Source organism: Lissotriton helveticus, chromosome 7, assembly GCF_964261635.1.
Source record: "Lissotriton helveticus chromosome 7, aLisHel1.1, whole genome shotgun sequence".
Classification (NCBI taxonomy): Eukaryota; Metazoa; Chordata; class Amphibia; order Caudata; family Salamandridae; genus Lissotriton; species Lissotriton helveticus.
Window position 1 is genome coordinate 324,141,826 of NC_136068.1, and position 144,179 is coordinate 324,286,004.

Here is a 144,179-nt window from a genome sequence, read left to right on the forward strand (position 1 = left end):
GGATTATTTGAGTACCAGGTCATGCCCTATGGGCTGTGTAACGCCCCGGCAGCCTTTCAACATTTTATAAATGACGTCCTGAAAGAGTACATCGATCAATGTGCTATAGTATACATTGATGATATTCTTATTTACTCCTCTGATACTAAAAAAATCAAGATCAAGTCAAAGGAATTCTACAAAAGTTAAAAGACAATCGATTGTTTGTGAAATTGGAAAAATGTGCGTTCAGTGTCACCCAAGTAGAGTTCCTGGGCTTTGTCATTTCGCCTAATGGAATTCTCATGGACAAGAAGAAAATTGAAGCAGTGACTAAATGGAAGTCTCCAACGGGGGTCAAGGAGGTCCAAAGCTTCATTGGATTTGCGAATTTCTACCGACAACATCCGGACCCGGCCGAACTTTTCTATGTTGAGACAGATGCCTCAGATCAAGTGGTAGGAGGAGTCCTATCCCAGCGGAATAAGGTAACTGGACAACTACATCCAGTAGCCTACAGATCAAGGAAATTGACTCCTGGCGAAATTAACTACACCATCACGGAGAAGGAATTATTGGCAATCAAGGACGCTTTTAAGGAATGGCGCCATTATCTTATGGGAGCTCGGCATCAAGTGACTGTGTTTACGGACCATAACCTGAAGTTTCTAAAGACCGCCAGAACACTTACACCCTGGCAGCTGAGATGGTCACTGTATTTTGCGGATTACGACTTTGTGATCACTTATAGACCAGGAGCTCAAAACGGAAAGGCAGATGCCTTGTCCAGGATAGATACGGAGAATCAGAAAACCCCTCTGGAAAATCAATCAATTATTCCTGATGACAGAATAATTGGAGCTGTAACGTCAGTCAATCTAGAAAGAAGCATCTTAGAAGTGATGGATTTGGAAGCCATGCAGAATTGGGTGAAGGAAGGAGAAGGTAGAAAAATCATTCATCAACTGCCATACTTTCGGGATACCTTGTTCGTGCCCACCAAGGAGTTGCAGTTGCAAGTAATGCAAGATTCTCATGATGCGAAATTAGCTGAACACAAGGGAGAAGCGAAAACAATGGAGTTAATAAAAAGACATTATTGGTGTCCAGAAATGCCTAAGAACATTGAGGAATATGTTAAAACGTGCAAGGTCTGTGCTCTGGGAAAATCTGAACGATTGGCCCCAAAGGGACAGCTTCTACCATTGCCCACCCCACCTTATCCCTGGCACACAATTACCTTAGATCTCATCACAGATTTACCCCTTAGTCGAGGCTACAACACAATATTAGTAGTAGTTGACTCATTCACCAAAATGACTCATTTCACTGCTTTAAAAGGGGTTCCAAGTGCCAAACAGTTAGCAACTCATTTCAGTACAGAAATCGTCAAGATACATGGAATTCCCAAAATTATAATCTCTGACAGAGGGGCTCAATTCATTTCCCGATTCTGGAAATCTTTTATGGAAGGATTGGGAACTGAAGTGAGGTATTCCACAAGTTACCACCCAGAAACTGATGGTCAAACCGAGAGGGTGAACCAAGAGCTAGAACAATATTTGAGACTATTCCTTTTAAAACAAGGTGGAAATTGGTCGGACTACCTGTGGGCAGCAGAGTTTGCCCATAATAATGCTAAGAATGCGTCCACTGGTTATTCACCATTTTACATGAATAATGGTAGACACCCAAACTCCACCATCAGACAAACAGAAATAACAGTCCCAGCTGTTGCTGATATAGTGTCACACCTAGAACAGGTCCATCTTAGCGCAAGAGAAAATCTAGATTTGGCAAAAGAGAAATATAAGAGTTACGCAGACAGGAAAAGGCGCGAGGGCCCCCATTAGAGATAGGAGATCAGGTCTGGTTGAACACTAAGAATCTTAGGCTAAAAGGGAACCGGAAATTTCAACCGAGATTTATTGGTCCTTATCCAGTAGAGGAAAGATTAAATCAGGTAACTTATCGAATCTCACTCCCAGCCAAATTGAAGATCCACCCAGTCTTCCATGTTTCTTTGTTAAAGAAGGCTCCAACCAATCTGCGGAAAACACTGCGTCCTAAACCAGTGCACTGGAAACTGGGTTTGAATTTGAGATGAAAGAAATTCTAGATTCAAAATGGTCCAAGGGACAATTGTATTTCTTAGTGGACTGGAAAGGATATGGTCCAGAGGAACGATCCTGGGAAAGGGAGGACGATGTTCATGCACCTAGATTGATAAAGATGTTCTATCAACGATTTCCTACTAAACCAAGACGGGAGGAACCTACTTTGTTGGGGGGTACTGTCAGGACCCTTTCACCTCAAGTGTCCACTGTGACGCACACGAGGTCATGGAAGAAGAGAATAACGCCAGCGCAGGTTTCCTGGTCAAGGCTGATGCAAATTCAGCAGTCTAAAATGGCGGCCGGCTGCACGTTCAGCCCAGCAGTCTAGTCTTCCACCTAGTTGCCGCTGCAGTTCAGGTGAAGTGCGCGCTGATTGTCATCTGCGCACTTAACCAAGTTGTTTAGTCGGAGCAGTCATGGAGTTCTATTGAGGAGAGATTTGTAGCGTAAAAGGTGTTATATAATCTAAGTTTCTAGTCAGAAGACTAGTTGTTGAGGCTTACTATCTTCTGTGAGCATATTCGTCCGATTCCAATCAATCCTAGAAACGCAGTTGGAGTCAGTAGTTCCGTCGCGAGTGACAGACTCAGTCAGCCTTGTCGAGTACCTGAGGAGAAGAAACACGAAACAACAGAGATAAGTGACATTAAGAGATTCGCATTGAGTTTTTGCAAATCACTAAAGACTTGTACAAAATATAGGGTGTTGTTAAGTCGTATTTACCCCAAGACAATCTTGACATCACCGCAACCTACAAGAGAAAGAAAAAAGAATAGAAGTTAGTTTTAAAGAATATAAGAAGAGGATACACGCATACACAGATAGTGTAAGTAAGTATAGAGTTACCGGTCATAACGGAATAGTGAATTAGAATAGAGAAGTGGACAGCTAATAATCTTTCTATGATTAAATACACAGGAGCGTACACACCAAGAAGAGAGAGTATTTAGGAAGATAACAGACTACGGAGTTCCTGAAGAAAATAGAGCAATAGAATAGTTATCATACTCCTAACAAGCAGCAAGAAGAGAGGCACTATCTTGGGAGCACACTGGTAGGTGTAGAGATAAGAAATCGAGCATTCAGTAAGGCAGAGTAGGAACACAACAGGTATTAATGTTTCCTCACCCCACAGGTTCCAGCCATAACTAAAGGTCTGCGGGTCGGACAGGTTAAAAGGAGCCAGCCAAGACAGTCTCTTCTTCTCTCTCTCAGTTTATTATTTTATCCAATATCCCCCTTCCCCCTGGGATAACAATCGAGAGACTCTTGCCAATTGAGCTCTGGGTTGTTGTTCGGGGTGGTTTGGGTAATAGGCATCTCTGTTCCTGTGCAGCCATATTAGAAAGAGTTTTCTCGGATCCTGATACCTCTGGCTATTTTATCAACTTCGATAACTTTTCTGAGGATCCCAGTGAACCTGAAACAACGCCAGTTAATAAAACTTTCAAAGAAAAAATAACAGAACTCTTTCATCAACTTGAGAAAACATATCTGGTTTCACCATGGGTTGAATTTTGGATAGGATTGGATGTACTTTTTTTACTACTATGGCTCATTCTGGTTTTAAGTTTGTGACAAAAGATAGATTGAAAATACAGTACAATGGACACAGCAAGTAAGAACATCAACTTACTCCTGCAACCTTACAAATCATCTCATCGTGAGCAAAGAGACCTGTCATCAGCGAACATCACAGCCGTTCCTATACCTGGTGGTATAGCATGGGACACAACTGACTATGACATTTATGGCCCGGTGGAGCTGTTGAAGATTCTACACCAGTTTAAGGTTTCTTTAAGTGATTTTGTTTCATCAAGCACCTTTTCAGATGATTGGGACTTTGAAACTGTTAATAATATGATGTCAGGCTTAGAAATTTCAGCAGAATTTCAAAAACATGAACACTTAGAAGGATCAACAAGTTATGAACAACTGTATTGTTACAATCATTTTGGTCACCATTATTTGCACAAATCTGTAAATCCTATAAATGTTTTTACTTACAATCAATGGGAACATTGTTCAACACCGCCAAAAGGCAGCTCTAAAACATTCAATGACAAATTTCCATACTTTACAGGGTTTAACGTCACAAACCCAGAAATTTTTTATTTCAAAAATGTGAATAAGACAGGAATGAAAACAATTTTGACCAATACTAAACAAATCTATTCTGCAAACTTTTATGCTCAGCTGTCTACATTAGGTTTTAACTTTTGGAAAGACAAGATTGAGACAAAAACTGTCTGGGGCACAAAAGAATGGCAGGTGAAGGGTTCAGAAGTCTTGTTCAGAGCCTGCATTATACCAGAACAAATCATATTTTTGAACAACACTGTTCAACAAACATCATGTCTTGGCTTAGCTAAGATAAAAGATTTAAACAATCCGTCCATACCTAAGGCCACACCTGACAGTAATGGCACTGCAGATGAGGAGGTAGACGTGAAACAAATTTTGAAACGCAACAGAACCAATCCTGATTGGAAACAATGGTTAATCTGGCCCTTAGACACGAATAACTGCCAAGATAGATTCATAAACAAAACAGAAAGGTTCAAAATGAATAGGCCAGATCCAAGGTACTCCCAGAGACAACATCCAGGGATAGTCACCACATACAGTGTAGAAAAACTATGCCTTGATTGGCTACAGAAATCCACACTCCCAGAAATTAAACAACACTTGACTTTACTTAAAGAAGGCGTTGACTTGCGAGACTTCTTACTCGGGCCTTGCAAACAACGACAAAAACGTTTCATATACGCCGGTATATACGCTGCGTACAACGAAGCTTGGAAAATAACGCAAATGGAAACTGCAGAAAAAATATGAGAAATTGATCGTATTAATTTAGAGAAAGCACTCTCTGTAGAGGACAATGGGTTAACGACTCTGTCATCCAGAATTTATTCTTTGGACAGCATTGTATCATCTGCCATTGACATAATAGAACAGGATTTGCTAATGTTACAACATGGCCAGTCTCAATTGCGTTCTATAATGCTACTAGGCTGGACGTTGAAAAATCTCCATTCAGGCTATGTGCCATGGCGTCTAATCAATACCACGTCATTGTTTACTGTCCTTAACCTTACAGATAAACAAATCTCTTTGGCACAAAGAGGAGCAGACTATATGGTGCTGAGCATTGAAAAACTGGAAAGATTACCATTGACAGTTTCTGAAAAACCTGTCGTAGAATGGATAATACATGGCACCATCTCAATACCAGTGACGATTTTCCAATTTCAGTATTGTCTACAGCACATACCAGCAGGCCTGTATGAAAGGTTGGGTAAAGGACACATTAAGTCAACCTGTAATTTACCATATACACACAAATGTTGGAGTGGGGGAAAGGAGGTATTTCTTAGTAAAAGAACTGTAAAAACTCACTAAGCGGTACACTTTTATGTAAAGGTATTAATTTACATAGAGCCTGCGAAGGTTCTTTAAATAACCTTTCTTGCCACATGCACGGTACTCCAGCGGCCGTGATAGAACCAATTTTTAGGCAGCTTTCCAATTGGAGCTACGTTATGCTCAACGATCACAGCTGTTGTGGCATGTTGCCAGGAAGAGCCTATCTGGTTAGTGTGTCAGCCAGGGTCACTTGTTGTATGCAAGTATTGTATCAACAGAGTACTACAGACGGGGAGACAGCGTTATGGCCTTCACTGAATATCTCTTCTATGCGAGTTGATAATTTAAGCAGAATGAAAGCCATTCTTTTACAAAAGACTGTGCCACTGACCTCGTCTAAAGAAATGTATGATCTGCAAGTTGCAAGGACTTCTGCAGAGATACATGCATTATTATCAACAAACTGCCCAGTACATTTCGCAGAAATGTTAGGTCAAATCTTAAACATGTCTGATTCCAGCGGCATCGCACATGTATTAAAGACGATCTTTTTGGGACTGTTAACACCATTCGAAGCAGTCCTCGGCATTTTTCCAAATTTCGTGCACTCTGTGTTCGGCGGTCTGCCTCTCATTTTGGGACTCATAGCAGGAATTCTATTTTTATTTCTCCTGCTCCGATATGGCAAGTCCAGTCACCAACGATACCCAGACTACCATGGAACAAACTCTCCTTGCCATGCGGTATCGTGACAGAATTACACAGATTCTTGGCTTGGCTCGTTTAAGAGATCTGAATACCACTCAGTTCCTTTCATTCAGACCAATCTGGCAAGAATGCATCTTACCTGTTCTACGATGCCTGCTTTGCGGAGAAGAATGCGTGTTAGACATCTGTCTTACACTTCCATCAGCACTGCCAACGGATGTTGACGCCTTGCTAGGTCCAGTAACGACTCATGCATCGTGATGCCCCCAACGGCTGCCAATCCTGATGATGGCATTCATTGAGATCTCACCAGCAAATCCAGCTCTTGGTGAGGTACGTGGAACAACAGGCACACAGGTACCATCTACATCGAACATTGCTAATGCGACTGACGCTGACGGTGATGCTTCACATCTATGCACATTTGATCTACTTGATGAAGTAGTTCCACTTTCACCAACTTTGGTAGACGGTTTCTTTGCCAGCTTAAATGATTTGATATTTTCTCCCAACACCGAGAAGAACTTTTGAAAGTGCACACAGCGTTCCATGAACTCTGAAATTCGGCCTTTTCAAATCAAGCCCTCTAACTTGGGAACTCTATGTTTCTACAATCTACATTTGAAAACTTTTTTCTCTTCATCCCAGAATAGACCCTTTTCACTTGGCACAAAGTAATCTGCTTAAAGAAGAACTATTCTTAGAGAACAAGAGATTCATTTGATACTTCCTATAGACAAATATTTGGCATTATTTCATACAAAATGAAACTGTTTATATATTAATTTTATGGAATGGTCTTGACCTTTTTCTTCTGTAAATTTGGAGCCATTCATAACTGTCATTTCATGTTTCATTTAGATAGCATTTGTTAATGACAGCGATTGCTTGTAGATTGCGAACAAGACAAATACTCATGTATGTGTATGAACCATGTTTAATGCATTTCATGTATTTTGTGTGGGATTATGAACACATGCTTTAGTTATGTTTCTTATGCTTATAGATTTAGTAATATTAGATATAATACGTGGAGTGGGTGTTGTATAGCGTTTAGGACCCTAGTGTAATTTTCCTGATTCATGCCCTTATAGAGGTATAAAATACGGTATCCTTATATAGGCATAGAAATCATGACCATATTAAGACATAGCTCAAGTAGTTCTAATACGGCTTGGCTACTTCCACCAGTTCCGAAAATATACAACGATTTCTTGGAAAAACCCGCCTTCAGCAGTCAGGGACTTCCCCCTGCATGAATATTAAGTTCAAAGAAATCATGGAGTTTTCAGAGAATTAAGTCTCTGATGACGTTATTATGTCAATCTTACGTCAAACTCCGAACCTTCAAGGTATAAATATGCCCACACTTGTCCAAACAAACACACGGTGGTTTGGAGCAGTTCGACTATCTACTTGCCCGACGCGCCCTGCTGCAGCAAGTGCCGAAGGAAGCCGACCCTCCAGCTGACGCACTGAGAAACGCTGTACTTTCTCCAGCTGAGAAATCCAGCTTCAGTGTTTCCAGGCTACTCTTGCGGGTTGCTGGGAAATCGAGTCCTGAGAGAGAGATACAAGACCTCCTACATTCTAAACCAAGGTACGGAGCAGATTAGACCCTAAGAGAATTCTTGGAATAGATTCTTGGCAACTAATACTAAAACTAGGCTACACCTCACTTACTTCTTCCCTTGTACTAGAGCTAGGTTAGGTACAACGGGTTAGGCGTATGTTAGAAGCACCAGTTGAGTACTTTTAGTCATTATTTATCACTGTATGTATTTTATGCATTTTAGGTATCTTATGGCTTAGAAACCATATCATGCTTTTACAGTATTATTTTATAATACTTTTCGTATTATATGCTCTGTACTTTACAGCAAGTATTACGATTGCAGCAGTTAATTTCTTATGCTTGAGAAAGAAGACTGTTCAATAAATACCCTTTTATTGAAAACGCCCGTCTCTCTATTTCTCTGCACCTCTGGTGAAACGAAGCATGCACAATTGACTGAGTGAAATAACTATCTATTGTTTCCGCGACTCTAGAGATATATTTCTTATTCTTGGGGAACAAAGTTGTCATGTTTTAAGCGGTTGTCAGAAACTAATCCCTTCTTGTTTATTCGAGAAAGTTTCTAGTGACCTCTGAGCTAGCTGGCACACACACAATTAAGTTTAGTATATCCGGTAGAGACCTAGTTGACTTCAGTCCTACATCTAAACTACAGGATACACTATTCCAATGCGCAGAGCCTATTGGGAATATAGGAACTACACTACATGGCAACGTAACACACAGTGAACCCGCACATGTACCACATGCTTGACATCTCATCCATGATGACCACGATCACACACATCCCACAACAACCACGACCAGCCTTTGTACCCATCCTGGATGAATGCAGCGTGGTTTTCACTTCTATGCTCATTAAGCAGTGTGATGTTGCCAGATTGTGAGACTTATGCGCCCTGTTTGCGTGTTTCATTTTGGCCATTGTTTGTCAATACTTGTGCTGTACTTGATTGTACATGTGTGACATTGTGCCCATCTCCCCCGTCCCCCCACTCCCTGCTTCTTCCTCTTCCTGCTGCTGTTGTTTCTATAATTTTGCTCCTCCACACATAAATACATGTAAAGAACAAATTAGAATACTTCCTTGATTCTTTTACATTTCAAAACTTATTTCTATTAGTTTCTTTATAATTTTGCATATAAACAGTTTTTTTCATATTCAACGACACATCGAAGTCAGCAGTGTAACGTATTCTATCAACACACTTTCTATAACATTCTACAACACGTGCAGGTTAAAAGTTTGTCAATTTTTTTAACCTTACGATATTTTTTTGCAACATTTTCTCAAATATTTAACGGCACGTGCAGGTTAAAAGTTCACGATTGTTTTACGTTCGAATCGTGGCTTCCAAATGCAAGAAGCATTTGTGGTTGAGTTGAGCACATTTTATCCTATAATATGTACTCCACGTTCAAACTTCTTTTTCTTAACCAATCACAAAAATGCTTTTCCACCAAAACTTTTAAAAAAACAATGCTTTTTATCTCCCAATCAGGTATCATTTTGTTTCTGAAAAAAAACTAGTTCCCCATCTTTAAACATATATCTTATTCTATGAAGGAACTGCATGAGCTACAGACATCTTTCCATACCTTCCAGCCACACCTTCAAAATGCTCGTGTGGATCGTAGGACATAGCTATGTTTTCTGGTGCAAGAGGTATGCAGAACAGAGACGTATTAACTTAGACCTTGGTTTACAAAATGTGAACATTAAATGGTTTCCACAGAGAGGATTGAAGTGGCACCAATTGTTGCCTTTGGTTAAAACCTGTTTACATCTCCAACACCCTGACCTCATAAATGTACACTGTGGTGGAAACGACCTAGGCATCTTGACTGAGGTAAGTTTGGAAATGCTTATGAAGGACACCTTTGGACAATTAATGTTACTTTTGCTTCAAACTTTCTTTGTATATTCCAATATATGCCAAAGACAGAAGTGGAAATGGTCAAGACAATTTTGTCCTCAAATTGAAAAATCTAGGAAGAAAGTCAACAAAGCTGTGTCTGCATACCTTAGAGACCACAAAATGGGGTCCATCTACAGCAACAACATATGTTTTGATATGGCGGATATCTACAGAAGTGATGGAGTAAACTTCACAGATCAGGGAAATTACGTTTTTCTGAATAACTTGAAGCTGTGCATCCGCACTTATATGTGGCTCCAACTAATGAACACAAGGGATCTTTTTAGAGTCACCCTATAACTTACAACTTATGCCCGCTATGTTAGGGCCAGGTAATGGCAACTCCCAGACCCTCGCCAACATGTATTCTCCACACAGCTGTGCAACAGCGGCCACATCATCTCACTTTGCAACACAGAGCTCTCGCTTTGTTCACCGACTCTACTCACCCATATGGGTGAGTAGTTTGCGCTTTACAAATACTGTATTGATTTACCTTCGCACTCCCTATACAACACCACCAAAGCACCATATCCAACTTGGACAGGTGAAGCACAGCGCCCAGTGCACATGACTTCGCAGCGTAGCACACTCAGTTGAGGCTCACGGTTTCATCTCTGAGTCCAGCAGCAGCTCAATATAATAACTAATATAGACTTTCACATAGCTAGTAACCAACTTATGTAGTTGTTTGAACAACAAGAGATAGAGTGATACAGGTATTCACACAGTCTAATCACTATCCCATATATTTAGTGAGACACATTAAATTCGTCACTTAGACAGTCAATCACATTGCTACTAAATCCTCCATTCAGACACGTATACATCCACTCAGTCTTCAAGGCAGATTGCTATATATATATATATATATATATGTATATACTGATACTGACGAAGGCGTACCGCCGAAACGCGTCTGTTTTTGTGATTTTTGTGCGAATAAATCCAACTTGGATTTGAAATTTCTCCGGTGGTGCGAGTCGATCTCTTTGGTAATTTGCATATATATATATATATATATTATCCACCAAATTGTTCATTTGCAAGTGCACACTTTGCACGGCCGGTGCAGGACAGCGGAGATGAACATCCCCACAAATAAATTTTCCTCCAAGAAAAGATTAATGTCCGCACTCGCTCAATACATTAAAGTGGGTTTATTAAATAAGAGACTGCAAACAATCCCCTTCACCTACGCGTTTCGACCGCAGGTCTTGGTCACAGTGTTACCACTAGTCCATCATTGCTTTCTAGATTATATACCTTTCTATCCAATTGCATATAACGATGCATTATGGGTGAGGTAGTTTTTAAAGTTACATATTAGGAAATAAAACATTTGTTTAGCAGAAAAAACACAATGCTTGATATCCAGTAATACCTGTCAACATAAGAGTAATTATTAATTCTCAATTGTACAGTTTATATCCCCATTAGTTTAGTCGCTTATCATTCTAGGAACTTCCTAATAAACCATTGTATGGATTACAGAGCGACTTTCACAAAGAATAACATATCTGTCAGTTAAGATATTTTCACTTATTCATTTGTAATATAGTCTTTTAGTATAGGCCAAGTGCCCAGGGTTATAGTTTTGTACAATTTACTTCAATACTTCTTAGTAATGGCTAAGTGCCTTTATAGTATTACTACTGTTGCAACAGATCTGGTTTCAATGGTTGTTACAGCAGTCTATTTTTAGTCTTTGGTCATATAGAATTCACAGGTGGACATGCATCTCTTCGTCCATATTTAATCCCCTCGGCATTTTTGTTCGGAATCTAATGATCAGGCGCGACTCCAATCGTCTGAGTAGTTGTTTCCTATTCCCTCCTCTCTCATGTTGAGGGATGGTGGCAAGTCCACTGTAACGAACATCTTTCCATGTTTTTCCAGGGTGTTTGGCCATGTGTTTGGCAATAGCGTAAGACATATCACCATTCTGAATTGCCCTGATATGTTCCAGGATCCTTTTGTGCAGTGGACAAGTAGTCATTCCTATATAATTTTTACCACAGGCACATGTTAGCATGTATACCACATAAGTTGTTTTACATGTGATAATGTCCTCCACATTGAAAATCTTACCCTGTGGATCTTTCAAGGATTTCAAGGACTGGCCTATAGTACAAGCCTTGCATTGATAACATTTATTAAAGCCATTTTGTTTCAATGTTAACCAATCTTTTTTCTTTTTTATTTGAAAATGGCTTCTCACCAGTTTGTCTTGCAGCGATTGTGGTCTCCTATAAGTCATTTGCGGACGTTCTCCAAGTTGTTCACCAATGTCTGGGTCCTTCTTTAGGACATTCCAATATTTATTCAATATCTTTCTCACATTTTGACTTTCTTTACTGTAAGTTGTTATCATCCGAATGGGTTCCGTTTTTTTTTTTGTTGTCATGTCCAATTTTGCTTTGTTGATCAATGTTTCAGTTCTATTCAAAGCTCTAGCTTTAAGTTCTCCTTTTTTTTTTGTCGAAACGCGTAGGTGAAGGGGATTGTTTGCAGTCTCTTGTTTAATAAACCCACTTTAATGTATTGAGCGAGTGCGGACATTAATCTTTTCTTGGAGGAAAATATATATATATATATATATATATATATATATATATATATATATATATATATATATGTTGCACACTCCTGGTTTACCAAGTCCGTGGTGTAGAAAAAACCAGAGCCCAAATAATGTTCAGTGCAGTATTTATTAGGCACACGAAAAAACAACCCTACGCGTTTCGAAGCCTGAACTTCTTGCTCACGGGTGAAATTTTTTGGGCGGCCATTCTATTTAAAGTGACAGGTTGAAAACAAACTTCCGTACACGTGATCAAAGTGAAATAGACAAGTTACTACATTTTGCAAAAAATGTCCGTTTTTAACACATAGACAATTGAAGATGTAAAACATTTTTGGCAAACAATTGGATCAACAGAAAACGATCTGAAAGATATACTGATCGAAAATTGTCCAAAATATACTGATACCGCCCAAGTGGGCTAAGTTCATATTGCTGATGTATTATCAAAGAACAATTTTTTAAGTTTGATGGTGTGTGGCCCAAGTGGGCATAAACGATCCCGCTGCTCAATACATCTTCAGCATGATCTGTAAATCAAAGGGACAAAATATGCACAAAATTGACTTTTTTGAAGTCTATTGATCACCGTGTATTTAAAAACTTTAAAATCCAAATAGAATGGAGATTAATAAGAAAGCAGACAGTTAAGTAATTTATACTAGGTTTGTAAATGGACTGCTAGCTCTTCCCCCACATTATGACCTGCGGGGTGTGTGGTATTATACCGAATGATGTAACGGGATTCCAATTTACGCAATTCCAACAACCTGTTACCACCCCTTTCTTTGTTCTCCACACAATCAATGACAAAGAATTTCAGTAGGTTTGGGTTCTGGTTGTGTGCCGTAGCGAAATGCCTCGCCACTGGATATTGCGGATTCACATTTTTTATGGCTCTCAACTGTTCGAGTACTCTTAACTTGGCCTTTTTGGTAGTCATGCCTATGTAGAATTTATCACACGGGCATTGTAGTGCATACACTGCATACTCAGTGTTACATCCCAGAAGCTTGGTGATTTTGTGTTCTGCTTGATTTTTACAAATCTTAAGACTCTTGCACTTGTGGCTATTTTTACATGCCTTGCACTTAGTGCAAGGAAAAAACCCAACAATTTGTTTGGATTTGGATGGCTCTTGTACTAGGGCATTACTCAATGTGTCCTTGAGAGATTGTGCTTTTCTAAAAGACACAGATGGATTCTCACTTAATGCCTCTTTAAAGTCATGATCTAATTTAAGAATATCCCAATATTTGCTGAGACTTTTCTTAAGTTCCCAAGATCGACAATCATAATTAGTGATGAATCTGATTTGCTCAGAATTCTCACGTACTTTGGGAACCAAAAGATCCTTCCTGTGCATTTGTTCAACCTTGATTTCAGCTTGCATTATCACTGTACTGCTAAATCCCCAATCAAGGAACCTTTGACACATGATAGACTTTTCTTTTTCATAGCCTGACTGTGTGCTACAATTCCGTTTTGCCCTGATAAGTTCCCCGAAGGGGATGCTTCGTATCAAATTAGGGGGATGGCAGCTTCCTGCATGGAGCAGGCTATTCCCTGCAGTCTGTTTACAAAAGAGAGAACTCGTAAGTACCCCATCAATAACTTCCAGATTGACATCCAGGAACTCCAATTTCTCTGTACTCATGTTGCTGGTAAACTGTAGATTTAACGAATTATCATTCAAAACAACCTCAAATTCCCTTGCTTCTTCCAACGTCCCCTTCCACACACAAAAGATGTCATCAATGTAGCGGACCCAGAGAACCACGTGGTCAGTGAAGTGGGAGCTCCTCCCACCAGCCGAGGTACAACCCTGCAAAACTGGGGGCGAAGCAACTGCCCATCGAGGTTCCCCGGGTCTACTGGTACATTTGTTTGTTAAAGATAAAAAAATTGTTTCTCAAACAAATTTCAATCATGTCTAATAACATGTGTGTGTGGAGTAAGTATGAGACAGATCTATTTCTCAAAAAATGCTTACATGCATCAATGCCTAAATCCTGCGGTATGCTGGTATAAAGACTAGTGACGTCAAAGCTAATAAGCCAATAATCTGTATTCCACGTCACTTCATTGATTATTCTCAAAAAATCAGTAGTATCCCTGATGTAAGATGGAAGTGACTGGACCAGCGGTTGTAGGAAATAATCAATATACCTAGAGGTATTTTCCAGTAAACTATTATTGGATGAAACAATGGGCCTGCCTGGTGGTGCTTCTAGATTTTTATGCACCTTAGGGAGTAAGTAAAGAGCTGGAATAAGTGGGTATCTGAATATATATGTATACACTAAGATACACTTAATAAGCCAGTGAACCAATCAATTATTTAAAAAAAAACATCCATGTAAACCCTTATTTAAACATTTATTCTTCCATCAACTTTTACATATACATATATAACACATATTTATTTTTAAAAAATGCACACATTCACTGGATGGTGTCATCAGTGATGTCATGAGTGATGTCATTGACCATGTCATGAGTGATGTAATATGTGATGTCATCAGCAGTGCATTGCACGCGCAAGTTATAGTGAGTCCAACTAACTATAACGTGGGAATTTCAATGGTTTTATGCGAGTAAAACTTCCAGCTAACTATAACAGGTGTGAAACCTATGGTTTTTTCAGTGAATTTAATAGGTTTTTTAAATGCTAATTCCTAACTATAACTGGTGTGAAACCTATGGTTTTTTCAGTGGATTTCATAGGTTTTTTAATAGCAAATCTCTATAGGTATAAAAAGTAAAAAATGTTATAACGAATTTTATATTGTATAATTATTTAATAGTTTTGGTTTTTTTTGCCCCGGAGCGCTCCCGGGGCGCGTACCGGTGAACGCACGGGTAAGCGCAATGTTGCGGCGCGCCCCGGGGCGCGTACCGGTGAGCGTCCAGTTAGCGCTATTCTCTCGAACGAAAACAACATCGTGATGTTTCGCGTAACCGCGTGATGCGTCATATGACGCCCTGCGTAAGCGCACCCGGAAGCACGCGAGCGCATACGATCGCGCAACGACCTGACGCGCTTACGCTATGCGCCCCCGGGCGCGCTCCAGAGCGCGTAGCGTAAGCGTAACAAGTCATATGACCTTGAAATAACTCTTTTCATTGGTTCCTAACTTTTTTTTTTTACAAAGACTGAAATCCCCACCCATTTCCTTCACTTCTTGTTTCACTTTTGTGAGTGCAAGACCTGCTTTTGGCACCTGTGTCATATTTATTTCTGGTATCATGGCTGCAAGAGCATCCAGCAACAGTGCTGAGACTGAGGATTTCATTGATGAGGAGGTTCCTGAACGAACTGTGAAGGAACATTTCATTTGGAAATTTTTCAAAATTCCAGAGGGGGAGAAGAAGGTAAATGCTCCAAAGGTGGAGTGTAAAATATGCCACACCATCTTATCGAGAGGAAATCCCAGAAAAAAATACAGCTTCGGGAACTGGACGATGATACGCCACGTGTCAAGGAAACATCCCCAGAACTATGCACGGGAGAGTGTCAGGGCTCTGGCACGAGAGGCTCCCAGGGATGGTGGCTCTACTTCTACCGGTGGAGCAACACCTTCTGTGCGTCGGCGTGAGCAGGAGATGATACCAAATATTCAGCCTGCTTTTAATCAGGCTATATTAAAATGCCGAAAATGTGACCATCTTCTTTGCTATGGGGAGCAAAGTGTAACACTCATGGTTCAAGCTCTCGAGAACCACCGCTGCCATCCCCAAGCCTAATTTTTATTTTTTTTTGGCTCCTGTTTAGCTGTTTCCAGTTCCCTGTTTTTGTTAAAAAAAAAGAAGAAAAACAAAAGTTCTTTTCAGAGCTACCTCCAATTCTCATCAAAGAGCTGTGTTCTTAAAAAAATGAAAAAGAACTACCTCCAATGTATTAAAAAATGCTACATTTGTAAAGAAGTCTGTCATTGTTTTTTTCTCCAGGGTGCGCTCCCCGGTACGCGCACCGGGGCGCGTACCGGGCGCTCCCCTCGCGAAAATCGATTTTTTTTTTTATGCGGCGGGGCCCTTTTATGACCCCCACATCAAACCTAGGGGGTCAGCAGGGGGGTCTACCCTGCCCCCTTTTGGTTATTTCCCCCTTTGTTTTGGCACCTCTTGTGTCTCGATCCTACCGAGACACAAGATGGCGGCCGCTCCGGTCTGTTTGGAATGTTGACAGACACCCGTGAACCAATCAGCTTTCCGCTCGCGTGCTCGCGTAGCGCGCAGGGTGCGCTCCCCGGTGCGCGTACCGGTGCGCGCTTATAGATATATATATTTTTTTGAACCTAAATTACTCAAAATCCACTGGATCACATATCTTGAGACATAGCAAAGGCACATCGGGCTACCAGTCCCTACAATTTTGCCAAGTTTCGTGGGAATCCATTCAGCCGTTCGGGCTAAAAGTGAGTCCAACCGCCCTATGGAAATTAACATGGGGAAAAAACGTTTTGGGACCCCCCTTTTATCTCGGCCCCCGCTAGACGAATCCTCCCCAAACTGTCAGGGAAGGAGCGGACCACCGCGAGGCAAATTTGAGGAAAATTACAGGCAGATCCCTCAATCTGCACCAAAGTTATTCCCAACAATCCTAACTATAACTACCTACTGGCGACCGCCAGTAGGTAATATATATATATATATATTCACTGAAAAAACCATAGGTTAGAGACCATATATAGTTAGCTGGACATTTTATTGACATAAAACCAATGAAATTCCATATATAGTTAGTTGCACTAACTATATATCGCGCACCCGCAATCCACTGCTGATGATGTCACATATTACATCATTCATGACATGGTCAGTGACATCACTGATGACATCACTGATGACATCTCAAATGACATCACTGATGACATCACTGATGACATCTCAAATGACATCACTGATGACATCATCTAGTGTCTGTGTGTTTTTGTAAAGTTTAAATATGTTTTACATATTGAAGAATGAGTGGATGTATGGAAGACTGAGTGTGTGTGTGGCTGGCTGGGAGGTGTGTGACTCTGTGCATATCAATGTGTACTTGTATCAGTGATTGTATAAGAGAGTAAGTATGTGTTAGTCTATGTGTGAAAAGTATGGTGTTCTGTGTTTAACTGTATAGATGAGGAAATCGAAGTGTGATTGATTCTTCACAGGACTGACTAGGTGTATGAGTGCATATGATAGTGTTGTAATAATGAGTGACTGTATATATGAGTGATTGTATGGGTGAATGAGTGAATGTGTGTGTAGATGTAGGAATCAGTGAGTGCGTATGTAGTAACTGGTATTGGTGTGTCATGATGTCATCAGTGATGTCATTTGAGATGTCATTTGAGATGTCATCAGTGATGTCATCAGTGATGTCACTGACCATGTCATGAATGATGTAATATGTGACATCATCAGCAGTGGATTGCGGGTGCGCGATATATAGTTAGTGCAACTAACTATATATGGAATTTCATTGGTTTTATGTCAATAAAATGTCCAGCTAACTATATATGGTCTCTAACCTATGGTTTTTTCAGTGAATTTTCAAGGTTTTGTAAATGCAAATTCCTAACTATATATGGTCTATAACCTATGGTTTTTTCAGTGAATTTCATTGGTTTTTTAAAAGCTAATATCTATAGCTGTAAAATATATTCTTTATTACGTGACGTATCACGTAGCCACGTGAGACGCCTCATGACGCGTTGCATAACCGTGACGTATCAGCTCTGCAGCGCAAACAAAACCCGTAACGTAAGCGTGCCGGAGCACGCTTACAGATATATATATTTTTTTTAACCTTAATTAGACAAAATCCACACGTGCACATATCTTGAGGCCTTGCAAAGGCACATCAAACAAACAGTCCCTACAATTTTGCCAAGTTTGCTGGAAATCTATTCCCTTAATTTTTTTTTTACTGTTTCTCTTGGTTTTCCCCTTGTTACGCTTACCGGGACGCTACCCGGTACGCGAACCGGACGCTCCAAAAACACAAGATGGCGGACTCCCGTTACGCTGCCGGTTAGCTGCCCGGTTCGCGTACCGGGAAGCGCCTCTACCGCGAAAAATCGCGGGGGACTTTAATATCCCCCTCATCAATCCTAGGGGGTCAGGAGGGGTTTACCTTGCCCCCTTTCCTTCATTTCCCCTTCTTTTTTCACCACATCTTGTCTCTCGAACCTACCGAGAGACAAGATGGCGGCCGCTCCGGACTGTTTACAATGTTGACAGCTACGCTGCCGGTTAGCTGCCCGGTTAGCTGCCCGGTGAGCTGCCCGGTGAGCTGCCCGGTTCGCGTACCGGGACGCGCCTCTACGGCGTAAAATCGCAAAAAAAAATCTTTTTTTATTTTTTGCCCCGCGGGGCACTTTAATATCCCCCTCATCAATCCTAGGGGGTCAGGAGGGGTTTACCTTGCCCCCTTTCCTTCATTTCCCCCTTCGTTTTTCACCACATCTTGTCTCTCGATCGTACCGAGAGACAAGATGGCGGCCGCTCCGGACTGTTTAGAATGTTGACAGACACCGGAGAGCCAATCAGCTTCGCTTCGCGAAGTTCCGTTACGCGTCAGGTACGCGAACCGGGGCGCTAACCGGAGCGCTGTCACAGATATATATATTTTTTTAAACGTTAATTTCTCAAAATACACTGGAGCACATATATTGAGACATAGCAAAGGCACGTCGGGCAAACCATATCTACAATTTTGCCAAGTTTCATGTAAATCTATTCAGCCGTTCGAGCTAAAAGTGAGTCCAACCGCCCTATGGAAAAATGAATGGGAAAAACGCGTTTTGGGACCCCCCTTTTTTCTCGGCCCCCCCTTGACGAAACCCCCCCAAATTTTCAGGGGCTGCTCAGAAACAAAATATGCCATTTTCCAGCCAATTCCGTCCACAAACGCCAAAGTTATTAGACATAGAATTTTCAGAAATCCCATAGAGAAAAAATCCTAACTATATATACCCACTGGCTATCGCCAGTAGGTAATATACATATATAAACATATATAATCTGCATATCTATATAAATATAAATGCATGCATACATATACATATATGCATACATATGCATGTTATTTACATGAAAGTTTTAAAAACACTAATAAAAGCAAAGCTAAAAAGCCACCTCATTACAAACAGAATGGCTTTAACTTAAACGAGGGCGAGATCTATTGCATTTTCAATGCTTGTTTACTTTGGTTCTATCAAGAAGGCATTCAGATGTGTCACACATTTGCCATAAATTCTGAATGTTAGCACTCTAGTTGCTCATTAGATCACTGTAGTAAAGCTAGTGCTCACCAGGGAAGTCTGCTGCTAATCATGGTTTGCAGCCATTTTCCCGCATTTTTTATCCCGCAGACTTTCAGTCCGCATACCATTATCCCGCAAGGTCATTGACCTCGCATACCATTATCCCGCATTTTTTCAAAACGCATGTGCATTTATCGCGCATGCCTTTACAAAGAATTACGTTTTAAAGGCATGTATGGTAAATGCATTTGCGTTGTGAAAACCACGATGACGAGAGAGGTAAGTGGGTTTGTGTTAATTTTTTCGTGGGTTAGTGATTGTGTAGTGTAGTGTAGTGTTGTGTAGTGTAGTGTTGTGTTAGTGTAGTGTAGAGTTGTGGTGGTTGTTTAGTGTAGGGTCATGCTGGGGGTAGTGTTTTAGGGTTTAGGGTTGTGTTGTAGTGTTTGCGTAGTGTAGGGTCATGCTGGGGGTAGTGTTTTAGGGTTTAGGGTAGTGTTGTAGTGTTTGCGTAGTGTAGGGTCATGCTGGGGGTAGTGTTTTAGGGTTTAGGGTTGTGTTGTAGTGTTTGCGTAGTGTAGGGTCATGCTGGGGCTAGTGTTTTAGGGTTTAGGGTAGTGTTGTAGTGTTTGCGTAGTGTAGGGTCATGCTGGGCGTAGTGTTTTAGGGTTTAGGATAGTGTTGTAGTGTTTGCGTAGTGTAGGGTCATGCTGGGGGTAGTGTTTTAGGGTTTTGGGTAGTGTTGTAGTGTTTGCATAGTGTAGGGTCATGCTGGGGTGTAGTGTTTTAGGGTTTAGGGTAGTGTTGTAGTGTTTGCGTAGTGTAGGGTCATGCTGGGGGTAGTGTTTTAGGGTTTTGGGTAGTGTTGTAGTGTTTGCGTAGTGTAGGGTCATGCTGGGGGTAGTGTTTTAGGGTTTTGGGTAGTGTTGTAGTGTTTGCGTAGTGTAGGGTCATGCTGGGGTGTAGTGTTTTAGGGTTTTGGGTAGTGTTGTAGTGTTTGCGTAGTGTAGGGTCATGCTGGGGTGTAGTGTTTTAGGGTTTTGGGTAGTGTTGTAGTGTTTGCGTAGTGTAGGGTCATGCTGGGGGTAGTGTTTTAGGGTTTTGGGTAGTGTTGTAGTGTTTGCATAGTGTAGGGTCATGCTGGGGGTAGTGTTTTAGGGTTTTGGGTAGTGTTGTAGTGTTTGCGTAGTGTAGGGTCATGCTGGGGGGTAGTGTTTTAGGGTTTTGGGTAGTGTTGTACTGTTTGCGTAGTGTAGGGTCATGCTGGGGGTAGTGTTTTAGGGTTAAGGGTAGTGTTGTAGTGTTTGCGTAGTGTAGGGTCATGCTGGGGGTAGTGTTTTAGGGTTTAGGGTAGTGTTGTAGTGTTTGCGTAGTGTAGGGTCATGCTGGGGGTAGTGTTTTAGGGTTTTGAGTAGTGTTGTAGTGTTTGCGTAGTGTAGGGTCATGCTGGGGGTAGTGTTTTAGGGTTTAGGGTAGTGTTGTAGTGTTTGCGTAGTGTAGGGTCATGCTGGGGTGTAGTGTTTTAGGGTTTTGGGTAGTGTTGTAGTGTTTGCGTAGTGTAGGGTCATGCTGGGGGTAGTGTTTTAGGGTTTAGGGTAGTGTTGTAGTGTTTGCGTAGTGTAGGGTCATGCTGGGGGTAGTGTTTTAGGGTTTAGGGTTGTGTTGTAGTGTTTGCGTAGTGTAGGGTCATGCTGGGGGTAGTGTTTTAGGGTTTAGGGTTGTGTTGTAGTGTTTGTGTAGTGTAGGGTCATGCTGGGGGTAGTGTTTTAGGGTTTAGGGTAGTGTTGTAGTGTTTGCGTAGTGTAGGGTCATGCTGGGGTGTAGTGTTTTAGGGTTTTGGGTAGTGTTGTAGTGTTTGCGTAGTGTAGGGTCATGCTGGGGGTAGTGTTTTAGGGTTTAGGGTAGTGTTGTAGTGTTTGTGTAGTGTAGGGTCATGCTGGGGGTAGTGTTTTAGGGTTTAGGGTAGTGTTGTACTGTTTGTGTAGTGTAGGGTCATGCTGGGGGTAGTGTTTTAGGGTTTAGGGTAGTTTAGTTGTTTAGTGTATGCTAAAGGAATATTCGTTCTAAAAGTTTTCGTTATTTTAATTTGCGGCCTAATAGTACATGCTGGATTTTTTTTGCAGACTGATGGTATGCGGGATTTCGTCATATATTCGCTAATCATACTTTCTATGGCAAAATGAACCCCCTCATTTTGTTCCTTTTTAAATTAAATGTTTTAAGAGTTACCACTTTATTCCAATCAAGATGGCTTCAGGTGTGCCATACCTTTGTAATAAGTAGGACTGTTAGCACTCTAGTTGTTCTTTAGAACACTCTGGGACATTCTGTCATTGGGCTATAGTTGGGCTACATCTGGCTGATATTTGGGCTACATTTGTTTTTTTTGTCTCTGGTGGCCATCTTTGGGCTACATTGGGCTACATTGGGCTACATTGGGCTACATTTGGGCTCCAACATATATATAGCCCAATGTAGCCCAATATATATTTTTCAAAGTTAATTTTCCTAAAAACCACTGGAGCCTATATCTTGAGACATAGCAAAGGCACATCGGGCTACCAGTCCCTACAATTTTGCCAAGTTTGGTGTAAATCCATTCAGCCGTTCAGGCTAAAAGTGAGGCCAACCGCCCTATGGAAAATTGCATGGGAAAAACACGTTTTGGGACCCCCCTTTTTTCTCGGCCCCCCCTTGACGAAACCCCCCAAATTTTCAGGGGCTGCTCAGAAACAAAATGTTCTATTTTCCTGAAAATTTCAGCCAATTCTGTCCTCAAACGCCAAAGTTATTCGACATAGAATTTTCAAAAATCCCATAGGAAAAAAATCCTAACTATATATACCTACTGGCTATCGCCAGTAGGTAATATATATATATATATATATATATCCATACACAAAAAGAGTTGCCCCTACGGAAAGAGCCACACAGGTAGGTATAATTTCTTCCTTTAATGAAGGTGCAGAGAGTGCGCAAACTTCGAAGCCAAAAACAAGTATTACAGCCTTACGCGTTTCGGGCGGACAACGCCCTTGATCACAGGCACAGCCAAAGTCTCGCAACACAGATTCACAGTTCCTCCGTTTAAATGAATGGCAGTCCCGCCCCAATGGGGCTTCTACGCCTTCTGGTATTTGGAGTTCTGGTAGTATTACCCATGTGGGTTTCCGTGTTGTTCGCTTTTATGGCAAAAAAATTAAAATCCACAGTGGGCTTAACTCCGGAGATTTAAATACCCTCTGCAAATATCACCGCCTTCATCGGAAATCCACCAGTCCTTGCGATGACATATCTTTTGTTGTCACCGGGATCCGCACACATGCAGAGGGCACTTTCCACGACCAGGCGGGCCGTCATTTAATCCATACACAAAAAGAGTTGCCCCTACGGAAAGAGCCACACAGGTAGGTATAATTTCTTCCTTTAATGAAGGTGCAGAGAGTGCGCAAACTTCGAAGCCAAAAACAAGTATTACAGCCTTACGCGTTTCGGGCGGACAACGCCCTTGATCACAGGCACAGCCAAAGTCTCGCAACACAGATTCACAGTTCCTCCGTTTAAATGAATGGCAGTCCCGCCCCCAATGGGGCTTCTAAGCCTTCTGGTATTTGGAGTTCTGGTAGTATTACCCATGTGGGTTTCCGTGTTGTTCGCTTTTATGGCACAAAAATTAAAATCCACAGTGGGCTTAAGTCCGGAGATTTACATACCCTCTGCAAATATCACCGCCTTCATCGGAAATCCACCAGTCCTTGCGATGACATATCTTTTGTTGTCACCGGGATCCGCACACATGCAGAGGGCACTTTCCACGACCAGGCGGGCCGTCATTTAATCCATACACAAAAAGAGTTGCCCCTACAGAAAGAGCCACACAGGTAGGTATAATTTCTTCCTTTAATGAAGGTGCAGAGAGTGCGCAAACTTCGAAGCCAAAAACAAGTATTACAGCCTTACGCGTTTCGGGCGGACAAGGCCCTTGATCACAGGCACAGCCAAAGTCTCGCAACACAGATTCATGTGTGCGGATCCCGGTGACAACAAAAGATATGTCATCGCAAGGACTGGTGGATTTCCGATGAAGGCGGTGATATTTGCAGAGGGTATGTAAATCTCCGGAGTTAAGCCCACTGTGGATTTTAATTTTTGTGCCATAAAAGCGAACAACACGGAAACCCACATGGGTAATACTACCAGAACTCCAAATACCAGAAGGCTTAGAAGCCCCATTGGGGGCGGGACTGCCATTCATTTAAACGGAGGAACTGTGAATCTGTGTTGCGAGACTTTGGCTGTGCCTGTGATCAAGGGCGTTGTCTGCCCGAAACGCGTAAGGCTGTAATACTTGTTTTTGGCTTCGAAGTTTGCGCTCTCTCTGCACCTTCATTAAAGGAAGAAATTATACCTACCTGTGCGGCTCTTTCTGTAGGGGCAACTCTTTTTGTGTATGGATATATATATATATATATTTTCCTAACCGACTGAGCAGCAGTGAGACTCACACATGGACCAGGCTGGAGCTACCTTGCAGCCAGCTTTTGGACAGGAGGTCGTGGTTTCAAGGGTCATAATGTGCAACTTGCTTTGAGAGGACGATTTACAAACACCCACTGTGGTTTTCATCGTTCATTTAATTGGATTGGCAGAACGCAAAGCGGCTCACTGGAGTTTAACTTAAGGCACTACATGGACCATCGGGCTCTGCACGAGCCAACGCCCACTGGGGCAGGTGATCATTGAGATAAGTAGTGCCTTTTCACGCAGCGTATGCTAATGAAGCCTCTGAGGAAACGCTCGTAGAGCGTGAAACGCGTCAGGCTGTTCATTTTTTTGTAAACTGCCCTTCAACACGCTGCAGCCTTTGGAAATAAACACGGATTTTACCTACCTGTGTGTGGCTTTCCTGAATTGGCAAACTTTATTTCTTGATGTTTAACGGCCGGCCAGGTCGTAGGAGAGCCCCGCCACTCACACATGGACCAGGCTGGAGCTACCTTGCAGCCAGCTTTTGGACAGGAGGTCGTGGTTTTAAGGGTCATAATGTGCAACTTGCTTTGAGAGGACGATTTGCAAACACCCACTGTGGTTTTCATCGTTCATTTAATTGGATTGGCAGAACGCAAAGCGGCTCACTGGAGTTTTACTTAAGGCACTACATGGACCATCGGGCTCTGCACGAGCCAACGCCCACTGGGGCAGGTGATCATTGAGATAAGTAGTGCCTTTTCACGCAGCGTATGCTAATGAAGCCTCTGAGGAAACGCTCGTAGAGCGTGAAACGCGTCAGGCTGTTCATTTTTTTGTAAACTGCCCTTCAACACGCTGCAGCCTTTGGAAATAAACACTAATTTTACCTACCTGTGTGTGGCTTTCCTGAATTGGCAAACTTTATTTCTTGATGTTTAACGGCCGGCCAGGTCGTAGGAGAGCCCCGCCACTCACACATGGACCAGGCTGGAGCTACCTTGCAGCCAGCTTTTGGACAGGAGGTCGTGGTTTCAAGGGTCATAATGTGCAACTTGCTTTGAGAGGACGATTTACAAACACCCACTGTGGTTTTCATCGTTCATTTAATTGGATTGGCAGAACGCAAAGCGGCTCACTGGAGTTTAACTTAAGGCACTACATGGACCATCGGGCTCTGCACGAGCCAACGCCTACTGGGGCAGGTGATCATTGAGATAAGTAGTGCCTTTTCACGCAGCGTATGCTAATGAAGCCTCTGAGGAAACGCTCGTAGAGCGTGAAACGCGTCAGGCTGTTCATTTTTTTGTAAACTGCCCTTCAACACGCTGCAGCCTTTGGAAATAAACACGAATTTTACCTACCTGTGTGTGGCTTTCCTGAATTGGCAAACTTTATTTCTTGATGTTTAACAGCCGGCCAGGTCGTAGGAGAGCCCCGCCACTCACTCATGGACCAGGCTGGAGCTACCTTGCAGCCAGCTTTTGGACAGGAGGTCGTGGTTTCAAGGGTCATAATGTGCAACTTGCTTTGAGAGGACGATTTACAAACACCCACTGTGGTTTTCATTGTTCATTTAATTGGATTGGCAGAACGCAAAGCGGCTCACTGGAGTTTAACTTAAGGCACTACATGGACCATCGGGCTCTGCACGAGCCAACGCCCACTGGGGCAGGTGATCATTGAGATAAGTAGTGCCTTTTCACGCAGCGTATGCTAATGAAGCCTCTGAGGAAACGCTCGTAGAGCGTGAAACGCGTCAGGCTGTTAATTTTTTTGTAAACTGCCCTTCGTGTTGAAGGGCAGTTTACAAAAAAATGAACAGCCTGACGCGTTTCACGCTCTACGAGCGTTTCCTCAGAGGAAAGCTGCAGCCTTTGGAAATAAACACGAATTTTACCTACCTGTGTGTGGCTTTCCTGAATTGGCAAACTTTATTTCTTGATGTTTAACGGCCGGCCAGGTCGTAGGAGAGCCCCGCCACTCACACATGGACCAGGCTGGAGCTACCTTGCAGCCAGCTTTTGGACAGGAGGTCATGGTTTCAAGGGTCATAATGTGCAACTTGCTTTGAGAGGACGATTTACAAACACCCACTGTGGTTTTCATCGTTCATTTAATTGGATAGGCAGAACGCAAAGCGGCTCACTGGAGTTTAACTTAAGGCACTACATGGACCATCGGGCTCTGCACGAGCCAACGCCCACTGGGGCAGGTGATCATTGAGATAAGTAGTGCCTTTTCACGCAGCGTATGCTAATGAAGCCTCTGAGGAAACGCTCGTAGAGCGTGAAACGCGGCAGGCTGTTCATTTTTTTGTAAACTGCCCTTCAACACGCTGCAGCCTTTGGAAATAAACACGAATTTTACCTACCTGTGTGTGGCTTTCCTGAATTGGCAAACTTTATTTCTTGATGTTTAACAGCCGGCCAGGTCGTAGGAGAGCCCCGCCACTCACACATGGACCAGGCTGGAGCTACCTTGCAGCCAGCTTTTGGACAGGAGGTCGTGGTTTCAAGGGTCATAATGTGCAACTTGCTTTGAGAGGACGATTTACAAACACCCACTGTGGTTTTCATCGTTCATTTAATTGGATTGGCAGAACGCAAAGCGGCTCACTGGAGTTTAACTTAAGGCACTACATGGACCATCGGGCTCTGCACGAGCCAACGCCCACTGGGGCAGGTGATCATATAGATAAGTAGTGCCTTTTCACGCAGCGTATGCTAATGAAGCCTCTGAGGAAACGCTCGTAGAGCGTGAAACGCGTCAGGCTGTTCATTTTTTTGTAAACTGCCCTTCAACACGCTGCAGCCTTTGGAAATAAACACGAATTTTACCTACCTGTGTGTGGCTTTCCTGAATTGGCAAACTTTATTTCTTGATGTTTAAGGGCCGGCCAGGTCGTAGGAGAGCCCCGCCACTCACACATGGACCAGGCTGGCGCTACCTTGCAGCCAGCTTTTGGACAGGAGGTCGTGGTTTCAAGGGTCATAATGTGCAACTTGCTTTGAGAGGACGATTTACAAACACCCACTGTGGTTTTCATCGTTCATTTAATTGGATTGGCAGAACGCAAAGCGGCTCACTGGAGTTTAACTTAAGGCACTACATGGACCATCGGGCTCTGCACGAGCCAACGCCCACTGGGGCAGGTGATCATTGAGATAAGTAGTGCCTTTTCACGCAGCGTATGCTAATGAAGCCTCTGAGGAAACGCTCGTAGAGCGTGAAACGCGTCAGGCTGTTCATTTTTTTGTAAACTGCCCTTCAACACGCTGCAGCCTTTGGAAATAAATGCGAATTTTACCTACCTGTGTGTGGCTTTCCTGAATTGGCAAACTTTATTTCTTGATGTTTAACGGCCGGCCAGGTCGTAGGAGAGCCCCGCCACTCACACATGGACCAGGCTGGAGCTACCTTGCAGCCAGCTTTTGGACAGGAGGTCGTGGTTTCAAGGGTCATAATGTGCAACTTGCTTTGAGAGGACGATTTACAAACACCCACTGTGGTTTTCATCGTTCATTTAATTGGATTGGCAGAACGCAAAGCGGCTCACTGGAGTTTAACTTAAGGCACTACATGGACCATCGGGCTCTGCACGAGCCAACGCCCACTGGGGCAGGTGATCATTGAGATAAGTAGTGCCTTTTCATGCAGCGTATGCTAATGAAGCCTCTGAGGAAACGCTCGTAGAGCGTGAAACGCGTCAGGCTGTTCATTTTTTTGTAAACTGCCCTTCAACACGCTGCAGCCTTTGGAAATAAACACGAATTTTACCTACCTGTGTGTGGCTTTCCTGAATTGGCAAACTTTATTTCTTGATATATATATATATATATATATATATATATATATATATATATATATATATTTATAATTTTTTGGGGGAGGGGTAAGAAATAAAATGCCACTTAGGTAGTTCTTGGCACGGGAACTTCCCCCCTCCAATGCCCCGCCCCTCCTCACACAGTGAAAATAATTAGTAACTAGGCAAGTATGCGGCTGGTAAAATAAAAGCAGTTTTTTTTACACCTTGTGCTTTTGCAACAAGCCCTTTATGATTGTCTGCATAGTAATTATGTAGTTTCTTTCTTTTTTGCCCACCATGCATCAAGTACAGTAGTTGTTAACTACCGCAGTCCAGTTCCTTGTATCTTGTTTCCCTTCCGAGATTTAGGAAGGCTCGAATCGGGGCTCATAATTTTTCTGTAGTCACTGCAAAGGTCTTAAATGCTATCCTTTAAGGCTGAGAGCAGAAAATGTCTGACTAGTAGAGATTGTTAGGAATGCATATTATTTTCTTCTTTTAAGCAAGTGGTTTGGGGCCTTATTATGACTAGGGCGGTCCATGGGACTGCAGTAGTTGTGGTGGCGGTCTGACTACTGAACAGTTTCTACTACTGCAGATTAAGGATCCAGCGGTGGTCTGGCAGCGGTTCAAGGCCAAAATATGCTGGCTGTGCCGCAGAGGCACCACAGAGAATATTTTGAGTTGCCTCACTGCCACCCTTTTCATGGCGAAAGCACTGCCATGAACAAGGGGGGGGGGTAGGGAACAAAGGGGGCCCTACAGGGCCCCAATTTTGCCTCCATGCATGGGGGTGCATCTAGGGGGCAACTGTTGTGCCCCTCTGTACTTATGCAACTCCAGTTCCTGCACAGGAAGGAATGCACCATATCCTTCTTGTGCAAGAACATGCAATGGCAGTTCTGTGGCGGTGCTGTTTAAGGCTCACAATGAGCCTTTAAACAGCACTACCGTGGGACAGCCACACCGCCCACTCGCCCGACAGACCACAACATTGTTTGTAATCTGACAGGCAGGCAACAGTGAGTTTCAGGAGTCCTGGAGCGGAGCGATGGCATGCCTCCCGCTCCAGGACCGCCAAAACTCAGAAGGACTGTGGTCTGTGAGCACAGATTCACAAACAATGGCGTGCCTAAAAAGAGCAAAATATTCTGTAACTATTTTGTTGATCTCTCACCGTCAGGGGACTACATATAAAGAAAATAAACGTGAAAAATAAATAAAAGTAAAATGAATCAGTGTAAAATGCACTATTTTATGTTTTGAAACCCATATTGGTTAATGCGATCACTACCGAGTATATGTGTACAAACGGAGAACCACAGAATTGATCTCTAATGTAGCCTGGAAAAGAGACTTGTGTATTTGTTAGTGCTACGAGGTGCCTGAAAGCACTGTGAATGTTTAAGTCATTATTTTAAACGTACATTATACACAGTATAATAATAAATGTAGTTTTTAAGATAAAAAGTGCTTATAAGGTATTGATTTAATTAATATGCAGACTATGCCTAGTGCAAAAAAATGTTATAACTGTCTTTTAAGAGCCTGCACTCTATAGCTCAGCTTGGAACACCCTTTACAGTACATTGCAAAAAGAAAATATCTTGTCATCAGGAAGCTTCAAGTGATTCCATCAATTAACGCCTCTGAAGCAGCCTTTACTTTTGCCAAGCAGCCAAATGCACACATTTGCATTTCTTTGGGGAAGAAGAGACCATGACAAGAAGGCTTTTTTATTTTTATCTCTCTTCCCCTCCCTCCCAAATGCAGCACATGAGACTCCCTTGCACGTCAGCTGGGGAATCTAAGTTGTGGAAAATAACTTTTGTTCTTTAGCTGAGAGGCTAAAATTACATTGGTAAGACATTCATCACAGACAACAGACTTTAGGGCTAAAATACGTACACTCCACAACTTCAGGTGGTTGATCACCCTAAGCTTGATAAAATCCATCTGAGCTCAGACTAGCCCCAGGGCACCCTTTTTGGGGGTTACTGTGCGCTCTAGAAATGCATATCATATCATCACTAGATATTCAACAGTTTCAATCTAAATCCTTATCATATTTCTACTTCTCAATGTCCATTATCTTCCTCATTTTGCACTATAAAGCTTCTGGTATACATTATTTTATATTATTAATTTTATCTATAGAGTGTCAATTAGGCCAAAAACAGTTTCTCCACACTGAAAAATAGAATTTACTAGATAGAAGCATAAATACAGCACATATGGCTGATTAAAGATTTAGGACCCTGTTATAAAAACTTCGCATCAGAGCAAATGCCAGGATGAAACTCTTTGGACTATCTTTCTGCTTCTAGAATATGGAATTGTGTAAAAACTAATTTGGCCACAGTTAATGTTAGAGAAACGTAGATCCACCAGGGCAAAATGAGAGATTGTAGAATCATTGCTAAATATATAGAAGATAATTATGTGTATTAATCAGTTTTCCTGCTTCAGAATGATTTTAGCATACAACATAGCACGCAAGCAACACATTATTTTAATAAAATGAATTTCATATAAAATGCATGCGTCTTAGAGATACTTATATATAACTTGGAGAGAATTAATGTCTTAATAACAGAGCACAGCATTTCATACAGAGTGCTTGTCATGGGTGTTTTAGAGAAAGTATGTAGGGCTGTTGCGAAATTCTGTTCTCAACCAACAGACCTAACTAGCTATATATATGTGTATGAGAGAGATAATAATGAACATTATAAAAACAAAACCACTGAAACTCAGTTTAGTGAATTAATTATAAGCTGAGCTCCCATCATCATGCACTGCCTTTGACATCACATATTACATCACATATGACATGTTAAATGACATATTTAATTATATCACTAATCACATCACAAATGACAACATTGATGGCATCACTAGTGACCTTATGGAGTCATTGTGACAGCATCCTTTAACCCTTTCGCTGGGGCGGCAATTCTGCCGCAGCGCTAAGGGGGTGGGGCGGCCGCACGGCGCTCCGACGCTTATGTCGAAACCGCTCCGTCATGGCCCTCGGGTGGGCTGTGCTTGTGACGGAGCGGTTCCGTCTTGGCCCCGCCCGTTCTTTAGAACGTCAGCGCAGGTGGGAAATCAGCGCCGCGCAGGCACGGTGAGCGGGCCATGATGGAACCGTTCCGTCACCAGCACAGCCCACCCGAGGGCCATGACGGAGCGGTTCCGTCATAAGCGTGGGAGGGGTTAAGATCTGTGGCCTTGAAGTAATTTAAAAAGCTATGTCTGTGCCCAATTTTCTTTTACCATAAAGTGATATTGACAAAACATTGACCACATGGAGGGCACCTAGTGCATTTGTCAAGTCACTGTCATTTGGTTGATATTACCGTCTTTTTAAAGGTTTTCAACCACCTAGCAAACAAAATGTTTCCATAAACTTTAATTGTCACGCCCTTTGAACACCCTCCAAAAGATGGTTTGTACTCTATTCACCTTAATGAAATCACCCTCTTAAAGACCCATATTTTTAACTCAAGAGGTTAACAGGTATGATTTTGCCACTGATAAGAAACCTTTTGCCAGGCTCTATAGACAACCCTCTATAATTTAGTAAAATAAACTAGACACATTACTGAGATGAGCACAATGGCATACAACCTTAGAGCCAAGCTTACTACCCCTGTGTGAGTTAAACCACTTCTAAGTGGGCCACCATCCATTATACCTCATTCAACAATCAAAATATTCAGTGTAGTTCTGGAAGTAAACACCCACACCTTATAAGTGTATTGGTATATAGAATGTGTCTCTGCACTGTATTAAAAAAAACTAATATGGACAATGGTGGTTAATCTATTGTCAACAGAAGATTTAGCTCTTCTCATTGATGTTTTACAAAATGCTTAGGCTTCAAGCCACTACCTGCTTTGAAACATGCCTCTGAACCCCAAATCAGGTGAATCCAGTTTTTACCTTGTTTAAAATGGATTTTTAAATTATGTAAGGGTTCGTTGAGTAATGTGAAAGCATTATCATGGAGGATGTCATAAATTATGTCATTTGTTATGTCATGAGTGATGTAATATGCGAGGTCTTAAGCAGTGCATGGCAGGGTACACGTTATAGTTAGTTAACTAATCTATGGCTTGTGAATTTCAGTGGTATTTCCGTTTTTAAACAATAGTTCTTCGCTCATTTCACCACTTAACTATTTAGAATGTTAGATTAAGCCATGCTTTTATACTTTTTTCAGTGAATTTCAGTTGTTTTTATAAATATAAGGTAAGATCTAATTTTCATACTGAATTATCACATCACACTTGTCCTTGATTTTCCATTGAATATCTGTGGTTTTCTGATAATATTCAAAGTTGAGCAGCCTTTACTCAAGCCTCCAGCTATGCAGACCCTATGTCCTGGCGCAGTGAATCGGTTGGCTGTAGGGCCAGTCATCTGGCAAGGCCCTGTGCTGAAGCCCCTGCAGGCACCCAACTTCCTTCTTTGCACCACTGCCCCAGTCCTGAGCAGGCATCCAGCCCCAGTCAAAGGCAGTGTGCAAAGCCCTTCTGCATACTGCCTGTGACTCTGCTCAGCAGGGTTTGGGTGCAGGGCCTTCAGCCAGGTCTTGCGCCTAGCCTCTTGCTAGTGCCCAACCCCCAGCGGTGCCCAACCCCGTTAAGCACAGCCTTCAGATATTTGGTTGGTTGGTTCTGCGCCCAATCCACTACAAGTGGCCAACTCAAAAGCACAATAGTGAATGAGTGCAGGGTCTGTCCTATGACCAGACCCTGCACACCGAGCGGGCGCTCAGTCTAGGATCAGGCCTGAGCTCCTTCCTACATAGGCATACAGCACTCCGCAGTCAATGGCAAAAGGCTAAAGTCCGTTGGGGAATGAGTATACAAGCTCCAGCTGTGCACTATTGAAGGCCAAGTTCCACACCAACATCATACAGATGGCCAACACCCCATGAACTCTCAAACCCGCATCTCTGCATGCAGCTTTCAGCTGTGAACAGCAGTGTTTTGCCTCTATCCTCAATTTACTGCAGGCGGCCAACCCACCCTGCACACGGTCTACGGCATGCACAATAGTGGTTGACCAAGGGACCAGCCATAGACCAAACTCTTCTGTTTTTGTTTTCAATTTTCTTTCGGTACCACAACACTGCGTTATTCGAACCACGGTAGTGCATTACAGCATCAGCATAAATATGGTACCGGGCACCAGTACCACAGCACTACAGGGGTTACCTCACTAGGCACCACGGTATAACTGTGAGCCAAAATATATTTTATTTACATTTCGACTTAAGGGGAGTTTATTTTGGGACTGACCACATGGCCCTGAGCGTCATGTGCATGCACACAAACATGCTTACAAACACATGTGTAAAGGAGCACAGTGTTGGATGGCTAAGAGTGCTCAAAGTCATGCTATAGGCTCTGCTCATCAAGTTCTTGCCACAAATTCTTCTTCTGTGAATCTTATGAAGATTTATTCATACCTTTGGTCTTTGCTAATGCTTGTTTATTTTATCTCTCTGTGCTCCAGACTGATTCTTACTCTCACCTATGTCCCTGTTTCCATGCCGCCTGCTTGCCATTCACCCCAGTATCTTTTTCCAAACAACACTCAAACATTAAAAATGACTTGGCTCCAGATCTCACATAACCATGCACCTTAAACATCCCCCCTGCTGTCACAAGCATGTAAGTTATCAGTGCTTCCCCACCCTCCCGCATATAAACACACTCTGGACATAAGACAGCTGCAGGGTTACAGATGAGGCCCATTTGCTTTCAATCAATACCCAATCTGCTGTGAATAAGTGGCCCACCCTCTGTGAGATTGGACTGCAGTCCTTCTGCCATTTTACTTCTCACGACACAGGATCCATTGCTTCTGAAATGAGCTTCAACAGACCGGGCTGTGAAGGGGATGCTGCAGGGAAGCAGGTAGGAGTAAACGAATGGGACACCTACTGTGAGGTGGTGGAGGGGTCCTCATTTTCCCTCTGTTGTTTGGTCTAGGATCAAACAGCTGGTGAACACTTTGTGGGATCACGTGAATCCTGGCCTGCAGCACATTAAATCCAACTGGTATTCCGCATTTCTCAAAACATCTCTTACCATTTGTATTTGTCACAGAGCCTCATATTCAGATACCAGTATATCTCAGATCACTAACCGGCAGTTACAGAGTACCCTGTACCTAGAAGAGTAAAAACAGGAGGAAAAAACCCTTTTTCATCTATGCAACCCTTATTTGCCATATCTATCAGGACCACACCAGCGCTGCTCCAGTTTAGGAAAAAGTTGAAGACACACCTCTTGTAAGAACACTACATCACAATGCAGAAAAAAATGACTTTTTCTTACATAACCCAGTTACCTCTCCTATCTATCCCTTACTGTGAACTTACTGTTCATCTTGTATAGCACTCCACTGCCTTTTAGCTAGATTCAGGATATAGAAATACCACATAAATTTAAATCTTTTGAATATTACCAAGGCTCCGGGGATTAGAAAGATTTGTGGCTGCTGCTATGGGTTTGTCCGTAGGTCAAAGTGACCCTCATCTCCCTAGAGAAGCACGTGCACAAGGAAAACCCAACACCACAAACCACCACTCTCAGGGGCTTATTTACAAGCCCCTTGCGTCGCCGAATCGTCACTTTTAACATGGGAAAAAGTGACGTACCGGTGGCGCAAGCGGCTTGTAAATAAGCCCCTCACTATGGGGCATATTATCAAGGACCGGTGTTAAAATTATCGCCGTTTTATCGGCAGGAAACTGCCGATAAAACGGCGATAATGGGCTTGATAATACGTCCTTGTTAATTCCCATAGAAGCCCATGTTAACATCAGAACATGGGCTTCTATGGGAATTAACAAGGGCGTATTATCAAGCCCATAAAGTTTCCTGCCGATAAAACGGCGATAATTTTAACATCGGTCCTTGATAATATGCCCCTATATTCATCATGATCTGGCCATAAACAACATGACAAAAGCTACATAACCATCTGCTTTTAAAAAAGAGAGAAGCCGGCAGTAAATCGGTGGAACTGCAGTCCATGATAATGTGTCTTAACACAACACCTGAATTGGCGTTTGTTGAAAAGTCAGTCTAATGCATCACCTGTCACTGATTCTGCTGATTTCCAGCCCGAATGAAACAAAAGTACGAAGATAAAAACATATAATTAAGTATGATGCAGTTATTGCCAATTTGTAAAGATTCGGTCTAGCCATCTCCTTTTGCTTGCTGTATTTATATTTTGAAGAAGTAAGAGTATCAAAACAGTAGCTCATTGCACATTAGAGAATTTGTTTTACTGTTTTGTTTCATCAGGTAAAAAATGCGTTAATTAAATTTATAAATATAGTTTGAACTACTTCTACAGGACATCAAGAAACCAACACCACCAATGTTCAAAATGCTTTTGATAAGTGTACCCCTCTTTCGGTGGAGAAAGTAGCCAGACTTAATGACTCCATGAAATCGGGGGTGCCTTCTGATCCTTGTCCCACCCATGTCTCACATGAGGTCTCCAATTCAGTGTCAGTCTATTTAACTGAATTACTGAACAATATTCTGATTGCAGGACATTTTCCAGTATCATGAAAAAAAAACTTGGTACTTCCACTGATAAAGAAGTCCTCTTTTTACTCCCAGGATGTGAAGAGGTACCAGCCCTTTTTGCTTTGCCCCTTGCCAGTCAACACTTTGGAAAAGGCAATGAATGAGGAAATTCTATCCTTTTGGACTCGAACCTCCTTTTGGATTTTTTGCAGTATGGCTTTAGATCTATCCCCTGCACGGAGTCAGCCTTAGTTGCAGTCACTGAGGAAATAAGAATGGTGGTTAACGAGAGAGGGAAAGCGGCATTGATTCTTCTCAACCTATCTGCCGCTTTCGTATGGCCACCAATGACTTCTTATTAACCAGCTTGAGACTATCAGGTTTAAAGATGCGGCGCTTGCAGTCCTTAGTTCCTTCCTGTAAGACCGAGAGCAAGTGGTCGCTCTTGGAGACTTTGCCTCCGATCCCCTTTCCCTGCAATGTGGGGCGCCCTGAGGGTCTTTCCTCAGCCCTACCCTTTTTAACCTTTATGTCACCCCTATGGCCAACCTTATCCGTAACTATAGTTTTTCAGTAATCTCCTATATGGACGACACACAAACTGTGGTGTCAATATCATCTAAGGTCGAGGAGGTGGCTAGAAAATGTAACAACTGCAGGGTGCATATTTTGAGTTAAATGCAGTAAAACAGTTTAAAACTGAACTCATACAAACTGATGTACTACTCTTTGGAAATGACACTACCTCCTGGAATACTTCTTGGTGGCCATCCAATTTAGGTCCATTCCCTTCGCCAGTGAAAAAAGGTAGACATTTAGGAGTCCTATTTGATAATAAACTATGTTTTTCTGATCAAATTAATCAAATCACCTCCCCCTTTTCTTCTTGCTCAAAATCCTTCCCTTTATTCCCTTGGCTTTACAGAAGTCGGTCATTTTGGCACCTGTCATCCCAAATATCGACTACTTTCACAGGGTGGGGAGCAGTGGAAAAAAATAAGGCTTCAATCACATCTAGTCAAATATGGTTAGCCGCTCGGCCGAGAAAAATTTATTTAAAAAAAGGGGCTTGTTTTCTCAGATGATGATGGGGAGTATCAGAGAGCTATCACTTTAAACATGGAATGTAAAGGGTCTCAGAACTAAAAGTAAACAGAGGCTGGTAATGAGATATTTAGAAGATAGCTTGGCCCACATCATTATATTACAAGAGACTCGTTTAATGGCCAGCGATAGCAGAGCCTTCTTCTTTAAATTTAGATGGATAGAAAGTTTTGTTGGGTCAGAGCAGACAGTGCTTTGTAAGGGGGTGGCTATCTTGACAAGGAGGAGAGCCAATGTCAAGGTGATGTCTTTAAAAACAGAAAGCTGTGGTAGGTAGGTCCTGGCAACCCTGAGATGTGATGACTTTGAGTTTATTAGTGTTGGTTTTTATGAGCTGAACCTATCAATCAATCAATCAATCAATCAATCAATCAGAGTATTTGTAAAGCGCGCTACTTACCCGTGAGGGTCCCAAGGCGCTGAAGGGAGGGGGGTGCTGCTACTGCTTGAAGAGCCAGGTCAGGGGTCTTCTGAAGGTGAGTAGGTCTTGGGTCTGCCGTATGTGGGTAGGGAGGGTGTTCCAGGTCCTGGCGGCGAGGTAGGAGAAGGATCTGCTGCCGGAGGTCGTTCGTTGGATGCGGGGGACAGAGGTGAGGCCGAGGCTGGCGGTGCGGAGCAGGCGGGTGGGGGTGTGAAAGCTGAGTCTGCTGTTCAGATAGCCTGGTCTGGCGTTGTGGAGTGCTTTGTGTGCGTGGGTGAGGAGCTTGAAGGTGATCCTCTTGTCGACGGGGAGCCAGTGTAGGTCTCTCAGGTGGGGGGTGATGTGGCTGTGGCGGGGGACGTTGACGATCAGTCAGGCGGAGGCGTTTGGATGCGTTGTAGTTGTCGTAGGTGTTTGGCTGGGATTGCTGCGTAGAGTGCGTTGCCGTAGTCCAGTCTGCTACTGACGAGGGCCTGTGTCACCGTTCTTCTTGTTTCGGTCGGGATCCACTTGTAGATCCTGCGGAGCATGCGGAGGGTGTTGTAGCAAGAGGAGGAGACAGCGTTGACCTGCTTAGACATGGAGAGGGAGGAGTCGAGGCTGAATCCTAGATTGCGTGCATGGTCGGTGGGTGTTGGTGCTGTTCCCAGTGTGGTCGGCCACCAGATGTCATCCCAGGCTGAGGGGGTGGGTCCGAGGATGAGGACCTCCGTCTTGTCCGAGTTCAGCTTCAGATGGCTTCTCCTCATCCAGTCGGCGATGGCCTTCATTCCCTCGTCGAGGTTGGTTTTGGCGGTGTGTGGGTCCTTGGTGAGGGAGAGGATGAGCTGGGTGTCGTCGGCGTAGGAGCTGATGTTGAGGTCGTGATGGCGGGCCACTTGTGAGAGGGGGGCCATGTAGATGTTGAACAGCGTCGGGCTGAGGGATGAGCCCTGGGGGACGCCGCAGATCATGTCGGTGGCTTCGGATCGGAAGGGTGGGAGGCGGATGCTCTGAGTTCTGCCAGAGAGGAAGGACGTGGTCCAGTCAAGAGCCTTCTCTTGGATTCCGGCTTCTAGGAGGCGTGTCATTAGAGTGCGATGGCAGACGGTGTCGAAGGCGGCTGACAGGTCCAGGAGGATGAGGGCTGATGTTTTGCCGTTGTCTAGTTGGCGCCTGATGTCGTCTGTGGGTGCGATGAGGGCTGTCTCGGTGCTGTGGTTTCGTCTGTATCCGGACTGGGACGGGTCCAAGATGTTGTTATCTTTCAGATGGCGGGCCAGTTGAATGTTGATGATTTTCTCGATGACCTTTGCCGGGAATGGGAGCAGGGAGATGGGCCAGAAGTTCTTGAGGTCCTTGGGGTCTGCTTTGGGCTTCCTGAGGAGGGCGTTGATTTTGGCGTGCTTCCAGCTTTCCGGAAATGTCGCTGTTTTGAAGGAGATGTTGATGACCTTTCTTTAGTTGGGTGCGATGATTGCGTCTGCTTTGTTGAATACGTGGTGTGGGCACAGGTCAGACGGAGATCCTGAGTGGATGGATTTCATGACCTTGCGTGTCTCGTCGTCGTTGACGTTGGACCTGGAGGTCAGGCAGTTGGCGCTGGTGGTGTTCACAGGGGAGGTGGCGTCTGGTGTAGTCGGGGCGGTCGTGATGTTGAAGCTGTCGTGGATGTCAGCGATCTTGCGGTGGAAGAAGATGGCTAGTGAGTCGCACAGTTCTTGTGAGGGCGGGATGTCGTTAGCGTTGGCGCTGGAGAGTTGCTTTACGATGCTGAAGAGCTCTTTGCTGTCATGTGCGCTGTTTTCCAAGCGGTCTTTGAAGGAGGATCTCTTGGCTAATTTGATGAGGTGGTGGTGTCTGCGGGTGGCGTCCTTGTGGGCTGCGTGGTTGTCCGGTGTGCGTTCGTGGAGCCATGTCTTCTCCAGTTTCCAGCATACAAGTTTAGAGGTCTGGAGCTCGTTGGTGAACCAGGTGGCTCTCTTGTTGGCTTGGTTGTTGGAGGGTTTCTTGAGCGGGGCAAGGGTGTTGGCGCAGTCGTCGATCTACTGTCTGAGGTTTCGGGCTGCGGCATCTGGGTTTGTGGGGTTGGTGGGTGGGTTCTTGGCGAGGGAGGTGATCAGCTGGTTTTCGGTGACTTTGCTCCAGCACCGGCGAGGCAGCTGTTGGGTGCGGTTGTGCGTGGTTGGTTTCTTGTAGATGAAATAAATGCAGCGGTGGTCGGTCCAGTGGAGTTTGTTGGTGTGGTCAGAGGTGACGTGGGAGGCTGTGGAGAAGACGGGATCCAGCGTGTGGCCGGCGGCGTGGGTGGGTGCGGTGACGAGTTGTCTGAGGTCGAGGTTGGCGAGGTTGTCGATCAGGGTGGCGGAGTTGGCGTCGTTGTTGTTCTCGAGGTGGACGTTCAGGTCCCCGAGGAGAATGTAGTCCGTGGAGGTGAGTGCGTGGGTGCTGGTGAGGTCAGCGATGGAGTCGCTGAACTGAGCCCGGGGTCCGGGGGGGTCTGTAGATGAGTGTTCCTCTGAGGGTGGTGTTGGGTCGTTGTGGATCCGGAAGTGCAGGTGTTCGGTTGTGTTGAGGGTGTCCTCTGCGTGGGTGGCGACCTTGAGGGTGGATTTGTGGACGATGGCTATTCCTCCTCCGATTCCGTTGGTGCGATCCCTGCCGGTGATCTTGTAGCCGTCCGGAATGACTATGGCGATGTCGGGCGCCGAGAAGTCATTCCACCAGGTCTCGGTCAGGAAGGCCATGTCTGGGGCGAGGGTGTTGAGCAGATCCCAGAGCTCGACGGCGTGTTTGTGTGCGGAGCTGGTGTTGAGGAATATGCAGCGGAGGTGGTTGGGTCCAGTCCGTGGAGGTTTGGTGGTTCTGTCGCAGGTGAAGCTGCAGGTGTGGCAGGGGAAGGGTCCGTGGGTCCGTTTCAGGGCGGCCTGGAAGCAGGTGTGGTTTCGGCCGGCGTTGAGTGCGCCGGCGTATATGACCCCCAACATTATAATACATTGTGAGTGAAACTTAGCGGCTCACAAAATCCAGCTAGTTATAGGGGAAGATTTTAACACCCTCCTGGACCCTCTTTAAGATAGATCTACCAGGAAGAACTGTGCCCAAGCCCCTAGGGCGAAACAAGCTCTTAGAATTATGTTGCAGGACATAGGCTTAGTAGTTACATGGAGATATTTAAAGGGTTCAAGATGGGGCTACACTTTTTATAGCAAGAAGTAAGGCCACTTTTCCAGACTGGATTATATTATCGAGGATAAAGCTTTAGCTGGGAAAATAAAAGAAGTCAGCCTGCTGCCAGGGCATATCTCAGATCATTCGTCAGTCTGCATGACACTTACGTGTTTTGGATGTTAAGGTAATGAAAGATGGACGTTAAAAAGGGCGGTACTCCTGGATCCGAAGGTAGTCACAATTCCGAATAAAGCTAGTGCAGATTTCTTTTTAGACATCACTGAATCAGCTCCGTTGGATATAATCTGGGATACTTGTAAAGCGTACATTAGAGGAGTATTGAAAAATCTGGCATATGGTAAAATTAGGACTGAAAGAGTTGAACTCAGTGTGGGCACATTGGAAGCTGAGATGCAGCAGCAAAATGCAAGTTCCAATGAAGACAGGGAGAGACAATCAAGCCATCTGGAGGAGGCGAGGCTAAATTATAAGATCAAGTTGGAAGCAAAGTGCAGAGAGCATTGGCACACCAGGTGTATGAAACAATTTAAATACGGGGTGAAAGTGAGGGCGCTGCTGGCATGGAAGGCTAGAATTGAGAGGTCTGGGAACATCATTAGGGAATTGGTTATCAAGTCGCAGGGATATGTTACGAACAAGATTCAGGAAATGCAGGGCCTCTTGGTATCACCGTTTACTGAGCTGTACACAGAAGAGGTCCATCCTGACCTAGAGATCCTAAGAGCTTGGCTGAAAAGTGTAGGTTTTCCAGGCCTCACAAGGGAAGGGAGAGAATGCTTGGATGCCCCAATAACTAGGGGGGAAATTAGGACGCACCTCCTACGAACAAAGAAGGGAAAGACTGCCGGTCCCAATTCAATACCTACTGAGCTCTATAAGATCCTAGTGGACGAAATCATTTCAGAATGAGAACTATTATATAATTCAATTTGCTTGTGGAGGGATGGATCTCAAATTCATGGAAAGAGGCAACAATTGTTTTGGCTTTAAAACCAGCCAAGGACTCTCAGAAAGCAGATTCCTATAGTCCAATTTCCCTGTTCAATGCTCACTATAAAATCTTTATGACCATTTTTGCAGGGAGATTGGCTAAGCTAGCCCATCAGTTGTTGCATTCAGATCAGAAAGGATTTGTGCCAAAGAGGCAAATTCAAGAACCTACGCAGAAACTAATAGGAACTATCGATCTCACATCGAGTGTTCGATTCCCCTGGCCGTGGTCACAATTGGCGGCTAAGGCATTCAATCAAGTATGTTGGGCCTACCTATGGATGGTTCTAGATGTAATGGGATTCAGTCCAGGTTTTATCTCCACACTTCGAGCACTTCGAGCACTGTATGGAAACTCGCCAGCTAGAATTCTACTCAACAGCTCTTTGACCAGGAGTTTCAACATTCAAAGGGGTACTAGGCAGGGATGCCCTTTGTCACCTCTCTTGTTTGACATTTATATTGAGCCATCTGAACAACTGCTTAGGAAAGACAACCATGTCATCAATTATATCCCCCCTTTCAGTAGTAAGATTGCACTGTGAGCAGATGACCTGATAATCTATACGTCGGATCCAGCTCAAACCATACATAGGGTGGAGGAGTTTGGCGCTTTTTTTTGGATATTTGGTAAACAACTCAAAGACAGAGCTAATATGCTGGAACCTAGATGGTTGGAGGGGGAGGTGTGTGCTGAGTTAAAATATCTTGTGATTGTCATTGTTAACCCATTGGAAGAAATACCAGTTTATAATTTGAAAAAGGTGGTTAAGGAGGTAGATAACACATTGTTAAGATGGAAGAACCTGCCACTGACAATCTAAATGAGGATGAATTTCATAAGGATATTGATCCTCCCCAAATTTGCTTATCTATTTAACTGCTTCCCCCTCACCTTCCCAACATTAATTATTGACAAGATTCAGGGGAAAATAACCATTTTTGTATGGGCTTCTCATGGGGCAAGATTAGCTTGGAAGAATTTGAGGCAAGGGCTCGAGGAGGGAGGTCTAGCCCTACCTGATTGAAACTTATACTGCATAGCATTTCAGTTTAAAAATCTTTGGATGCTTCTGGGAACACTAGACAATGCAACATGGGGAAGGCTCTTAGGCGAAATGGTAAGGGAGTTTGGAAAGCTTTTTTTGTATGAGTTTGAGGCCCCAATTTCTTTTAGGAAGGTCTGACTAAAGGTTTTAAAGATAGCACTAAACCTTTGGTGAAGTGTGAGGAAGACACTAAATATAGGTTACTCCTCTGATTTTGCTCCCATATGTGACTCTCCTGGCTCCCCAAATGCATGAAGGATGAGCTGAGTCTCCCATTAAGGCGGGCAGGAATGGTGACTTGAGGGGAGTTGATGACAGTGCAGGAAATTTTACCATGGGAAGTCCTGAAAGCTACAACTGAGGATTGCCTTTCTAGGTTCAAATATGTGCAGTGTCACCCTGTCTTGTGACCTCGACCTCGGACACAGGAGGGGACTGGGAATTAGAGTCCTCTTTCCAGGATGTGAGACCTAAAAGGAAGGAAGTAGCCACCTGGTACTGGAAGCACCTGGAAGCGGAAGATAAGAACATGCAGCATATAAGACGTGGGTAGATACTTTCCACGGGTGGACCTACAGCCATTATGGCATAACTCCTTGAAATTGTTATATTCGGTCGTCAAGCCCGCAAATCTAAAACAAAATCTTTTTTCATCATCGATAGACTATACAGGATACCCCAAAAATGGCAACATTTGTAACGCAGCCTACTCCCAGGTGCAGAAGATGTGGCTTTTTGAGGGCTGATGAAGAACATGTTTTCTTTACTTGTCCTGTGATTAAGATATTCTGGGGAAATATTGAGCCCATCTTAAAAGACATTGTAGGAGAATTCTGTATTAGTTTTATTAGGGGTTGAAAATACTGCACGTAGTACACATGAGACGGGAGCAAAGCGTTCCTTATTTTTATCTGATACTGCTAGCCAGGAGGGAGATTTATAAAGATTGGATTGATCCATTACCTCCGAGTGTAATACATTGGATTAATGTGGTAAAAATGACTTTTTGTCTACACATGGAAAGCACCCCAGGAAGGACGTATGAGGTGTGGTCTGAGTTTATCAGATGGAGTGGTCTTGAGGGAAGCAGCGAAGATAGCACATGTGGTCCAATGATTACACCAAGGCACTGCTCAAGGTGATGGCCCAGTACTCTGGATCAGTGTGTTGGGAACAAACGTGAGTGCAATGGACTGAGTGGTGGTTAGAAACGGTCAAATGGCCTGAGAATTGCAGACACTGTGGTGATATGCGGACAAAAAAAAAAGATTAGATCACTGCAATAAATTACACCTGAGTATCACCAAAAGGTATTTAGCAAAGCTACAGCTTGTCCAAAACTCAGCGATCTGACAGATTTATGAGCTGAGGAGACAAGTACACATGTTCGGACACAGAAAGAAACTCCACTGATTACCATTGGAAATGAGAATCATAATCAAGTCCTCAAGCATGCTGCATCTTGCATTTTACAAAAAAAGGTCCTAGGTGCTTACATGAGAACTTCCAAGTTCTCTGCCACTCAATTCCCTCAGTGCACGTGTATAATCTGATACTGCCTCAGGTTAGCAAACCCTATTGTGGTAGTCGTGGTTTTGGATATTTAGTAGCTAAACCTTGGAATATTATCCTGTGTTACCTCAAAGAAATTGACACACATTTCCCATCCCAGAAAGCTCTGAAAGCCTTCCTCTTTGAGTTATCAGTGAGAGAAGTCAGTGCTGTAAGGTCTTGATGGCTTCAGCACCAGGAGCCACCTTGCAGAGCAACAGTAGCACTTACAAAGTGGTTTAAGATAACATAAATTTCTCCCATGGCTATGTGTGCACCTTGTTAATTAATCTATATATATAAAAACGAATGTATGTATGTCTGTCTGTTTGTCCTTTATGCATTACTACACCATTCATCCGATCGCCATGACACTTTGGGAAGTTGTTGAGTTCACTCCCGCGAAGGTTTCTGGCATAACATTTTTTAAAATATCGCCCCCCCAGGGCCCTCATAATCTTTCGAATACTGATGTACGCACAAGACAGAAAAACAACAAATCGTGTATCCACAAGCACTCGAATAAATAAATAGAATTAAAACACCATTCATCCGATCGCCATGAAATTTTGGGAAGTTGTTGAGTACACTCCCGCGAAGGTTTCTGGCATAACATTTTTTTAAATATCGGCCCCCCAGGGTCCTCATAATCTTTCGAATACTGATGTACGCACAAGACGGAAAAACAAAAAATCGTGTATCCACAAGCACTCGAAGAAATAAATAGAATTGAAACAGCATTCATCCGATCGCCAGGAAACTTTGGGAAGTTGTTGAGTACACTCCCGCGAAGGTTTCTGGCATACATTTTTTAAAAATATCGGACCCCCCAGGGCCCTCATAATCTTTCGAATACTGATGTACGCACAAGATGGAAAAACAAAAAATCGTGTATCCACAAGCACTCGAATAAATAAATAGAATGAAAACGACACTTTGAAATATTTCCATATTAAAATGAATAAGTTTCAATAAAAATGACACAATGTAAATTGAATGTTATAATAACGAGTTTCCTTGAATTTCCTTTCTTCGGAGATCGCAGCAACGCGCGATGGGTAAGCTAGTCTAGCAATAAATTCCAAACATTTCCTATCACCATAACTCTGACTTGTAACACACTCTAATTTTACAGTCCTGAGCTTTTGAAACTCAGGAAATGCACTAGTGACCAGGGGCACCATCAGGTGTTTCAGTACTATGCCCTATGCATAGACTCCATTTGCTTCGCACATACTCTACTACCACAAATCCTCAAATGCTCCACTGACCAGAAGTATTGCCAGATATTCCCCTACTAGAGCACCATTCGTATAGAACCGTCCAACACTGGCCTAGAGGAGACCAGGAATGTGCAAATTTGCACAGATTTTATTACAAGACAGAATGCTACCATTATGCATTAACCTTTTAATTGGCACTTTTGCAGCTCCTTTAAAGAATTTGTAAACAATAAAACCTTAATCTAGAATGAGAACTGATTAGTACATAATTATTCCCCTCATAAAACCCTCTTCCTCTTTTAAATGCTGCTCCTGAGAAAGAGAAGTACAATGTGAGTTAATTAATTATTTATAAAGCGCGATTTCTAGCAATAGTTTGGAAAGATTTATCTTTTATGTAAACTAAATTGATTTAGCATTAAAAAGTAATGTACACTTGTTTGAGAGCTTGATCGGTGATAAGAGCTTTAGGGGCATATGTATCAAAACTCTGATTAGCGATTCTCAAAATGTGATTTTTTGCAAATTGCATTTTGAGAATCACTAATCGCGATGTAAATAAAACTGTTTACGATTCCTTAAAAATCGCAGAAAATTCGGAGAATCCTGTTCTTGCGATTCCTTAACGGCGAATTTCGCAAATAAGAAATCGCAATTTTAGTGAATCTGCAATTAGGTGCAGCTTGATAACATCACACCCAGGAAGTGGGAGTGATTTTCTGCACCTGATTGCCTGAGGCAGAGTCAGAGGCTGTGAGGACAGGCAGAGGAGTGAGCACACCTGTGAAACTGCTACAATGGGGTCCCAGGACAAACAGAAGGACAAGTAGGGTGCAGGAAGAAAAAGAAAACAGAAATTCAGTGAAAGGGAGCAGGAGGTGGTTATTGAGTAGATTGTGTGCAGCCACAAACTTTTATTTGGCAAGAAGGCACTCCAGGTACCTGAGTCCAGGAAGAGGAGAATCTGGCTGGACATTCAGGAAAAGGTCAATGCAGTTGGTGTGACCCAGCGCACGGTGGAAGAGTTAAGGAAGAGCTTGTATGACATGCACCAAAGGTCGAAGGAGAAGGTGTCAGCCAGGCTGGTGGAGACCAACAAGACCGGGGGTGGAACATCTACTGCCACTGACGGAGTTGGTGGAGACAACCTTCCTGCCCGAGAGCATCAGTGGTGTGGCTGACATAGATAGCTCTGATCCCGCGTCCACCCGACAAGGTAAGATGCATGCCAAATGCAGCCGCACACATTACCATCCCATTCACACAGTCTGGAATGCACCAAACACAAATTACACATGTCACTCCAGTCTACTTTTTCCAGCGCACACAGCAATGCATCATGGGAGACGTAATCAGATGCATAACAGTGGGGCAATGAGACCTAGCAATGTTAATGCAGTATGTGAATTCATGTACAGGGGAAAAGTGAGAGATAGCAGTCAGCCAATGCAATTGCAGAAAACTTTACTGAGTGAGAAATGCAGACAAAGTCACAAAATCATATATTCCCCTTTCCATCCACAGCACAAGCCAGGACACAGGAAGATAGCGCAGGCTGCGAGGAGTCCGAACATTTGGATGACCAGGCAGGTCATGGGGACTCAGACTCAGACACGGAGGCAACACCTGGCCCATGTCAGAAGCGCACCATTGTGCCACCCCTGCCACCACTGGAGGATGAACCACAGGCCACATTGGGATGAGGATAGACAAGCAGAGCCAGGGCAGCGTGTCACCCAGGTGCGTGAGCAGCACACACCCCAACATAGGGAGTCAGGAGCAGTCAGACGCAGGTCAAGGGTCAGGACCAGCTGTGCCACTGATGAAGATGCCACATTGTTTGCAGGACTGGGGGGCAGCATGCTGCAGATTCAGTGCTTGCAACACAAATCAATGAGGTCCATTAACCGTCAGCTATGCAGAATGAACAAAAGCCTGCGCTACATGGGGGAGGGCATGATGGGCATGGCAGGTGCCATCCTTAAACTTTGTGCAGTATTACACAGGGACCAGGCAGCCAGGCACATGGCTAGCCAACACTCAAACCTCCTTCTGCAAAGCTTCACCAAGGCAGTGAACCCCCTGTGCACTGCCACTAGCCATCTGACACGTCGCAGCGTCAGCATGCAAGAGGAGATGTGCCACTGCTGCCACGACATTGCAAAAGGCCTGGCACAGGTCACCACTGCCTTTGAACAACTGCAGATGGAAAAAGCAGGTGGCACAGCACTCATGGCCACAGGGGAGAGTGAGGCGACATCCATTAGGAGCATTATCACCCCACCGGTGCCAGATCCAAGAAGGTGCAGTGGGAGACAGGGTGCAGCACCTGTGGACCTAAGGGAGGGCAATCAGCCCCCAGAACGGCCTGCAGCAGTCCGTCCAAGAAGGAGGTGAATTTGGAACAATGAGTCACGCAAATGGGTGATGCAACCCACTCCTACAAGACTCAAAACTTGCCTGACTACCTGCACTGTGGACCTAACATCTGCTACAGACAGCAACACCTATTGTGTTGGTGAGACTGTGTGCCATACTTTCATCCTGCACTTAAAGGTGTAAATAAGCACAGATCTGCTACAAAATTTATGTTGCCTCATGTCGTCATTACTCACCTAGAAGTAGTTCTGTGTGATCTCAGCTCGTCTCTGCCATCCGGCAGCTGCCCCAACTCCAACTGATGGTCTGCCAGGGGGACCTGAACCATCATCGTCCGATGTATCTGTATCACTCAGTTCTATTGGGATGCCTTTGCTCATTGCTATGTTGTGGAGCATTGCACAGGTAGCCACAATCTTGCAGCAGATCTCAGGGCTGTATTGGAGTGCTGCTCTGCTTTGAAGCAGGCAGCGGAAATGGCTCTTCAGGATCCCAAACATCCGCTCTATTACACAGCGCGTAGATTTGTGTGCACAGTTGTATCTCCTCTCCCTTGCATTGGCTGGATTTAGCTACGGGGTCAGGATGAAGTCCCACACTGCATATGCACTGTCACCTGCAGGGATGAAGACCAGAGATGAGTCCATGTCCCACCCCCAAAGATGTACTGTATGTAGGGATGTGTGCCATGCATTTACCTAGCAGGTAGCCCTCACCAAACTCGCCAGCATTCAGACGTCTGTGTATCCCACTATGTATAAAGATGAAGAGTCATGAGTACGGCCTGGGTATTTGTCTACAATGCCATTGGTGATACGTTTGGCATTGCAGATGACCTGTATGTTCAGGGAATGGTATGATTTGGTTTCTGAATACATATTCATTGGTTGATGGGGGTGTGAGAGCCACATGGGTCCAATCTATGCAGCCAATTACATGAGGGAATTGTGCAATTTGGTAAAAGTGCAATTTTGTTTGCTGTAATGCCTCTTGTGTGCTGGGGAATTGTATGTGATGTTGTAGCCACTGTAGCATTGCATCTAAGAATGCATGGAAGAAGTGCAACAACCAACTCTGTGAGGCCCCACCTGCCACTGATATCACCCCTTGAAAACTCCCTGAGGCCAGTAGGTGCAGTGAGCACAGGATCTGCACATGGGTGGGAATGGTTTGGGTCCTGCCTTTTGGGTGTTCCAGATAAGGATTCAGCTCCTCTATCAGGTCTAAAATGGTCTTTAAGTCAAGCCTGTGCTTCTCATGGATCTCCTCCTCAGTCTGCTGGAACAGAGTGATGCACACTTTCGCTTCCTCCTCTGTGCTGCTGCCCGAATTCTCAGCCTCCTGGCTACCACATATAGCGCTGCCATTGTGGAAGTCCCTTTGCATTGTGGGCCTGTTTATGTAACTTGCACATGGTTACCACCTGCATTCACTTGGTGGTAATTTTGCAGAGCAAAATTGCGAATTTTTGAAATTCGAAATTTGCGATTTTTTCATACATTTCTTAGCGACATCCTGAATTGCGATTTCTCAATTTGCGATTTTTGCAGCCTGCGTATCACAGACTGCAAATTCGCAAGGATATTCGCAGATTTCTGGCCTCGCAAATTAAGAAATCGCAATAAATTGTGTTTTCTTAATTTGTGATGCGAAAATGTGTGATACGTCGTGTTTCTCTATTTTGCATTCGCAAACGCTGTTTTTTTGCGAATCGCAGCGTTTGCGAACGCAAAATAGTTTCATACATATGCCCCTTAGTCACAGAGTGCAATGAATGGTATGCAGAAAATGTGGTTAACGATTACTGGCAGCTGAAGGGCCTCTGGGCGAGGCTGCTCAAGGGCCTATGCACAAAGCTGGTGAACTCTGCCCGAGCCATATTTTAACAAATATCGGGGCTGTATGTTGCAGATTTAAGAGGTTCTGCGCAAACCATTTGTACCCGTTGCAGCGCGAGCCAGCACTCGATAAAAAGCATCATTAAACAGCGGAGATGACCAGAAAATGAGAGATTGATGAGAGATTGCCATTTTAAAGGTTTGAGGGAGATATTAATCAATAAATACAGGTTTTTGATTAATATTAGACTATATTTATAGTTCAATAACATTTTAAAGATAGTATTGATTCGGAACAAGGAAATAGTGTGAAAATAGCAGGGACAAAAATGTGTGAACAGGTAATAAGGAGGTTAATACAGCATGAAATGAAGGCACAGGTTAAAGAGACATTAGTCAGTTTGCTAAAAGATTTTAAAAAAAGGAATTGGGATCTGGTGATACATTTTATTTATTGTCTGAGAAAGGGTAAATAAGGGAGGAAAAAAGTTTAAAAAGACTAGACATATTGAACGCACAGCCATGACTAAAACAGAAAAGGATGTTTGAAACAGAACGCAAGGGAAAGATGACCTAAGCGACCCACAGGATAAAGGTTATTAATTCTATGAGATGGAGTTGGGTCATGGATTATTGTCTGAGAGTAGTAAAGAATTTGATGCGTATGTTTTAGATTTACAGCAACAAGACCCCTGAAAAGCTGGCGAAGTCAACAAACAAAAGGTGCATTTCCACCATATAAAAAGCGTCTCCAAAGCACACAGGGCAATGAAGAGGTGGTATGAGGCAGAAAAGGCTGATTGGACCACCAACAAGAGAAAGTTTGACCCGCCATGGACAGTCTACTTCCGGGGCGGCAAAAACAGCTGTCCCCAGTACCTCCACCTGCGGGCCTCTGGCACCCACACCGCAGCCCACAGGAGGGCCATCATGTTTTGAACAAGACATGAGGAAGGACATGTTTGATCTGAAACTTGCAGTTGCAGTCTTAAAAAACAAGATGGACAAGGCCTTATCCCTGCTTCAGGACCTAAAGCAGGCAGTTCGGCAGGACCCCTTGCTTTACCTGCAGACATATTTTTAAGAGGCTTTTATAGGTTATTTAGGATTAGTGTAGTTTTAGTGATAGTGCAGTGATAGAGTTTTTAGGTTTTTTTTGTCAGTGGGTAGGGCTTCTTTGGGTTAGTTAGGGGGTGTGGGTTGATGTGATGTATATGTATATAAAAATTAAAATACCCCAAACCATTTACAAAAAAATATATGACTGTTTAGGTTTCTATACGTAGGTACTTGATGTTTAGGTATTGTTTCTGTAGTCCTGTTTGAAAATGTGACTTAAGGGGGGTGGGGGGTTGATGTTTATCATGTTGTGCTAATTGTGTAGAATAAGCTGTGTTAAGTTGAGGTTGTTTAAAATAGTAGATATGCTAAGTAAGTGTAGTATAGGTTAGGATGAGTATTTAGCACAGGATAGATAGTTATTTCTATTTAAACTTTTATATTTACATTACATTTAATAGATTGTTGCAATAGGTGTATATTGTGTTGGAGTGAGCATGAGTTCTGAAGTGACATTTTGTACTTGCATTTGTCTTAAGCTGCTGTGTCTGGCAACATGTGTCAGTGGGTTTCTTAGCTATGGACAGGGATCTGTCAGGTTGCCCATGACTTTACATGATCATACAATCAGACACTGGAGACCAGTGAACTTGCCATTCATGGATGTATAATGCCTCAGTACTCATCTTGTGTAAACATACAAGATTAATGTGTGTGTTGATAATGCAACATTCCATGGAGGTATGTTGTGCTCAATGACTTTTGAACATATAGTAGGTTTTTTTTAATCATATTCTGATTGCTATCCCATAGCCTCTCACACTTGAAATGTGTACTTGTCAACCCAATGTTGTATGCTTGCTAGTAACCATGGATGGACCCAACACTAGTGGGGTGACTGAATTCACCATTCACATTGACTGCATGACAGTAGTTGAACTTAACACTTGCAACCTTGAGTAAGCACTTACTATTCATCACAGAAATAGTGATTACAATATATGTTACACCCTCACTGCCTAATATTGTCCTAGACTCTGCTAACAAAATGATGTTCCTTTGGCTAATAGTTGGTGTAGTTGCCTCTAAGAATGTCTAATGGTGCGCTCTGTCTTGACTCATAGAGACACGCAACACACAGATAGTACTCCTTGGTGCATATATTTACAAGTGCTAATGTTGTAGGAGATCACAGCTAAATTTGATTGGACAACAACCCCAAAGGGTGTTTAGAGGCAGTGGATGTACAGACAGAGTCCATGAGGGGAATATGTCATTGGACATGTTGAGGTGAGGGGTGCTTCAGTCAGGACAATGACCACAGTGTCACTAGGCATGATAGGCCACATAGACAGTCCACAAATGGTCATGGTGAACAAGGTGTAGTCAAAATTAGGGCAGTGACAGCAGAGGTTCCCTGGCATGTTGTTCAGCGCAGGCCTAAGGATAAACTGGGTATATGGCACACATGAATGTTACCGGACCACTTCCTCATGTGAAAGAGGCACCATGCACATTTACCTCCTCTGATGAGTGCTATGTCTCCCATGAGAGTGATGTTATGGATGCGGCAGCTGAAAGAAGCACACACACATCAGGGGCACAAGATGTGTACCCCATGCCTGCAGCAACATTAATATATGCCAAAACATGAGGCAGCAGTGAGGAGGGTCTGTTGATTTTGCAACACAGCAGCAATGTTGCAGTGGTAGGCAGCCATGGCTGCCATGTGGGAGTCCATCTTCCACTCCAGAGACTCCAGGATGATTCTGATAGCCCCAGCTCTTTGGCCATGTCGCTTGTGCCACTTTTGAAGGGCAGTTGTTGATGCCTCTGCCTCATGACACCAGCGATGTCAGCCAGGGACTGCTGGAGCCACGGAGTAGAGAATAGGTGCCTTTTATGGCAGCAGGGTTGTCCTTTTGGGACTGAGGCTCCCACTGACACCCTCTAGAGTGGCCATCACGGTCCCCATCCCTGCCCACACCTGATCTGCCAACTTTCCCTGGACTCCTACTGCAGTCCGTTGGAAGGTAATGGTTTGGTCCTCAGAGTACAGGACCATGGGGGTGGTGGGAGGTGGTGCCTGTTGCTTGTTAGGAGGGGTATGTGGAGATGCCACAATGCTTCTGATCCTCCCCGGGGGTCCGGAAATGGTGTACCAATGGAGTCCAGGAGCTCTTGGAGGGTATCATGGTCGATGGTTGGTAGGTTGTCATCATCTTCATCATCACTGGTGTTCTGGACCCGGTGCTGGCAAGCAGGTAAGGGTTCATCCTCTGCAATGTGATGGGGAAATGCTATTGGTAATGTTGTCTGCGTGTTGACATGTTTTAAAGCAGTTGACAAACAATGTGCATAGCATGACACTTTCAGTTCTTCGTTTATGAGTAGGACAGCTGTTACACTAGGGTATGGATGGCAGATTGCACTGTATTTCCATTTCAGATGGCAGAGCCTCTGCATTGTCATCAGCACCACTGTGTGCCTAATCTGAGTCAATGAGCCTTGTCTTAGAAGTCAGATTCTACTGACTGACATTCATGCCATTTTATCATGACCAGAGTTGGTTATGTGCAGGCTGTCAGACATCTCTTTAATCCAATCAGTGCACTTTTATGTGTCCATGTCCCCTCTGGCTGTTTCAAACTAGGTCTTGGCAACGGACTAACAGCCACACAGTGATGGGACCCTGATCATATGATGACTCTCCAGTGCCTACAACACCTACATCATGAGCGGCCATCTCCAATGGACTGACATGACAGGCTGTTATAGAGTGACGTGTGCCAGGCAGCACTCCAGATGGTAGTGTTGCTGGAAATGGTGTAATGCACTTATCGAGGGGCATGTTCACATGGTAATAGCACTTTATCTACCCAACCCTGCATCATTCCACACACACAGTACAGCTCTGTATTCACAAGGAGCGGCCATCGATAATGACAGTCAAGCACCAACACAGACAACCATGTGCCATGGTGCAAGGATGCCTGCATTAATACATGACTGTTCTTCTTATAGCGGCAGCAGGGTGTGCACAGGCATGGGACATAATCCAGTAAATACAGCCCATCCAAGCATTTGTGAAATGATGCATGTCTGCACTGCAGATTTGTTTGCATCGACACTCTGTACCTTTTTACTTTAACTTTGGCCCGTGGTCCGCTAGTGTACAAAAGTTGCATTCATCCCCACACCTAGTCATATATATGTAGATGAGAGAATTTCATGTGGTCCCTACCGTGGCAGCTGACACATTAGTAGTCTGAGCCTGCAAGCCAGGACAGCTGCATGCCATGTAGTTTGCTCTAGGCGATTATGGAAGCAACAATATAAATGTCCCTATGTGTAGGTACTAGCCATGGCCAACATATCCTCCATCCCTCAGGTGTGTTGTTCATCCTGTGACATACCAAATTAGGCTAGGTTAAAGTGTATGGGCCCAAGTGTGACAGAGGGGCATATTTCATAGACATGTCATGCAGCGCAGCGCATGAAAGACTCTTGCTGCACCAAGCTGTGTGAATAGGAAAGTGCAGGGTTGCGCTGTGTTGACAACAATCTAATGCATCCCTGTGCTTTCCTTTCTGCAGGTGCACATTCATCTGGCTAGCAGATGAATGTGCAGACACCCTTGAAACATGGAGCAGGAGTGCCTGCTTTTGTGTACATCTGTTGTATGTGCACCAGCGCATGCAGTTAATACAGGATTACGCCTTGTCTTGTAGAAACAGCGCATTGCTGCACTTTCATTTTGAGTTAGGATAGCCCACGTATGAGGCTTGTGATGCTACCCTATGCCAACATACGAGCGAAATGCCTATCAGCCTTCCATTGTTGTCGTGTCTAAGCATGGATGAGCTAGGAGCCCCCATTTGTCCTGCAGACAGTGCGTCAGAGCGCTGGGACATAGCTGCCTGGACTGCACAACATTACATATTTCCCCCAATTGGCCCTTGTTGTGACTTACCCTGTTGCTAATGTAGTTGGTTCAAGTCAGCACTGTCCTATCCCGCAACACCAACCACCTACTCCTTAGAGATGACAGCGGACACCTGCTCCTTCAAGGGATTAAGCTTCTCCTGGGATACAGGACTGCCACCTCCAGCTAGCATTGCTGCCTGAGGATTGGTTGACAGTTTCTCCTTAGTTTTGCGCTTGGCATCATGGGAGCACTTCTTACAGTCTGTCACTGTCCTCTTGACTTTAGAAACGCTGTTCACCTTGTCCACTATATACTGCTTTGTTCACTATGGATTGCCATATGGTCAATTCTACCCTATTGACACTTTGGAGCTGATGAAGAACTGGTCGACGATCAAGATCAAGATCTTATTCTCCTCCTGACTGAGCCTGCACTTCCTCTTTCTCTTCCCTTAGGACTCTGGCTGGCTGTCCTGGCTGGTAGTGGGGTGAGGGGTGTTATTGTCATGTGCTGTGCTCATTCCTGGCTGCTCCATTCTGCTTCAGGTAAGTGTAACTGTTTTTTCTTCTTAGTAGTGTTTTTGTGGGTTTATTTAACGCTAAGCACAGAAAAGTGAAGTTAGGCCGGCAAGCATGTATTTTGCAACAGCTAATTGGCAGAACATCACTTTCTGTACCGTAAAGTGATTTTTTTTAATGACTTGATGCTGATATTAGCATTGTTTTCTTTTGGCCGCTTATCTGTCTTAACGCCATATAGTGCCATATTGTAAATATGAGACAAACATGGCATTAGGAAATGTTATACAACAGTAATAACAATTTTGATGCTCCACTGTGGCAAAACAGAGGAGCACCATTTCTTGTAAATATACCCTCTAGAAAGAGCAAAAATGAGGAGAAATTAAATATTTCTCCTCTTATCGCCATTGCAATGCCTACTCTTGCATGTCGATAGTTTTTGGAGATGCCTCAGATTTACACATCCTTGTTAATCTTGGGCAGCATCAAAAAGCAATGGGTGTTTCGGTGGAACACCCACAGCAACACCCATTGCACGACGCTTTCACACAGATACCTGAGTGAAAGAGTACTATATTTACAAAGAGGCAGTGAGCCACAAAAAGTGGAGCAGGGCATTGCACCACAGGAACGTTGTTAACAGTCACTTTCCTATGGCACAGTGCCCTTGTATATATTCCCAATGTTTTCGTTTTTGGTGATAGGCTTTTCGGGATGTTTAATGTTGCAGTAGACACAACCATCTATTGTCAGCTCTTTCTCTTTTGGAGATATTGTTTGAAAGTGCACGTCATATCCAATAAGTCATCACTATTTTGCACTCACAGCAAAAAATACAAGATTATTCATTGTTGCACATCATTCAAAATTTTAGACAAGCTGTTAAAAATGCAAATATATGAACATTAAGATATTGTAGCCTGCATTTAAAATATCATGAAGAACAATTAAGTGATAATTTTGGTTCCTAATGTTCAGAGCTCTAGATCTCCATGACACTTTTCTTATTTATAAGGATCACCACACTCAAGAAACTCATATTAATCCAGAGAGCACAATGAGAAATCCTGCACTGCAATCTTTGGAAGTGTAATAACTATGTATGCTTAATTTAATTAACCATAATTGCTGCTAAAATTAGCCTTGTGTCATTATAATTTTCTTTTTTGTCTTGCAAAATGTTGAAATCAACCCTACTATATTCCAGTGGGCTCTAGTTAGTATTATGTCGGTAACGCAGTGCTTAAATATCTATAAAAAAATAAGCATGGGGACCCACTTCTTAACTGCCCACCACCCGCTCTGCTGAAGGCCAAACTTACTGAATGACAAGGCTGTGTAGGTTTGATTCCACCTCATGCTTTTTTTCTCCTCACCATACATTTTATTACTCTCTATTTCACTCTTGCAGTTTATTTTTTTTACGCCTTCTATATCTCACTTTGTCACTGTGTTAACTTTTTTCTCACCGTACCTTTTCTCCCCTTTCTGTTTTTTATCTCTCTTGGCCTGGGTCAATGTCTGAGGGGGACAAATAAGTCCTTGTCCCACAAAATGAGTTGAGGTGGCTGCACCTGCTACCATGGGCACAAATTTTGTCTTAACCATACATCCTATCAGAGTCTAACGGGTGTGGAGGGTTTTTGGGAAATGTTTTGCTAAGCTAGCCCACTTTAAAGGATAGATTAGTGAAGAGCCTGACATGTGCTTGGCACTTAACAGCCCTACTAGATTTCAGAGCTGCAGATCTTCTGGGGAATCTTCCGAGCTCATTGACAGTGCACGTTGCATCTTTAGATGTAAGAAATATTCTTTGGACTGTTGTGGCAAGAAGGTTATAAAGGACTCATTTATTTTTTTGTCTCAGAATCAGCCCATACAGAAGTTACATACACCAGGTCATTGGGCAGACCCATAGGTTTTCATGCGACACAATGTCCAACACTGGGAGAGTCATGATACTAGAAAAAAAGCCTATTTCTGGCATTCTTTTTTGGTGGAAGGCACTACTTACCCTGATGGAAGAACAGTCTATTAAAAACAGCTGGCTTTTCTTGATCCATTTATTGGTAGCAAATGTCTTGCATTCCACTTTGACCAAGCCTGGCAACTTCTCCAATTTGGAGACATTAGCTGTTTGGACAGCCAGGATGCAATATGTTTCTGTCATAGGGCCATTTGCATGAACACATTTTCCCATAGACACAGAATGAGCAAAACCCTTTGATGTATCTGGCCCTTTATAAACTCTTACGGCCTGTTAAGCAGTTACTGGATATTCTACCCCCTCCAGATAATGATGCTAATGGGCAAAACTATCTTTGATTGCTAGCGGCATCTCATCATAAATTGCGGATTCTGTTTCATAGATATCAAGGTCAGATTGAAATAAGCAACTGGCTAAACTTCTTCAGTGAAGGACTCTCTCTCTGTGACTTCATAGATTCTAAGGTGAAGAATGAAGCATCTGTCTAGTAAGTGGAAAGCATGCTGTTGTTTCAATCGCCAGTCAAAGGAGGAGCTTTTTTCACTAAACTTACAATGGGCTCTACAACTGTAGATAACTCTTCAATAAAGTGTCTGTAAAAATTAGCAAACCCAAAAACCTTTGGGTCCCATTTATGAAAAGTGTTGCATCGCTGCGGAAAAACAGCGATGCAACAATTTTCAGTCTGCCATCCTTGCGACACCATGGATGCGCTGTATTTACCGTACTGTGTAGCCTTTTTTTGTGGGGGAATGCCCACCATGCATTCATTATACCTGACGCAGGTATAATGTAGCGCAGGGGTTTACAAAGTGACGCATCTGCATATTTTGTGCCACCGCAGCATCACAAAGAGTGACACAACAGCGCCGTAAAGGGCTCATAAATAAGGAGCTTTGTATCTTCCTTACAGTGTGTGGAACTGGCCTTTCACCCACTGCTGATATCTTATTGAGAAACCATGCTCATACCCTGGTCTGACAGGATAACTTCTAGGGAAGATACTGGTTTACCTTTGAATTTTTTTTCCCCAGTTTTGCATATATAGAATGTTTACATAGTCTGTTCCTTTTGTACTCCTCGGAGATCTATATCTTTGCCAAGCAGACTTGTTTTTATCAAGACTCAAATTAAAGATAATCGTTACCTATTCATCACTGTCGTATGTTTAATTCTCTGTAGTCAACACGAAGTCAAACAACACCATTTGCCTTGGTATCAAAATATATCTGTGCCCTAGCATAGGATGTTGGATGGCAAATTAAACCCTTCACCAAGTTTATTTATTTCCCATCAATATATTTTTTCCTTGTCCTTGTTTTTTGTCAAATTGTTGATATGACCATTTGGTACTTGGTATCTAGTTTCAAGGGGAGACAACCTACACAGTGCAGTCTTTACCATCCAATGTCTTTACTAAGTAACCCTGGGCGTAGTTCGCGGAGCCGCACTCCGCGGAGCTACGCGAAGACGCAGTTGCACTCCGCGACCTTCGCGTAGCTCCGCGGACATGCGTAGTAGCTTGCTAGACCCGTTCGCGCGCCGTTTTTCGTCTTCGGGGGCGCGGTGCGCGTGTTCGGGGCGCTGCCTGCATGCTCGAGATAGCTAGCGCGCTAAGTTACTCAAGAGGTTTGTCCCGCCCGCTTGCGTTCCCTTATTTCCAAAGTGCGTGATCGCGTCAAATATCGCGCGAACTTACCCCCGGCGCACGCGATAATGTTATTCAGCGCGCGAGAACTACGCTACGCACCGGATCGCGGAGTAATCGACAGCTTCGCGTTCTCCGTAGAACGCGGAGTTGCCAAAACTCCGCAAGCTCCGCGAACGGAGCGTAGTTCTTCGCCCAGGGTTATTACTAAGCACTTTTTACAATGCAGGTAAGTACCATGCAGGTAAGCTTTTGTATATTTGCCACTCATGCCTTTGCCAAGCATGTAAGCATTTTTTTTAAATAGCATAACATGATGGTATTTAAAAACAAGGTTTAGGTGTATGTATTTGTAACAGGAGGTAAAGGTAATCTTAGAGTTTAGAGGTGGGTAGTGGTGAAGAGAGGTAAGGGTATTTTTGGGGTTTATGGGTGAGTAGTGATAAAGGGAGGTAAGGGAAATGTTATGGTTTAGGCCATGCTTGGGTGGAATTTGGAGTAATTTTGATACTTCCATGTTCCTCTTTGAGGTGTAATTACTGATAATAAAATTATTACGCACATTTGCCTAATTAAGAGGAATATATGAGGAAAAATCCTACTGCAAGACCACATTTAGCAAGTGCGAGCAGCTGCTCGCACTTGCTATTCATGTTCGGTTACATTTAGCACTATTCCTCAGTCAAAATACACCCTTGAGCCCCTTTTAGAAGCCAGGGGCATTTTCCAGCTAAGAAAATAGCACTAAATGCAGCATTACTCATGCCATGTAATCCATATAATCTCAAATAATTTTGGCTAATTCCCTGTGAACACAATATACAGTTTAGGGGTGAGCAATGGACAATGTGAGTAAGGGTTAGTAAAGAGAGGTAAGGGCAATTTACACACTCACCATGCACAATGATGTAATTAATTATGTAACTTCATATGTCATCAATGATGTTATCAATGATATCATAGAACATGTCACCAGTGATTTTATATGGGAGGTCATATTTGAGGTCATTAGCAGTGCACTTTGTGTATGCAAGTTATAGTTCATTCATTTAAATACAGCAGGTGATTTTCAGTGTTTTGTTAGTTCCGAATGTTACGTTTTAACTTACATTTTCACCTAACTATCATGTCACTTTAATCTTTGTTTTTCAGTGAATATCTGTGTTTATTTTGTATAAAGTAAGATATTTTCAGCATACCTAACTATAATGTCAATTTAGCCTTCAGACTTTAAGTGAATTTGTAGAGTTTTTTTGAAAACTTGAAGCCATATGCTATTACCATTTTCACCCCTATTGTGCGGCTGTCCCCCTGCCGTACATGGTGGCCAAACCCAAATGAGCTCCCAGCCCTCCACCATGCGTGGCATGGGGTTGGCCACATGGTCTGGCCTGCCCCAAGTGACACTCATATCACTTGTTTTCTTAATTTGTTCTTCGAATCTGCAGGTCTTTTGGACAGGTAAGGGAAGTTGCACTCTCTTCCATGAATGTCCATGGGATGGAGACAACCCTTTTTCTATTTTTAATTTAGCACTGGGCCTAGCACAAGGTCCATAGAGTAAGGGTATTTCTGCCCTGTACCCCTATACTTTATTTTATTGTTATTTTCAGGACACGTTGACTGAGTCCCCATGTGCAGTAATGGCAGCTGCAATATTTGTTTTCTTCATGGTGAAGCCAGCCAATCAGAGCATGAGCTCCTGTAGGACTCTCTAGAGTTTCTTGTTCCTGCATCAGTGAGGAGGCCGACAGGAAAGAAAGCCCCACATCCAATCAGCTTGCTCTATTATTTAAAGATGCATGCCTGTGGGAATCTGGCTAAACGAACCGTTCAGATATTTGAATCTTAATTTCAGATTCACACCAAATCACAAAAAGCATGCTGTTTGGGTAAAGATTTAGCTTTCTGACAAATTTTGTGTCATTACATTACTTAGTTTTGGTTTTAGAGCTGCTCATAAATCCTGATTGAAATTGAATGAGGAAATTGCACTTATTCTCTGTCCTCCTTGACAATCACCCCAAAACTTTCCAGGAAGGAGCTGAAGTATTTTTTTTTTCTGAAAGTTTTGCGAAGATTCCTCATACTGTGCCAAAGTTATTAACAAAACAAAAAATCTATTTCCTATTGTACCTAGGTCTTAACTATAACCACACATTATAGGAGTTTGGCGGAATTCTTCAAAAATAAAAATGATATACACTTACCTTACATATGCTCACCATGTGTGGTAAAGTCATGCATTCTAAAATCATCTGCATGGTAAAGGCTGCGTGGAAAAGGCATGCGTGGTAATTGCATGTGTTATAAAGTCTTACATTCATATCAAGTCTATGGCCCAATCATATTCTCTGTGCAGTGGCACTGTGCCTGCACCGTTTTCACTGAACACATCTATAAATAAAATGTAAGAAACAGGATCGGTAAGGTTCTTCTCTGGACAAGTCGAGAGCGTGCCACTCAACATTGTTCTTTCTAAACAATGACTGTGTGATCTTTCAGTCCTCTTGTGAATAGTACAGTCGTACCACGTTTTTCCTCTAAGATCACTAAATGGCTTCATATTGTCCTAGGGCCATGGCTATGATCACGTCTACTCTTTTTCTGTATACTTCTGCTGAGGTAAGTGGAGTTACATCAGTCCCATGGATGTCTTCAAGTATGTTCTTTGTTCAAGGAGAAAATGATGTTCTTCAGCAATGATGACATCATAAAGCAACCTGCTGAACCCAGCATTCTAATGACCCTGTTGGAGTTACCAAGTAATTTTCACCAAAATGTGAGCTTACTCTACAAACACTACAATTCCCTTCTCATCTGATCTGCAGCTGAAGACCAGGCTTGTGCATTTCCCAACATCTGAGGGCAGTTCCTTACAAAATGACCAGTTTGTCCACAACTCATGCAAACCCCATTCTTATGTGTTTTCTCTCCGCCTTATCATTTGAAAGCCACTTGCATATGTTGCCAATCATCATTGGTTCATCTAAAGTTAAACCTGCAGCAGTCTGAACTGGTTAGGCATCGATGAGATAATTTCTTCAATCAGATCTTCTTTCCTTTTCTTGATGGTTGCATTGAAGCATCAAATCAATCAATGCGTCTGAGGAGGTGGAGTGGATAACAACCAGCGACAGGAAATCTTTTATATCACCTCGAAGTTTGTTCACAAACGTGGCTGCAAAGGTTTTATCCATATATCCTATTTCTGTGTTTTATCTGCAGCAATTAAAATAAGAGATTTTGGGCCTAATTACGACTTTGGCAGAGTGGGACCAGGCTGCCACGCCAGCGCCCTGCACCTACACCGCCAAAGCCGTACTGACACTGCACGCCAGATTGCGAGTTTCCTCCTGTCTGGCGGGTGCTCTTTAAAAGGGCACCTAAATGGGAGCACCAAAGGCTGTCCTCGCACGGCATGAACTGTGCAGTCCATTCTGTGCAAGAAAGTGGGTGAATGCACACAGGGACACACAACATGTGCCCCCCTGCAGGCACCCTATGGCCCTGAGGAAACAAGGGGTCATGTAGGGCCCCCTGTGTTTCCTCACCACCAGTTTTCGTGGTGACCTCACTGCCATGAAAACTGGGGCAGTGAGGAAACACCTAATATGCTTGACTGTGCCAAAGTAGCACTGCCAGCATATTAGAGCCTCTCACCAGTGCCACCACTGCAAGATCCATGATCCTCTGTTATTGTGGTGTGGCTCTGATGGTCCCACTGCTGTAATCGTAATTCGGTGGGTGGACTGCCAGTCTAGCAGTCCAGGGACCACCACCACGTGTTCGGCGGTCTGATGGACCGCTGAACTTGTAATTAGTCCCTATAACTTTGGAGCCTTGTTGTAAGGATAATAATCTGGACGCACATTTGTGTGCCGTTCATTTGTTCAAAAACAGCCTTAAATTGTCCAATAAACACATTGCATTGCTGTAACCAATGTCTCTGGTTTAACATCAAAGAAGTGACTCAAATGAGAGTGTCATTCATTAACTAGGACAGAGTGGAAGCCGTCTTTGTTGAATGTAATGCAAAAGGTGTGCGTTAAGTTACAAAATGTAGGATGCATGGTGCAAAAAACAATTTGATTTTCTGAGAATCCTCACTAAACGTCTCGGGTGAAACCATTTCTGCCAAGGAAGTCGTGCACAATTTTTGGTCGATGCTGTTGCGGAATTGTGCTTGGGCTCACTAGAGCTTTGTGTCTGGGAAGCAATACTTGTTTCTTCTGGATGTGAACGAAACGTGATTTAACCAGTTTAACAAACAAAGCTGCTTGCTATTAGCAGTTTTGAGATGCTATATTGCATACGGCAGCAATTAGGCACTCTTTATATATTTTAACATTTAGACTCTACTATATGCCAGTTGAAATAAATATCTATTTCCCTGTTATGATCTCAAACTCAAATAGTTGTTGGACCTCAATAAGTACCTGGGAATCTATGATGGTGGAATGTCCAGGACTGGAAACTTAGTGGGGCAAAATTAAAGAGATTCTGTAAAATGAGTTTAGCGAAAGAATCAAAATTACCAAACAGATGGCCTTAATAATGAATTTGGCCTCATCCTGTAAATATTTTGAAACAAAACAAACATCTCATCAACCTGGCGACATTGGCATTTAGACAAATAATACCCAAAGAAAGGAAGGACAAGACCACTTACTTGGCAAAGAATGGGTAACTAAATGAAAAATATTTAGATGGTATTTAACACAACGGTCCTATTGACTAATATAGAAGTGAAAGGAGAGCCTTGGTTATAATATTAGGTGCAGTCCGGAGAAACTGTGGCCAAGAATATATGACATTGGGACTCATTATGATGTGGGGCAGAAAGCCTCTGACCAGCCGACTAAGGCTTTCCACCTGACACAGTAGGTTTACAGTCTGACCACTGAATTAGGATGACGGCAGTCAGAGGAAAACCTGCGGGGGATTCCGACCTGGTTCCGACAGACTCAAGGCACCCATCAGTCTGTCAGAAAGACTGCATAATCCCTTAATGCAATGGCTCCACTTTCAGGATTGTGATGTTGGTTTCTGATATGGAAAGGCTGTCAAAAAGCAACATTGGAGACCCCTAGCAGGGCCCTCCGCAATGGGGCCTGATGTGCACATTGGGTGCCCTCTAAACATCCCTGCACCATGTGGCAGGCACCATTCTGCCGCGGTGCGGGCGTTCTAAAGGGTGGGCAGGGCTGCAACGGACAACAGTCGTTGGCAGCACCAGGGAGGGAGTGCTCCCGTCAGCCGTTGGCGAACGGGAGCACGGAAGGGGTTAAACTGCCATTTTGACCTGGCAAAATAAACATTTTGCCAGGCCCAAACCTTCCTTTTTTATACATATAAGTTACCCCTAGGGTAGGGCCAGACAGCCCAGAGGGCAGAGTGCAATGTATTTAAAAAGTAGGACATGCACCTTCAAGTTGTACATGTTCCGGCAGTGAAAAACTCTAACACTCATTTTTCACTATTGCAAGGCCCATCTTTCCCAAAGAATAACATTGGAGTTGCCTTATTACATATTATAAGTGTAATTTTCTAATCGGAAGAGATAACTGATTCATGTTTGGTGACTTTGAACCCTACTTGAAAACCCTAACTTATGGTGCAGTTGAACTTTAAATTACAATCCTGAAAATGCCACTTTTAGAATGCTAGCAAACACAAGGAGATGATGGACGAAGCACTGAATCTTTTCAGACAATCAGCCCCAATCACAGATCTGGGTTGAATCCATCATCGTTCTTTAGCTCACTTTGCCTACTCAGTCGGATCCACCTATATGCAAATCAGTCTTGACCCTGTGCCGCATGGGAACAGTCCAGCCCGAACTGCCAAGCTAGGTCTTCCTTGAACTGGAAACAAGCATTGTGGGACCGGTTTCGGGGTAACACCCCTCTTCAGCCAGGATAGCTTGAATCCAGTGGCAAAGTGAACAAGTGACCCTCGCCTGGGCATACCCGGCCAATTTAGGGCAAACAAAGCAAACACAAGGAGATGATGGAAGCAGCGCTGAAACTGAAGCCAAGCTATCCTGGCTGATGAGGGGTGAAACTCTGAAACCAGTCCTAGGATGCTTGTTTCCAGTCCAGGGAGGACCTGGGCTGGCAGTTCAGACTGGACTGTTCCCATTGGGTGCAGGGTCAAGACTGATTTGCATATGGCTGGGTTCAAACTGGAATGGCATGGTGAGCTAAAAAATGATGGATTTAGCCCCAGATCCCTGTACTGGGGTGAATGTATGACATTGTTCTGCATTCTGCCCATCATTTGTTCTTTTTGCATTTGTCACCCGAGTGGGACAGGTATGCCCAGACGTGCTCTCCATGCCACTGGAGTTAAGCTATCCTGGCTGATGAGGGGTGAAACCCCGAAACGGGTCCTAGGACGTTTGATTCCAGTCCAGGGAGGACCTGGCCTAGCAGTTCGGGCTGGACTGTTGCATACAGCTGGGTTCAAACTGGACTGGCATGTCTAGCAAAAAAACGATGGATTTAGGCAAAGATCTCTTTACTGGGGTGAATGTATCAAACACAAGGAGATGATGAACAGAGCGCTGATACTTTTCAGACACTAACCCCCAGTCACAGATCTGTGTTTAATCCATCCTAATTCTTTAGCTCACTTCACCACCCCAGTTCAGACACAGCTAACAAAGCAAACACAAGGAGATGATGGACGGAGCGCTGAAACTTTTCAGACACTAAGCCCCAGTCACAGATTTGGGTTTAATCCATCATCATTCGTTAGCTCACTTTGCCACTCCAGTTCAGACACAGCTATATGCAAATCAGTCTTGACCCTGTGCCTCATGGGAAAAGTCCAGCCCAAACTGCCAATCCATGTCTTCCCTGGACTGGAAACAAGCATCCTGGGACTGGTTTCAGGCTAACAGCCAGGTTAGCTTGCATCCAGTGGCATAATGAGCAAGGGACCCATGTCTGGGCATACCCTGCCAACTTAGGGCGAACAAAGCAAACACAAGGAGATGATGGATGGAGAGCTGAAACTTTTCAGACACTCACCCCATGACATTGTTCGGCATTCTGTCCATCATTTGTTCTTTTTGCACTTTTAGAACGCATACATTTTCTTGCCTTAGGCATTTGTAGCCTGCAGCATGTCTCTGGTCACATGACTGAGTTCAGTGGCAGTTGCGCTTTGTGTATTCCTCCTAGACCACCACACACAATGGGAGCTTAGATGTGACTAGATGTGCTATCACTAACAAGATGGGAGGGAGGAGCTGGGTCCAGCCTCACTTGCACCTGATCAGGCTGTGTCCTGTCTCTACACAGAGGGCTATATTCACACTGTCTCTAAACTGGAGCCAGTGCTAGGAAGGCAGGGCAGCTGCATACTTCAAAGGCATGTTTCTAGAATCTTCTCTCACTTCAAAGGTACAACTGTATATAAAAGAAGGACCTCAGAAACCACCACTTCAGTACACATCTGGACCTGTGGATACTCTGACAGGGAGAAGGACTGCTATGCTGGTATAAGAACTGCCACTTAGCTGGACTGCACTCTGCTTGACTGCTTCTTTGCTGTGCTGACTTGCTGTTTGATGCCCTCTTGCATGTGGGAGAAGGACTAGACCTGCATTTCTCGAACCTAGAATTCAGAATGACTCCAAGGGCTAGTTGACTGGTCTCCTGATCTGAAGCCTCAGGGACATGCTAGGCTTTCAACAAACTTACATCTGCACTTGGACTCTGTCACCTGTGAGCCTACTTTGCCAAGTGGTGCCACCCCAGTCCTAGACCCTTGGAAGTGGGAATGAGGCATTTGCCAGCCTTGGTGGACCCAGTGGAACCAACACATCTCCTCTACCGTGCAACTCCTAGAAGAACCAATGCATCTCTGCTGCTGCATGGATTGGACCTGTCGCAAGCACTCCGATTGCCACCGCAGCTCGCATCATCTTCAAAACTGCCTCTGCATAACATACCCTCAGTGCACGCCCTCAAATCTCTCATCGACGGCAGCCTTGACGAAAACACCGTAATGCGCTTCTAGACCTCTCAGTACTTCAAAATGACACATCACCTGACTGTGCGCTGAATCCTCAATGCTCAACATCACATTGCAAGCCCCGTCGAGAGGATCCTCGTTGTCGATGCAACAGGACCTTGCACCATAGCCTTGCTGCATCACAGAACCGACCCACCACAGCGATTGCGTGACACATCTTTGACATGGATCCACTCAGCACTCTGAAAACCAGGATTTAAGGTACTCTGGTCAGCATTCCTAAGTGGGTCTCTGTAGCTGGTCTGCACTTCTTCATCACGGTCAGACTGAACTTGTGACTTTGTCCCTGTCCAGTGCGACCAGATGTCCACATTCAGCGCTTATCTCTTTGTGGCACTATTTTATCTAAAAGCTTAAAAAATCGAAATCTCTGGTTCTACTAATGGGATTTTTGTTATTTTTGTCTTGCTTTATTTATTAAATTAACCTCTATTATTCTAATCTGGTGTGGGATCTTTTTGTGTTGTGTGTGTGTGGTGTTTTTACTGTTTTACTATTTGAAGTGTTGTGCAAATACTTTACACATTGCCTCTAAGGTAAGCATGTCTGCTTTGTGCCAAGCTACCAGAGGTTTAAGCACGGGTTAATTTGGGGTTTGCTTGTGCCTTACTCTGACTACGATTGTGGTTGTTGCTTGACAAGTGATCACACCGCAGTCAACCAGTAACACAATTTCTAACATTCCCTCTTACCTTTGTATAGTTAAGCAGAATGTATTGGGTTTTAAGTCATTGTTAATATAATAAAAGAGTCTGTAAAAGCAATTTGAAACACAATAAAAAGTATGAAAATACAATTTTATTTATGTGAAATATATACAAACAACTCACATAGAAACAAACTAGACAAAGGTGCCGCAGGGTGTGTGCGCCTGGGTATTCCGACGTCTGACTCTTTTGGCTGGAGGAAGTAACAACATCAGATTACAACCACACAAATGGCATTTGTTATGAGCAATACCAAGAAACATACCTGCTTGTTACTGTTCTGGAATGGACCACCTCCTTCCTCTTCGGCAGAACCCCGAGCTTCCGCCTCCCCCATTCCGATCCAAAGCCTCCAAGATCATCTGCGGCGTACCCCAGGGATCCTCCCTCAGCCCAACACTGTTCAACATTTACATGGCCCTGCTCGCACATGTCGCCCGACAGCATGACCTCAACATAATCTCCTACGCCGACGACACTCAACTGATCCTCTCCCTCACCAAGGACCCCATCACCGCCAAAGCCAACCTCCACGAAGGTATGAAGGCCCTCGCCGACTGGATGAAGATCAGCCGGCTGAAGCTGAACTCGGACAAGACAGAGGTCCTCATCCTCGGCTCCAACCCTTCAGCCTGGGAAAACACCTGGTGGCCGACGGCACTGGGGGCCGCCCCGACACCCACCAACCACGCATGCAACCTGGGAATCATCCTCGACTCAACGCTCTCAATGACCAAGCAAGTCAATGCCATCTCCTCCTCCTGGTTCAACACCTCCGCATGCTCCGCAAGATCTACAGGTGGATCCCAACTGATACAAGAAGGACAGTCACCCAGGCCCTCGTCAGCAGCAGAATCGACTACGGAAACGCCCTCTACGCGGGAGCCCTGACCAAGCTCATCAAATGACTGCAACGCATCCAAAACGCCTCGGCACGACTGATCCTAGACATACAACGCCACAGCCACATCACCCCCCACCTGAGAAACCTGCACTGGCTCCCCATAAAAAAGAGGATATCCTTCAAACTCCTCATCCACGCACACAAGGCCCTCCACAAGACCAGTTCAGCCTACCTCAAGAGACGACTCTCCTTCTACATCCACCTGCGGAAGATCCTTCTCCCACCTCGCCGCCAAGACATGGAACACCCTCCCACTGAGCCTAAGACAGACCCAAGACCTGCTGACATTCAGGAGGCTATTCAAGACCTGGCTGTTCGATCAGTAGCGCCCCCCCTTCCCAGCGCGTTGAGACCCTCGCGGGTATGTAGTGCGCTTTACAAGTGACTGATTGATTGATTGTTACTGATCACAAACTTCTAATTGGCCAGTTTCCAACCTGGAAATGGGTGTCTATTCTTTCGTGCCAAGCAAATGAACAAATCTGTTTAAATAATAGGACTTTTCCCGCATGAGATCAGTGTTGCAAAGAAAACATAAGGGCCCTCTTGGAAGGTGCTGTGAATGGACTCCATTGACACCCCCATGCTATACTTGTTCCCCCCTCTCAAAACCACAAGGAGTCACAGAGCCATAAAGCTTATGTTTCTATCATTTACCTCCCCTTTTCTGCCTCATTTCACCTCTCTTTACCTCCCTCAAAGACCTACTTCCTCCCCATCGCTCTGTTTCTCTTTCAACTGTGACTTTTGTAACATTCCAGTCAAATGATCAATTCATCTATCTTGCTCACCTGTCTTCCTCTCTCCCTCTGCTGTGTCCCCTCCTCTGGTTGCATCTCTGTAAACTTCTACTCACCATTCTCTGTCTCAATGGCACCTCTCTCTCTTACAGGTCTCCCTTTCTATATCATTCAGCTGCGTTCACACGTGTTCCTATCACACACCTGCCTCTCTATGTGCCAAATGACTTTCTTTCCCATTCTGTCCCTCTTAGCTGTCTCTCAACTGTCCTTCTCTATTTGTCTCACTCCTGATTCTTCAGATCTCTCTTGGCTATTCCTTTCTGATGTTACTATATTTTTATCACCCTCTCTGTAGCACTCACCTGTTTCTGTCTCACGTGAATCCATGCACCTCTCTTAATTGTCTCTTTTGCTTCGATCTGGTTTTTACCTGTTTGCCACTGGACTCCCCTTCCATCTCAATTGACTTTCATTTGTCTTTCACTCACATGCACACACACCTGTCTGTTATCTATCTCCCCCTCTAAGCTGTTTTTCACACCTCTCTGTCATTCCTTACCCTTCTGTCTCTTGCATCTGTACAAACCTATACCAGTCTCTCGCTCTCAACTGCCTTTTTCTCAACTTGCTTACACTCGTTACCTCCAACCTCACTCTGCAAGCCTTACCTTTATCACCTCACTCATGTTCTCACACCCTCGCTCTCTCGTGCTTCATGAGGAAGACGTTGTGAAGGCATACAGTGTTCAGCAGGCTGTAGCCATGCATCAGTTGCTCTGATATGTTTTACGTGCCTTTGAAAACAGGCTGCAAAAGTGGATGAGGGACCCCTCCGGGGAGAGGGCACCTGGGGACCCCACTAGCATTGCGGGACTGCTGGGCCTTTTATTAGTTACGCCCCTTTTCCCAATGTGTACTCATGAAAACATCGGCGAATTCCAAAAATGTCAAAAATCAGCTCCAAATGGACGATTACTTTTGTGAAATAGGCCCATGTTACAATCTAGTAAGCTGTATTTTTTTTGTGCAGATTTATATAGTGCAAACTCGACCCGAAGGTATTGGAGCACTTTACATGAGCACCAGTTACGTTACACAAGGACACATTCATTTTAGTTTGAACCTAGAGTCAGCGCGCATGCGCTGCTCTGCAAGGCATGCTGTAGTAGTTTGTGGAGTATGGCCACACCCACCACTTTTAATTAGTTTCTTCCTGTGCCTTTTCAACTGTTGGTTTTGTGTGGTGAATTAGTGCTATTTGTCCCTCTTTGGGGTAGGTTTTTCACGACCATGGGGACTGGCACTGTTACATGGGTCTTTTTGCTTCAGGGCCTTTCATACTTGTGTCACACTTTTTAGGTCTTGTAGGGGGTTTAAAAACTGACCTAGGATTTGCACGGGCTTGTGCGTGTGCTTTTCGTTTTTCCCCCGGCTATTGTGTTTTGAGTGCATTTTTTTAACAAAGACAGCACGCAATTGGGCAAAGGCAGGAGCATGTCCCGCCTTTGCTCTGCCTACGTCCTATTGGTGTCTGTTACGTGCAGCAGCTGCATCTTGTTTTAATTATAAACATGTGTTTATAAGGATCGGGCATCCGCTTTGCTGCCGCGCACGCTCACCCCCGCTCCTCTGTGGTGCGCGCGCACCACTGGTTCTTATTATAGATGAAGCAACGCAATATAGACAACTAAATCAAATGCGAAAGATGGTTTTAAACAGCGCACATCGTCAACTCGTGTATTTCAAAGCGCTCTAATAAGCAACAATGAAGACAAATGGGGGAGCGTGAAATAAGATATCCAACCGTGATCGCATGATCTGCCCAAGCAAGGAAGAGGGAACCATCCCAGGTTTTCTATTTTCTTATTGCACATTCAGCCACTGGGTGATAAGGTATCTCTTTCTCTTCCCCATGCTTACATCAAAGGCTATTGGTTGTCTTGGATTCCTGGTGCATGGGGTTAGCGCATGGGTGACAGGCAGAGGCCACATGAACGCTCGGATCATTTTGGGTTCAACAGGACCTCAAGCTGAGCCCGAGCTCAGGCATCTGGTTCGACCACCTTTAGTGCACGTTTCTCTCTCTGAGAGAATAAAGATCTTGAAGCACACCAACAGTGTGGGGAAATTTTGTTATGCACTTAAGAATGTAGCAAATCCTGCCCTCTGCCCCAAGCACTGAATCTCATCCCCCTCCTGAGGCTATCCCCCTCACAGGCCATGCTGGAAGGAAAAGTGCGCTGGCACCGGTGGAAGCGCCCTGAGAGTGTGTCTGTGCCATATGTTTTTGTGCCACTGAAATACAAACAGGGTGGAAAAAAAATAGAGATTATGACTATTCCCCTCTCTGAAGCAGTTTCGACTCTGCCCACTGCGCATGTTCATACTTTGACAAACTCGATGAGAAAATAATTTTATACTCACTTTCGCACTAAATTCACCAGGCAGCTACAGTCCGCCTGCATCCTCAAAACAGATGACAACGAAGAGCAAGGGTCGCCGCATCTTGTCTAACACCAGAGACCAATGGAAAACAGCACGCGAGCCATAAGACTGCCGCAGCATTTACAGAAACAAAAGCGGATCCCGCACACGCAGAAGATGCCCTTTACAGATTGCTCACGGGTCTTTCCAGACCGAGACGTGCAGAGGGGGTGCCCTGCTGCCCCTTACTGTCGCTGCCCCTGGCAGTCGAAACGTTCCCTGGACTGGAAAGACGCCTCTTGCACCCCCCTCAGAAATACACGTACTCAAGGTGCGGAGGAGGTGACTCTGTGACTGTGACCGCTAGTAAGGTAAAAGCGGGGCTTTAAGTGGGATGAAAAAGCTCGGGGTTGTCCCTCAAATGGGCGTGGCCAATGTAATTAAGGGCGTGGCTTAAAAACACATAAGCTAAAAATCTGTGCTTAGCATAGTGTGCCGCCAGACTTGTATTTTGCTGCTCCTGTCATTGCATCCAGATATATGATACAACAAGTAAAATCATACCTACAACAAGCCAGGACTAATGGCTTTGTCAATAGTTGTTAGTTGCATAAGATAAATAAGCAGTAACTATAGCTTGTATATAATATTGAAAAAGTTGCGAGAAGTGAGCAGTGTGAGCAGCGCACATGATGTGCCGCTGTCACTACAGTCCGAGAAAACAAGCATTTGCAATGCAATCGGTCTCACATTTACGTTAGTTTATGCTGTTGGCTTTGTAAATTACAATGCCTTTTATTTATGTTTTAAAAACGAAACTAAAAGGCTTTGTTATTTGCAATGTCAATAGCTGAAACTCGTTCTCAGAAAGGTACGGTTCAATCTCCCACTCAGCCAAAAATCAACAGTAAACATTCACGCTACTTGTCCATTAATTTTGCCATGTGCATGATTTTCAACATTCGTCTGTATTCTTGTTTTTGAAAGAATGACTTTTGCAAACGTACCTTAATTTCATTTTTCAAATGGTACACAACATAACACTCACTACACTACAATAGCGAGTGTCTCAGTTCAGTCTGTTCTAACATGGCCCAGTCATCATCAAACTACCCCTGTGTCATTTGGATATGCAACTATTTGCCTTCTTAGCAATAAAAAACATTTTCACTGACATAATCAAGTCTTAAGGCGTTTCTTCAACAGAATCCTAAAGCAATGAAACAGGAAGCAGCATTACTTCAACTTGAGATATGCAACCCAGCTTTTCAAACTAGTAACCCTCGAATTTTAACGATTTCTATTATTGATTTTGATTTTCAGGACCAAAAATAAGTTTATTTGATTAGTGTGCTAGAATACCTCATCTTACAAAACAACCCCCTCTCAATTCTACCATATCTGTTGATTTAGATGATCCAAAACCTTCTTCCCAATGCGCACATTCTAATTTATAAACGTTCTAGACCACTCTGAACTCATCTCATAAGCCCACTCCCCCTTCTCATCCCTCCCTCACTCACTCCATATTTTATTTCTATACTGCCTGCTCACACATGCTGCCTTCCTGTACTTCCTGAGGCTGTGCACTAGTCCACCTTTCACTGCAGCACCCCAGCCCCCTACCCCCCAACCCCCTGGTGCCCCTCCCATCTGTCCCTCTCTCCCTCTCTAATGCTATATCTCACTACTCTCTCTCTCGCTCTCTCACACACTCTTCCCGCCTCTCATGTGGTTCACTTAAGGTCTTCAAGCACAATATCTTCCCCGTGCCCTTTTAATGTTTTCGTCCCTCAATCCCATGATTTTCTCCTCTTCTTGAGGTGTTATCTACGTATATAGGCATTCCCTCTTTATGCATCTGGAGCCTGCTCTCCCCCTTCTTTTGCTTTTTCTAACACACTCTTTCTGCTCCTCTGTCTGGAGTCCATTCACCACTTTGTGCACAAACTACCTATCCCTCTCTGTCTTCCTGTCTGTCTATTCTCTGCACTTCTCGCTCCGATCTATTCACTATGCCACATAATTCCACCTCACAAATACACTACACACCACACAAAACCACCTCACACAATTCCATAACTCATAATTTTAATCCAACTCACATGACTCTACTTTACACCACATACATCCACAACACAAAAGTACACTGGTAAAAGACATTATCATTTACAAGGCCAATAGCTCCAGCTCTCGCAAATGCGAGACCTGTTGCATTGCAAATGCTTGTTAAACTTTTGGACGGAATGCCATGGCAGTGGTGGACAAAGGTAGAGCCTGCAGGAAGCAAAACACCCACCAGCGTAACTACGAGCTCTTCGGTGGTTCTGGCCTTCGGAAATATATGTTTTTATTTATTTGGTGGCAATTTTATACCATTATTCATAGTCGCTGTAGGACACTGTTAGTTTAAAAAAGTTGTTATGTCTTTCTCACACAAACAGGCGGAACAGTCGCCATCAAGCTCCTCTCTCCCTTTACTCACCCTTTGTTTCTTTTAGTCTGTACATTGCTACTCGGAGGCCTCTACACCACCCTCCCCTTTTCATCTCTCTTCCCCTGCGTGCTCGTGCTGTGTGTCCTACCACTGCAGGCAGCTGCTTGCATTTAGCAACACTGTAAACGCTTAACGCCCCCACCCCTCCCCTCCAAGGGCATTTCCAAACCACACTACTCACACCCTCGCCCCTTCTTCTAATGGTAGCAACCCGTTTATGTTCATGTTAATTTTTTTAGTGTACAGGCCTATTTTTGTTCCCAATCGAACCCTGCTCTGTAGGGTCTAGACTGTCCATCCTGGTGTTTTACAATGACTTTAATGTATCCTAATGTTAGATTATTTGAGGTCTACATTTGCGGTGGCATCATTACCTTTTTATTTTCCTCACTTTAATGACCATTATAAGATCTGCCTTTGTTTTTTTTCCTTTTGAACTGAAGTTGATTTTTGTGAAGTGACCAAGAAAGGTGACTGCGTTTTTTATTTAGCAAACAGTGGCTGTTCAAATCAGCCTGCTTCATTTCGAAGTTCTTTTGATTTTTGTAAGATGAACATCTTTATAGACGGTGGACTGGCATGAGAAGGCTTTATTGCCGGATTAACGTCCTTTATGATTTTTTGCAGTCTCTATGCTCACAATTTCTATTTTGATATAAAACAGTCCCAGTTATCTGTGTTGTACACCATACCCCGGTTCCTAACAAACTCGGCAATAAACATTGTTTTTGATGTGAAAAATGGGGCTGCAACTCTGTCAAAATTACTGGGAGTGTCAGAGAATGGATTTCTTTTTTCCCTTGGAAAAAGTGAAAAAAGAGTTTGCAAGTGCAAATACACATTTCATAGCTATTTAGACAAGTGTAGCTGTTCAACACTTACTTTTACATGTTTGAAAATACCTGCAGATGTGGATACACTTGAAAATCTATAATTATCAGAGCATTTTAGATCTCTTTTATTGCACTCAGCATCAACACAGCTCCACCTGAGCAGCACCACAGCACTACCACAGCACCACCTCAGCATAGCACGATCGCATCATCAGCACAGCACCGCTTCATCAGTGCACCACCACCAGTGCAGCACCAACTCAGCATCACCTCAGCACCAGCGTAGCGCCACCTCAACATCATCACAGCACCATCTCATCATCAGAACAGCATGACCCCCGCATAGGTGCACGGCCACGAGCACAGCACCAGGGCAGCCCCTCCTCAGCAGCAATACAGCACCAACCCAGCACCACTTCAGTATCAGTGCAGCAGTTCCCTATGCATCAGCACGCCCCAACTCAGTATCACTCAGCAGCACCAGCGCAACACCACAGAATGACTCTGCACCACCACAGCATGACTCAGCACCACATCAGAATTAACACAGCACCATCCCCTGATCAGTTCACCACCACCAGCACAGCCCCACCTCAGCACAAGTGCAGCTCCACCTCATCAGCAACTCAGCACAATGCAGCACCATGTCAGCATTAGCGCAGCATCATCTCAGCACAGCACCACCTGAGCACCAGATCAGCACCACCCGAGCACCAGCTCAGCATCAGCACAGCACCACCTCTGCATCAATGCACCACCACCAGCGCAGCCCTACCTCAGCACCAGTGCAGCTCCTCCTCATCAGCAACTCAGCACAATACAGTACCACTTCAGCATCAGTGCAGCATCACCTCAGCACAGCACCTGCTCAGCATTACCTAAGCACCAGCTCAGCACCACCTCAGCACCAGTGTTTGAAGGAAAATGTTTTTGTTACCTTTGCTTGCGCATTATTCAATGTAAGTTAGCATTCGCGTCACCATGTTATGTGTGGCTGCCATTTTGAACCACGATCGAAACTAATGTCTGTCTCTCTGAAAAACAGTTTCTGGCAATGTTCATTTCTCCAAAGCCTTGCTCTGCTAATGAATACACTGTTCTTATTAGCGCATACATTTCCCACTGGATAGAGGCCTTCTCCCACCAGGCACGGACAAAATGACCTTGGGTAAGAGATAATGTGTGCCTGGCCTCAGAGTCGAAACCCATCCTACTTTATTTCTTTGTTTAGCTGCATCTGTCTGGAAAATTCCATTATGGGTGTGCCTTCATTTGTTCTGGAATGTATATAATGTATCTCTATGTTTGCTGATGTCAGTCCCTCTGCAGCACTCTTAAGAGACTGGGCAGACTGGGCTCCGCTTGAGTGTATCTGAATAAAAATATATTGGTTTGTATTCTCTACTCTCTGACCGACTCCTCATTTGGTATGGAAGGCGGAGAAGTGGTTGCGAGCGATCCGGGTGACCCTACATGGGCCACTTCCTTCAATAGTTCAGCATCAGCACAGCACTACTTCCGCATGAGTGCACCACCACCAACGCAGCCCCACCTCAACACCAGTGAAGAGCCACCTCATCAGCAACCCAGCACAACGCAGCACCATTTCAGCATCAGGGCAGCATCACCTCATCTCAGCACCACCTGAATACCACCTCACCAGCACTACCTCAGCATCACTCTGCACCACCTCAGCATCACTCGATATCCCATGAGCACCAGAACAGCACCACACACTCAGCATGACTCTACACCACCACAGCATGACTCATCACACCTCACCGTTAGCACAACACCATCTCAGCATCAGCACAGCATCACCTCCTCATCAGTGCACCCCTGCTAGTGCAGCACCCCATCAACACTAGTGCAGCACCCCCTCAGCATCACCTCAACATGAGCACAGCACCATCTCAGCATAAGCACAGCACCATTTCAGCATCAGCACAGCACCACCTCCGCATTAGTGCACCATCACCAGCACAGCCCCACCTTAGCAGCTATCCAGCACCAATACAGCACCACTTCAGCATCAGCGCAGCACCACCTCAGCATCACTCAGCACTTCCTTAGCACCAGTTCTGCACCACATGAGCACCACAGCATAACTCAGCACCACCTCAGCATCCCCTCAGTATCATTCAGCATCACCTCTGCATGACCATACCACCACCTAAGCATCACTGAGCACCAACTCAGTCTGCCTTCAGGATCCGGCATCTGTTGCTTCTCCCCTATTGTACGTCCGCTGCTAGTGTTGTAATTCAGGTACTATTTCCCACTCTCCTGCTGTTTATGTCCCCCCCCCTTAACAAAATAAAACTATAACAAACCAGCATTAGACTAGGCAGGAAAATGTTGCTAGCATTGCAAAGACCAAAAAACTAGAAGATATTTACTATGTCCATAATTTTTTTAATAGGGTCCTTCAGGTGTACATAATGAGCCCGATTCACAGAACACACACTTACTCATTTCGGTATTCACAGAAGTTAGGAGTCCTAACTTTAGGACTCCTAAATGCCTTCTGTGAATATCGAAAGTCTCAAAGTTAGGATTTTTCTCAGTTTAGGAGTAGTAAAGTTAGGACTCCTAACTTTAGGACTCCTAAACTGAGAAAAATCCTAACTTTAGGACTTTCGGTATTCACAGAAGGCATTTAGGAGTCCTAAAGTTAGGAGTCTTAAAAAATCCTAACTTTAAGACTTTCGTATTCACAGAAGGCATTTAAGAGTCCTAAAGTTAGGACTCCTAACTTCTGTGAATACCGAAATGAGTAGGTGCCTTCTTTGAATACCAAAATGAGTAAGTGCCTTCTGTGACTACCAAAATGGTAGTAAGTTTAGGATTTTGTCTTAAGTTAGTTCTGTGAATCGGGCCCCTTGTCTTTTTAGTTATATATAAGGTAAAAAAATTGCTTATAACACTTTTCTGTGGTAACTTTTGAACATGGTGCGCAGCAGCTACACTCTACACTGCTTTGTACCATAGCTTAAAAACATTGACAAAGCCAATAGCTCTGGTTAAACATTTATAAGGTCCCAAAGGCATGACCTATTGGTTATGCCAATGCCTGTTTTTTTGGGGGTAGGAGTGGTGCGATTAAGGGCCTCATTTATGAGGTTTTACGGTAGGGCAAAGCCTCCCTACGGTAAAAGAAAAGGGCAGGAATATGCGGTATCTCTCAGATACGGCGCATTCCTGTCCTTTTCCCCCACGCCAGCGCACAATGGGCTGCCCTGTGCCAACGCAGGCACCTTTGCACTATGGTGCAAGGGTGCCTGCTTTGCCGGATGATTTTTTGTGCAGGAAGGGAAACCTTCCTGCACATAAACAATCAGAAGAGGCTTTTTCCTCTTTCTATGTGTGCTGCAGAATGCAGCACACATAGACAAAGGAAAAACAAGGAGAAATAAAGCTATTTCTCCTCCTTGTGCCTCCCTTACACCTCCCCTGGGGAGTCTTACGTTTTTGGACCTGCCTCAGATTTACAAATTCTCATTAATCTGGGGCAGCGTCAAAATGCCATTGATGTTGCTGGCAACGCCCCCAGCTACACCCATTGCTTGCCCCTTTAACGCAGAAAACTGCACTGAAGGGAGCCATATTTACGAAGCAGCATTACGCCAAAAAGTGGCTTCGTGCTGCCACATAAACATGGAGCGGGCTCCTGCGCTAGGGAACGTCACAATGAGTGACATTCCGGTGGCGCAATTATGAGGCCCATCAGTGATTTGCCCAGAATCACACGATGCTGAGCCGACGCCGAAACTGGAACCTGGTTCCCCAGCTCCAACGTCGGCAGCTCTGGCCCTAAGGACACATCCTCTTAACTGACTGAAGCATCTTACTATTGGTTTCTGAGATGCGTGTGTGTTTGCCGGTCAGGAATAGACAGCCTGTGTCCTTCATTTATTTCAATTCCTGGGAAGAGGACAAGAATGGCTGCTCTCTAGTAGTAAAAAAAATAAACTGCAGTCCTAAACTCACCACACTGCTCTACTACAGCTTTTAGAACAGCGCCAGTCACGTGAGTTGCACTCACAAACAATGTAATGAGCATGAAAAGGGGTGATTTTAGAGGTATGCAGAGGGCAGATAAATACTGAGGAAGAACCTAGATGCTAATGCTATGTCACATGCCAGCACATTTCTTTTTTTGGATCCGCAACAGATGGAACGTGATGTCAATGTGATGAGCTGCTGCGTCCCGACCAGGAGAGATTTATTCCTGCTTTAGCGCGAGCCTTGGATTTGAATGCACGGATGGCCTCACTCAAGCCTTTAATTTTGATTTAATGATGAGATGTCTCAAGTCAGCGCAGAGAGATTGCAAATGGAGATGCGGGAAGAAAAACTCTAAAACAATTTTATTGAGTGACATAAAAAATACGTGCGGGGCATTTGAATAAGCATAAAAATATTATGAATGCGATTCACTGTGCGTACGTGTGAGTGCCTGCTGTGGATGTGTACGTAATCTTATACAAGTGCCATTACCTCAGTCCTCTTAAGCCTAAGGTCGCCAACCTTTTTGGTAATAAGAACTCTTTATGTTCAATGATAATCATACCGAGTTACTAATATTATTAGTGTAGTAATTGTGACAAAACCAGACTTGATTATATCAGTGGCCACCCCACCCAAGGTTACCAAAAGTGATTACCTCATTGCACTAGACAAGGTTGCCAGCAGTAATGCGAAAATTACTTTTTACAAAGCATCTAAAGGGTTAATACATGGAAGTAAAAGCTGCAAAGCCCCTGGCACCAAGGTATTCACTTTAATGAAGATTTCTCGATCAAGTATCAGCTTTAAATATATTTTGGAAATCTAGTCAGTTGTCACCAAACATCAACTAAGTGTATGAGCTCTGAAAATACACAAATTTCTCTTGTATACTTTCTTTTCAGTTATGGGATACATTTATTAAATCAACCAAGCAAAACGCTTTTTCTTTAGTAGGCTGATATGCACACAGGTAAGCTACTTACAGGTAGTTGCAGAGCTACCAGTATCTCATAAGCTACTCGCTGGAGAAGTCTGCCCTAGTGTCGTGGATAACCTGGGGCCAAATGTATAAAACCATTTTGTGGTCGCAAACCCTAAGGTTTGCAAATTCATAGATTTTTCGTTGCAGTTTTGTCATGTAAGAAACCCCTTTTGCAATAAAAATGTGTTTTGTAACTCGTTCTGAATTTAGGAAGTGTGTGAAAGAGTCGTCTCCAAATTGTAAATCGTACAGAGATGTATCAATAATTTGTAATTGTAAATGCAGTCTTAAACTATTGAACAGTTACTGACTTCTCAAAGGTATTGGTAACTGATTGGCAAAAGGGAAGCTTTCCTGATGGACAGCTTCGCCTGTGGAAATTGTGTCTGTGGGCTTGTAGGGGTGGGGTACTAAGCAGTGATCTAGGGGGCTATTGCTTGCTCTTCCCAATGTGTCCCAAACAAGCAATTTATTTTGAAGCAGCTCTGGAGCATTTAAGGTACAAGGCCATCTCTATGGTGGCAGGCAGTTCCTGGGAATCCACCGTCCCTCTGTAGCAGAGTACATGGGGCTGTGCGTAGAGTAGCAAACTGACTAATTACCATTCGTTACGCAAGTCATTAGGAAGATCCCCCTCACTGTGGGACGACTCCTGGTGGCCCTCCGTCCCTTGACCACCACCCACCTCCCACAATCACAACCTTGGAATTATCCTCGACAGTGAGCTCTCTATGAGAGGGCAGTTTACATTGGTTGCTTCCACCTGCGTCAGCACCCTCAGAATGCTTCATAAAGTCTTCAGATGGATTCCAACCAACACTAGAAGAACCGTCACTCAAGTCCTCATCACCAGTCGACTTGACCACGGGAATGCCCTCTACATGGTAACCACCACCCTCCTCCTCAAGCACTTAAAAACAATACTGAATGCAGCAGCAAGAATCATCCTGGCCCTGCCCAAATGATCCCACATCACCCCCACATCTGTAGCCTGCACTCACTGTCAAGAAGAGATGCCACTTCAAACTGCTCATACACACCTACAAAGCCATGCACAACACAGGACCAGATTACCTGAACAACCATCTGACCTTCCACCAGCCCACCAGAAACCTGCGGTCTGTCTCCATAGCCCTCATCCCCATCCCATGCATCCATTGTACCTGAGAAGGAAGATGCTCCTTCTCCCACTTCGCAGCTAATGTCTGGAATGACCTCCCCTTTCACCTCGGAACCTCTACCTCCCTTGCCAAATTCAGGGGTGGATTCAAGGCCTGGTTGTTCAAGTAGCTCCACCTTGGATACCCCCTCAGGGTGATTGGCGTGTGGTAAGTACTGATTGATTGATTGAGTCATTCTGGAACTGCCCACCTTGACTGTAGATTTTGTTCCATAACTAATTAGTACAAAATCTGCGTCGAAAAAATGCAGACAGGTCACAAAAAGTCAATGTGCAGTTTGCACCCACTGTTCTTTGACCTGTTTGTGCATCAGACCATCAATACGAAAAACATGAAACTATCTAATGATAGTAACATAGCAATTGGGTAGAATAGCATGAATTAAGCATGTGCATAATTTCCAAATTGCAAAAAATAAAGAGACGTCTTGCTTTATATTTTTCATGTGTCTCTTTTTAATTCGAAGAATACCAGACAGCACAGCTGTCTGGTTTACTAAAGACATATTGGGGACATTCAGAAAGGTGACCTAGGAAGGCAGTCTGTATATTGCTGCCCATTGGCTTTGTGGTTTGTAACTCACATTTTCTTGCTTTATTTGTTTTGTGCTGTCCAGCTTGAGTTTGTTCCTCCCATCGCCCTAACCTTGTTTACTGTATTCTTCCACAAACTTGCTTTTTGTAAACAGGCCTTTAAATCTTGTTTGCTCTGCATTCAAAGACAGAGGTAGCATGTCAAGCTGTTTTCTGAGGGAGCTTGGTGTTTACTTTTCTTTCTCTGACTTTAAAGTGAGAGAATTTATGCGCCAATCCTGCTCAGTACCCATGTAAGAGGAGAGGGTATTGGATGCTATATTTCTAGCACACTACAAAAAAAATCTGTACTGATGTTTCAGAATATATCAGAAGAAGTATAAATGTAGCACATTTTCTGTAATCCTGCAGTGAGGTAGGAACAAATATTTGAATGCAACCAAAACACATCATTACACTAGGTAATGGCATTTGCACACATTATCATTTGTGTGCAGTAAAACCGTATTTCTGTGCAAATGTAATGGCAGTTTCAATTGAAAATGTATTGCCTTTAATGGCCATGGACACTACATGCTACGCCACTCCCCTCTATGCCCTTCCACTGTATGCCACGCCACTCCATTCTACAACACTCCACAACATGCCACTGCCCTCTATGCCCCTCCACTCTAAGACACTCTATGACAAGCCACGCCCTCAACTCCATGCCTCTCCATTTTACGCTACTCACTCCACGACACAACACACCACTCCACCCTACAACCTTTCACCCCATACCACTTACGCCACTCCATTCTACCCCACTCCAATGTACCCCACTCCACTTTATTACAATCTACCCCAATCTACTCTATTTTAATCTACCCCACTCCACTTCACTCTACCCTTTTTCACTCCAATCTACCCCACTCCATTCTACTCCACCCCAATTTACCCCCACCCTACTCCAATCTACCATACATCAATCTACTCCACTCTATCCCAATCTACCCCATGTACCCCACTCCACTAAAATCTACCTCGATCCACTCCACTACGATCCAATCTACTCCAATTCCCTACAATCTACCCCACTCCTATCTACCAAACTCTATTTCACTCCAATCTGTTGTGCTCCACTCCAATGTACCGCACCCCACTAAATCTAACCCAATCTACCCCACTACAACCTACCCACTCCACCCCAATCTACAGTATTCCACTCAATTCTACCCCACTCTACTCCAATCTTCCTAATCTACCACATTCAACCAAATTACAATGTACCTCAGTCCAACCCACTTCCCTCCAATCTACCCGACTCCACTCCACTCCAATCTACCCTACTCTACTTTAGCCTTAGTAATTAGAAGGCTGGATTATGGCAACGCTCTTTTTGCAGATGCCAATAAGCCTTTAGTTGCCAAACTCCAGATATTCAAAATACTGCAGCCAGGCTTGTTCTCAATTGTCAGCCCAGCAATCCTTTGGTCCCTTTGCTGAAGGAACCTCACTGGCTGTCAGTTAAGAAACACTCCTGTTTCAAGGTCTACTGCCTTACATTCGAATCTATAACAGAATATCGAGAATGCAAATATCGACAAACAAAATATCGGCGCTGGAATATCGAAGGCAAGTATATCGACACCCTATGTACAACATGGTAAGTACAAAAATATCGAAAATAAAATATCGATGTTGAAAATATCGTAATTAAAAATATCGGGTTTTTTTCAGTAAAAAAAAAAGTTAAATTAAATAAATAATACTTATATATAATCTAAACTTATTTTAAAATTTGTTATAATGTTTAAAATGAATAAATAATACATATTTAATAGTAAACATTTAATTAAAATTAAACATGCAATATATAATATATACTTAATTAATATATATATATTTATTAAATTAATTAAAAATATTAACAAATAATATAAATTAAAAATACATCAACACTCATAAAATAATATAAATAATAATAAATAATTATATTTAATAAATAACAACAATTAAATATACTTTCAATATTTTTAAAATTAATTAAATGCAACATTATGTAACATATTAAATACATAAATAAATATAAATAATATTGGATAGCGTAAGGGTAAAAATTACTATTCAAATTCCAAAGAGTGCAACAGTAGGGAAAGCGTTGGATAGCGTACGGGTAAAAATTACTATTCCCACTCCAGAGAGTGCAACAGTAGGGAAAGCGTAGGATAGCAAGTGGGTAAAAATTACTATTCCCACTCCAGTGAGTGCAAAAGTAGGAAAAACGTTGGATAGCGGGTGGGTAAAAATTAATATTCCCACTCCAGTGGGTGCAATAGTAGGGGAAACGTTGGATAGCGTAGGGGTAAAATTACTATTCCAACTCCAAAGAGTGCAAGAGTAGGGAAAGAGTTGGATAGCGTAGGGGGAAAAATTACTATTCCCACTCCAGAGACTGCAACAGTAGGGAAAGCGTTGGATAGCGGGTGGGTAAAAATTACTATTCAAACTCCAGAGGGTGCAACAGTAGGGAAAGAGTTGGATAGCGTAGGGGTAAAATTACTATTCCAACTCCAAAGAGTGGAACAGTAGAGAAAGAGTTGGATAGCGTAGGGGGAAAAATTACTATTCCCACTCCAGTGGGTGCAACAGTAGGGAAAGCGTTGGATAGCGTAGGGGTAAAATTACTATTCCAACTCCAAAGAGTGGAACAGTAGGGAAAGCGTTGGATAGCGTAGGGGTAAAATTACTATTCCAACTCCAAAGAGTGCAACAGTAGGGAAAGAGTTGGATAGCGTAGGGGGAAAAATTTCTATTCCCACTCCAGAGAGTGCAACAGTAGGGAAAGCGTTGGATAGCGGGTGGGTAAAAAATTACTATTCAAACTCCAGAGGGTGCAACAGTAGGGAAAGAGTTGGATAGCATAGGGGTAAAATTACTATTCCAACTCCAAAGAGTGGAACAGTAGAGAAAGAGTTGGATAGCGTACGGGGAAAAATTACTATTCCCACTCCAGTGGGTGCAACAGTAGGGAAAGCGTTGGATAGCGTAGGGGTAAAATTACTATTCCAACTCCAAAGAGTGGAACAGTAGGGAAAGAGTTGGATAGCGTAGGGGGAAAAATTACTATTCCCACTCCAGAGAGTGCAACAGTAGGGAAAGCGTTGGATAGCGGGTGAGTAAAAATTACTATTCCCACTCCAGTGGGTGCAACAGTAGGGAAAGCGTTGGATAGCGTAGGGGTAAAATTACTATTCCAACTCCAAAGAGTGCAACAGTAGGGAAAGAGTTGAATAGCGTAGGGGGAAAAATACTATTCCCACTCCAGAGAGTGCAACAGTAGGGAAAGCGTAGGATAGCTAGTGGGTAAAAATTACTATTCCCACTTCAGTGAGTGCAAAAGTAGGGAAAACGTTGGATAGCTGGTGGGTAAAAATTACTATTCCCACTCCAGTGGGTGCAACAGTAGGGAAAACGTTGGATAGCGTAGGGGTAAAATTACTATTCCGACTCCAGAGAGTGCAACAGTAGGGAAAGCGTTGGATAGCGGGTGGGTAAAAATCACTATTCCCACTCCAGAGAGTGCTACAGTAGGGAAAGCGTGGCATAGCGGGTGGGTAAAAATTACTATTTCCACTCCAGTGAGTGCAACAGTAGGGAAAGCGTTGGATAGGGGTAAAATTAATATACCAACTCCTAAGAGTGCAACAGTAGGGAAACATTTGGATAGCGTAGGGGGAAAAATTACTATTTCCACTCCAGAGAGTGCAACTGTAGGGAAAACGTTGGATAGCGGGTGGGTAAAAATTACTATTCCCACTCCAGAGGGTGCAACACCAGGGAAAGCGTTTAATAGCGTAGATTTTTATTTTAACATACTTATAAATAATTCTTATATTTGAAATAATGTATAAATACATTTTTAATTACATCAACATCAATAAAATACAATTACTAATTAATAAAACCAATGAAATTTAAAAAATGAATTGACAATAAATTAACAACAAACACCATTAAATAATAATTAAATATTACTCACCAAATAATGAAAATAATAAAAATAACTATTTATCATAAAAAATTCTTTTAATTTAAATTACTATTAAAATTTAAGGAACAATATACCAATTTTTTTTTTTTTTTAAAGTTTACCAATTAAATAATGATTTTTTTCTAGTTATTAAAAAATAATTACGATTAAAAAATATTAATTCCCAATTAAATACATTTTTTATGTTTAAAAATAATTATTTGCCAATTAATAATTAATTAATACATTAATTATCAGTAAAGAATTTGTTTAAATAATTAAATATTTACAATTAAATTACTTCCCACCCAATACCCCTATAAAACCACAACACGCTCCAATACTAAAACATAACATTTAATAAAAATTAACAATAATTACCAATTAAATAATTAATTTATGAATTAAAATAATTAATTTCCAAATAATAAATAATTACTAAATACATTATACATAAAAAAATTAATGAATTACAATTAAATTACTTCCCACCCTATTCCCCTATAAACCCACAACCCACTCTGGTACTAAAACATAACATTTAATAAAAATTAACATTAATTACCAATTAAATAATTAATTTATCAATTAAATTAATTAATTGCCAATTATTAATTAAAGAAAAAATTAATTTCACATAAAAAATTCATTAATTATTTACAATTAAATTACTTCCCACCCTATTCCCCTATAAACCCACAACCCGGTCCGGTACTAAAACATAACATTTAATAAAAATTCGCATTAAATACCAATTAAATAATTAATTTATCAATTAAAATAATTATTTGCCAATTAATAATTAAAATAAAAATTAATTACACATAAAATAATCATTAATTATTTACAATTAAATTACTTCCCACCCTATTCCCCTATAAACCCACAACCCGCTCCAGTACTAAAACATATAATTTACTTAAAAATAAATTTATTAATATATAAAAAAAATACACATATAATATAAATTAATTTAAATACTTAACAAATACATATAACACATACATAATAAAAAACATAAAAATAATACAAATATCGATATTAGTGACATCAAAATTAGTTACATCAACATATATGCTATCGATATTACTAACTTCGATATTACTTACATCGATATAAATGAAATCGATATTACTTACCTTAGGATCGATATTCTGTCTAACGATCTTCTCGACATCGATATTCATGACCTTCGAAAATTCAAACACGATATTTTGGTAGGTCAATATTTAATACTCGATATTTTGACTGTGTAGGTTACATTCAATGCCCTAAAAGGGAATGGCCCACTTTCCATTCTACTTCACTCCAATCTACCCCACTTCACTCCAATCTACTCCAATTCACCCCACTCCACTCATCCTTAATCAACCCCACTTCACTCCAGTCTACCTCAATATTTCCCACTCCACTCTACCTCAATCTACCCTGATCTACCTCACTCTAATCTACCCCACTCTAAACTACCCAAATCTACACCACTCCAGTCTACCCCAGTCCACCCTAATCTACCCCACTCCAATCTATCACTCCAATACACCCAACTCCCCCACTCCAATATACCCCACTCCAATATACCCCACTCCAATCTACCCCACTCATTCTACCTCACTCCAATCTACCACAATCTACCCCATTTTAACTATTTTTTATTATCATTATCATATATTTAATTGCAATTATACAAAAATAACAATATTATTCCCCCCCAACAGGAACCCCACAACCACCCCCTACACAATTAACCACAATCACATAAAATGACATTATTACATATTGTCATCTTAAAAAAGGGGAAGAAACCCAGATTCTGTTAAAATGGAGCTACTAAGAAAGAACCCTTCAAATTCTAAAAGGTAAGCAGTGCAAATCTTTTATAATTCATAATACGAGATTAGCCGGCTTGCCACTTCATCAACTCATTTCCATCCAATCTATTGGGCCCACCTCGAAATACATTTTGTTCCTACCCCATGCCCCTTCATTTTGTTCCTACCCCATGCCCCTTTCTTAGAATAGATCACATTTTTAAGGTGACAGACTACGAGAACTCACGCTAACTATTGCTGAAATACGGGTGGGTTAGTATCCAAACAGGCCAAAGCAATACACAATCGCAGGATGGTCATGGATATGAATAACAGTGCTCTACCTCTGGTACATCTCTCCCCTTATACTCCCAGCAGAATCACGGCAGGTGTCAAAGATATTTTCATATTTAACTTATCCTTAAAAAATTTAGTGATTTATTCCTTCATAGTCAATAATGTTCGACAAGTAGCGGATATATGTACACTATCGGCGCCACTCTATTGGCATATGGGACATTGTGATCAATTACCATCCCCCCAGTTAATAATTTTGCTGGGTTTATAATAAAGGTTAAAAAAGCATGTTTTGTAATATTGCCTTAACAACTTTGAAGGTAGTAAACTGGTTTGTGTCATTGAAAAAGATTAGAGTAAACCGGATTCCGATATGCCTAATTTCTCTTGCCATTTCCGAGAGTGTTTATCTAAATCATCTTTTATGAGTTTATTAAGAAAGATATAAATGACCCCAATGGGACACTTATGCTCGAAGACAAATAAACCTACCAGTTCAAGCCTTTGGAACCCAGCCGAGCCTCCTCCTTTATGAGTCAAAAAGCATCCCTTCCTTCTCTCTTTATCTACCTCCTCTTTATCTACCTCTATCATTTATTAGTTTTCATACCATTCCACTTAAGGGCCCTTCAAGACATCCTATGTTGCTTTTTTGTGCTCATCAACTGTTACCAACCATCCAGGTCTGTATGCTACAGAAATGTATATCTCAGATCGGTCCCTCGTATTATTAGACTCTCTTTTATTTTGTTTGCTCTTTATTGTTTATTGTTTATGAAAAATGCTCAATAAAATACTCCTTAAATTAAAAAAAAATCCTTTACTTAAAGATACTTAAAAAAATCTCTTTGACCAATAATAAAGTCATTCTTAAACTCTTGGAACGAAATAACCCCTGTCGAAGAGAAAAAATGCCCTACCCTGTTTAACCCAGCGTAAAACATATTCATCAGCAAAAATCCCTGGTAAATTCCTTCCTATCCCCAATGTCTTACAAAGAGCTGACCAGACCTTAAAACGTTCTGATGGGTCTTAAAATGCACTCTCTTAAATAGCTATACTCGATTTGTCTCCAAAGACATCCCCATGCATCTGCACTAATCAATACCTTGAAGGGTGAGGGAAATTATTCAGTCCCAACTTGCACCGAAGCTCTTTCTTGCAGTAATACCAGACAGTTTTGGAGCATGGTAGCCCAGTAATATAATTTAAGGTTTGGTAGCCTCCACCCCCCTCTATCCTTTGGGAGTGTTAGATATGTTCAAGCCACTCTGGGTTTAGAGTAAGCCCAAACAAACTGCGAGATCAGCTCTTCCAGGGCTAGATGTAGGTAATTCCCATTTACAGACTCTTAAATACCGAATTTTACCGATTCGGTGTTTAAGAGTCTGTAAATGGGAAGGGGGCACATGTAGGTAATTCCGAATTCAGGAATACCGAATCTGTAAGATTCGGTATTTACCGATTCGGTAAATACCGAATCGGTATTGCCCATTGATTCCTATGCGCCTTGAAGCCCATAGGAATCAATGGGCAATACCGATTCGGTATTTACAGAATCGGTAAATACAGAATCCTGCAAGGGTGCAGGGGGTGTCACTTTGACACCCTCTAGCACCCCAAGTACAGGCTTGTGCGACATGTGGCACACATACATGCCCTAAGGGCATGTCTGTGTGTCACATTGCACAGATGTGCATGCACAGATGTGCATGCACACCTGAATTCGGTATTTTACCACACAATAGGATTGTGTGGTAGAATACCGACTCTTAAGGGCCCGTGGCACTGTAAACTGTGCCACCTACATTTGGAATTACAGAATCGGTATATTTACCAATTCGGTAATTTACCGAATCGGTAATTTTACCGAATCTGTAAATATACCGATTCTGTAATTTTCAGCCCCCTACATCTGAAAACCCAAATACCGGTCGGTAACGGCCGAAATCGGCCGTTACCGACCGGTATTTGGGCTCCTACATCTGGCCCCCAGTCTCTTAAACCATTTATTTCTCTATCTCGACAGGGATGGTGCAGAAAAATATAGAACTTTGGGGAGAAAAATCATTTTAATTACATTAACACTTTCCTACTAGAAATAAGTTCAAAATATTTCATCTGCACAAATCTCTTTTTGCTTTTTCTATAAAAGGGTCTACATTTTCTTTAAAAATGACTTCTAGATCAGAAGCGATGGTTATTCCTAAATATACTGCACTCAATACTACACGAGGATCTGAAAGTCTGAAAGCGTAATTCCTTTATTGATAATGATAATTGTTTTCCCCTTATTCAACTAGTAGCCTGAGATAGTTTCTAAGCAGGTTGCCTCTTTCTCTAACTCCAAACGAGCTTTTGCTGGATCTGGTATGTCGTCTGCATATGCCAGGGTTTTAGTATCCCATCCTTTAATTCCTTGGATGCCGTCCGACGTTACGGTGGGCGTGTGTGGAGGGCGGCCGGGGGCCGTCCGAACCACGCACACCTTTTATTTGGCCTGCATCGCGCCGGAATTTCCGCCGTGGTTAAAAGACATAGGGGGGATTAGGATATTTTGTTCGAGCCTGCATATAAATGGATCAATATACAATGCTAATATGAGAAGGGAACAAGTACACACTGGCTTAGTCCCCCGGGTGTTCTTAAAAGACTCAGAGAGCTCTCCTGCTACAAACATTCTGGCTTCTGGTTTATGATATAGAGCCTTGGCTGCTTGTAAAAATCCTGGCCCAGCACCCGCTCTCTACATTACAGCCCATAGGAGTTGCAAAGGCAATATTACAAAACATGCTTTCTCCGTATTCAGCAGAATCAAAGCCCTAGGGTATCCTAAAACCTAAGGGGCGTCAAAGATGGTAGCTACCCATCTAAAATGATCGGTTATACCTCTCCGAGGTATAAACCTGTGCTGCCATCCGGATACCACCTTGTTAATTATTGGAGATAAACTGGAGGGCAAGATATTCGAGTACATTTTGGAATCCTCATTAATCAATGTAATTACTCGGTAAGAGGCAAGTTCAGGTACAGGCTTGTTTTTCTTGGGGAAAATTACTATGTTTGCAAGCGACCAAGAATATGGTGGACTAATTCCATTACATTTTTGTGCAAACAACATAGTTAAGCAGTCTTTCAGCTGTGGCGCAAACACCTTATAAAAATCAGAGGGTAAGCAGTCAGTGCCAGCAGCTCTTTTTAACTGTTTAATGAATTTTATTCATCACTGTATTTCGTATTGTAAGATTTTAATTAATCTAACAGTAAAAGTTTACTTGCCTGCTCCACTCCACTCTTCCCCAATCTACTCCATTCTACTCTATCCCAATCTACCCCACACCAATCTACCAGACCCATCCACTCCATGCCATCCCACTAACTTTTAGCCATGGGAAACAGCAGTCACAATGGCATACAATATGGCTAAAACAACTTGCCAAAGCCATTAGCTTTCAAAAGGCGAGACCTATTAGCTTTGTCAATGCTTGTTTAATTTATGTTGTATCAGTCACTCTATTTTCAAAATCCCAATGATTCCTTTTTTAACTTCTTCTAGATTAAAGGGTTTGCAATATTATTTCCTAACATAGTTACAGAAGTTTTGAAATCTGTGACAAATGTGACAGAGATGGAATTTGAGCTATAAATGATCCTGGAAAATATGTTAAAGACCCCGTGTTGTACGACGTGAGCATAGCAGGCAAGTGTGACCTTCCCCAAATTGGTTTGTAGAGTACTTGATATCGAAATCAATAACTTTACAGCGCAATGTCACAAATAGATTCTCTTTTCAGCCATTGGTTTTAAAAGAGTTTCTGATGAAATAGTCATAAAGAATTTGAATACTTCAGGGACGTCTCCCTGCCGAAAAGCATTATTTCTTTAAGAAAAATCCTAATGCGAACGTGTGCTGCTCCGCCAACGCTGTTTCCACAGCTGATTGGGCCGAGACGTCAGACCATCTCAGCCCTCATTATGGGTAGGCTGATGTACCTGTTTGGGCAGAAACAGGATTTCAAATGGCATGGTTTTACCGAATTCCTTATTTCCAGATGCAATAATCCCACCATTTTTCTACTGGAGACAAGACCTCCAGGTCACATCAGATTGCACTTTACCCTCATTAAAATGCCTAGAATTATGGATTTCCATACAGTAATGGCTGCAGTAGCACTGATTTCCATGTAGTATGCTATAGGATGCAGCATTACTGCTTGGGGTTTGTTCATAATGGGCTCCTAACTATGAACTCAGCTCCTTCCCCCTGCAGTCTAGAAGGGTTTTCTTTGTTTCTAATATAGATTATAGCCCTGGAAATAGTTCATAAAAATGCTGGTTTACATGTGTAGGGATATGCAAAATTTGCATTTGTGTAGTTAGCTGAAACTTTGGCAAAATTACACAAAATGACACATAATTATGCAAATTTTCCATTTGGTGCTGTATTTTAGCCTGAAATGCGTCCTAGTGTAAAATTTGGGTTGGAGGATGCGTTTTGCTTTAAACAACTTTGGCGCACATGTACGTGGAAGTGGCGGAGTGAAGTGTTAGTCGTCATGGCTTAACACCTCACTCTGCCACTTCTGAAACGCAAGGCTGCACCATATTTACAAGAATATGGTGGAGCCCTGCATTTCCCCATGCACTGGTGCGAAGATTGTTTATGTACAGGAAGGTCCCTCTTCCTGCCCATATGCTAACAATCTTGAAATGCCGTTTTGTAACTTCTATGTGTGCTGCTTAATGCAGCACACACAGAATTTGCAAAACAGCATTTAAAAAAATGATTGTGTATGTACAGGAAGGGGGACCTTCCTGTACATAATCACTCATCGGCCTTTTGCTGTTTTCATGTGTGTCGCACAAGGCAGCACACATGAAAACAGCAAAAACGAGGAGAAATGAAACATTTCTCCTAGTTGCACCAGGGTAAGACTCGGGATTCCCTGGTCTTAATTCTGGATGCTGGGTGAAACGCCCACAGCAACACCCATTACACACCCCTTTCAAGCTAAGCATAGCGTGAAAGGGGACTTATTTACAAAGCAGCTGTAAGCCACGTTATGTGGCTTAACTCTGCCTTGTGAATAAGGCAAAGCCCTGATCGCCAGAGGAACGTTACAAAATGTGACATTCCCGTGGCAATAGGGGCTTGCACATATGCCCCTTCGTACAAAAGAACCCCAAAAGCATCGCAAAAACCAGCCGCTAGCACTCCGTCATTCGTGTTGTTCCACTTTGCAGTAAGTTTTTTCCCACAAAGTGCACATTTGCTGTAAATATTTGACAAAAAACAGGAGCATGTACGTACATACAGGATCTGTTTTAATGGTTTAATTAGGGGAATTTAGGAGTAACCCGATATTACTGAAATTATGCAAATTGAGCCGCTATATTAAACATTCTGTCCTGGCCTAAACATGTATGTATAATTGCATTGATAATTTTTAGTATAGAAATTTCCATTAAAATTTACATAGAGGGCCATATCATCAAGGGGGTTTATCTCCGCTTTTTTGGCTCTAAAGGCCAAGAAAGCGGATATAAAATTATCTCCCCATTACCTAGCTGTCGCTAACACCAGTTAGCGACAGCTAGTAGGAGATAGCGACCATCTTGGGCTCCGCTTTGCATGTCAGTGACATTTATCACTAATGACATGCAAAGTGGGCGTGCCCAGATGTTAGCGACTGGAAACAGTCGCTAACATCGCTATCTCCTATTACCAACTTTTGGAGATATTCGCGCTAAGCGCGAATATCTCCAAAAGCTAACACCTGCCCCTGAGCAGTTCTTAGCCATGTTATCCAATGGTAGGTGGATAACATGGCTAAGAGCATTAGCTCGGTAATGCATGAATATCGCTGACTTTTCAGCGACATTCATGCATTTGGGCCGATTTTTATCGCTTAGGAGATAAACCTTGATAATAGCAATGTTCCTAAGTGATAAAAATTGCCGCAGCTCGGCGATAAAAATATTGCCGCTAAGCCAACATAGCGATAATTATCGCTAGTTGTTGGTAATATGCCCCAGAGTTTCCTGTGGACAAGGAGCACACATGAAATTTGCACCCATTTATTCACTGGCACCATGTACAGGATGAACACAAATGGTTTGGTTTTAGCCCTGCTCTAGTTTTAGCTCAAGCATTTATCACCAGCCCCGTTATTTACTCAAATCTATATGCCACACAAACAATATTGTTGTGGAGTTTTCTTTTATTTTCGGGTTATATTCTACTATCTTCAAGTTTATTTTTGTCTCTGGATGAATTTTCTGGGTCAACTGCCAGGGATCTTTGTCAAAATACCCCCGTTTGGGATGACTGACTGCAGAATTGTTCTGTAAAAGAGTCAGGTTAGCTAGGAAGTCAATAAGTGCAGAACCTCAAAGAAGGTCAAGCGAGGCTTTTCTTGAGGCTGAGGTAGACAAACCATCCTTTGGAAGATGAAGAAGGCAAAATGGAATCTTGCTTTTCAAATGCCTAGAACTTTTTTCCGTTGCTAATGATATAGACTGAAATTGGTATTTGTCTAGCTATGAGCATGTTCTACACTATTTAAACCTTGTGCGAAGGCTGGTTATAAATTGTTTGAGTTTATTTATATTCCTGTCCACTGAGGTCCCCCATCCACCACTAATTTGAACCTCTTCTGGAATGTCCCTTTTCATGATGAGATCAACTTGTTTACTTTTGATTATATGACACCAAGTCTATCTAATCATTGAAAGGGAGTTGATATTGGAGGATTTATGAAGGGGCTTCTGTTAAGCTCAGCCTAGGACATTTAAGGGAATGGCAATTCTCCAATTACCATGCAGAGAAAATCTTGATTTCATTAAAGACAACAAAGGCTGTCGTCATGCATAAAGCTTCATTACTGCCCATATGCAGCCCTTTAAAGAACTTAAACAAGTAAAAAGCTCAGTTTTGAAATCACAACACTTTATATATGCCCATATCACACAGCTATCTTCCTTTTTCAGGCTGCAACATTAAGAAACTTGAAATAGCTTGAAACATCTCAAACGTTGTAGTCAACATGAAACAACTTCAACTTCGCTTAAAGAAGAGATCCATTAAAGGGTTGCCTCCTACAGGAACAAGACAAATTAATTGTGTCTTCTCCATATTAGAGATAAATACATCATATCCACAAAAGCAGATAGCATCCAAAATAAATTTCTAATAGGGTATTAAACACCCTTTTCTTTCCCTCATTTTAAATACCAAAACATACTCTTTTCCACCTAACCCTGGTACATATAACATAGGGTGTAGTAGGTGGGATACTGATAGCTTCCATTGTCTTTAACCCCTTCACTGCGGGTCTGTTTCCCCCTGCTGTGCTGGGGAGTGTGGGGGCACGCACAGCGCCACGGTGCTCATGGCGAGGTCAGCTTGTCATGAGCCACGGCGCTCCGGTTCTCATGATGACCTGAGCTTGTCATGACCACGCCCGTTCCAATGAAACGCTCAGCACAGCAGGGGAATCAGCCCAGCATGCGAGCGTTCCGTTTAATGGGCGCGGTCATGACGAGCTCAGCTCGTCATGAGCACCGGAGCGCTGTGGCTCATGACGAGCTGACCTCGTCATGAGCACAGGAGGGGTTAATAAAATCAAGATTCTCACTGCATGTTAATTGGAGAATTGCCATCTCATTACAAGACTGGAGGCTGTCATTACGCATGTTTAAAACATTCTATAACTATATTGCTTACATGGGTTACTGGTCTCAAGAAGAAATTTGCAGAGGTACTTGCATTCGAACAGTGTGCCACTTTCATAATTTCAGCAAGAGGACCACCAGACAAAAACTCTTTACTAGTCATTCCCTTCTGGTTGAATGTTGGTCCTTTTAGACGCTGTTCTATGCCCTTTCTATGCCCTTTACTTGATTTGAACAGGAACATTATTAGCTCTGGATCCAGGTTGGGTGCATGAAACACCTTATAATCTATTTCTGGAATGAGCATTCGGCTCAAATCAAATATCATGATGCCTCTCTCTGGTTTTTCTCACTCATTGTTTGATAAATGTTGCCACGTGTGTCAATGGCCACCATTCCGAGCTGCCTGGATGCCTTATGGCATCTGTGCTAAACATATCCTCCCCAGAGGATCCGTGACTGGTTTAGTGGATGAGGTCAATGTTAGAGAGGAAGCTACCCTTTTGACAGGAAAAGGATTGGGTCAACAATATAATGAAAGCAAAAAAAACTCCTTCTCCTGAGTTTGGCAGTTGATAAATAGTGTTAAATGCCCAAGAGGGCATTTGCATCAATGGGGGGAGGGACTAGATTGTTGCGTGGGTTACCAAATTTACACCTTATTATGTATCAGACCAAAAATGTGTGTGAAAATATTGCAAACACAAAGATTGAAAGTTTCATACATTTATTTAAAAATAATTTAAAAATAATAATGACACATTATTACAAAACAATTTCAATTTTATGCACATTCGTCTTTGCTGTTGGCCAGCTCAAATGAAAACTCCAATTTTTTATAAAAAATGCCAGTGGGCATAAATACACCAGTCTACATGTACATCATATTTATTCAACATAAGGAACAAACTGTCGACGCGGCGTTTCGGTGCCTTGAATACTCTCGCACCTTCTTCAGGACTTGTTCATATAAATCATATCTAAAAAAACATGTCACAATACATTTCATTAGGTCCAACATTTAATCTAACAATTGCACATTGATTCATTAACGTTTACACTGATATCCTAATATTTGGTAACCCCGTAACCTTGTGATCTGAGTCTAATCCCTTAGTCCCCTGTAATACTAAATTGCCACATCTTAGTATTCCTGAGAGAGAGAGGACATGACTAGCGTGATATGTTTTTATCGCTAGGATGGGGTGTCAGCACTTTTACTTTTCCAATACCAATGATGTGGGCTTTGAATAGATCTAAAAGGGACAATCAGATCTCAATCCCTTCTTTCTTATAGAGTCCCACCCACAGGTACCTCTATGTTCTTTCCCAGGTATATATTTTTCCTTCCTGGCAGTATCTTCTCGGTTTCTGAGCAGGTTTTCTTCAGCTCTTGTGTTCTCCTAGGGAGGTTTTGTTCGCTTTCCTCTTTTTTATTCTAGGAGGAAACACACCTTATTTTAGTTACCTTGTTATTGGACTATTTCCTCCGTTTTGCCCTAGTGTGCTCCTATTTATCATTTTTTATTTTTTACCTTCTGTATCGGTTTTGCTGGACCTCCACCCAGGTTGATTAAAACATGGACCAACTTCAATCCTATTAGGACAGAAAAACATCTCTTTTTATAAGGGGTTACCTTTCTTAAACCTTTTCTACGGTTATTCTCAACTGTCTCTTAGCCTTCTTTTCTTATTTCTCTAAGCAAAAAGAGGGGTGCTTACCGGTCCTATTTTTTTGGTGCCTTAAAGAGTTAGAAGGACGCCTCTGGGAGCTACCCGTCCGGCTGTTTATCTCACCACTTTGTCTGAAAGATAATTTTGCGTTTTTAGACTATCTGGGCTTTAGTTTCCCTCTTGCTGTCCTTACCCTCTGTCTTCAAAGTTTTACCTTTTATTGGTGAAAAAGCCTGCTTTATACTTGATTTCCTCCTTCTTATTCCTTTAGTGTGAAGTCAAGGGTCACTCTGTTGGGCTTTTCTGGATTAGCTGCCAACTCTAGAAAGACCACAAGTAGTATCAGAAGATTACTATTGGAGCAGTGTTCTATCTCTGCTCCACATCTGTTTAAGTAACAGACCCCCATCTTACTTACTTGGTTAGGGTAGCTGAACTGCGTGGCGTCCTCCTCCTTCCCGAGCTGTTTGGTAATGGTTTCCTCTCTGGGTCCGCCTGGTATAAATACTCTCATTGATTAGCTAATTGCTCACACCTGGCAGCCCTATTCAGATTAGAGCATGTGTACTTAGGGGTTTAATGTCCCCGGTGTGGTCGCCATCTTGTAACGGGTTAAATTCCCTTTCCTTTGGTTACTCAGTAACCTGTAATTCATGATTGGGCTTGCTTCTATCCTATCTCGTTGGACATTGTTAGACATGTTATTTATTCTCCGTTCGGAGCATAATGAAAAAAAAATTAATAAAAAAAATTAATTAATAAAAAAACGGAGATCTGTATCCCCAGTTCCTTGCATTCTCGCTACTGTTTTTTATATATTAAGCACCAATACATTCTTTTTTAGTGGCCTCCTGATTTAGTTTGTTGGGGACACATGAATTCAAAACCCTAGTTTCCTACATCCTTCTTATACCATCTTAACTAATCGCGATCGGAGTTTCCCAAACTTTTTAGGCGGCCGCCATTTTGGATTGGGAAAATCTTACACTATGTATCCGATTGTTTTGCAGTATTCTCACGATCTATCTTCTTATTTATTATCGTTTGCACTTCATTTATATGCCCTCATCTGTAACCGCTATATATCGATTTAAAAGATCCGCAGTTCATATTTATTTTATTTCTTACGATCTACATATTTTCTAACTGTCATCATGTTCCATTTTAAATTCGGACATTCATTAGTTCACTACTATATTCCACATTGCTGTGTTTCTAGTCCTAATGTTGAATGTTCCGGTATTAGTTCATCGAACTTATTCAATGGCCGCCATTTTGAATTGGGCAACTGATTATGTAAACCTCTTCACAGTATTCTCACGATCTATGTAAACCACTTCACAGTTTTTTCGTGATCTATACTCTATTGTCCTATTTGTTGTTCCAGCTTTGTTTATAGGGGACAATTTCAGGAGATATTATAATTTTTTGCTTTTGAAAGGAATTATAATTTTTTGTACTACCTTTGATAGTTGATTTTTAGTAATGGAATTTTGTACTCTATTGTTTAGGATGTAGATTTGCGTTTTTAGTTATTTATTGTGTGATACTACCCTATTTTGCTCTGAATCTTGTTTTAGTAGGATGCACTCCCGATGTTTTACTATCTGATTACGTGCATACTTTACTATTAAGTCTGATTTACTAGTTTATTGCTACTTTGGTCACAGAGGTATTCTGTTAGGGTATTGGGGTATCAATGTTACACAGTTATCGCAAGATGGACTTTACTGTTGGTAACATGTTTTTTTCATCTGTTCTTACTGACATCCAATTTTTAGGCTATGGGTTATAGAATTCTCTCCCTCTCCTCTTTATTATTCAGTCCTGTTTTGTAAGTACTGAACCTAGATATGTAGTATTGTTCCCTTTTCTTGCGTTTTTTGGTCAGGTCTCCACCTCTTTTATTAAGACTGACAACTTCTAGAATGCACCACCTTAGGTCATCAACCTGGTGGCCCTTTTCGAGCCAATGCATCACAAGTGGGGCTGTTGCTTTCTTTGTACGGATGGCTGACTTGTGTTCATTTATCCTCACTCTTATTTCCTGCTGTGTTTCACCAATATATGCCATTTCACACGGGCTTTTAATCATGTAGATGACGCTTTGAGTTCTACAATTGAAAAGGGCTTTATGGGTGTGTGTCATGTTTTTATAGTTTATGCTGGGGCCTTTTATTATTAAAGGGCAGTATTTGCAATTACCACAGGCAAAATTGCCCGTTGGTATTGTGCCATTTATGGTTCTAATCGAGTTCCTTGTGCTCTTGTTTGGGTAGGTTTGAACCAGGCAGTTTCTCACTGTTCTGTTCCTTCTGAAAGCAAAAATGGGTTTGGGCATAGGGACTTCACCGGGTTCGCTAATTAGTTTCCAGTTACTGTTAATACAGTTTTTTAATTTATTAGATATGCAGGAAAAATTAGTCACAAAAACAATAGGTTTGACCTGATTTTCTTGTTTGATTTTTGGTTCAAATAGGCTTTCCCTATTATAGTACTTGGCCCGTTTGTAAGCTTTCTTTACCATCGTTTTAGGGTACCCTCTTTCTAGAAACTTCTTGGTCAAGTTCTTTGCATGTTTATTATATTCTTTTTTTGTTGTGCAGTCACGCCGCACTCTTAGAAATTGTCCAAATGGTATGTTATTCTTTTGGGCAGCCGGATGATGGCTTGTGAAGTGGAGCATGGTGTTACAATCAGACGGTTTGGTAAATAACTCCACCGTCAGCAAACCCTCTACATTTTTTATTTTGATGTCTAGGAAATCACATGCCTCATTGCTGTATGATGAGGTAAATTTCAAGTTCTCGTCTCCTAGATTGAGCCAAGTAATGAACTCTATCAGGTCTCCTTCATTTCCTTGCCAGATGAAAAAAATGTCATCTATATAACGGGACCATTTTGAAATGTTTTCGTAAAAGGGCGCTAAGGAATTGAATATATGTTTGTTTTAAAAATCTGCCACGTAGAGACATGCCAGACTTGGAGCACAGGTAGCCCCCATTCTGGTCCCTTTTGTTTGCTTGTACATGTTTTCTTTGAATAGAAAAATAATGTTCTTAAGGATCAATTCTACACACTCTATAATAAATATTGAGTGTTCTGATAGTTCCTCCTCTTCCTTTTGCAACATCTTTATAATCATCTTTATGGTGTCGTTTTGAGGAATGTTTGTGTAAAGCGCTTCAATGTCAAGCGTTACTAGCCATTGAGTGCAGGGATTAAAATCGGTATGTTCCACCTTACTTATCATATCGGTGGTGTCTTTTATATATGCTGGTTGCTCTGTGACAAGTGGTTGTAAAAACTTGTCCACATATTTGCTCTGGGGTTCAGTCAAGGAGTTGATGCACGAAACTATCGGCCGCATGGGTGGATCATTGATGTTCTTGTGTACCTTCGGCACAACAAAAAAAGAATATGATAAACATGCAAAGAACTTGACCAAGAAGTTTTTAGAAAGAGGGTACCCTAAAACGATGGTAAAGAAAGCTTACAAACGGGCCAAGTACTATAATAGGGAAAGCCTATTTGAACCAAAAATCTAACAAGAAAATCAGGTCAAACCTATTGTTTTTGTGACTAATTTTTCCTGCATATCTAATAAATTAAAAAACGGTATTAACAGTAACTGGAAACTGATTAACGAACCCGGTGAAGTCCCTATGCCCAAACCCATTTTTGCTTTCAGAAGGAACAGAACAGTGAGAAACTGCCTGGTTCAAACCTACCCAAACAAGAGCACAAGGAACACGATTAGAACCATAGATGGCACAATACCAATGGGCAATTTTGCCTGTGGTAATTGCAAAAACTGCCCTTTAATAATAACAGGCCCCAGCATAAACTATAGAAACATGACACACACCCATAAAGCCCTTTTCAATTGTAGAACTCAAAGTGTCATCTACATGATTAAATGCCCGTGTGAAATGGCATATATTGGCGAAACACAGCGGGAAATAAGAGTGAGGATAAATGAACACAAGTCAGCCATCCGTACAAAGAAAGCAACAGCCCCACTTGTGATGCATTGGCTCGAAAAGGGCCACCAGGTTGATGACCTGAGGTGGTGCATTCTAGAAGTTGTCAGTCTTAATAAAAGAGGTGGAGACCTGACCAAAAAACGCAAGAAAAGGGAACAATACTACATGTCTAGGTTCAGTACTTACAAAACAGGACTGAATAATAAAGAGGAGTGGGAGAGAATTCTATAACCCATAGCCTAAAAATTGGATGTCAGTAAGAACAGATGAAAAAAACATGTTACCAACAGTAAAGTCCATCTTGCGATAACTGTGTAACATTGATACCCCAATACCCTAACAGACAGGAATACCTATGTGACCAAAGTAGCAATAAACTAGTAAATCAGACTTAATAGTAAAGTATGCACGTAATCAGATAGTAAAACATCGGGAGTGCATCCTACTAAAACAAGATTCAGAGCAAAATAGGGTAGTATCACACAATAAATAACTAAAAACGCAAATCTACATCCTAAACAATAGAGTACAAAATTCCATTACTAAAAATCAACTATCAAAGGTAGTACAAAAATTATAATTCCTTTCAAAAGCAAAAAATTATAATATCTCCTGAAATTGTCCCCTATAAACAAAGCTGGAACAACAAATAGGACAATAGAGTATAGATCGCGAAAAAAATGTGAAGTGGTTTACATAGATCGTGAGAATACTGTGAAGAGGTTTACATAATCAGTTGCCCAATTCAAAATGGTGGCCATTGAATAAGTTTGGTGAACTAATACCGGAACATTCAACATTAGGACTAGAAACACAGCAATGTGGAATATAGTAGTGAACTAATGAATGTCCGAATTTAAAATGGAACATGATGACAGTTAGAAAATATGTAGATTGTAAGAAATAAAATAAATATGAACTGCGGATCTTTTAATTCGATATATAGCGGTTACAGATGAGGGCATATAAATGAAGTGCAAACGATAATAAATAAGAAGATAGATCGTGAGAATACTGCAAAACAATTGGATACATAGTGTAAGATTTTCCCAATCCAAAATGGCGGTCGCATAAAAAGTTTGGGAAACTCCGATCGCGATTGGTTAAGATGGTATAAGAAGGATGTAGGAAACTAGGGTTTTGAATTCATGTGTCCCCAACAAACTAAATCAGGAGGCCACTAAAAAAGAATGTATTGGTGCTTAATATATAAAAAACAGTAGCGAGAATGCAAGGAACTGGGGATACAGATCTCCGTTTTTTTATTAATTAATTTTTGTTATTAATTTTTTTTTCATTATGCTCCGAACGGAGAATAAATAACATGACTAACAATGTCCAACGAGATAGGATAGAAAGCAAGCCCAATCATGAATTACAGGTTACTGAGTAACCAAAGGAAAGGGACTTTAACCCGTTACAAGATGGCTACCACACCGGGGACATTAAACCCCTAAGTACACATGCTCTAATCTGAATAGGGCTGCCAGGTGTGAGCAATTAGCTAATCAATGACAGTATTTAAACCAGGCGGACCCAGAGAGGAAACCATTACCAAACAGCTCGGGAAGGAGGAGGACGCCACGCAGTTCAGCTACCCTAACCAAGTAAGTAGGATGGGGGTCTGTTACTTAAACAGATGTGGAGCAGAGATAGAACACTGCTCCAATAGTAATCTTTTGATACTACTTGTGGTCTTTCTAGAGTTGGCAGCTAATCCAGAAAAGCCCAACAGAGTGACCCTTGACTTCACACTAAAGGAAAAAAAAGGAGGAAATCAAGTATAAAGCAGGCTTTTTCACCAATAAAAGGTAAAACTTTGAAGACAGAATGTAAGGACAGCCAGAGGGAAACTAAAGCCCAGATAGTCTAAAAACGCAAAATTATCTTTCAGACAAAGTGGTGAGATAAACAGCCGGACGGGTCGCTCCCAGAGGCGTCCTTCTAACTCTTTATGACACGAAAAAAATAGGAACGGTAAGCACCCCTCTTTTTGCTTAGAGAAATAAGAAAAGAAGGCTAAGAGACAGTTGAGAATAACCGTAGAAAAGGTTTAAGAAAGGTAACCCCTTATAAAAAGAGATGTTTTTCTGTCCTAATAGGATTGAAGTTGGTCCATTTTTTAATCAACCCGGGTGGAGGTCCAGCAAAACCGATACAGAAGGTAAAAAATAAAAAATGATAAATAGGAGCACACTAGGACAAAACGGAGGAAATAGTCCAATAACAAGGTAACTAAAATAAGGTGCGTTTCCTCCAGGAATAAAAAAAGAGGAAAGCGAACAAAACCTCCCTAGGAGAACACAAGAGCTGAAGAAAACCTGCTCAGAAACCGAGAAGATGCTGCCAGGAAGGAAAAATATATACCTGGGTAATAACATAGAGGTACCTGTGGGTGGGACTCTATAAGAAAGAAGGTATTGAGATCTGATTGTCCCTTTTAGATCTATTCAAAGCCCACATCATTGGTGTTGGAAAAGTAAAAGTGCTGACACCCCATCCTAGCGATAAAAACATATCACGCTAGTCATGTCCTCTCAAAGGAATAAAATTCCCTGGTTAGAATACGTGCGCCTGGCGTTTGAAAAACTTGGACGCCCAGGCCTTTTTAATCTGCCATCTTCTATCAGGGTTGAAGATATTAAATGGGCTAAAAAATATTTTATGGAGAATGCAAGGTTAGCCAGGGAGGAAGACGAGCTGACAAAAAAATCAGTAAGATCACATTATATGTTGCTATCCTCCCCTTCTATAGCGCCTTATCTTACCTTTGTTAGCAAACCATTACACAGACATCTTCTTATTAAATTTAGATTTAACCAGATTCCCTACGTGCTGGGCTGCTTCCACCTTTGGAGCACGCCAGAATCTGGAGCCCCATGTAAATGCGATGAATTTTCAACACAGGACACGTTGCACTTTATAATGTTTTGCAGTTTTTTCAGGGAGCCAAGAAATAAATATTTAGTACCTGTTTTAAAGGATGCTGGTTTTATACAAGTTAGACCTGCCATGTTGTACTTACAGTCTTTAGGTAATATCTTCATCACATATTCTGTAGCTAGCTTTTTAGTCGCTGCATTTAGAATCAAGTCGAGATCTAAAAAGGGTAACGTTGTAACTTGATTGTTGATATTTCTGTTCCGTTATTCATGACTGTCTAAAGTGTTGCACATCCTGAAGATCTGTATGTACTTTTTAAATTGTAAATATTATTGCGTTTTTTATTGGCTTTTATGATTTTAACCAAATCGAATAAAGTTTATTTTGAACTTGGTTACGGGGTTACCAAATAATAGGATATCAGTGTAAACGTTAATGAATCAATGTGCAATTGTTAGATTAAATGTTGGACCTAATGAAATGTATTGTGACATGTTTTTCAGATATGATTTATATGAACAAGTCCTGAAGAAGGTGCAAGAGTTTTCGAGGCACCAAAACGCTGCGTCGACAGTTTGTTCCTTATGTTGAATAAATATGATGTACATGTAGACTTGTGTATTTATGCCCACTGGCATTTTTTATAAAAAATTGGATTTTTTATTCGAGCTGGCAAACAGCAAAGACGAATGTGCATAAAATATGAAATTGTTTTGTAATAATGTGTCATTATTATTTTTAAATTATTTTTAAATAAATGTATGAAACTTTTAAATCTTTGTGTTTGCAATATTTTCACGCTAATTTTTCGTCTGATACATATTAAGGTGTAAATTTGGTAACCCACGCAACAAGCTAGTCCCCCCCCCATTAGTGGATGAGGTGCCATGTAAGTCATCATCCAAACTCTCAAAGGCATCTAGCCCTTCATCAGGCTGAAATACGAACTCATCAAACCCTTTGTCATTTGTTGTTCGCATCATAAATATCATCTAGGCTGACAGAGTCATGGTTCTCTTTTGTGTCACTGAGGACACAACTCCTTCTTGTGCCACTACAGGCTCTAACATCTCTTGTAGCGCTGAGGTTTTTTTTTTCTTTTTTACAACCTACCTTACCTAATACTTTGCTAAACACTACTTAAATGGAAAAGTAAAAAGAGGAGGTCCACTTTAGCCCAACGATAGTGAAAATACTGGTAAATACTGGTACATTTTCCCAGAGTAACAAAGGGGCCCCACCAGCCACCAGCCATCAGCCAAAACACAATATGAGTACTGAGAGTTATGTAATAACTACTGATCACCTTTAAAACAATTGCGTTGACATGGGAGCCGGTAATGATGTCATTGCCCTAATTCAAAATGGCAGCTAAATTCAGTCACTTTCAGTCACTTTCTATTAGTCTTGTCTGTATGACCACACTGCTATCAGCCAGAATTGCTGAGGACAAAAATAACATTTCCTCCGGTCACTGCCGTGACCAGGATGAAGTACAGAGACAGGCTGCCCCCACATTTATGGTTTATGCATAATGATAGTTTTACCGTGACCAGGATGAAGTACAGAGACAGCTGCACACACATTTATGGTTTAGGCATAATGATAGCTTTAAGTCTTGTAATCAATCGATCAAGGATTTATAAAGCACAACAAATCACAGTGAGGATCTTGAGGTCCCGGAGTTGCTAACTGCTTCGTGGTGATCTGTTCCATCAATGAAAATGTTGTGAAAGCAAGGAGAAGGCACTCAAAAACTAGGGAAAAGCAGGGATAAAACAGTGAGAACCAGTGAAAACCAAGGAGAAGGTGCTAAACAATGGGGGTAAAAGCAAGGACAAAGCACTAAAAAAAACAGGCGGAATGGAAAAAGAAAGCAGTGAAAAATAAGGGAAAAGGCAAGGAGAAAGCACCCTAAAAACGGGGATGAAGCAAGGGGAAGATAGGCGCTAGAGCAATGCAGCGGCAGAGGGAGAGCTGGGCATGGGATCTGCTCGATGGGGTCGCGCTACTGCCTCCAATAAGTAGGACCTGGAAGGAGGGAGGGCCCTTGGAGGCAGGACTAGGTGGAAGGTGGAAAAATGGGAAGCAGGTGGGAGTGGCAATGAGGGGAAATAGGGAGAAAGTGATGAAAACATACAGAAAGCAAGGAGAAGGCACTAAAAAACTGGGGAAAATCAATGAGAAAGCAGTGAGAATGAATGAAAGGTAAGGAGAAAGCCCTCAGAAACAGGTGAACAGGAAGGAGAAAGCCCTCTGAAAACTGAGAAGAAGCATGAGGAAGACAGGGGCTTGAGCGATGCTGCAGCACAGGGAGTGCTGGGCCTGGGACTTGCTCAGTGGTGCAGTTTACTGTGGGCTCCATTAAGTAGGACCTGGGATGAGAGGGGGCACTGGGAGTCAGCGGAGCTAGAGGGGAGACGGGAAAATGGGCAGCCAGTGGGAGCAACTGTGATGGAAGAAGAAGTAGAAGAACAAGTAGAAAGCAATGAAAACGTGATATTATCAAGCCCCTTATTGCCGCTTTATCAACAGTTTCTTGCTGCTAAATCGGTGATAATGTTATCACCGTTCTTGATAATATAGCCCCTCCGACTTTCACTGTGATTCACATAGCTAAATCAGTCATAAAAATACAAATTACCTCAATTATAATTGACATGCTTAAAGTTACACAAGATCGTTTTAGAATACATAGGAATGTTGAAAATGTAAACTCTGGTGTGTGGTAAATGGAATGTTTGAATTTGGAAATCACTCTGATATATCAAGTAAAGCCACAGCTCGGGCAATGTTAATTATATACAACCAAAAAGTTAATGAATATAACAAATTGGTTTAAGTTTCACTATCTACATCAGAATATCTGTACCTTTATGTGTTTGCATGGTCCTCCTGACCCCAAATTCCAGACTTCAACTGTGAACGTATGACTCACAACTTTACTGTGTCTCTCAGCATCCAAAAGTAAGGACAGAAAAAACAGGGCAGGAAAGATAAAACCACGTATGTTTTGTTGCAGTTCACTTCTGCTACACTTACATTTAGGAATGTAGTTTATTTAGTGTAGCAAATGGGTTCCAACCATTTAGTATGCTACGGTTTTCTTGCTGTCTGATCACCCTGTGTATGAACCTATACTGTGGGTGAGTCTCACTACTCGATTATCACTCACGGTAATGACGTGGTAAATTGGACTGCACGTATTTACCACCAGTGTACATCTGCCTGTGGTACTTTTAAACTGCAAATTCCACCTGTCAAAATAATGACTTTTGACTGGCCTAAACCTTTCTTTTACATATGTCAATAAGTCACCCCCAAGTTGACCTTATTGCCTATAAAGGCAAGGAGCATGATTTTACTAGCAGGACGTGTTGACATTAACATTGAATATGTCCTTACAGTGATGTGTGCCCAAAAAATGATTTTCAATGTTGCAAGGCTGGCTATTGCCGTAGAGAATCATTGGGCTACATATTATATTTACCAAATGCTAAATTCAGAATGGTAGCAACTAGAAAAATATTTATTTTTTCAACTCATTTTAATTGTAATTTAAAATCCTCTTTAATGCAAAGCCTGTTTTTAAATTATTTTATAAATGCCACTTTTATAAAGTTGGCATTTTCTGCCTAAACTTTCTGGGGCCTTCATGTGAGTGGCTAGCTACCTGAGCTAGTGATGGCTCTCCTGCTAGGAAAATGTATTGAGCCAGACAGAAGACGGAGGGGCCAGGGTGTGGAGGGGAGTAGGTCTTCCTGGCAGGATGATCTGGGGAGGAGCTGGGATCTGCTCTACTTGTACTTCAAAGGCATTTGCGCCAGCACACACCAGAGGAACCAGACACCATGCCTGTCCCTGCCTTTGTTACACTGGCTAGGTGGGAGCCAAGACCAGGAAAAACGGAAAAACTGAAAAACGGAACAGAACCAGTTTTAAGGTTAGACAAATTGGTGCCCACCATCCACAGGATGTCACTGGGCATAAAAGTGGTATCCCAAGGACCTAAAGTTAGTGGTTCAAGACCCTGGACCTGAATGGCGATGGCAGCAGCACCTTGGACAGCTGGAAGAACAAGCCACCTGATGCACAGCCACGGCCCGTGGAGGGATTTGCGGTGGGGCAGAAAGGCGGGGCGGGGGAGGGGCAGGGTGTCGGGTGCTAAAAACCGGAATATTGATAGTTGGAGGTTAGTAAACAATTTGATAAATAAAAAGAATTTCGTAGCGTTCCCTGCATCGCAAAATGTGATGCAGCTCACGCTACGAAATTCGTTGGATTAATTAAATTGTTTACTTACTTCCAATTATCAATTTTCCGGTTTTTAGCACCCCCACCCTGCCCATCCCCCGCCCCGCCTTTCTGCCCCACTGCAACTCCCTCCACGGGCCGCGGCTGCTGATGCATTAAGGACTCCACCTGCAGCTGACCCCCCTGGACTCTATGGGTCTCTCAAGGGCTAGAGGTGGTGTAATCACACCCCTGAGGACATGTTGGAAGAACTTGACATCTGTGCCCCAGGAAAAGAGGAGTACCAAGAGCCAGGCAATGGAGAAAGCTAGCGCAGGGATAATTGATTTTCACTTTCATTCATTGGGAGGCAGAGATGCTCTTTTTTGTGAGCTATGACTGTTACCGTACCCCTCACATGCTTAAACCCAGGTGTTGGTCATGGAGGAGGCTTATGTGCATCTGCATCTGTCTCATCACGTTCTTCTCCATGAAACTGACAAACCAATAGAAGTTGAATACAGACCACATTGCACCTGAACCATGGGCCTTTAGGAGCCCATTTGTAGGCATGAAAATATTGTCTTTAAATGGGGTCCTGCTAGAGAACGCGAACATGGCCACATCGTCTCCTTCGCTCTGAATCCATGGCTGTCACATATGCAACTCCTATCGACCCCTCTCCTTGATTAACAGTGACGCAAAAATCTTTGCTAAAATACTGGCCAATAGATTGAGTTTGCTGATGGAAAAATTAGTACTGCCCGATCACACTGGCTTTATTACGGGGAGAGCGACATCACACAACCGCCACACACTGTTTTCTATACTGCAAAATGTAGACCCAACTTGGCGCTCGTGGCGATCTTTCTAGATGCAAAGAAGGCCTTTGATTCGGTTAAGTGGGGTTTTCTGTTTGCCATACTGCAATGCAAGGGACTGCCAACATTATTTTTGTCATGGATAGCCATTTATATTACTCTCCAACAGCCAATGTTCTTATTAATGGTCAGATGTCACTGCCCTTTTTAGTTACACAAGGTACGAGGCAAGGATGTCCCCTTTCCCCTATACTCTTTGCTCTCAAAATCAAACCTCTCATGGCCAAAGTGAGACAGCACCATCAGGACAAAGCTTTATGCTTCCAAATGCGCAAATACTCATCTCTTTATATGCAGATGATATTACTCTTTACTTCCGAGTCCCTCATCAGAATCTAAATCCCGTTCTGAGAGAGTTTTTTCGGTTTGGAGGGCTCTCTGGGATACACATTAATTGGGGGAAGTCCCAGATATTTCTACTCACTACTTCTACAAAACCATTTAATTCTGACTCCCCAATAGAATGGTGCGATTCATAGGTTAAGTACCTAGGAATACATATCACAACACACTGTGTCGAATTGATGCGCTTAAATTATGATAGAGCCTTGGAAAACATCCCTAGCTGTGTCACAAGATGGATTGCGCTTCCATTATATATGGCAGGAAGAACATCTCTCATTAATATAGTGGTACTCCCCCGACTCCTATATTTATTTTTAAATATCCCATATTACCGGGCTAGGCATTTCTTTGCAGCGTTACACACTGAGATTACAAGACTTACATGGCGTGGCAAGCAGCCCAGGCTGAGGTGGGTTGTGCTGACCAGACCATATTTCCAGGGAGGCTTTGACATTCCCTACCTGGAGTTATACTATATTTGTGCACAGGCTCACTATGTGCATTATTGGTTTCATCCACCCAAATACATGCCACATGTGGCAGTGGAACATTGGCTGGCAGAGCCAATACCCCTGGAGGGTCCTATATTGGGTAAATGGAAACCTCGAGAAACTGATCCCTCATCCATCTCCTGTACAGTGATAGCTTGGCAGCGCATAGTCAAAATGCTGGAAGCCTCTATGCTATATTCACCTCTCTTTCCTTTAGTGTACCATCCAAAGATGCCGGTACTACAGGAAGGTGCCTTTAAAAAAACCTCGGAAGCTTGTTTCCAGTCCAGGGAAGGCATGGCTTGGCAGTTCGGGCTGGACTGTTCCCACGAGGCACAGGGTCAGACTGATTTGCATATAGCCATGTCTAAATTGGGGTGGTAGAGTGGGCTAAAGAACGGTGATGGATTCAACCCAGATCTTTTGACTGGGTGTGAGTGTTTGATTGGTTCGGATGCTCCGTCCATCACCACCCCCTTTTGTACCGTTTAAAAAAACCAAAGCAGAGGCTGGTATAACGTGCTTGAGATACTTATATCTTAATGGTAAGTTCTGCACCATGCAGGAGATTTTCACTAAAGCAGCACACTCCCCGAGGCGAGTTTCTATATGTGCGATTCAGACAAGGTACTAAGGAATGCAAACCTAATTATCCAAAAGAGCCACAAGAGTTAACCCCCTGCGATTGATGCTGAGATGCAGTATCCACATTATATCACAATATTTACACCACTCAGACCCTGAAACAATGTGCCACGAGAGCCAAATGGGAGGTAGACAGCGCAAGAACTAGTGGACAAACAATGGGATTATTGTTGTGCACAAACAGACCAGGTCTCAGCAAGCTGCCGTCTATGCATTATTCATTATACATTTTTACACCGCACCTACTACACTCCCGTTAAAATGCACAAATTTAAATTGCATAACAATGATAACTGTGATAGATGGGGGATGCCAGAGGCAGGTTTTTTGCACCACGCCTGGAACTGTAAGAGCGTTCAGGAATATTGGAGACAAGTTTTTTCAGCATTATAAAAGTTGGCCTCACCATCTATTGCAATGACCCCTATAGTTGGCCTACTGGGATATACAGAAAATGTTGAAGTTGGTTACAGATGCTTTGTTTCTTTGGGGCTCTTACTAGCCAAAAGGAGACTTGCATGCAGATGGGGACGTGGGAGAGCCCCTAAGTTTAAGGATTGGATCAGAGACATGATATTCTGGCAGGATCAAACACTTACCTACATTGAGTTACTCCTACTAGCTTCGCGCCCAGGGATATATGAGCCACGCCTCAAACATATCTCTGGTCATACCCAGTTGACATCACGCTTAATAACCAGGCAGGATAACTATAACACTTGCAACATATATATCATAGATGACTGGGAACTGGAAGGCCATCGAGTCGTTCAGCGATATAACATGCAATCCTCAATGTGATGATCAGAAGTATGTAGAAAACGTTTCTATGTTTGAACACATTATTGCATACTCATGTCTTTTACTGCACTATGTAAACTGTTATGAATATCATAAGAATGTACACAATGTATAGGTATATATTGACCCATGCACCTCATGTATCAATACTAATATATGCTTAACAAATAAAAAAAAAGGCTGTCACCTACCATGGTCTGTATTTACAGAACGCTCCGGGGGCACAATGAGTGTTTGCATCTGCTTTTTGTGCTCTTTGGGTACTTTGGTATTACAGAAGGGTCCACAGATGATTGTGCGGCCCCTTCGGTAATACAGATAGCACACATGTAGCACTGTCGAGAGAAGACTTTCCCTCATTTCTATGAGGTGTGGCCCCATGCAAAAGAGGAAATCACTTTGCCTCTGCACTAGCACTGTATTATTGCAGTGGGCGCAGAGGCAAACATGCCCTTAGGAGGCACACTGAAAGGGATGTGAGAGTGTACAGGTGCGTGAGTTCCAATCTCTTATCTGATGGATCTTTTTAAGTTTACTTAGATGCCAAGGGAGTTAGCAATAATAAAACAATTCAATCTTTGTGAAGCCGATTTGGACACACAATAACAACCAGCAATAGTGATTGAAGTTTCGGAATTTTATTTTCAATTAATAGTCAGTCCAATATATATGCAGGTCAGGAGAATATTAAAACGATACATAATTACAGCTGGCAAGTTGAAATAGCATAATCGGCTCAATATCAGTAGGATAAGATATGAAATATTCACACTGACAATACAAAAACTGAGAAATAGAAATAGGTGTTCCTTAAAGAAACTCTGATCCTCTCTCCTAAACATGAATACGTTCTTAAAGTCATCTAATCCAGGCTCTAAGTTTAGAATAAGGATGGTTCATAGAATAGGGTCTCAAGGAAATTAGGAAATTCTAGAGGGTGTCAGCATAGTAAAGACCCCAGTAGAAATCTTCCAGAATTGAAATAAGTGCTTAGCATGAAGTTTCACACTTGCAAGAATAAAGAAAGAAGAGAGGTATGTACCCCTCAAAGTCAAAGAATATCTGCTCAGACTCCTAACAGTGTGATCATTAATTAATTAAAACAGAACTTCAGCAACATTTGTGTCTACATTCTATTCCCACCCCACCAGGAACCAATCATTTCACTTCTTGTGGTGTGCACTTGCACCATCACCCAAGTTTCCCATTCCACAGAACTTGGAAAAGTACTGCAACCTTGAACGTTCCCTGTTCCTGATAGGCAATGAATTGGAGGCTTTAGCTGCTCATTAGGTCTTCACATTTCTTGGGAAGATGCCTCTTCTCAGGCGTTACTATCAAGAAACTAATACAGACCATAATACTCCTTTCTCTAGCCAATGAAACCTTGAGAACGCACCTGCAAACGAAAGAACATGCTAACCAAGCAAAGTACATTTTAAAATCAAGGCCCTTATTCAGGCAAACTTTAACTAAACACTTTAATGTGCACTTCAAATACATGGTTATACTTGGGCACATGTAACACAAGAACAACTGCAAACGTAAGTAAAAGCGTACATGATTACACTTTCAACTATGACTTTCAGAGTATATGCAAATGTGACTTAAAGAATGAATGCAAACCTGAATATAGAATGCATGTCTTCGTGTTAACTGACCATTAGCACAAATATTTAAAAAACTCTCATTTCTACAGTAAAAACATTTAATTAATGAATTTAAATGTTTACAAACATTTATAAAGTTATAGCACACAGTAAATATAGTGTCCAATGTAGGTACAAAAGGGTATTTCTGTGACGTGTAAGGGTGGAGTCTAAATTGTGCTACTCCAATCCCCCATCTGATGCCGATGTTAGTAATCATATATATATATATGCATTTATTTATGTTAATAATCTTTATATTGAGATCTTAATATTTTTTAGATTCATAGTGTTGCTTATATATGTATGGTGTTTTAAGTGAAGTACTTTCCCTACTCTTGTTGAGACTGCAGTAGGAATAGTAAAATTAACCTCTATGCAATTTGACACTTTGCCTACTATTGCGCTGTTTGGAGTGGGAATAGTTAAACTCACACCTTCAAAATCCAATGTTTTTCCTACTGTTGCACAGAATAGAGTGGAAATAGTAAATTTTACCCCTGAGTGGGAAGAGTAAATTTCACCCCTCTGAAATTGAACCCTTTCCCTACTGTTGCAAAGAGTGGAGTGGGAATAGTAATTCTCAGACCTTGGAAATCCAACGCTTTCCCTAATGTTAACAGACTGGAATGGGAATAGTAAAGTTTACCACTCGAAAGTCCAACACTTTGTTTACTGTTGTGCTGTTTGGAATGGGAACAGTACATTTAACCCCTCCTAAATCCATTGCTTTCCCTACTGTTGCACAGACTGGAGTGGGAATAGGAAATTGTATCCCTTCAAATTCCAACACTTTCCCTCCCATTGCATAAACTGGAATGGGAATAGTATACTTAATATTCTAAGACTCCAATAGTTTCAGCAATGTTGGTTAAACAGATTATAGCATTGTTTTGTTTTTTATATATAACATTATTTGCTTTTATTTACAAATTGTATTAAAGTTCGTAAATTTGTTTTTTAACCCCTTCCGTGCTGCGAACATCAACGGGCGTCGCATGCACTACCTCGGCAGTGCTGCGCACGTCCGTTGAACGCTCTTTTTTTTTTTTTTTTGCAGAGTTTTATATAGCGCGAACTAGACCCGAACCAAATCAGGTATCAGAGCGCTTTACATAGCACCAGTTACTTTACATGAGGACAGACACACCTTCATTTTAGGCACGGGGAGATTAAGTGATTTGCCCAGAATCACAGGAGGTTTTGGCGTCGTTACCGAGACTCGAACCCAGATCCCCAGGTCCGAGGTCGAGCGCCCTAGCCGTTAGGCCAACTCCTTCTGACCCCGCCCACTTAATAGAACGTTCCGCAACAGCGCGGAACGTTCGAAGCAGCGGGGAAGTTAATATTTGAATTAGTATGCATTGATAAATATATTTTGTCTTATTGCAGTTTTTATAATTTGTGTGTTTTTATTGTGTATGACACATACAGTTGTGTGTTTAAATGAGTATTAAGTTTATATATATACCGGATGGTGTTAAATGAATTTTCAATAACTAACATCAGAATGTTTTTATATAACAGCACAGTAATTGCCCATTCAGGGCTAGATACCATAAGGTGTTAAATGATTTTTAATAACCAAAATTAGAATGTACGCATATAATAATAAATGAGTGAATAGTTATTTAGGATGCAAGAAAAGTACTGTATATGCCATGATGTTAGGACACACAGATGAGTGTTTTTTCGTCCAGTCTAAGATGGCTGCTGTGAAAACTGTGTGGACTGTGAGAGAAGTTCATGCTCACTCCTCTTTCTGTCTCAACTGGTGATGAAATGGAGGGATATGACGTGTATAAAATATTGAAAAACACTGACATTGACGAAGGCCAGAATGGCCGAAACCCGTTTGTCTGCCGATGGGAGCAGAATAAAGTAATTTCAATAATACGAGAAGTGTGCGCCACGCTTTTGTTTCAATTGCATTTTTCACCTTAATAATCATTTTGAATAATTTTTGGTAATTGTTTATTTCACCTGCGACTGACATTGGCTCCTAGCGACTCCTCCGATTCAGTCCCTCTCACATGATGACTAGATGGTCAAATGTACTATACATTGATCCCTGCTTCTACACACAGTATTGTACTGAATTGTATTTAACAGCATTAATTATGTGCTTGATTAACAATTTTCTTATGAACTTTATCAAACTCGTCAACTGAACATAAGATGACTGGCTTTTGCAAATATTTTTTTCATTCTATGCATGGTGCTCCGTGCTCTGCACTTTACCTTTAAATTTGTGGGGAATTCATGGAAGGTCATGTGACCAGGAAGATCTCAGCTGAGATCGAAGCGCATCTTTTGCTGTTTGCCAAATAAACCCGTAAAAACTCTTTCCATTTGCAACCTGGTGTGGCTCGTTTTTTCCTGCATGATCAGCAGGGATCTTCGCTGTGTATATAAATATGCAGGGTTGGTGGCTCCTGAGACGAAGAGTGTCTCTTTGGTATGTGAATTATGGAGCATGACCCACTCGACGCTGTATACCCAACCTGGGATATGCTAATGTAGTGAAATTGCAGCACCAGAGGAAAGGATTCGGCATGGGGAAAACCCTGTGCTGATCGTGCCGGAGCTGAGCATTAACACAGGTCATCTGTAATACCGAGCATCAGCGAATGAGATAACTATCACCGGACTGGTAATATAAACCCACATTGTACTTTGCCTGCACCTTGAAACATTTTATTCTACTCGATATGTACTGTGATTCATTGAAAATCCAGTTGATAAATCTAAATACGAGTGTGCGGCATTGTGGGAAATGAAGGCTTTTACATCAGTCATGTGACTTTGTGAGTTCAAAAGGTGCGCTCACACGCACAGGACATTGTTTCTCCTCCTGTGATCAAGGCGGCATGGCTGCCGAAACGCGTAAGGATAATGGAGAACTCTTGCGCTACCTTACCTGTGAATAAACGCATCTAACTCCGGTATTGTGCCTCGCAGTTTTTCCTGGATGTTAAATTGATGGATGCCTCCGTGTCCATTGTTAGTGAGGCTGCCCTGCAGGGTTGGTGGCTCCTGAGACGGAGGGTGTCTCTTTGGTATATATATTACCTACTGGCGGTCGCCAGTAGGTATATATAGTTAGGATTTTTTCTCTATGGGTTTTTTGAAAATTCTATGTCTAATAACTTTGGCGTTTGTGGACGGAATTGGCTGAAATTTTCAGGAAAATTGAACATTTTGTTTCTGAGCAGCCCTTGAAAATTTGGGGGGGGGTTCGTCCAGTGGGGGCCGAGAAAAAAGGGGGGTCCCAAAACGTGTTTTTAACATTGAGTTTTCCATAGGGCGGTTGGCCTCACTTTTAGCCCGAACGGCTGAATGGATTTGCACGAAACTTGGCAAAATTGTAGGGACTGGTAGCCCGATGTGCCTTTTGTAGGTCTCAATATATGTGCTCCAGTGGATTTTGAGAAATTAACGTTTAAAAAAAGATATATATCTGTAACAGCGGACCGGTTAGCGCTCTGGTTCGCGGACTTTTCGCGCAACGGAGCTTTGTGAAGCGAAGCTGATTGGTTCTCCGGCGTCTGTCAACATTCCAAACAGTCCGTAGCGGCCGCCATCTTGTCTCTCGGTAGGATCGAGAGACAAGAGGAGGTCAAAACAAAGGGGGAAATAACTATAAGGGGGCATAGTAGATCCTCGCTGACCCCCTAGGTTTGATGTGGAGGTTTTAAAAGGGCCCCGCGGGGCAAAAAAAATAAATAAAAATAATAATTGAACGGCTGAATGGATTTGCACGAAACTTGGCAAAATATTAGGGACTGGTAGCCCGATGTGCCTTTGCTAGGTCTCAATATATGTGCTCCAGTGGATTTTGAGAAATTAACGTTCAAAAAAAGATATATATCTGTAACAGCGCTCCGCTTCGCGTAACGGAGGTTTGCGAAGCTGATTGGTCATTCTGTCACTGGGCTATAGTTGGGCTACATCTGGCTGATATTTGGGCTACATTTGTTTTTTTGTGTGTCTGGCGGCCATCTTTGGGCTACATTGGGCTACATTGGGCTTCATTGGGCTACATTCGGCTAATTAGCAAATAGCTCATCGCAAACTAGGAATGGTAAAGAATCGCTATTTATTCCTTAAAGTTCGCTATTTAGGAAATGCAAATAACTTTGATGATACATATGGCGGTTCATCTCTAACAAGATAAGAAGCATAGGGATAGATTTATGATGACTGGCGCATCACCAGGGATGTGTTAGTCATTCTGTGCCGCTGTTCCGTCACCTATGGTGTGCTGCATTTACAATGCGGCGCATCATGGGGCAAAAACAGCACAGATGCGTGATGTATCTGTGCCGTAAAGGTGGCGCATTGCTGGAGTTGTATCGCAAGTGTGATGAAGGTCCAGCAAGGGTCGGGGGTGCCCCTGTCGCAGGGTTTCTGTTCTCACACAGAACTGTGGACAGAGGATTGGAACCTCGGCGAATTAGGGTGTCCCAAAACTCACGTTAGTAATCAAAAACTATTTAGCAAGCTAGGTACAGTGTCACATTGGATATAACAAACTCTCAATGTTTAGACAATCCAGAATATGAACTTATAGTACCTCAGGATACGTGGAACTCATGAACAGTCGGTCGTTATATATTTCTTAGAAACCAGAACATGGAGTTAAGAAGAACACATGTGTATTTGAAATGTTTATTTACTAATGCCGTCTTCTCAGGCGTAGTACCTTAGATAATAAAAGTACACATATTATCAGTAGCAAAATTACCAGCATAGTTACTAGTACATAAAAAGTGAATGGTGATAGTATGTTAACATGCTGTAAATGAATAAGAGTTAGCAACACTTATAAGCAGCCGCGGGCCGTGGAGGGAGTTACGGTGAGGCAGGGAGGCGGGGAGGGGGAGAAGCAGGGTGGAGAATACAAGTACACATATTATCAGTAGCAAAATTACCAGCATAGTTACTAGTACATAAAAAGCGAATGGTGACAGTATGTTAACATGCTGTAAATGAATAAGAGTTAGCAACACTTATAAGCAGCCGCGGGCCGTGGAGGGAGTTACGGTGGGGCAGGGAGGCGGGGAGGGGGAGGGGCAAGGTAGAGAGGGCTCCACCCTGCTTCTCCCCCTCCCCGCCTCCCTGCCTCACCGTAACTCCCTCCACGGCCCGCGGCTGCTTATATCTCACCCTCCCTAATACACATATTATATTATTTGCTAAGAAGGTCTCTTTGTGTTGGTTTAGGGCGTGCCCATACTTTAGTGTCTTAGATTTGAAGGAATCACATCAGCATACACCAGCTCTCTCTTCATGTGAACCGCATCAACTGTTGTGTATGTGTGTTCGGCAAAGCAATATAAAACCCGCCTCATGCCCAGAATTGGCAGAAGTTGCACTTATGTTATGAGTATGAAGTCGTGGAGATCAGACCTCATAACAATTCTGTATCGTGTTGTTCTTGAAACTTTAGCACTCGCTGTACAGATATAGTTTAACAAGTAAAGCAGATAGTAGACCAATAACATATTATTCTCATGTAAACCACGATGAACTACTAGGTGGAAAGCTAAAGCAACAACTAAGTGTCGTGTGCAGAAGTTGCAAAAAAGGAAAAATGGCGTTTAAACCGGTAATGAGCCCATGCTAACTTAACACGGTGTAAAGATATCCAGGACCTAGATGACACCTCCTCATGATCCGGAAACGAACTGAATAAGATAATAGAAGTGCCATCTCATGAGAGCAGATTGCAAGTTTATATGTGGACGGTCCGCAAGGTAAAGCATTAAAAACTAGGAAAATTCAATGCTAAAGAAAAATAAAACAGCCAAGTACTTTATCGAGTCTTAAGCCAATAGGCAAGGTAAATAATAAAAACTTGACAAATAAGTCAATGAATTGTCAATGAAATGCTAGTACTCAGCATATGAAACATGAAAAAGGTCTATGACATAACTGTGTATGCAAAATAAGCTGCAACAGCCTCCAATAGGAAGTCACCGTCTTCATCCGAAAACAGTTCAGCCATCCAATTTAAAAGCGGAAAAGAACATACGTGCTCTCCCAGCACCGGATCCTCTATCACCATCAGAGGACAGCTCGGTGGGTTTTCAAGAAAGCTGTGTTCCAAGAAAGACTGTGCTGCCGCCAGTAAATTCCAGGGACCAAGTAGTCCATGCATCAATGCCACAGCCATAATCCTTTCGCCAGGACAAATCAACTCGTGAGTAATGATAGGAGTCATCAGCTGATTAAAGTCGACGTCAGGAGAAACCGGTCCGCAGAGACACAAATCAATGGCCCAATCGAAATCACAGGTCAGGCAGTGAAATACAGGCTGGACACAGGTGAAGTAGGAGAACCGAAAAGATAATCCATATGCCGTGCTTAATATCGCCAACGGCATTGTGCCATAATATTCTAGCATGCGATTGCGGAACAGTGTCAGCAGCTGCAGGGTCGGAGGTTGCATAGGAGGGACATCCATATTTAAAAATGTAAAAAAGCACAAGAGCGTCTGCTGGTAATGCAAGTAAAAATGCAATCCACGAACCAGAGTGGAGAAAATGGAATGAAAGGGAGCAGGGATGACTCCAAAGATTTTCTCAAATGAAGTCACGAGACCACTGGTAACAACTTTAAAAAAGTGTGCCAGGGATTTTGTGGAGGATGCGTTAAAGATAGTCGGAAACATGTTGCTGAAATTGAAAGGCAAACCTGTGTACGGGTGTTCGCTATGTGAAGTACGAAAGTTTCACGGGCCGAACTCAAGGCCACCTCTCTCTGAGACAAAAGAGCTCTTATTCTTGTCATGCCGTTGAAACGTGTCCCAAGGTTGGTATTTGTGGCCAGATTGAAAACTCCCTATGTTCATGTGTGGGAGGAAATAGAACATTTCTGCAGCAAATAACCCGTTCACTTACTGTTACGATAAAAGGAATACTTTTAATTAACTCAGAACAATCTTCATTATTGAGCATCAAATAACTACCATTTTCCAACAACTTGAACGTGGGGATGATAGCAGGAACTGGCGTGCCTTGCAACACGCAAGCCATATTTGGTCGGTGTTTGTTGCATGAATCGTGTAACTGTATGTGCCTACACATTAGTGAATGATCTGGCGTCTCAGTGCATTCCTCTCCATTCAGATAAACTTCTTGATCATCTTTGAAACATCTGTATGTGTATGGAAGCGACCAGACCTCATGAACAAAAGCACTACCTAAAGGTTCATAAAGACCTATTGGTATATATTTCATACAATTTGAAAACTTATATAAAGCAAAAGGCAGCGTTATTAAACCGTGGATAAGGCATGTTGCCAAGAAACCCGCAATCCTCTGCTGATGATGTCACTGAGCATGTCATGAATGATGTAATATGTGACATCATCAGTAGTGGATTATGGGTAATAGTATCTCTAGTTTACTCCCCTATAGCTGTCTTTCTTTTAACATAAGTGTGTGTTTCCTTCCCTTATACTTACTGTTTTTGGTTCGCTTCCAGTTCGCGTACCAGCGAGCGAACTAGGAAGCGAACTAAGAGAAATAGAGGTTGGCACAGTTCCAAATATTGTACCAATTTTTTAATAACGGGGAGGTAGTTCTGAAAATAACTTTTTTTTTTATTTTTCTGAACATTTTTTTACTGTTTTTGAATTTTTCGGAACAGTTTTATATTTTTTGGGGTTTTTCTTGGAGGGGGCAATGAAAACGATTCATTGTAAAGGGCTCAACAGGAGCAACAAAACAAAAAAAAGAAGTATTTATTATTTTGGGCGTTTCGGACAAACTTGCATATGATAGTCAATAGCTCTGTTGATCAGAGTGATGCTTCTTTCTCCGTAGGAAATGAATCCATCACAAAATACGCAGGTGTGTTTTACTTCACCAAATCTCATTTGTATATTTGGCACCATCTCCCTGCCCTCTGGTCCCGTTACTTCCGGTACAACAGATCTTCTGGCCATAATAGGGAGATTATCTAGGTCGTTCCGAAACTGTGCAGCACTGTAGTTGTTAGGATGCCACCTAGTCATATGGCGATGCATTGTGTAGTTTCCGAAACTGTATTTTTTGTCGGTCCCTCTGGACAGTCTATCTTGACATATAAGGCAAGTTACGTATCTTGCATTTACTTTTTTCTGACCTTTGGGAATTTTAAAAAATTGCCAAATGAAGTTTTCTTTCCGGTGAGACGTCTTGGGCTGCTCAGGCAAAAACTGCCTCTCTTCGTGCTCGTCCTCCTGTTCCTCTTCTTCTTCTTCTTGTTGAATTACAACTTGAGCAGGTGGTCCACTCTTCCTTGGATGTGGTGGAGGTGGTGGGGAAGCACCAGCTGAAGCTACTAAAGAAGCCATTGCTCAGTGATCACAAAGGGTCTTTCTCTCACAATGATGAAAGTCAGAGTGAGGAAAGAAGGAGGGATTTTCATCATTTGGGAAAAACAAGAGTTCTCAACCAATCAAAAGTGTTCATTTTAGATTATATGACCTAGTCTTACATCATTAGGAAACCAAAAGTGAAATGAACCAATGAAAAGTGTTATTACCAAGTCACATGACTTGCTGTGTTTACGTTAAGCGCTTTGCAGGGCCTCCCTGTTTGCTTCCAGAAACCTGCGCTTTGGCACTCGCTTCGCGTACCAGTTCGCTAACGTAGCACGTCATATGACGTATCAAGCGACAACGTGGAACGTCATGCGGACGGGAGGCGTCACGATGTTGTTTTCTAACGCGGCACTTGCGGTAAAGAAACGTTTACCGGCTCGCGGTCTATTTCGCGGCATCAAGGTCAGCTAACGGGAAGCTTCCTGATTCGCGAAGCGGGAACGAAGAAAAAAAAATATTTAAAAAAAAAAATATTCATAAACATATAAAATATATTTTTGGATTTAAAGAAGAATACATTTTACAGCTACAGATATTAGCTGTTAAAAAACCAATGAAATTCACAGAAAAAATCATAGGTTATAGACCATATATAGTTAGGAATTAGCATTTACAAAACCTTGAAAATTCACTGAAAAAACCATAGGTTATAGACCATATATAGTTAGGAAATAGCATTTAGAAAACCTTATTTTACTCACACAAAACCATTGAAATTCCATATATAGTTAGTTGCACTAACTATATATCGCGCACCGGCAATCCACTGCTGATGATGTCACATATTACATCATTCATGACATGGTCAGTGACATCACTGATGACATCACTGATGACATCTCAAATGACATCACTGATGACATCACTGATGACAACATCCAGTGACTGTATGCTTCTGTAAAGTTAAAATATGTCTTACATATTGAAGAATGAGTGGATGTATAAGTGTCTGGATGAAGGATTTAGTAGGTGCATGACTGACTGTATAAGTGAGTGATTAAATGTGTCTCACTGAGTGCATGGGTTAGTGACTAAACTGTTTTAAATTGTGCATCATTGTGTCTGTTGTTTTGTAATCTGATGCATGTGTTGATCATTAGCTATATGACTAACTATATGGGTTATTGATTAGTTGCCCAAGTATTTGTATGGGAGACTGAGTGTGTGTGTGGGTGTCTGGGAGGTGTATGACTCTGTGCATAGATGTGTGAGCAGTTGATTCACTAGATGTATGGGTTCAAAAGTGCATGTGGAAACATCTGTATGGGCGGTTGACTGTGTGCATGAGTGTATTGGTGAGTGAATGGATATCTCAGTGCTACATGTCAAAGTAAGTACATATGTAAAACACAGTACATGTGATAGTTGACATATATAAATAACTGTGCATAAGAGCCAGTGAATGTGTGAGTGGCTGTATGGATTATTGTGAACTTGTATCAGGGATTGTATAACAGAGTAAATATGTGTTATTATATGTTCCAATAAGTAAGGTGTGTATAACTATATAGTTGAGGAAATCGAGGTGTGATTGATTCTTTGCAAGACTGACTAGGTGTGTGAGTAACTCCATGGATGAGTGACAGTCTGTGAGTGTCTGTTTACACTGAGTGTATCTAAGGTTATATTAGAGTCTGAAGAGGTTTATCGTATTAGCACAAGAATGATGTCAAATGAGATGTCATCAGTGATGTCATTTGAGATGTCATCAGTGATGTCACTGACCATGTCATGAATGATGTAATATGTGACATCATCAGCAGTGGATTGCAGGTGCGCGATATATAGTTAGTGCAACTAACTATATATGGAATTTCAATGGTTTTGTGTGAGTAAAATAAGGTTTTCTAAATGCTATTTCCTAACTATATATGGTCTATAACCTATGGTTTTTTCAGTGAATTTTCAAGGTTTTGTAAATGCTAATTCCTAACTATATATGGTCTATAACCTATGGTTTTTTCTGTGAATATATATATATATATATATATATATATATATATATATATATGTCCACACACATGTATATATTATTAAATATCAGTGGAATATATTGAATTTGCATTACATTAAATGTATATTTTAAAATATTTAATATTTACTATATGAAACTCTATATTTAAAAGAAATCTACATTTCTGTCAATTTTAGGACGCTATTAATGTCAATTATATTATTTTTGCAATCGTTTTGTACTTGCCATTAAGTATAAGACCACAATATTACGGTAAACATTATTTTTGACATGATATTTTTGACAATTATATTTTTAACACAATGTTGTGTTAGTGATCCAGTTAATGGCAGACGCTTCATAACAATTGCAGACTGATCCATTACAGGGGACAAACTCAAACCACTGACCCCATTAAGATCTAAGTGGTAGACAGAGCTTGTGGAACATTCTAAGGATGCAGAGTGGTCACGGGCCCTTAAATATGTATGCCATGTCTCTATGGAAGCACAACTTCAACTTATTTATCTACACTGAACATATTTGTAGGAAATTGAGGTTCTGGGTGAGGGTGGTGAAACCTAGTCAAGCAGCAACCACAATTCTAGTCAGGGTGAAACCCAATCAAAACCCCAAATTAACATCAACTTAACACTCTGATAGTTTGGCACAAATGCATTCAGCCATAACTTGGAGGCAATGTGCAAAGTATTTATGCAGGCACTTCAAAAAGTAAAAAAGTGAAAACACAACACAAGATCCCACACCAATTTAGAAAAATAGAGGAAAATGTAATAGCTTACTCAAGACCAAACCCTCAAAAATACAATTAATGGAACCGGAGATATGCAATTTTAAAGATTTCAGTGAAAACGGTGCTTAGAAGCACAAAGAGACAATTGTAGTTATCTAGTCATACCAGACCAGGACAAAGTCTCATGTTCATGCATTTCCCAAAGGAGGACATACCGTATACAGGAACCAAGTTAGGTCTGCTGAAAAAAGTACATTGAATCCTGGTTGCAGTGCATTACAAGATCCCTCGTGGAGGATGCTTAGCTCAGCAGTGGTTTCAAGAGGCTGTCAGCTGTGATGTGAGGTCTTGCGTCAGGGATGCATTGCACATTGCTGGTTTCCAGTGAGGCCGTCAATGGTCCTTGTGATGCGAGGTCCTGCTTCATCATCGACAATGCCATTGACAGGGGCTTGCGATGTGAAGTCCGCTGTCGGAATGCATTGCACAGCAGAGATTTCAATGCAGTGCTGTGAGTAGATCTGTTTAGGGTTCTGACCAATAGAACCCAGCTGGTCTGACAGAGCACCTTCAGCCCCACTTCCAAGGGTACAGAACTGGGGATGGCAGCACTTGGGGGGGCACAACTCACACCAGGCAGAGCCCACTTGTTGGGTTCAAGATGGTTGGAATGTTTTCTGTTCCTGATGCTCTGATCAGGAGTACAGCCAAATTGCCCTTGGATCACTCTGGTGGTTCTAGGTTCAAGATGACGGTCCACTCCTCCTCACTCAGGCAAAAGGGCAGCAGGGCAGTAGCGCAACAGAGTAGCGGCCCTTCTTGCAGAGCAGCGCAGCAGTCCTTCTAATTCTTCTACAGGTTCAGCGGTCTACTGAAGAGTTGGGTCTGAAGGTCCAATATTTATGCCTGATGTAAGCTTTCAAGTAGGAGAAGGTTCTGGAGGATTCCACCCCCAGAGATGTCTGGATTTTCCTGCCTCCGTGCCCTGACCCCAGCTTGTATGGGGGCACAAAAGAATACTGTGTCCAATTCTTTGTTAGTATGCTTAGGCATTACTTCCTCTTTCCATGTGTGCTGCATTCTGCAGGACACACACAAAGAGATATATGCTTCTTACGAAGGTTTTTGGGCTGCACAAAAATAATTCTGCCCACAACATAGGCCCCCGTGCACTATGGTGCTAGGCAGCACACAGTGTGCCAATACAAGACGAGAATGGGAAGGCTCCATATATATTTGTAAATATGAGCATTTCTGCTCTCTCCATTTCTCGTAATGCAGTGCAGCAAGTTTCCTGGCTGCGCTGTGTTGCGTTGAATAATAAAACTGCCCCCTTGTGTCTGTTTATGATGGCCAACTGATACCATGGCCCCTAGATGGTGTGTTCCATGGCCATTCTTTATTTCTTTGCTTCTAATTTTCTTTCTCCTTCAAGAGATTGATGTCTTGGGGGAGTAGGGACCAGAGGGAGAGTTTTTATTCTGCATGGGAGGTTATTGTTTACTACTTTCTCCTTGGATGTCTTGTCATTGGTCAATGAATTCAGGGAAGTGATGTATAGCATACCTAGAATTGCTCTTTTTTATCTGTAGGCCAGCGTCATAAGTGAAATCTGCTACATAAGCCTTTGATATCAGTGCTGATTGTTATTGAATATTACAATAAAGACCAGTTTAAACATAAAATCCTTTCATAGTCTAAATCCCACCAAAACATGTAATTCTGTGTCAGAATTAAGACCCATTTTTACACTTTGAAGTGTTTTGATCCATCTTGTTTGACTTTCCAAGAATGTGTGTTCTCTATCGCTACTACTTCTTATGTTATTTGCTTCCAAATTTTACATTTGACAATTCATTATTTGGATATCTTTGCAGTATGTTTGAGGTGCAACAAGTTATATTACAACCATTGAATCATGTGACCTGCGGGGGACATCTTAATATTTTTAACAATTGTATAAACACATTGAGCTCTATATTAATACATTTCGAGATCTATGACCTACTGATTACATATAGACTGCACTGAACCAGACAAAGTAATCAGGTTCACTATTTCGTTGGTACTGGAAGCAGAGACTGCTTGATGCAAACAGATGTTTTCTGCATGCATCTTACCTCACTAAACTATTTCTGAGATAATATAATAGGTCATAGAGTATGTCAGTGAATTACTTTTTCTTACTGTTCAAATGCTTGCACCCTCTAAACATCTCAGGCTCTGTTCTTGTTGTGTTCAACTTTTGACCTTCTAAAGTTGATAAAAATGAGTTAGTTATTAATAATACCTGTTATTTATAGTGCCACTAAGCTGCAAGATAATGAGAACAAGCATGGCGCTTCACCAGAAATATAAAGCAATATTTGGATGCTACTTTATTTATTTAATAAATAAGTTTAGATGCTTGCACAAATACCCCTTTGTGAGTCTAGAAGGTGTCTGAAAATGCAGCTGAAAAGGTTAGTAACAGTTTTTCACAAAAGTGGGAGTTAAAGTCCGGTTTCGGCTTTAAACAGTGGTGGGATTACCTTGCCCATCCCGAGCCCATGCCTTTCCACAAGTTTATCCTTACTCCTCGTACGGGAGAAGGAATACGAATAGGGCAAGATAATGCTTCCCTGTGGAAGACTTGGGCACATTATGGAGGACTTGGGCAGGTGGACCCTGGCCTCTTGAGTCACTTGGTTACACTTCATGTTACCAACTTTCTGCTTATCCATTTGGCAGAGGTAGAAAGTGTCCCACCAACGTTCTTGTCTGAAGAGGTTACAGATGGGCCCCTATAACAATGAGGTATAAATGGTGATTAGAACTAGACGTGGGTGAATGAGGTGTTCAAAGTGGAGAGATGGGTTTTGGCTTAGTGATGGTGGGCAACGTTTTGTAACATACAGAGGCAACGTTAAACCCGACCTTGGCATGCACAAGAAGTGAAGAGACAGGATGTGATGACCATGACATGGTGTAGCCAGAAATGGCAATAGGAGCTATGGCCAAGAAAGGGGACAGAGAAGTAGTGGAGACAGGGGCATGTGAGCATATTGAGCTCTAAAGGTATTGCTTATAATTTGGTTGGCGGGAGTAAGGAGGGTTTTGGAAGGGTCCATACTATGGGAAAGTTTTCAGACAAAAACCTTTGCACACCACTACTCAGAGTCCCTTTGGAGAGTCCAACCACTAGTTATTTTTATATGTAAGGATTAGACTGAAGGGAAACTTTGGTGTGTAACAGCTGGAAATGGTATGTTAATATTTAAAACAGGGATTCCCAAGATTGGCTCAACAGACTTTTAAGGACTCTGCTATTCAGGATATGCACCTTCGAGAACTTTTGTCTTGGGCTTAGAGATCACACATTACTTACCAATGGTTGGCTTCATTGCCATTCTCATTTGTTTGTGTCTTATTGGTCAGCTGCCATAGGCTCCTTCCTTTTAGCATGCTTTCCCCTCACTTAGAGCATGGGATCATTATTTGTGTCCTTCCACTGCTCATTATTTTATTTGCTTCTTTTTTTCTGTGGATTTAAGCTTTCTACAATGGTAAATTATTTTAAGTTGGCTCCCTCATGTATTTTTCACCCTCTGCTTACTCTTTTACATCCCACATCCTTTCATTCTGAGTGTTCACTTGCCTCTGCCCCCACTCCCTCCATTCATTGTCCATGTTGGCTTGCCCACACTCTCACTCCATTTATTATCCATGTTGGCTTGCTCCCACCCTACTTCGTCCTCTTTTTGTTGTCGTGTTGGCTTGCCACCATCATATCTCACCCTCCATTTAATGTCCATGGTGGCTTAACCTCTCCCTTCCTTTCTCATTTGTTGTCCATGTTGTCTTGCCTCCACCCTGCCTCACATTGTTTGTTGTCAATGTTGCCTTCCCATCACCTTCCCTCCAACTGTTGTCCATGTTGGCTTGTACCCACCCAACCTCCCTCTGTTCATTGTCTGTGTTGGTTTGCTCTCCCACTCACCCTGCCAACATCCATTGTCCGTATTGCCTTGAATTCTCCATCCTTCCAGTTTCGGTGTTGGATCTGCCATAAAAAAAATGTGCTATGATGTGGACACTCCTGGCTGCATCATAGTGTTTTGTTACTCACACTTCTGTCCTTCCTGATGGCCTCCCCTCCCTCCATGTTGTCTCCCACACTGCCCTCCCTACCAGAATAAATATGAAAGTGCTGTGACGCAACCAACACTGGCCAGCTCATAGCCCCATTTTTTTTGCAGCTGCACTACTACTGTACAATACAACTAACACATACTTTGACAAAACCAATACATTCTTAATCCAATTAATTATTTGAGACAGTTACTGATAAACATACTTTGGGAATACTGCTCTTTTTGAGGGCATTCAAAACATGTTTAAAGCCTTCAGTCTTGGTGGCGCATTCCTTGCTTCTAATGGGTTAGGACCGGTTCCTTTGTCTTTCATCAAATTTCCTATCCGTTGACATGGTATCCCAACATTTTATGCCACATATACAGCATTCCTGTTTGGCTCTGATGATGAGCTGGCTTTCTACGTCTACAATTGTAGTCTGGAATATAGAATGGTATTGAGCGGTCACAATATTGTGACCAAAAGTTAAGTGCACAGAGTGAGGTATAGATTAACTATTCACAACTCCACATCTATGTTCCTTGATGATATATAATGTCATTGTATGTATATATATATATATATATATATATATATATATATATGTATATTTCTCCACTTTATCGAACCGTTTGGCTGGCACATTGAAGGAAAGCACTCACAGGAATTCGTTTAAAGAGATTTTAATGTGCTGGAGCCCCCCTGCACCGACAGACGTGTTTCGGCAATCTGCCTTTTTCGATGTCGATGACACCAAGTTGTAAACACCCTTTAGAAATGTCAAATCATGACGCGAGTTTAAAAACAGTGACACAAAAGACTGCTTGATTAAAGTAAGGCATAATGCATAGTTCATGGCGGCCATCTTAAAACATATTACAGGCAATATCATGTCATGGTTTCGCTTTACAAGTGCTCCAAAAAACAGTCTCAAATTATTTTTGGTTAAAAAACAAGGTGTGTTTAAATAAACAAATGTCTGACCATAAATTTCATTGCAATCATTGGCAAATTTATATCAGCTTAAATAAATATATGTCAGACGTTCTGTATTTAGAAAATTCTATTTAAACCAAACTAATATTTTTTTAAAAAGAGGAGCACTCGGATTTTCACAATTGAGCCCTGAATGGGCAAAATCACATAATGTTGTGCTAGGACAATATTTTGCAAATCTGGATATAGATATTGACCATAATTGGACATTTGTCAACTCATATTTCTGTGTCAATACATGAAAAAAGAGAAACAAGGGATTGGGAAAAGAAAAAACAAAAAGATAGAGTAAAACAAAACAGAATAGTCAAAGTGATCATAAAGGGCAGTTAAAGCTATAGCATTTAGGCAGAGACTTAACAGCATCATTTCAGATGGGACCACTGCTCCTCATCATTATTGAGGCCTAATGGGACCTTAGTTTGCAGATCGATAATGTACTTAGATTTAAGGGCTCGTAACTGTCTTGTTCTATCCACGCCTCTTTCATTCTTGGGGATCTGATGGATACAGAAACATTTTAGTAGATCTCGATTGCTATTGTGCAATTTTCAAATATATATATATATATATATATATATATAAAAATATATATATATATATATATATACACTGAAAAAACCATAGGTTTCACACATGTTATAGTTAACTGGACATTTCACTCATACAAAACCATTGCAATTCCCCCGTTATAGTTAACTATAACTCGCGCGCCCGCAATGCACTGCTGATGACGTCACATATTACATCACTCATGACATGGCCAGTGACATCACTCATGACATCACTGATGACATCTCAAATGACATCACTGATGACATCACTGATGACATCTCAAATGACATCACTGATGACATCACTGATGACATCATCCAGTAAATGTGTATTTCTGTAAAGTTTAAATAGTTTACATTTATATCTATGCCAAGGTGTATTGAAGAATGAATGCATTTACAAGTGCCTGAAGGGATTATTTAGTAGATGCGTGACTGACTGTATAAGTGAGTGATTGAACGTGTCTTACTGAATGCATGGGTTAGTGGCTAAACTGTGTGAAAGTCTGTATTAGTCTGTCAGTTGGTGTGTAAGTGGCTGCATGGGTTCGTGAGTAGCTACATCAGTGTGTATATGGGTTATTAGTTTGTTTTTTGAGTATCAGTATGAGTGTCTGAATGGTTCAGTGGAGGATATTACTTAGCATATAGATGCATGAATGAGTGACTCACTGTTTGTATGTGTTTTGAAGACAGCATGTGTGCAGGATTGTATGGGTGGATGAGTGTGTGTATGGGTGTGTTAGTGAGTGAATGACTGTCTCAATAGTGTCTATATGAGTAACTACATATGTTTTAAACTAGTATATGTGAGTATTGATGTATATAAGTGATTATATGTGAGAGTGAGAGATTGGAAGAATTCCTGCATAAATAAGTATGTGTTTCTATAAGTGATTGTTTAAGAGAATAAGTATGTATACGTTTCTGTAAAAGTAAGTGTAGTGGTGTGTGTATAGCTGTATATGCAAATAAATGGATGGTTGATAGTTTATTTGCATGTGTGAGTATGTGTGTGAGTAACTCTATGGATGAGTGTTGGTGTGTAACAGGATGTATAGGTGTAAGAGTACATATGATGAGTGAGTACATGTATGAGTGACTATATAGAACTGTTGGTGAATGAGTGATTGTGTATGTAGATTTTGGAATTACTGAATAGGTTGTTCTAACTGGTATTGGTATCTCCATTTTTTTGAAAATTGTAGTTTCTATTTTTGAATGTATGTATCAAGGGTTATATTACGCTGAGAGGAGGTCTGCCACTCTTTCACAAGGATGATGTCATCAGTGATGTCATTTGAGATGCCATGAGTGATGTCATGAGTGATGTCACTGACCATGTCATGAGTGATGTAATATGTGACGTCATCAGCAGTGCATTGCGGGTGCGCAAGTTATAGTTAACTATAACGGGGGAATTTCAATGGTTTTGTATGAGTGAAATGTCCAGTTAACTATAACGTGTGTGAAACCTATGTTTTTTTCAGTGAATTTCAAAGGTTTTTTAAATGCTAATTTTTAACTATAACGTATGTGAAACATTTTTCAGTGAATTTCAAAGGTTTTGTAAATGATAATTTTTAAATGTATTAATTGTTATATTTGTTTATACTGATTTACTACATTATTTTAACCACTTGGATGCTAAGGCATGTCCAGCGATATGCATGTAATTTCCATTGAAATGAATGGCAACTCCATGACGAGTTACCCTTGTCATTAGCACCGAAGGGGTTAAACTATTTATTTTTAGATAGTTTATTTTTTAAATTACATTACACATTTTTAATATAAATTGAAAAAAATGTTTTTCAAAATATTGAAATTGTAATATTTTTTTTTAATTTAATATTTTTTTTATTTATATATATTTTATATAGCAGGCAATGATATCCTATGGAAAGAAATTCAAGTTACTGGTAAGTACAGTTAAATTTACTTTTCAGGAATAGTAGTGAGCTAGATTGGGGAATTAATTCCTCTTCAATCCTGAGGTCCCCTGTGAGCCAACTAGCCCACCGGGTACCTCCAGTATGCGCCAGGCAGCTGTGTTGCAGAGAGTCGTTCAAAGGGCACGCCCCCTTTTTACAACACTCTGCAACACAGCTCCGTGGCGCTTACTGGAGATACCTGTTGGACTAGTTGCCCCCTAGGGGACCTCTGGATTGAACAAGAATTAATTCCCCAACTTAAAACGCGCCTCTGGGCATGTTTGCACTCACATCACCTCAAGCCCCGCCCCCTACCTTCACCACTGTGCTAACGCGCCCTGTAGAGTGCTCTAAGTTGGGGGATTAAGTCCCAGCTAACTATAACTCGCACCCCCGCAATGCACTGCTGATGACATCACATATTCCATCATTTATGACATGGTCAGTAACATCACTGATGACATCTCAAATGGTATCACTGATGACATCACTGATTACAAATAGAGCACAATAGGCCCAATTTGATCTCTAATTTGCTACAGAGGCACATTTTGTGACACGGGCATGATTGGCAAACTATACCTCAGCTCAGACCCCATAAATAGGATTTACAAATGTCCAGGTTTATGCTAGGCGTTGGGCTCAGTGGAACAAAGTATGTTATCGTTTTGAGAAATGTTAGCTTAGATTTAAGGGACACACTGCCTCATTTGTCCTGGTCTCCAGAAATATTCACATATCCCAAGGCTAAGCTTGAAGAAAAGGCTGCAATCATTTTACAAAAAAATACCTCTACTAATATAATTAGATATTAAGAAATAACCTTCTTTGTAGCTTTAATAATTCGGCATCTACAAAAACTACTTATGGTATGCTTGTCCTCTTTACCAAATATAGCACCAATGCCTATTGCAGTCTTCACGGTCGGTTTACAATTAGAATGACACCACTAGTTACATTATTCATTCATTAGAAATTGACTTGTTGGTATTTTCAACCCATACAATTATTTTAATGGCTTGTAAGATACCAAATACTCAAGCGCGGTTCACGCAGGAGCAACTCATCCATTCAATGGTTTCCTTTGCGTTCTGGGAATTGTAGTCACGATTTTAAAGAGATTATCGATTACAAGTCTACCAAAGAAAAGAAATGGGCTGGCTGACTAATTCCCTCACGGCTCCTGGAATGTTGCATTGTCACACGCACTAAAACTAACAAACGGAACAAGTAAGAGGTAAAACGGGCGAAATCTTCGACCGGTTACTACAGTGCACTGTTAACTCACGGTACCTTTTTCTCACTGTTGTGCCTCTGCTGTGACCCAGAGAACGCCCCGAGACTGTGCCTGCTTATGTTCTTTGTGAAAAACATACTTAACGGTACCAGCATCATCTTTTTGGTGCGTAGGAACACACAGCCTATGTCCACACGTGCTGTATACTAGGTGGTGCGAAGGCGAGCAGTGAAAATGTAAGATTGCACGTAATGACCAGCCCCTGCTCAAAGCAGGGAGTGCAAGAACAGAGAGGAGAACGACTCCCCATCGATGACCGCCCAAAACCAAGACTTGCAAAGGGTGGAGCAACTATCTAAAGAATCAGGATGGATAGGAGTTTAGTCTTACATCGTTGTGAAATATGGAGAAAGTCTGAAAAGTAGCGAAGTACAAGAAGGATGTTCCTCAGAAGAGAGATTGGATGGACAACATTTTGAACAAAGGGATATTCTATGAAACTGGGGATGATGGTGGAGGTTCTGGAAAGCTGTGGAGGATGTATGCAACATTAGGAGCTTGTATGCAGCGTGGAAGTAATATTCTGTGAATTGTAAAGAGTGTAACAATTCTGTAGGTTGCTGAAGGATAGGAGCCAAGTTCTGTAGTGTCAAAGCACACAAGCGACTTCTGTATTGTTGTGAAAGATGTGAGAGGAGTTATTTGGATTTGTGAGGAATAGAAGAGAGGTCTATGGAACTAGGAAGGATGCAAGAGGAGCTCAAGAAAGCTGCTAACGGTGTTCTGTGGAGTTGCGAGGGATGGGGGAATTCTGTGCAACTGTTAAGGAAACTGAACAAATGGAGGTGACTCAAGAGCTGTATAAGGCAGCAGATGTGGGAAAACAGAAGACATTCTGCAAATTAGTTAGGGGGAGTTATGCATAGTTGTAAAACATAGGAGGAAATTTCTGTATATTTTGAAGGTGTAGATTTGTGATGGATCGGGAGTATGCTCTACACTTTTGAAGGATGGGGAAGTGCTATGAAGTTGAGAAGGGGTAGAAAGAGTTCGTAAAGATGCGAGAGCAGTTCTGCAGATTTTGAAACATGCAACAGTTCTGTATAGTTGTGAAGGATGGGAGGTATGAGAACGAGTGTGGCACGCTAACCCCTGGGGGCACCTTGGTGCCAAGTACCAGAGGTGGTACTCACTTACTTTATCGACTTCGGAAGGATCAAGGGCTGAGTGGTCACGCCGGAATCGAAACCTGTGACAAGGAGGTCAAAGGGACATTCCTGACCTGGTCAGAAGATAACCGAGAGAAGCAAGAGTGGCAACTACTTGACCCGAAGGAGGTCTGCAAGGGAAGCTTTGAGATGCTGTTCAAAGTAGCACTGTACCTTCCTGGCCTGAGAGGGTGGGTGAGCTGGTGAACTCAGCAGTGCTGCTGAAACCCTGAGGCTGAAGCACAAATGTAACCGCACCAGCACTTGTTGTGCCAGGGGGTCTGATCGCTATTGAGAGGTGCCTGTAGTCACCAATTCAAAGTAGTGTGTCACTGCAGTGCAGAGGTGAAACTCTCCGTTTCATACGAAAGAACTGGAAGCACCCAGTGTCTGACAACACCAGCCCATTTAAAGCAGGCAAACAAGGGACGTCAGTGCAAACCGGCAATATCACTCAGTGACTCCAGGGCTCACTGTGGCCTGCAGATCACGAGACTGAAACCAACAATATCACTCTGACTTTAGGGCTCACTGTAGCCTGCAGATCACGAGACTGAATCCACCAATGTCACTCGATGACTTCAGTGATCACTGTGGCGGGAGTGCAGATCACGAGACTGAATCCGGCAATAGCACTCAGTGACTTCAGGGCTCACTGTGGTCTGCAGATGTCGAGCCTGAATCTGGCAATGACCGTCTCAGCCCTTCATCCTTCTGTTGTAAATAGGCTGGGAATCATTACATATGGTTACGGTATGTCGTGATACTGTCACAAAGCTCACTTGAGGGGCACTCCTCTGACAGAGGCCCCGTGTTTGCCAGAGCATCAGAGGAGAGCGTGTCCGCATCAGAGGAGAGGGGTCCGCAGCAGGAGTCAGGACAGGTTTAGGACTAAGCATGGGCGTAAAATCCGCTCCGCTCGCGTATTTTTCGGATTTTCGGCAAATCCGCAATCCGCGAACGCTCGCGAATTTGTCAAAAATCCGTGAATCCGCTCGCGGCGGATTTTTTGCTTGGTTGCGGCGCGCGGCGTGGTGCACGGCGTTCACTTTCCGTCATTTTAGCGTTTGCCGAGTTGTTTTTCTTTGCGAGTGACGCGCCATTTTAGATCTTGCTGCGTGTTCCCGCGGGAGTTTGTCGCCCGCGAATACGTACTCGCGGCTTGCCACCTTGCACAGCACACCTCGCGAGAGTTCGCAATTGCGAACACGTAGTTGCGGCGGAAAGGAACAATCTCGCACTTGCGAAATAGAGATTTTGCAATTTCGCACAAGAAAATCACCAGCAAACAGGATAAACCTTCAGAAAATTATGATTTTTATCAGAATCACTCCTCAGGTTGACATTTGCATGGCTTTTTTTTTTTGCAAGGAGTCCATTTTGGGGGGGGGGGAGGAAGGAAGTGCCCCACAGTCTCCAACTTCCTGTTCCTGTCCAGCAGGCTCCTCCCAGTGCTTTGTCCATCTCCTGGTCACTTTCATTTGGATCTGGAGCTGGAAGGATTACTTTTTGTGGGTGCTGCTGGATATTTGGATTTGAGGCCTTTTTGACTGTCTTTGGATCACTTTTGGATTAGAAATCAACTTTCACAAGTAAGTTTGTTTGGGGCATTACAGTTGCTGCAAGTAAAATTTTGGAACTTTTTCAGAACATTAAATAAATTATATTGTGGGTAGCCACAGTATCCAGTAGGACCAGGGTTGGTTAGGGGTGCATGATACAACTGTTTTGTTGAATTTAAACACCATTTAGGCCATGGATGGGCTGGGATTGTGCTGATTTTTGTCTTTTTTTTGGGACTGCTGGTGGGGCCCTTTGCCCAGGGGTGGTGAGTGTTGCATGGGCCTAGTCTTTCTGTGGGGTGTCTTCTTAAATTTAAACATAATTGAGGCCATGGATGGGCTGGGATTGTGCTTATTTTATTGTTTTTTGTCGTTTTTGGGGGGCTGCTGGTGTGGCCTTTTGCCCAGGGGTGGTGGGTGGTGCATGGACTGAGTGTGCCTGTGGTGTGGTCTCACTCTCTTTAATGTAAACATCATGGATGGCATTGGATTGTGGTGATTTCTGGCTGTTTTTCTGTTTTTTGGGGGTGTACTGTTGATGTGGACTGGCCATGTGGGTGGTGGTGGTGGCCATCTTGAGTGCTGGCTGCTACAGGCAACATGTGCTTGGGGTGTAAGGGGCCATTTTGAGGAGAGGCAGTGTCTGAGGCCTGCACTTATTTTGCCTACTTTTCATCCATTATGCCCAGGGGTAGTGAGTGTTGCATGGGCCTAGTGTGTTTTTGAGGGGTGTCTTCTTGAATTTAAACACCATTGAGGCCATGGATGGGCTGGGATTGTGCTGATTTTATTGTTTTTTGTCGTTTTTTTGGGCCTGCTGGTGGGGCCCTTTGCCCAGGGGTGGTGAGTGTTGCATGGGCCTAGTCTTTCTGTGGGGTGTCTTCTTGAATTTAAACATAATAGAGGCCATGGATGGGCTGGGATTGTGCTTATTTTATTGTTTTTTGTCGTTTTTGGGGGGCTGCTGGTGTGGCCTTTTGCCCAGGGGTGGTGGTGCATGGACTGAGTGTGCCTGTGGTGTGGTCTCACTCTCTTTAATGTAAACATCATGGATGGCATTGGATTGTGGTGATTTCTGGCTGTTTTTCTGTTTTTTGGGGGTGTACTGTTGATGTGGACTGGTCATGTGGGTGGTGGTGGTGGCCATCTTGAGTGCTGGCTGGTACAGGCAACATGTGCCTGGGGTGTAAGGGGCCATTTTGAGGAGAGGCAGTGTCTGAGGCCTGCACTTATTTTGCCTACTTTTCATCCATTATGCCCAGGGGTAGTGAGTGTTGCATGGGCCTAGTGTTTCTGAGGGGTGTCTTCTTGAATTTAAACACCATTGAGGCCATGGATGGGCTGGGATTGTGCTGATTTTATAGTTTTTTGTCGTTTTTTTGGGCCTGCTGGTGGGGCCCTTTGCCCAGGGGTGGTGAGTGTTGCATGGGCCTAGTCTTTCTGTGGGGTGTCTTCTTGAATTTAAACATAATTGAGGCCATGGATGGGCTGGGATTGTGCTTATTTTATTGTTTTTTGTCGTTTTTGGGGGGCTGCTGGTGTGGCCTTTTGCCCAGGGGTGGTGGGTGGTGCATGGACTGAGTGTGCCTGTGGTGTGGTCTCACTCTCTTTAATGTAAACATCATGGATGGCGTTGGATTGTGGTGATTTCTGGCTGTTTTTCTGTTTTTTGGGGGTGTACTGTTGATGTGGACTGGCCATGTGGGTGGTGGTGGTGGCCATCTTGAGTGCTGGCTGGTACAGGCAACATGTGCCTGGGGTGTAAGGGGCCATTTTGAGGAGAGGCAGTGTCTGAGGCCTGCACTTATTTTGCCTACTTTTCATCCATTATGCCCAGGGGTAGTGAGTGTTGCATGGGCCTAGTGTTTCTGAGGGGTGTCTTCTTGAATTTAAACACCATTGAGGCCATGGATGGGCTGGGATTGTGCTGATTTTATTGTTTTTTGTCGTTTTTTTGGGCCTGCTGGTGGGGCCCTTTGCCCAGGGGTGGTGAGTGTTGCATGGGCCTAGTCTTTCTGTGGGGTGTCTTCTTGAATTTAAACATAATTGAGGCCATGGATGGGCTGGGATTGTGCTTATTTTATTGTTTTTTGTCGTTTTTGGGGGGCTGCTGGTGTGGCCTTTTGCCCAGGGGTGGTGGGTGGTGCATGGACTGAGTGTGCCTGTGGTGTGGTCTCACTCTCTTTAATGTAAACATCATGGATGGCGTTGGATTGTGGTGATTTCTGGCTGTTTTTCTGTTTTTTGGGGGTGTACTGTTGATGTGGACTGGCCATGTGGGTGGTGGTGGTGGCCATCTTGAGTGCTGGCTGGTACAGGCAACATGTGCCTGGGGTGTAAGGGGCCATTTTGAGGAGAGGCAGTGTCTGAGGCCTGCACTTATTTTGCCTACTTTTCATCCATTATGCCCAGGGGTAGTGAGTGTTGCATGGGCCTAGTGTTTCTGAGGGGTGTCTTCTTGAATTTAAACACCATTGAGGCCATGGATGGGCTGGGATTGTGCTGATTTTATTGTTTTTTGTCGTTTTTTTGGGCCTGCTGGTGGGGCCCTTTGCCCAAGGGTGGTGAGTGTTGCATGGGCCTAGTCTTTCTGTGGGGTGTCTTCTTGAATTTAAACATAATTGAGGCCATGGATGGGCTGGGATTGTGCTTATTTTATTGTTTTTTGTCGTTTTTGGGGGGCTGCTGGTGTGGCCTTTTGCCCAGGGGTGGTGGGTGGTGCATGGACTGAGTGTGCCTGTGGTGTGGTCTCACTCTCTTTAATGTAAACATCATGGATGGCGTTGGATTGTGGTGATTTCTGGATGTTTTTCTGTTTTTTGGGGGTGTACTGTTGATGTGGACTGGCCATGTGGGTGGTGGTGGTGGCCATCTTGAGTGCTGGCTGGTACAGGCAACATGTGCCTGGGGTGTAAGGGGCCATTTTGAGGAGAGGCAGTGTCTGAGGCCTGCACTTATTTTGCCTACTTTTCATCCATTATGCCCAGGGGTAGTGAGTGTTGCATACTTGCATGTCCGTAGTCTTTCTGTGGGGTGTCTTCAATGTAAACATCAAGGATGGCATGGGATTGTGCTCATTTTTCTGTGTTTTGTCGAATTTTTGTGGTGTATAACTGAACTGATGTTCCTCTGTCTTCCATTGCTTTTAGGTGCACAAGAAGACTCAAGAGAACCACCAGTGCCAGGAAGAAGTCCTGCAGCGGTGTGTGCAGCATAACGTCACGCGACGTCACGTCTGGACACAGAACCCTCTGCAACTCGTGCAACTGCTGCCTGCTGACCTGCTCTGAAGAGGATGGCCCCAAAAAAAGTAACCCGTAGCTCCTCTAGCAAGAAAGGTGCCAGTAAGGAGCAGAAGAAGCAAGTTACCAAGGAGACTGGTGTGCCGCCCGCCCCTTTTTTTGGGAGTAAAAAAAAAAGTATGCCTGCAGCAGCAGCAGCGGGATCTGCTGGGGACCAAGCTGGCAGCACCCCCCCCGCTCCATTGGGCTCAGTGCCACCACCACCACCACGCCAACTTAAGTCCAAGCCCTTGAGTGCTGCAGAGGCAGCCAGTATAGTTCTTCAATCACCATCGACCAGTGATGTTGGCTCATCGCAAGAAAGCAGCAGCAATGTCCCTCAATCAACACAGGTTGTTGTAGCTCATCTGACGAGTGTTGAACAACCACAGCCGCAACAACAATCACATGTGCAAGTACAAGCCCAAGTACATGTGGAAGGAGAGGCAGCGCAAGGAGATGCGCAAGCAGAGGTGCATGGAGGGTCACAAGTGCCCACAATAGTTGTTCCTCCCGAAGTAGGGGCACATCAGGAAATCGACAATCAAGGCGAGGTATCATTTGAGGAAGCCACTCCTCCTGCTGATCCTTCATTGTCTTCCACAACCCTAGCAAGGAAGAGATCAAGGGTGGTGTCTACATCCTCTTCAAGCACACCTCCTTCTGATGATACGGATCAAACTTGGGAACCAGCACCACAGCCGTCTGAGAGTGAGGCACACCATGATCCAACAAAGGTACTTAAGCGTAAAAGGAAGCTCGTCCAAAGTCTCAGACTTATGGAGTGTGATGAGGCTCAACAAGAAGTGGCGGATACTGCTGCTGATGAAGACTCTGCCAACGACGACCCAGTCATCATAAAGGTCACTGCAGCCCCAGCGGGCATGCAGCAAACAGACATTTTGACCCTAGCCCGAAGAGCTGCTGCGCGTGATGATGATGATGATGATGTTGTCGATGAGGAGGCAGTGGAAACACCACAATCATTGGAGTTAAGTAGTACACCAACTCGTCCCGCTTCCATATTTCTTTCTGGCAAGAAGAGACCTGCGTCAACCTCGACCTTAATTAGTGGCGGTGAAAGTGGAAAACGTACAAAAGTTGGGCAATCCAGATCCTCCACTTCATCTGGCATTAGCTTCATGACCACCACCACCAGTATCGCCGCCTCCTCCAGGTCCCACAGACACTTCAAGTCCCCAGTTTGGGACTTCTTTACTGTTTGTCCCAAAAATCCAAAGTTTGCCATTTGTACCCTTTGTAAGCTTGCAGTTAGTCGTGGTAAGTCAGGTAGCAACTATGGTACCGGCGGCCAGAGTGGTCATCTTGAGAGAAAGCACGCTGTCAAATGGTTTGCGCACCTAGCTGCGATCAAGAAAGGCCAAAATCAAGGAAACGTTGATGTTTCATCTGATGTTGACGAGCAGGAAGAAGACGTGTCAAACACTTCCCTTACACCCAGTACCCCTGTCAGCAGCACACCCAATGTGAGGCACACTAAGAGTGTTGGAGCGAGTGAGACACCAACGCACAAAAGTTCACCAGCGAGCAAAATTGGGTCAACGAAGTCATTATCAGCCCGTAAATGCTTGGTCCAGGGCAACATTAGAACAATGCTTACTTCAGACGTGCCATATGAACGCAACCACCCACTGACGCGTCTGTATAACACTAAGCTGGCTAAAATGCTAGCTGTGGACCTTCTACCTTTTTCTTTTGTAGAAGCGGTAGGTTTTCTTGAATTAGTTGCAACGCTCTGCCCTAAATGGAAGGTTCCGAGCCGGTTCTATTTTGCCAGAGTTGCGGTTCCAGCACTACATGAAGATGTGCTGCAGGCGATTGGGGCAGCTTTGCAGAAGAGTGCTGTTCACACAATACATCTGACAACAGACATGTGGACCAGTGGCCCAGGCGATGATTACATGTGCATCACTGCACACTGGGTCTCTTTTTCAGGTGTTATAGCAAAGCTAAACGCAGGTGTTGACCCGGACCAAGTTTTCAAAGCTGCTCGGAAACATGCAACACTAGCCATGTTTGGCTTGGAGAAAAGTCACACAGCAGAAAACCTTTTGGAAGAGTTTGACAAAAAGGTCTTGACAATGCTATCCCCCCTAAAACGCAAGATTGGTTATGTTTCCACGGATAATGGCGCCAATGTAGTTAAGGCCATGTTGAAGGGTGACCATGTTAGAGTGCCGTGTTTGGCGCACTGTATCAACCTGGTAGTTCAAAAATTCTTGAGTGATAAAGAGAGTCCAGCGTTCGAGGTAATGGCCACCTGCCGCAAAATGTGCAACCATTTCAGCCATTCTTTTAAGGCCCGGAAGCATCTGCGGAGACTGCTACTTGAACGTGGAATGCCAGTGAAAGCACTCATCCAGGAGGTGGCAACACGTTGGAACTCAACCTTCTACATGCTTGAGCGTCTGTATGAGCAGTATACGGTACTCGATCACTATTTCTTGACAGAGGCTACATCTCAGAAGGAGGACCTGCGGATGAGTAAGGCGCAATGGGCCATAGTTAAAAGCCTGACAGACATGCTTCGTCCTTTTGAGTTCTTCACGCGTGCAGTCAGCCAGGAGGACTGTAATTTGGGAAAAGCTATCCCATTGTTGTGCATACTGGAGCACCAACTGATGGCGGTTTCTTCTGAGTTTCAAAAAGATAAAAAAAAAAAAAAACATTTCATTTTGTCTGAGAAATTATTACATCGCCTACGTGGTGATGAACGTCTTAAAAACATCAACTCAGATCAGCATTACATTTGTGCTACTATTCTGGATCCACGCTACAAAAAGGCGCTGGCAGACAACGCATTCTTTCCTTTCGCTGATGCAGATGTTCAAAAGTACAAACATTGGTTAGCCTGGTCAGCCAAGAGGTTTGAAAAAGAACGGCAGGTTATTGAAGGAGAAGCCAGTACATCAGCATCAGCATCAGCAGGCCATCCGCAGTCACAAGAATCCACTTCTGCACCTGTGGCTGGGGCACAAGTGACCTCTCAGCCATTAAAGACACCGGCAACTGGATCATCTGCACCACACACAATGACAACACTAACAGTGGCTGGGGAGGAGGATTGGCTAAGTTTGATGGGGTATGGTTCTCGAAAAAATGTCACAGGCACAGCAAAAAGTAAGCAAAGTGGAGGAACAGTTGATGACCTTGAGTCGATGGTGCAGGACTATCTGAATGACTCAACAGAGGTCTTCCTTAATGATGAGCCATTGCAGTATTGGCATGGCAAAAAACAATTGTGGCCACAGCTCTTCAACCTGGCTATAAACTATTTGTCTTGCCCACTCGCAAGTGTGTCTTCTGAACGTGTTTTCAGTGCTGCTGGTGGCATTGTAACTCCCAAACGGAGCCGCCTCTCGCCCAAAAATGTGGAGCGGCTGACAATGATCAAGATGAATCAGCACCTCATACCACCAGATTACAAAGTACGAGAAAGCACGCCGCATGAAGACGAGGAGGACAGCAACGTAGATGAGGGGATTTTTTCTCTGTTCGGTGCCACTGACCTCATCCAGCCTGAATTCGCAGAGTATGATGACGAAATCTTGTTCTTATTCCCTGACACCGAGCCCTGAAAATGAGACAATCAATCAAGAACTTTCTTTTTCGTCCTTATTCACTTTTATTCCTGTGTGCTTTGTGTCTCTCTTTCTTTGTTTTGCACAGTTAATTTAATTCAAACTTTAATCACCTAATCCCAAAAACAAGACCATCATCAGAACTGTCTTCACTTGTTTGCTTATTGATTTGAAGGTGCCGCAGTCTACATTCCTCAGGTTCACAAGTTCTGAAGAACATGCTCCTCTATCCTCCTCCTCCAGACTGCGATTTCCCTCCAAGCAGAGTGCTGGATTACGCACAATGAAGAAAGACTCAGCACTTGTGGGGGTGTTGTACTTCTTTGCGGGTGAGTTGACGGTTTTGGGCCCATTGCTGTGAAGCTCTAATAATGGACAAAAGTGTTTTGGACCAAATATGAGGTGGAAATTTCTTGCCGTTTTTGCTGACTTGCTTGCCTTTGAGGTGCTCTTTGGCGGGGTTCCGGGGGTTTGTGTGTAATTTTTGGTGTCTGTCGAAGCACTGCTGCGACAGTCTAATCTTGATTGCATTTGCTTTTCAGGAAATCCGTGGTGGAAAACAGGAGTTATGATGATTGATGATGATGACGACCTAGCTGCACAGCGCCGCGTTTGGACCGAAGGCCGAGAGACATTGTAAGTATGAGATTTAGCTTTTCCGCTGTTTGGGGGTGTTGTGTCGGGTGTTTTTTTGCGGGTGGGTTGGCGGGTCTTGCCTGGGGCATTCCTGGGAAGGTCTAATACCGGATACAAGTGTTTTGGACAAAATCCATAAGGAACAGCCTTTTTTTTGCCATTTCTTCAGACATCTTGCTCAATGTAGCGTTTTGGGGGGCTTCCTGCTGTTCGTGGGTGGGTTGCGGCCGGGGTCTCTGTCGAAGCACTGCTGCGACAGTCTAATCTTGATTGCATTTGCTTTTCAGGAAATCCGTGGTGGAAAACAGGAGTTATGATGATTGATGATGACCTAGCTGCACAGCGCGTTACTTTGGACCGAAGGCCGAGAGATATTGTAAGTATGAGATTTAGCTTTTTCGCTGTTTGGGGGTGTTGTCGCGTGTTTTTTTGCGGGTGGGTTGGCGGGTCTTGGCTGGGGCATTCCTGGGAAGGTCTAATGCCGGATAGAAGTGTTTTGGACAAAATCCTTAAGGAAAAGCCTTTTTTTTGCCATTTCTTCAGACATCTTGCTCAATGTAGCGTTTTGGGGGGCTTCCTGCTGTTCGTGGGTGGGTTGCGGCCGGGGTCTCTGTCGAAGCACTGCTGCGACAGTCTAATCTTGATTGCATTTGCTTTTCAGGAAATCCGTGGTGGAAAACAGGAGTTATGATGATTGATGATGATGACGACCTAGCTGCACAGCGCCGCGTTTGGACCGAAGGCCGAGAGACATTGTAAGTATGAGATTTAGCTTTTTCGCTGTTTGGTGGTGTTGTGTCGGGTGTTTTTTTGCGGGTGGGTTGGCGGGTCTTGCCTGGGGCATTCCTGGGAAGGTCTAATACCGGCTAGAAGTTTGTTGGACAAAATCCATAAGGAAACACCAGTTTTGGCACTTTTTGTAAGTTAGGGTTCGTTAGGGTTAGCCCTAGCAGCAGGATTGCATGTGTTTAGGGGGGTTCTATTGCAACGCGGTTCTGTTGTTGTAGAGCACTGTTGGAGCGATGCTGGCTATGGATACTTTTGCTTGCAGGCAAGTGGTTTGAATACAATCCACGGTCTGTATTTGGGTCTACTGTTACTTTCAAAGTACGTTTTGTAACCATTTTTCTGCTAGGCATCGTTTTTGGAGATATGATTGGGTTCTTCTACATTTTTGCGACTGGCTTTAGTAAGGGTCTTGGTGGGAGCATTGCTGGGAAGGTCAAATTTTGTTCTAAAACACAGTAGTACACCCACCTTGAGGGGAAAGATCCGCTATAATATTTTGGCCATACTTATTGATCCTTAAAAAGGTGACTCAGACAGAGCACGCAATTTCAAAAATATTGTACTGTCTATTAGGGAAATCAAAGTGTCACTTTTTGAACCACACAGCGTACATACCTTTTATTTATTTATCAGTGGTATTGTAATAGCACTTCCTGTTTTCCGTTCAATAATTACAGGCCGGGTTTCAGTCAACATCCGCCAGGCAGGCAGTGGACAGGGTGTCTCTT